At 46.1% G+C, this 144,179-nt stretch overlaps 1 protein-coding gene across 1 annotated transcript; it reads right to left on the bottom strand.

Moving 5' to 3' along the window:
• Positions 1 to 30,658: 30,658 nt before the first annotated feature.
• Positions 30,659 to 120,003, bottom strand: LOC138513799 (transcobalamin-1-like). The gene is made up of 9 exons (XM_069628898.1): positions 119,834 to 120,003; positions 102,139 to 102,327; positions 89,140 to 89,289; positions 85,282 to 85,431; positions 84,866 to 85,041; positions 59,544 to 59,730; positions 48,624 to 48,813; positions 40,567 to 40,682; positions 30,659 to 31,378 (listed from the first exon to the last, which is right to left on the bottom strand). Exons 1-9 carry the CDS (start codon positions 119,907 to 119,909, stop codon positions 31,317 to 31,319), a joined length of 1,296 nt encoding a protein of 431 aa, XP_069484999.1. The 5' UTR covers positions 119,910 to 120,003; the 3' UTR covers positions 30,659 to 31,316.
• Between the last annotated feature and the right edge of the window lie 24,176 nt (positions 120,004 to 144,179).

Genomic DNA, 144,179 nt, shown 5'->3' with positions numbered 1-144,179 from the left:
ATTGTACTGTCTGGCCTGATTTAGGGACCACCTGTATCTATTTCCTTGTCAACTGTGAGTTCATTTCCACTGTTGTGAAAGGTCAATCTGTAACAGTGGCCATTGGAGGCATCTAATGTGTTGATGGGTAGTATTCAAATCTTGCTTGTCATTGTAATAATGTTACCCTACTGCTTCATTTTATTTATTAAGCATTGAGGATATGGAGACTGCCCTGTCCAGGGTAATTAACTAATCCATTGTGTGCATTACATGTATTCTCTTAAAGTGCACATCTAGTAGTTGTAAGTATAGACACAGGACTGGATTACTTTCTTTTGTAGGTAAAGGAGTGCTGAGGGGGGAGTAATCTGGTGTTGTTGCACCTTATGGTGACACTTGTCTCTCCCCCCACTGAAGCAGGGTGTTCCCCAACCATACATGCCAACATTCCGAAGCGGCTGAGAGGGAGATTTCTACAGCGAAATCGGGAGACAGCAATTTCGCCATAGGAATGCATTAATTCGGGAAATCATTATTTGAGGCGGGAGAACGTGAAGAATAGCAGTATTTTTCACTCAAAAATCGGGAGTTTCCTGCCTAAATCGGGAGTGTTGGCATGTATGCCAAATCTTTCCCCTGGATTAGCAGGAGCAGCGCATGTGCGCTGTAAGGTGATGACCATTTCTCCTGTTTACACCTAGGTAGCTTACTAATAAGTGATTGCATGTATGTCAGTTTCCTTCCATTGCAGATTAAGGTCAGAATCACCTTACACTTATTTTATGTTATGCAGACTGATCACTGATTGGATTACAGCACTTTGTGTGCATGCTATCACACTTCAGCACACAGCACTTTATTACTATTTATCATGTAGCGGGATAGGATTGCGATTATTGATGTTTTTCTGTTTCTGTACTTTTTCATTATTGCAATATGTGAGCAAAATGTATGTATTATTACATGTTTTATTAATTTCTCCCATTATGGCGCTTTTATGTGATTGATATATGGAGGGAAAGCTATTTTTACACCACCGAATATAATATATTTCTGCTCTTTGGCATTGATTCTTCACTCCATTCTTTTTGTTTCTTCATGCAGAGCAAGCAAAGCAAAGTGCCTACCATTTTCAATCCTTGCTGTTGGCATGCATCTGGAATGGGTGACCTTGACCTTGCTTAGCCCTACGTGCTGTCAGTGTCTCCACATCCAGGATTCATGCAACTTGTAGTATGTAATGTAATGTGTCATTTGTATAGCGACTTTTCCCATTAGTATGGTCTCAAAGCGCTGTAGGTGAACACCCTCAGGGGACTGAAGTCCAAGGTGTGGAAGATTTGTCAGAGGAGTTTAGATTGCGTGTGTGCCTTTCAGCCAATACAAAGGTAGATAGGGGTGGCGAAGTCCCAGCTAGCAACCCGTGTCGTGCTGGCTTGTGGATGGGTGGTGTGAGGTTGTCGAAAGAGCATGCAAGTGCAGCAGATTGATAATGTGTTCAGATAGACCACATTTTTGTTTTGTGACGTAGCTGCATTCTAATGGTGGCAGAGGTGTTGTGCGATGTGTCATCAAATAGTGTATGAAAGCAGATGTGTGCGGGTGGGTGCCCATGCCTGCGGCTATCTTCCATCGAAATGGAGTGCGATACGTACCCATGTGTCTTGGCTGATTTCTTGGTATCGTAGATGTGTTGTGGATTCTGCCCAGTGGTCTGCTTGAGTAGATTCTCTCTGTTGGTCAGTACAATCTTCGTAGGCCTTAGTGATGTTCGCCATTTTGCTGGATGGTGTCTCGTCAAGTATGATGGTAAGGTGGGAACAGCAACGGCGATTGCCGTGAAACACTTTTTAGTTTCACCTATTAGGTGGTGTTCTAGCGCCGTCTATAAGCCGAAACTATTGGATTAGAGTACAAATAGGGGGATATGGCATGTGAAGAGGGACACAAAGCTTATAGATGTTGTCTGTTTATTTGCCCACCCATTGACTGCCCATGGCCATTTTAATCTCTATGGCCATTCCCACCCAGTTCCTGCCCCTCCCCGGTCAAAACCCCTCCTCATGGGAACTCTTTGAGCTCGCTTTAATGAAGCTTGACCATCAAACCTTGCACTGGAAGTGCCCACTAGTGTTTGATGAAGCAGTCTTCTGAGAGTCAATGACTTAATTCGAGTTGTAAACACACTACTGATGTCATAAACATTTCTTAACCAGGCCTGGCTTCAGCCACTCTATTTATAAGCACTATGCATGTCTTCACTGAAGTTATGTTAAAATAAATCACTGGCAAAGCCAACAGTTTCGGTTTGTGTGTAACCTTTAGGCATTTTCCAGGCACTGCCATTAGATACCCATGTACTTGCACCAGTTTGAACTTGCTACCATCAATAGCCAGTTAATACCACTACAGCAGTGCCTGGCAAATGCCATTCCCATGCCTATACAAAATCCCAAACATTTGGCATTACCAATGTTTGTTTAGTTTTGGCTTTGTATGTGGAGTTCCCACCTGTTAGTGGAAAACATTACAGGTATATTTGAAGCGATTCTATCTATTTATAAAGTTCTCTAGAGTGGGAAGCAGGTCCCTCAAGGCATCGGTTCGCTTTGCATTGAGGTCATGAGAAACTCTGCGGGATCTGTGCAACAAATTCCTGCGAGCCCCCAGCATCTGTACTACAGAGAAGATGAGTGCTAATCACACATGTGTACTGTCTATATAACCTTATTCGAGGCCAAAACTAACCAACAATGATGCATGCAGCCGAGATGTGGCCATGCAAAATCGGGGTCTGGTAGGACTGAGCAGAAGATTATTGGATATATATTTGAGATGTAGACCAAGCAGGGCAAGGTTTAACAACAGGTCATAGCAAAAAGACCATGTTCACTTTTGCTGGTTTAAAACCATCCCGTTAGCCCTTTTAGAATGGAAGCAGGGAGCAGGTTAAGTCAGCTCTTGCTCGGTGTGTACAGTAACCTGTGTTGGAGGTCTTAAAGGGGTAGTTTGGTCAGAAATGTTATTGGCCCAATCGATCGGGCATGTATTTCCGAGCATACATTGATCGTTCTTAAAAACAATTCCAAGGCAACTTACCTGAGTTTTTCCTCACTTTAACACATGTTAAAACGAAGGGTCGGGTACTGCCATCTTGTGCTAATCGTATCCATTGATCCATAGCCCCAAGTTCAAGTGCCCTCGCAGCACTCATTCAGATCACCTGCCCATAATGCTGACATCACTAGATGCTCACAATGAGCTTCACCTAGTTTAATGACATAAGTGGGCAGCGTAGTCAAACGTACCCTGTCATCAGCAACGTCATAACGTTCTCTAACGCAGAACTAGGAACATAAACACACACATTCACAACAAATGCAAAACCTTTGTTTCAATTCACAACAATGATAAAAAACCGTTTATTTTGAAGAAAATAGCAGTAGTCGGGAGCGTAACAAGTACTTTTCATTTTGACATAACACTGAAAAGATGTTAATTAAGTCCACGAAAACATGGGAAACTTTTTTCAATAGAGGTTATAGCTAGCGAATATTGCATGGTTCTCATTTTTTGTTTAACTGTGAACAGTGATCTTATAATGCTGATTCCATTCATCAATTGATTAATACCATTCTTTGCATTCTTCACAGAAAGTTATTATCTTCCATCACCGATTTTTTTTATTTAATAATTTTTCTTTATTGAAAAAATATTATACAGTTATAAAGTCCAAGTTATATAACCATAATGCAGTAATCCATTGATAAAACTATTAAAAGACAATAATAAAGATAGATAGATTCTAAAAAACATGTGAAAGAATACAGTGTATGCTTATTTTGTTTATGCATTTCTAGTACAATGCAGAATTGTGATTAAACACAGAGAAGGAATATATAATCAAATATGTGAACAACTTATCATAGAAAGATTTCTGCATTACAATAGTTTATGTAGGGGAGACAAACACGAGACAAACAGAAAACAAACAAGAGATAAAATGGCAAAGGGAGAATCATGGGGATCTTAGTAACGTAAATAAGGCACTATTGCATATGATAACAATATACACTCAGGTATCAGGAATTAAATACAAATATAACAATGTGGAAAGCATCCAAGAAGTATACAAGGTATGAGGAGGTCACATTCCATGAGTGGTTGCATTAAAGTGATCTAGATAGCGAATGAAAAAAGACCATTTAGCATTATACTTAGGTATAGAGTTTGGATTGTTTGCCATACATAGTGCCATCCTTTGTGTGAGACAGATATTATTCCACCAGCTTCGTATACACAAGGAACGAGAGTCCTTCCGATTGGCAGTTATGCACTTCAAAGCCAGGCTGATAAAGAGATTGTAGAGTTTGGTTGCTCCAGATGATGAGTGGGTGGTAATTGCAAGGCTTCCCAAAACAATATTAATGAAGGAAAGTGGGATATCTGTGGAAAAAATAGAATTAAGGTATGTCCATACTTTTTGCCAGAACTTGAAAGTGTAGGGACACTTAAGGAACATATGCTCGTATGAGGCAGGGGAGGTTCCACATGACCAACATTTATCATTGTTGCCTATCTTAGAAGAAGATAATTTAGCCGGTGCAATGAATGCTCTGTGTATAAAGAAGAAGAAATGCTGCGAGATATTGGCTGATGTGGATATATGTTTAATCCCGGAAAAAAGGGTAGACCATGTATGGTCCTCTAAAATGCAACCAAAATCATTTTCCCATTTATAGCGGATAGTACACATCTTTAGGGATGCGATATGAATGTTATTTAATTTTGAAGCTTTTATGTCATACTGCATTGTTAGCAGTAATAGTCTGAGGGCATCTGGAGTTAGAATATCATTGGAGGAGCTATGAAGTGCATCAACGCAAGAGTTGACTAATTTATTATAGAAATTGAATTCGGTATTGGGGATGGAAAATTGATGTTTGAGCTGTTGAATAGCATCACCGATTTTTGATCGACTCACATGGCGTTCCATTACAGAGAGGAAATTAGTGGTTCAAATTTCAAATGCAACACTTTCACATCTGCACGTTTTCAGAACCTATAGGCTGCCATGTTGTTCCTTATTACTGTAACCGCGAAAGGACAGATTGGTGTCTGGCGATTGTCTCAGATAATGGTTATAACAGATGCGTTCTTAATGATTATTGTCCAATTACGGTTGAATAAGCCGTTGACCGGTAGACTGTACCCATGACAGGCACACATCGGTATAATATAACTATATAAAATCGAGAATGCAAAAATATATTTCAGTATCCACTTTATAATTGAATATACACTGTACATATTTATGTTAACTATCAATTTAAGTTATAATTAACACGTACAGTCTCTATTCTTTACGTCACATTAGACATTCATCCGTCACAACGTTAATCATGTAGCATACAGCACACTTTACATCCTCACTTGCATAAATATTATTTAAAACTTTGCTTACATTGTGTCTTGAGTTTCCATTCTCCCTATGTGTTAAATGACCAATCGCTTCAAAAACAGATTTCAGTAATATGAACTTAACTTTTCAAAGTAAGCTTTCAATAAAGTGAAACTTGTCACTTCTTTGTGGATACTTGACACATTTTGTCCTTCAAATTGTTAGTGCGTGGATTCAAGGACAAATAACAATAGTACCCTTCATCCAGCGTTCACAGCGTGCCAGAGTGAGTTTTGTTTTTGGGAAGACATGCCACAAAAATGAACAATATTAATGGCAAGTTGTGCAGTGCAAAACAATGAAATATTTAAAGTATCCCACATAGGAAAATATTTACTTCCATTTCAACGGTATCAATGCATCTTGTCACACAATATTTACTAATTCTTTCAAATATGACTCTATGAGAGGCGCAGACAGGCTCAGATTTTCCAGTACGTCAATAGGGCAATGCCCAAAAAAAGCCAAATTAATAGTGTGGGTGTTTTCTGGGGACAAAGCGTGCCACTTCTTTTCTGAAATAAACAGAATTCAAATAAACATCAGGAAAATAGGCATTTACATCTTGAGCCCAATACAATGACATCAGCAATTCTGTCAATTGTTTAAATAAATTTACTGTTGGGACTATGCAACCTATTTCAACAGTAGTCTATGCACCTACTACGCAACACCTGATAGGTATGTATTGCGCTGTTAGCTAAGGAGCTATTTTGCTACCCACCTTCAGTGCGGATTAAAAACGCACACACTCATTTCATTAATCATACTTCACATTTAGAGATGGTTACAGCATGAAATACAGATTCGTTGATATAGATGTATGAAAACCGGTGGGTTATTATATGGAGCCGGCACCACCGGACCGGGAAGGGAGGGGGGGAGGAGCAAATTCACACGACGCTGGGTGGACTGTTGCACCCAGGGCAACACGTGGTGGGCAACAATTAAAAAAATGACATCACTAAAATTCCACCATGCCTCGGGTGAGTGCAGTTTTGAAAGGCTTACTAGCTTCTGTGTAGACCTATTCCAGCAATCCTATTGATTTCTGCATCAATGCAGATGTGCATGGTTGCCCTCCACATGCAGGCCTCCACAGTAAAATGTAAATGTGCAAAGGTCACAGCTGCATGTTCATAGTGCACATTGGCAAGACATATTCTTTCACCGGTTATTTCAATGTTGGCTAACACTGTGGAACATAAACCTTTGGTCTATTGCAATCTGAAGCCATTTATCATGATTCTTACTTTCCAGCGAGTTTGGACTTAATTTATTTCATTTATTTATTTGTTATTTGTACACGGCTATACATCAAATGGTGTTTCAAGGCACCACAAGAAAAAAACGGGGGGTGCAAGGAAGAAAACAACAATAATGGTCCTACTAGGCCTTGTGTCATTCGGATCGTGCAAGTGCATTAACAAGAAGCGCAGGGGAGAGGGAGTGGGGGGGAGGTGTAGGTCGGGGGATGGGAAAATGCTAGGGTGGGAGTGAGGTGGGGGGAAAGAGGAGGTATACAAGTGCAGGGGGAGGAGGGGAAAAAGAGGGCCAATGGGGCTAGGCAAGTGCTTAGGCAAGGCCAGGGGGCACGTGGCAGGGGAAGCAGGGAGTGAGGACCAGATGCTAAGTGCAAGGACAAGGGTGTACCAGGCTTGGTATGGATGCACACGCATGCAGGCTTGTCAGGGGAAAGGGGCCCGGAAGGGCAAGTGCAGGTTTTGGGGGAGCGGACAGGAAGACAGGGTGCTGGGATATACTGGGCAAGAAGGGCCTGGTGCCCTGTGGAGCTCAGAAAGGACCAGGCAGCCAGTCAATGCGACAGAGAGGGGCATTAGGAGGGGTCGGGGGGAGGGAATGAAGAAGAGAAAAGGTGTGTCTTGAGAAGCTTCCGGAACTTAAGGAGATCAGCTCCTGCTGAGGAAAGAGATCTACCCCATACTCTGTGCTTGGAATAGCATCTGATCTGCAGAGAATTGCAGCTAGATGACTGAAGGTCTCTAAGCGGGAGGTCTTTAGGGAAAGAGTTGGATGTAGTTTTGTCACTGGCCTCAGAATGCCTTGTGGATGATGCAGAGTGTCTTGAACTTGATCATCACAGCCATCGGAAGCCAGTGGAGATATTTTTGGTCTGGGGAGATGCAGTCCCTGGGCTTGAGGCCAAGGATAAGTTTCACAGCCCTGTTCTGGATTAGTTGAAGGGGAAAATAAGAAGATAAAGGCAGATTGAGGAGGAGGCTGTTGCAGTAGTTCAACCTGGAGAGGACCAGAGCTCTGGAGACATTGAGTTTCTGTATGCCTGCTGCTCCAATTTTCTGCTTAGATCCTTCAAATATTGTGAGTTCATTACAAACAGGGCTCGGAATTAGGATTGGATAAGCAGGAGTTACGAGCAGCACCTGCATATCCAGGAGTAACCGTTCACCAGGAGCTACCACTAAACCTTCCAGCCATCACCTCTTTTGTTTTGCTATTGTCACCCCGAGTGGGACGGGTATGCCCAGGCGTGGGTCCCGTGCCTGCTGGGCCTAGAGACCCAAGCTACTCCTCACTGATGACGCCCAACAAGGATGAAACATGTCTGGGGATGCTTGTGGTCTCATGCAGAAGGGATTTGACCTAGCAGTTCGGGCTGGACTACCCCTTTGGGGGTGGGACCAAGCCTGATTTGCATATGGTCTTTCCCCTTTTGTAATGGCTTGGCAGGCAAAGAATGATGGACTGGAGGGTTGCCCAGAGCAATGCCAGAGGTTAAGATTCATTCTAAACCTTCCAGCCATCACCTCTTTTGTTTTGCTATTGTCACCCCGAGTGGGACGGGTATGCCCAGGCGTGGGTCCCGTGTCTGCTGGGCCTAGAGACCCAAGCTACTCCTCACTGATGATGCCCAACAGGGCTGAAACATGTCTGGGGATGCTTGTGGTCTTGTGCAGAAGGGATATGACCTAGCAGTTCGGGCTGGACTACCCCTTTGGGGGTGGGACCAAGCCTGATTTGCATATGGTATTTCCCCTTTTGTAATGGCTTGGCAGGCAAAGAACGATGGTCTGGAGGGTTGGCCAGAGCGATGCCAGAGGTTAAGATTCATTCTAAACCTTCCAGCCATCACCTCTTTTGTTTTGCTATTGTCGCCCCGATTGGGACGGGTATGCCCAGACGTGGGTCCCGTGTCTGCTGGGCCTAGAGACCCAAGCTACTCCTCACTGATGATGCCCAACAGGGCTGAAACATGTCTGGGGATGCTTGTGGTCTTGTGCAGAAGGGATGTGACCTAGCAGTTCGGGCTGGACTACCACTTTGGGGGTGGGTCCAAGCCTGATTTGCATATGGTCTTTCCCCTTTTGTAATGACTTGGCAGGCAAAGAACGATGGTCTGGAGGGTTGCCCAGAGCGATGCCAGAGGTTAAGATTCATTGTAAACCTCCAGCCATCACCTCTTTTGTTGTGCTATTGTCACCCCGAGTGGGACGGGTATGCCCAGACGTGGGTCCCGTGCCTGCTGGGCCTAGAGACCCAAGCTACTCCTCACTGATGACGCCCAACAAGGCTGAAACATGTCTGGGGATGCTTGTGGTCTCGTGCAGAAGGGATGTGACCTAGCAGTTCGGGCTGGACTACCCCTTTGGGGGTGGGACCAAGCCTGATTTGCATATGGTCTTTCCCCTTTTGTAATGGCTTGGCAGGCAAAGAACGATGGTCTTGAGGGTTGGCCAGAGCGATGCCAGAGGTTAAGATTCAGTCTAAACCTTCCCGCCATCACCTCTTTTGTTTTGCTATTGCCGCCCCGATTGGGACGGGTATGCCCAGACGTGGGTCCCGTGTCTGCTGGGCCTAGAGACCCAAGCTACTCCTCACTGATGATGCGCAACAGGGCTGAAACATGTCTGGGGATGCTTGTGGTCTTGTGCAGAAGGGATGTGACCTAGCAGTTCGGGCTGGACTACCACTTTGGGGGTGGGTCCAAGCCTGATTTGCATATGGTCTTTCCCCTTTTGTAATGACTTGGCAGGCAAAGAACGATGGTCTGGAGGGTTGCCCAGAGCGATGCCAGAGGTTAAGATTCATTCTAAACCTCCAGCCATCACCTCTTTTGTTTTGCTATTGTCACCCCGAGTGGGACGGGTATGCCAAGACGTGGGTCCCGTGCCTGCTGCGCCTAGAGATCCAAGCTACTCCTCACTGATGACGCCCAACAAGGCTGAAACATGTCTGGGGATGCTTGTGGTCTCATGCAGAAGGGATTTGACCTAGCAGTTCGGGCTGGACTACCCCTTTGGGGGTGGGACCAAGCCTGATTTGCATATGGTCTTTCCCCTTTTGTAATGGCTTGGCAGGCAAAGAATGATGGTCTGGAGGGTTGCCCAGAGCAATGCCAGAGGTTAAGATTCATTCTAAACCTTCCAGCCATCACCTCTTTTGTTTTGCTATTGTCACCCCGAGTGGGACGGGTATGCCCAGACGTGGGTCCCGTGCCTGCTGGGCCTAGAGACCCAAGCTACTCCTCACTGATGACGCCCAACAAGGATGAAACATGTCTGGGGATGCTTGTGGTCTCGTGCAGAAGGGATGTGACCTAGCAGTTCGGGCTGGACTACCCCTTTGGGGGTGGGACCAAGCCTGATTTGCATATGGTCTTTCCTCTTTTGTAATGGCTTGGCAGGCAAAGAATGATGGTCTGGAGGGTTGCCCAGAGCGATGCCAGAGGTTAAGATTCATTCTAAACCTTCCAGCCATCACCTCTTTTGTTTTGCTATTGCCGCCCCGATTGGGACGGGTATGCCCAGACGTGGGTCCCGTGTCTGATGGGCCTAGAGACCCAAGCTACTCCTCACTGATGATGCCCAACAGGGCTGAAACATGTCTGGGGATGCTTGTGGTCTTGTGCAGAAGGGATGTGACCTAGCAGTTCGGGCTGGATTACCCCTTTGGGGGTGGGACCAAGCCTGATTTGCATATGGTCTTTCCCCTTTTGTAATGACTTGGCAGTCAAAGAACGATGGTCTGGAGGGTTGCCCAGAGCGATGCCAGAGGTTAAGATTCATTCTTAACCTCCAGCCATCACCTCTTTTGTTTTGCTATTGTCACCCCGAGTGGGACGGGTATGCCAAGACGTGGGTCCCGTGCTTGCTGGGCCTAGAGACCCAAGCTACTCCTCACTGATGACACCCAACAAGGCTGAAACATGTCTGGGGATGCTTGTGGTCTCGTGCAGAAGGGATGTGACCTAGCAGTTCGGGTTGGACTACCCCTTTGGGGGTGGGACCAAGCCTGATTTGCATATGGTCTTTCCCCTTTTGTAATGGCTTGGCAGGCAAAGAATGATGGTCTGGAGGGTTGCCCAGAGCGATGCCAGAGGTTAAGATTCATTCTAAACCTTCCAGCCATCACCTCTTTTGTTTTGCTATTGTCGCCCCGATTGGGACGGGTAAGCCCAGACGTGGGTCCCGTGTCTGCTGGGCCTAGAGACCCAAGCTACTCCTCACTGATGATGCCCAACAGGGCTGAAACATGTCTGGGGATGCTTGCGGTCTTGTGCAGAAGGGATGTGACCTAGCAGTTCGGGCTGGACTACCCCTTTGGGGGTGGGACCAAGCCTGATTTGCATATGGTATTTCCCCTTTTGTAATGGCTTGGCAGGCAAAGAACGATGGTCTGGAGGGTTGCCCAGAGCGATGCCAGAGGTTAAGATTAATTCTAAACCTTCGAGCCATCACCTCTTTTGTTTTGCTATTGTCACCCGAGTGGGACGGGTATGCCCAGACGTGGGTCCCATGCCTGCTGGGCCTAGAGACCAAAGCTACTCCTCACTGATGACGCCCAACAAGGCTGAAACATGTCTGGGGATGCTTGTGGTCTCGTGCAGAAGGGATGTGACCTAGCAGTTCAGGCTGGATTACCCCTTTGGGGGTGGGACCAACCTGATTTGCATATGGTCTTTCCCCTTTTGTAATGGCTTGGCAGGCAAAGAACGATGGTCTGGAGAGTTGCCCAGAGCGATGCCAGAGGTTAAGATTCATTCTAAACCTTCCAGCCATCACCTCTTTTGTTTTGCTATTGCCGCCCCGATTGGGACGGGTATGCCCAGACGTGGGTCCCGTGTCTGCTGGGCCTAGAGACCCAAGCTACTCCTCACTGATGATGCCCAACAGGGCTGAAACATGTCTGGGGATGCTTGTGGTCTTGTGCAGAAGGTATATGACCTAGCAGTTCGGGCTGGACTACCCCTTTGGGGGTGGGACCAAGCCTGATTTGCATATGGTATTTCCCCTTTTGTAATGGCTTGGCAGGCAAAGAACGATGGTCTGGAGGGTTGCCCAGAGCGATGCCAGAGAATAAGATTCATTCTAAACCTTCCAGCCATCACCTCTTTTGTTTTGCTATTGCCGCCCCGATTGGGACGGGTATGCCCAGACGTGGGTCCTGTGTCTGCTGGGCCTAGAGACCCAAGCTACTCCTCACTGATGATGCCCAACAGGGCTGAAACATGTCTGGGGATGCTTGTGGTCTTGTGCAGAAGGGATGTGACCTAGCAGTTCGGGCTGGACTACCCCTTTGGGGGTGGGACCAAGCCTGATTTGCATATGGTCTTTCCCCTTTTGTAATGACTTGGCAGGCAAAGAACAATGGTCTGGAGGGTTGCCCAGAGCGATGCCAGAGGTTAAGATTCATTCTAAACCTCCAGCCATCACCTCTTTTGTTTTGCTATTGTCACCCCGAGTCGGACGGGTATGCCAAGACGTGGGTCCCGTGCCTGCTGGGCCTAGAGACCCAAGCTACTCCTCACTGATGACGCCCAACAAGGCTGAAATATGTCTGGGGATGCTTGTGGTCTCATGCAGAAGGGATTTGACCTAGCAGTTCGGGCTGGACTACCCCTTTGGGGGTGGGACCAAGCCTGATTTGCATATGGTCTTTCCCCTTTTGTAATGGCTTGGCAGGCAAAGAATGATGGTCTGGAGGGTTGCCCAGAGCAATGCCAGAGGTTAAGATTCATTCTAAACCTTCCAGCCATCACCTCTTTTGTTTTGCTATTGTCACCCCGAGTGGGACGGGTATGCCCAGACGTGGGTCCCGTGCCTGCTGGGCCTAGAGACCCAAGCTACTCCTCACTGATGATGCCCAACAGGGCTGAAACATGTCTGGGGATGCTTGTGGTCTCGTGCAGAAGGGATGGGACCTAGCAGTTCGGGCTGGATTACCCCTTTGGGGGTGGGACCAAGCCTAATTTGCATATGGTCTTTCCTCTTTTGTAATGGCTTGGCAGGCAAAGAACAATGGTCTGGAGGGTTGCCCAGAGCGATGCCAGAGGTTAAGATTCATTCTAAACCTTCCAGCCATCACCTCTTTTGTTTTGCTATTGCCGCCCCGATTGGGACGGGTATGCCCAGACGTGGGTCCCGTGTCTGCTGGGCCTAGAGACCCAAGCTACTCCTCACTGATGATGCCCAACAGGGCTGAAACATGTCTGGGGATGCTTGTGGTCTCGTGCAGAAGGGATGGGACCTAGCAGTTCGGGCTGGATTACCCCTTTGGGGGTGGGACCAAGCCTGATTTGCATATGGTCTTTCCCCTTTTGTAATGACTTGGCAGGCAAAGAACGATGGTCTGGAGGGTTGCCCAGAGCGATGCCAGAGGTTAAGATTCATTCTAAACCTCCAGCCATCACCTCTTTTGTTTTGCTATTGTCACCCCGAGTGGGACGGGTATGCCAAGACGTGGGTCCCGTGCCTGCTGGGCCTAGAGACCCAAGCTACTCCTCACTGATGACGCCCAACAAGGCTGAAACATGTCTGGGGATGCTTGTGGTCTCGTGCAGAAGGGATGTGACCTAGCAGTTCGGGATGGACTACCCCTTTGGGGGTGGGACCAAGCCTGATTTGCATATGGTCTTTCCCCTTTTGTAATGGCTTGGCAGGCAAAGAATGATGGTCTGGAGGGTTGCCCACAGCGATGCCAGAGGTTAAGATTCATTCTAAACCTTCCAGCCATCACCTCTTTTGTTTTGCTATTGCCGCCCCGATTGGGACGGGTATGCCCAGACGTGGGTCCCGTGTCTGCTGGGCCTAGAGACCCAAGCTACTCCTCACTGATGATGCCCAACAGGGCTGAAACATGTCTGGGGATGCTTGTGGTCTTGTGCAGAAGGGATGTGACCTAGCAGTTCGGGCTGGATTACCCCTTTGGGGGTGGGACCAAGCCTGATTTGCATATGGTCTTTCCCCTTTTGTAATGACTTGGCAGGCAAAGAACGATGGTCTGGAGGGTTGCCCAGAGCGATGCCAGAGGTTAAGATTCATTGTAAACCTCCAGCCATCACCTCTTTTGTTGTGCTATTGTCACCCCGAGTGGGACGGGTATGCCCAGACGTGGGTCCCGTGCCTGCTGGGCCTAGAGACCCAAGCTACTCCTCACTGATGACACCCAACAAGGCTGAAACATGTCTGGGGATGCTTGTGGTCTCGTGCAGAAGGGATGTGACCTAGCAGTTCGGGCTGGACTACCCCTTTGGGGGTGGGACCAAGCCTGATTTGCATATGGTCTTTCCCCTTTTGTAATGGCTTGGCAGGCAAAGAACGATGGTCTTGAGGGTTGGCCAGAGCGATGCCAGAGGTTAAGATTCATTCTAAACCTTCCAGCCATCACCTCTTTTGTTTTGCTATTGCCGCCCCGATTGGGACGGGTATGCCCAGACGTGGGTCCCGTGTCTGCTGGGCGTAGAGACCCAAGCTACTCCTCACTGATGATGCACAACAGGGCTGAAACATGTCTGGGGATGCTTGTGGTCTTGTGCAGAAGGGATGTGACCTAGCAGTTCGGGCTGGACTACCCCTTTGGGGGTGGGACCAAGCCTGATTTGCATATGGTCTTTCCCCTTTTGTAATGACTTGGCAGGCAAAGAACGATGGTCTGGAGGGTTGCCCAGAGCGATGCCAGAGGTTAAGATTCATTCTAAACCTCCAGCCATCAACTCTTTTGTTTTGCTATTGTCACCCCGAGTGGGACGGGTATGCCCAGACGTGGGTCCCGTGCCTGCTGGGCCTAGAGACCCAAGCTACTCCTCACTGATGACGCCCAACAAGGATGAAACATGTCTGGGGATGCTTGTGGTCTCGTGCAGAAGGGATGTGACCTAGCAGTTCGGGCTGGACTACCCCTTTGGGGGTGGGACCAAGCCTGATTTGCATATGGTCTTTCCTCTTTTGTAATGGCTTGGCAGGCAAAGAACGATGGTCTGGAGGGTTGCCCAGAGCGATGCCAGAGGTTAAGATTCATTCTAAACCTCCAGCCATCACCTCTTTTGTTTTGCTATTGTCACCCCGAGTGGGACGGGTATGCCAAGACGTGGGTCCCGTGCCTGCTGGGCCTAGAGACCCAAGCTACTCCTCACTGATGACACCCAACAAGGCTGAAACATGTCTGGGGATGCTTGTGGTCTCGTGCAGAAGGGATGTGACCTAGCAGTTCGGGCTGGACTACCCCTTTGGGGGTGGGACCAAGCCTGATTTGCATATGGTCTTTCCCCTTTTGTAATGGCTTGGCAGGCAAAGAATGATGGTCTGGAGGGTTGCCCAGAGCGATGCCAGAGGTTAAGATTCATTCTAAACCTTCCAGCCATCACCTCTTTTGTTTTGCTATTGTCGCCCCGATTGGGACGGGTATGCCCAGACGTGGGTCCCGTGTCTGCTGGGCCTAGAGACCCAAGCTACTCCTCACTGATGATGCCCAACAGGGCTGAAACATGTCTGGGGATGCTTGTGGTCTTGTGCAGAAGGGATGTGACCTAGCAGTTCGGGCTGGACTACCGCTTTGGGGGTGGGACCAAGCCTGATTTGCATATGGTATTTCCCCTTTTGTAATGGCTTGGCAGGCAAAGAACGATGGTCTGGAGGGTTGCCCAGAGCGATGCCAGAGGTTAAGATTCATTCTAAACCTTCCAGCCATCACCTCTTTTGTTTTGCTATTGCCGCCCCGATTGGGACGGGTATGCCCAGACGTGGGTCCTGTGTCTGCTGGGCCTAGAGACCCAAGCTACTCCTCACTGATGATGCCCAACAGGGCTGAAACATGTCTGGGGATGCTTATGGTCTTGTGCAGAAGGGATGTGACCTAGCAGTTCGGGCTGGACTACCCCTTTGGGGGTGGGACCAAGCCTGATTTACATATGGTCTTTCCCCTTTTGTAATGACTTGGCAGGCAAAGAACGATGGTCTGGAGGGTTGCCCAGAGCGATGCCAGAGGTTAAGATTCATTCTAAACCTTCCAGCCATCACCTCTTTTGTTTTGCTATTGCCGCCCCGATTGGGACGGGTATGCCCAGACGTGGGTCCTGTGTCTGCTGGGCCTAGAGACCCAAGCTACTCCTCACTGATGATGCCCAACAGGGCTGAAACATGTCTGGGGATGCTTATGGTCTTGTGCAGAAGGGATGTGACCTAGCAGTTCGGGCTGGACTACCCCTTTGGGGGTGGGACCAAGCCTGATTTGCATATGGTCTTTCCCCTTTTGTAATGACTTGGCAGGCAAAGAACGATGGTCTGGAGGGTTGCCCAGAGCGATGCCAGAGGTTAAGATTCATTCTAAACCTTCCAGCCATCACCTCTTTTGTTTTGCTATTGCCGCCCCGATTGGGACGGGTATGCCCAGACGTGGGTCCCGTGTCTGCTGGGCCTAGAGACCCAAGCTACTCCTCACTGATGATGCGCAACAGGGCTGAAACATGTCTGGGGATGCTTGTGGTCTTGTGCAGAAGGGATGTGACCTAGCAGTTCGGGCTGGACTACCACTTTGGGGGTGGGTCCAAGCCTGATTTGCATATGGTCTTTCCCCTTTTGTAATGACTTGGCAGGCAAAGAACGACGGTCTGGAGGGTTGCCCAGAGCGATGCCAGAGGTTAAGATTCATTCTAAACCTCCAGCCATCACCTCTTTTGTTTTGCTATTGTCACCCCGAGTGGGACGGGTATGCCAAGACGTGGGTCCCGTGCCTGCTGCGCCTAGAGATCCAAGCTACTCCTCACTGATGACGCCCAACAAGGCTGAAACATGTCTGGGGATGCTTGTGGTCTAATGCAGAAGGGATTTGACCTAGCAGTTCGGGCTGGACTACCCCTTTGGGGGTGGGACCAAGCCTGATTTGCATATGGTCTTTCCCCTTTTGTAATGGCTTGGCAGGCAAAGAATGATGGTCTGGAGGGTTGCCCAGAGCAATGCCAGAGGTTAAGATTCATTCTAAACCTTCCAGCCATCACCTCTTTTGTTTTGCTATTGTCACCCCGAGTGGGACGGGTATGCCCAGACGTGGGTCCCGTGCCTGCTGGGCCTAGAGACCCAAGCTACTCCTCACTGATGACGCCCAACAAGGATGAAACATGTCTGGGGATGCTTGTGGTCTCGTGCAGAAGGGATGTGACCTAGCAGTTCGGGCTGGACTACCCCTTTGGGGGTGGGACCAAGCCTGATTTGCATATGGTCTTTCCTCTTTTGTAATGGCTTGGCAGGCAAAGAATGATGGTCTGGAGGGTTGCCCAGAGCGATGCCAGAGGTTAAGATTCATTCTAAACCTTCCAGCCATCACCTCTTTTGTTTTGCTATTGCCGCCCCGATTGGGACGGGTATGCCCAGACGTGGGTCCCGTGTCTGCTGGGCCTAGAGACCCAAGCTACTCCTCACTGATGATGCCCAACAGGGCTGAAACATGTCTGGGGATGCTTGTGGTCTTGTGCAGAAGGGATGTGACCTAGCAGTTCGGGCTGGATTACCCCTTTGGGGGTGGGACCAAGCCTGATTTGCATATGGTCTTTCCCCTTTTGTAATGACTTGGCAGTCAAAGAACGATGGTCTGGAGGGTTGCCCAGAGCGATGCCAGAGGTTAAGATTCATTCTTAACCTCCAGCCATCACCTCTTTTGTTTTGCTATTGTCACCCCGAGTGGGACGGGTATGCCAAGACGTGGGTCCCGTGCTTGCTGGGCCTAGAGACCCAAGCTACTCCTCACTGATGACACCCAACAAGGCTGAAACATGTCTGGGGATGCTTGTGGTCTCGTGCAGAAGGGATGTGACCTAGCAGTTCGGGTTGGACTACCCCTTTGGGGGTGGGACCAAGCCTGATTTGCATATGGTCTTTCCCCTTTTGTAATGGCTTGGCAGGCAAAGAATGATGGTCTGGAGGGTTGCCCAGAGCGATGCCAGAGGTTAAGATTCATTCTAAACCTTCCAGCCATCACCTCTTTTGTTTTGCTATTGTCGCCCCGATTGGGACGGGTATGCCCAGACGTGGGTCCCGTGTCTGCTGGGCCTAGAGACCCAAGCTACTCCTCACTGATGATGCCCAACAGGGCTGAAACATGTCTGGGGATGCTTGCGGTCTTGTGCAGAAGGGATGTGACCTAGCAGTTCGGGCTGGACTACCCCTTTGGGGGTGGGACCAAGCCTGATTTGCATATGGTATTTCCCCTTTTGTAATGGCTTGGCAGGCAAAGAACGATGGTCTGGAGGGTTGCCCAGAGCGATGCCAGAGGTTAAGATTAATTCTAAACCTTCGAGCCATCACCTCTTTTGTTTTGCTATTGTCACCCGAGTGGGACGGGTATGCCCAGACGTGGGTCCCATGCCTGCTGGGCCTAGAGACCAAAGCTACTCCTCACTGATGACGCCCAACAAGGCTGAAACATGTCTGGGGATGCTTGTGGTCTCGTGCAGAAGGGATGTGACCTAGCAGTTCAGGCTGGATTACCCCTTTGGGGGTGGGACCAACCTGATTTGCATATGGTCTTTCCCCTTTTGTAATGGCTTGGCAGGCAAAGAACGATGGTCTGGAGAGTTGCCCAGAGCGATGCCAGAGGTTAAGATTCATTCTAAACCTTCCAGCCATCACCTCTTTTGTTTTGCTATTGCCGCCCCGATTGGGACGGGTATGCCCAGACGTGGGTCCCGTGTCTGCTGGGCCTAGAGACCCAAGCTACTCCTCACTGATGATGCCCAACAGGGCTGAAACATGTCTGGGGATGCTTGTGGTCTTGTGCAGAAGGGATATGACCTAGCAGTTCGGGCTGGACTACCCCTTTGGGGGTGGGACCAAGCCTGATTTGCATATGGTATTTCCCCTTTTGTAATGGCTTGGCAGGCAAAGAACGATGGTCTGGAGGGTTGCCCAGAGCGATGCCAGAGAATAAGATTCATTCTAAACCTTCCAGCCATCACCTCTTTTGTTTTGCTATTGCCGCCCCGATTGGGACGGGTATGCCCAGACGTGGGTCCTGTGTCTGCTGGGCCTAGAGACCCAAGCTACTCCTCACTGATGATGCCCAACAGGGCTGAAACATGTCTGGGGATGCTTGTGGTCTTGTGCAGAAGGGATGTGACCTAGCAGTTCGGGCTGGACTACCCCTTTGGGGGTGGGACCAAGCCTGATTTGCATATGGTCTTTCCCCTTTTGTAATGACTTGGCAGGCAAAGAACAATGGTCTGGAGGGTTGCCCAGAGCGATGCCAGAGGTTAAGATTCATTCTAAACCTCCAGCCATCACCTCTTTTGTTTTGCTATTGTCACCCCGAGTCGGACGGGTATGCCAAGACGTGGGTCCCGTGCCTGCTGGGCCTAGAGACCCAAGCTACTCCTCACTGATGACGCCCAACAAGGCTGAAATATGTCTGGGGATGCTTGTGGTCTCATGCAGAAGGGATTTGACCTAGCAGTTCGGGCTGGACTACCCCTTTGGGGGTGGGACCAAGCCTGATTTGCATATGGTCTTTCCCCTTTTGTAATGGCTTGGCAGGCAAGGAATGATGGTCTGGAGGGTTGCCCAGAGCAATGCCAGAGGTTAAGATTCATTCTAAACCTTCCAGCCATCACCTCTTTTGTTTTGCTATTGTCACCCCGAGTGGGACGGGTATGCCCAGACGTGGGTCCCGTGCCTGCTGGGCCTAGAGACCCAAGCTACTCCTCACTGATGATGCCCAACAGGGCTGAAACATGTCTGGGGATGCTTGTGGTCTCGTGCAGAAGGGATGGGACCTAGCAGTTCGGGCTGGATTACCCCTTTGGGGGTGGGACCAAGCCTAATTTGCATATGGTCTTTCCTCTTTTGTAATGGCTTGGCAGGCAAAGAACAATGGTCTGGAGGGTTGCCCAGAGCGATGCCAGAGGTTAAGATTCATTCTAAACCTTCCAGCCATCACCTCTTTTGTTTTGCTATTGCCGCCCCGATTGGGACGGGTATGCCCAGACGTGGGTCCCGTGTCTGCTGGGCCTAGAGACCCAAGCTACTCCTCACTGATGATGCCCAACAGGGCTGAAACATGTCTGGGGATGCTTGTGGTCTCGTGCAGAAGGGATGGGACCTAGCAGTTCGGGCTGGATTACCCCTTTGGGGGTGGGACCAAGCCTGATTTGCATATGGTCTTTCCCCTTTTGTAATGACTTGGCAGGCAAAGAACGATGGTCTGGAGGGTTGCCCAGAGCGATGCCAGAGGTTAAGATTCATTCTAAACCTCCAGCCATCACCTCTTTTGTTTTGCTATTGTCACCCCGAGTGGGACGGGTATGCCAAGACGTGGGTCCCGTGCCTGCTGGGCCTAGAGACCCAAGCTACTCCTCACTGATGACGCCCAACAAGGCTGAAACATGTCTGGGGATGCTTGTGGTCTCGTGCAGAAGGGATGTGACCTAGCAGTTCGGGATGGACTACCCCTTTGGGGGTGGGACCAAGCCTGATTTGCATATGGTCTTTCCCCTTTTGTAATGGCTTGGCAGGCAAAGAATGATGGTCTGGAGGGTTGCCCACAGCGATGCCAGAGGTTAAGATTCATTCTAAACCTTCCAGCCATCACCTCTTTTGTTTTGCTATTGCCGCCCCGATTGGGACGGGTATGCCCAGACGTGGGTCCCGTGTCTGCTGGGCCTAGAGACCCAAGCTACTCCTCACTGATGATGCCCAACAGGGCTGAAACATGTCTGGGGATGCTTGTGGTCTTGTGCAGAAGGGATGTGACCTAGCAGTTCGGGCTGGATTACCCCTTTGGGGGTGGGACCAAGCCTGATTTGCATATGGTCTTTCCCCTTTTGTAATGACTTGGCAGGCAAAGAACGATGGTCTGGAGGGTTGCCCAGAGCGATGCCAGAGGTTAAGATTCATTGTAAACCTCCAGCCATCACCTCTTTTGTTGTGCTATTGTCACCCCGAGTGGGACGGGTATGCCCAGACGTGGGTCCCGTGCCTGCTGGGCCTAGAGACCCAAGCTACTCCTCACTGATGACGCCCAACAAGGCTGAAACATGTCTGGGGATGCTTGTGGTCTCGTGCAGAAGGGATGTGACCTAGCAGTTCGGGCTGGACTACCCCTTTGGGGGTGGGACCAAGCCTGATTTGCATATGGTCTTTCCCCTTTTGTAATGGCTTGGCAGGCAAAGAACGATGGTCTTGAGGGTTGGCCAGAGCGATGCCAGAGGTTAAGATTCATTCTAAACCTTCCAGCCATCACCTCTTTTGTTTTGCTATTGCCGCCCCGATTGGGACGGGTATGCCCAGACGTGGGTCCCGTGTCTGCTGGGCGTAGAGACCCAAGCTACTCCTCACTGATGATGCACAACAGGGCTGAAACATGTCTGGGGATGCTTGTGGTCTTGTGCAGAAGGGATGTGACCTAGCAGTTCGGGCTGGACTACCCCTTTGGGGGTGGGACCAAGCCTGATTTGCATATGGTCTTTCCCCTTTTGTAATGACTTGGCAGGCAAAGAACGATGGTCTGGAGGGTTGCCCAGAGCGATGCCAGAGGTTAAGATTCATTCTAAACCTCCAGCCATCACCTCTTTTGTTTTGCTATTGTCACCCCGAGTGGGACCGGTATGCCAAGACGTGGGTCCCGTGCCTGCTGCGCCTAGAGTTCCAAGCTACTCCTCACTGATGACGCCCAACAAGGCTGAAACATGTCTGGGGATGCTTGTGGTCTCATGCAGAAGGGATTTGACCTAGCAGTTCGGGCTGGACTACCCCTTTGGGGGTGGGACCAAGCCTGATTTGCATATGGTCTTTCCCCTTTTGTAATGGCTTGGCAGGCAAAGAATGATGGTCTGGAGGGTTGCCCAGAGCAATGCCAGAGGTTAAGATTCATTCTAAACCTTCCAGCCATCACCTCTTTTGTTTTGCTATTGTCACCCCGAGTGGGACGGGTATGCCCAGACGTGGGTCCCGTGCCTGCTGGGCCTAGAGACCCAAGCTACTCCTCACTGATGACGCCCAACAAGGATGAAACATGTCTGGGGATGCTTGTGGTCTCGTGCAGAAGGGATGTGACCTAGCAGTTCGGGCTGGACTACCCCTTTGGGGGTGGGACCAAGCCTGATTTGCATATGGTCTTTCCTCTTTTGTAATGGCTTGGCAGGCAAAGAACGATGGTCTGGAGGGTTGCCCAGAGCGATGCCAGAGGTTAAGATTCATTCTAAACCTCCAGCCATCACCTCTTTTGTTTTGCTATTGTCACCCCGAGTGGGACGGGTATGCCAAGACGTGGGTCCCGTGCCTGCTGGGCCTAGAGACCCAAGCTACTCCTCACTGATGACACCCAACAAGGCTGAAACATGTCTGGGGATGCTTGTGGTCTCGTGCAGAAGGGATGTGACCTAGCAGTTCGGGCTGGACTACCCCTTTGGGGGTGGGACCAAGCCTGATTTGCATATGGTCTTTCCCCTTTTGTAATGGCTTGGCAGGCAAAGAATGATGGTCTGGAGGGTTGCCCAGAGCGATGCCAGAGGTTAAGATTCATTCTAAACCTTCCAGCCATCACCTCTTTTGTTTTGCTATTGTCGCCCCGATTGGGACGGGTATGCCCAGACGTGGGTCCCGTGTCTGCTGGGCCTAGAGACCCAAGCTACTCCTCACTGATGATGCCCAACAGGGCTGAAACATGTCTGGGGATGCTTGTGGTCTTGTGCAGAAGGGATGTGACCTAGCAGTTCGGGCTGGACTACCCCTTTGGGGGTGGGACCAAGCCTGATTTGCATATGGTATTTCCCCTTTTGTAATGGCTTGGCAGGCAAAGAACGATGGTCTGGAGGGTTGCCCAGAGCGATGCCAGAGGTTAAGATTCATTCTAAACCTTCCAGCCATCACCTCTTTTGTTTTGCTATTGCCGCCCCGATTGGGACGGGTATGCCCAGACGTGGGTCCTGTGTCTGCTGGGCCTAGGACCCAAGCTACTCCTCACTGATGATGCCCAACAGGGCTGAAACATGTCTGGGGATGCTTATGGTCTTGTGCAGAAGGGATGTGACCTAGCAGTTCGGGCTGGACTACCCCTTTGGGGGTGGGACCAAGCCTGATTTACATATGGTCTTTCCCCTTTTGTAATGACTTGGCAGGCAAAGAACGATGGTCTGGAGGGTTGCCCAGAGCGATGCCAGAGGTTAAGATTCATTCTAAACCTTCCAGCCATCACCTCTTTTGTTTTGCTATTGCCGCCCCGATTGGGACGGGTATGCCCAGACGTGGGTCCTGTGTCTGCTGGGCCTAGAGACCCAAGCTACTCCTCACTGATGATGCCCAACAGGGCTGAAACATGTCTGGGGATGCTTATGGTCTTGTGCAGAAGGGATGTGACCTAGCAGTTCGGGCTGGACTACCCCTTTGGGGGTGGGACCAAGCCTGATTTGCATATGGTCTTTCCCCTTTTGTAATGACTTGGCAGGCAAAGAACGATGGTCTGGAGGGTTGCCCAGAGCGATGCCAGAGGTTAAGATTCATTCTAAACCTCCAGCCATCACCTCTTTTGTTTTGCTATTGTCACCCCGAGTGGGACGGGTATGCCAAGACGTGGGTCCCGTGCCTGCTGGGCCTAGAGACCCAAGCTACTCCTCACTGATGACGCCCAACAAGGCTGAAATATGTCTGGGGATGCTTGTGGTCTCATGCAGAAGGGATTTGACCTAGCAGTTCGGGCTGGACTACCCCTTTGGGGGTGGGACCAAGCCTGATTTGCATATGGTCTTTCCCCTTTTGTAATGGCTTGGCAGGCAAAGAATGATGGACTGGAGGGTTGCCCAGAGCAATGCCAGAGGTTAAGATTCATTCTAAACCTTCCAGCCATCACCTCTTTTGTTTTGCTATTGTCACCCCGAGTGGGACGGGTATGCCCAGGCGTGGGTCCCGTGCCTGCTGGGCCTAGAGACCCAAGCTACTCCTCACTGATGACGCCCAACAAGGATGAAACATGTCTGGGGATGCTTGTGGTCTCGTGCAGAAGGGATGTGACCTAGCAGTTCGGGTTGGACTACCCCTTTGGGGGTGGGACCAAGCCTGATTTGCATATGGTCTTTCCTCTTTTGTAATGGCTTGGCAGGCAAAGAACGATGGTCTAGAGGGTTGCCCAGTGCGATGCCAGAGGTTAAGATTCATTCTAAACCTTCCAGCCATCACCTCTTTTGTTTTGCTATTGCCGCCCCGATTGGGACGGGTATGCCCAGACGTGGGTCCCGTGTCTGCTGGGCCTAGAGACCCAAGCTACTCCTCACTGATGATGCCCAACAGGGCTGAAACATGTCTGGGGATGCTTGTGGTCTCGTGCAGAAGGGATGTGACCTAGCAGTTCGGGCTGGATTACCCCTTTGGGGGTGGGACCAAGCCTGATTTGCATATGGTCTTTCCCCTTTTGTAATGACTTGGCAGGCAAAGAACGATGGTCTGGAGGGTTGCCCAGAGCGATGCCAGAGGTTAAGATTCATTCTAAACCAACCTCCAGCCATCACCTATTTTGTTTTGCTATTGTCACCCCGAGTGGGACGGGTATGCCAAGACGTGGGTCCCGTGCCTGCTGGGCCTAGAGACCCAAGCTACTCCTCACTGATGACGCCCAACAAGGCTGAAACATGTCTGGGGATGCTTGTGGTCTCGTGCAGAAGGGATGTGACCTAGCAGTTCGGGATGGACTACCCCTTTGGGGGTGGGACCAAGCCTGATTTGCATATGGTCTTTCCCCTTTTGTAATGGCTTGACAGGCAAAGAATGATGGTCTGGAGGGTTGCCCAGAGCGATGCCAGAGGTTAAGATTCATTCTAAACCTTCCAGCCATCACCTCTTTTATTTTGCTATTGTCGCCCCGATTGGGACGGGTATGCCCAGACGTGGGTCCCGTGTCTGCTGGGCCTAGAGACCCAAGCTACTCCTCACTGATGATGCCCAACAGGGCTGAAACATGTCTGGGGATGCTTGTGGTCTTGTGCAGAAGGGATGTGACCTAGCAGTTCGGGCTGGAATACCCCTTTGGGGGTGGGACCAAGCCTGATTTGCATATGGTCTTTCCCCTTTTGTAATGGCTTGGCAGGCAAAGAACGATGGTCTGGAGGGTTGCCCAGAGCGATGCCAGAGGTTAAGTTTAATTCTAAACCTTCGAGCCATCACCTCTTTTGTTTTGCTATTGTCACCCCGAGTGGGACGGGTATGCCCAGACGTGGGTCCCATGCCTGCTGGGCCTAGAGACCAAAGCTACTCCTCACTGATGACGCCCAACAAGGCTGAAACATGTCTGGGGATGCTTTTGGTCTCGTGCAGAAGGGATGTGACCTAGCAGTTCAGGCTGGATTACCCAATTGGGGGTGGGACCAACCTGATTTGCATATGGTCTTTCCCCTTTTGTAATGGCTTGGCAGGCAAAGAACGATGGTCTGGAGAGTTGCCCAGAGCGATGCCAGAGCTTAAGGTTCATTCTAAACCTTCCAGCCATCACCTCTTTTGTTTTGCTATTGTCACCCCGAGTGGGACGGGTATGCCCAGACGTGGGTCCCGTGACTGCTGGGCCTAGAGACCCAAGCTACTCCTCACTGAGGATGCCCAACAAGGCTGAAACATGTCTGGGGATGCTTGTGGTCTCGTGCAGAAGGGATGTGACCTAGCAGTTCGGGATGGACTACCCCTTTGGGAGTGGGACCAAGCCTGATTTGCATATGGTCTTTCCCCTTTTGTAATGGCTTGGCAGGCAAAGAACGATGGTCTTGAGGGTTGCCCAGAGCGATGCCAGAGGTTAAGATTCATTCTAAACCTTCCAGCCATCACCTCTTTTGTTTTGCTATTGTCGCCCCGATTGGGACGGGTATGCCCAGACGTGGGTCCCGTGTCTGCTGGGCCTAGAGACCCAAGCTACTCCTCACTGATGATGCCCAACAGGGCTGAAACATGTCTGGGGATGATTGTGGTCTCGTGCAGAAGGGATGTGACCTAGCAGTTCGGGCTGGACTACCCCTTTGGGGGTGAGACCAAGCCTGATTTGCATATGGTCTTTCCCCTTTTGTAATGGCTTGGCAGGCAAAGAATGATGGTCTGGAGGGTTGCCCAGAGCAATGCCAGAGGTTAAGATTCATTCTAAACCTTCCAGCCATGACCTCTTTTGTTTTGCTATTGTCACCCCGAGTGGGACGGGTATGCCCAGACCTGGGTCCCGTGTCTGCTGGGCCTAGAGACCCAAGCTACTCCTCACTGATGATGCCCAACAGGGCTGAAACATGTCTGGGGATGCTTGTGGTCTTGTGCAGAAGGGATGTGACCTAGCAGGTCGGGCTGGACTACCCCTTTGGGGGTGGGACCAAGCCTGATTTGCATATGGTATTTTCCCTTTTGTAATGGCTTGGCAGGCAAAGAACGATGGTCTGGAGGGTTGCCCAGAGCGATGCCAGAGGTTAAGATTCATTCTAAATATTCCAGCCATCACCTCCTTTGTTTTGCTATTGTCACCCCGATTGGGACGGGTATGCCCAGACGTGGGTCCCGTGTCTGCTGGGCCTAGAGACCCAAGCTACTCCTCACTGATGACGCCCAACAAGGCTGAAACATGTCTGGGGATGCTTGTGGTCTCGTGCAGAAGGGATGTGACCTAGCAGTTCGGGCTGGACTACCCCTTTGGGGTTGGGACCAAGCCTGATTTGCATATGGTCTTTTCTCTTTTGTAATGGCTTGGCAGGCAAAGAACGATGGTCTGGAGGGTTGCCCAGAGCAATGCCAGAGGTTAAGATTCATTCTAAACCTTCCAGCCATCACCTCTTTTGTTTTGCTATTGTCGCCCCGATTGGGACGGGTATGCCCAGACGTGGGTCCCGTGTCTGCTGGGCCTAGAGACCCAAGCTACTCCTCACTGATGATGCCCAACAGGGCTGAAACATGTCTGGGGATGCTTGTGGTCTTGTGCAGAAGGGATGTGACCTAGCAGGTCGGGCTGGACTACCCCTTTGGGGGTGGGACCAAGCCTGATTTGCATATGGTATTTTCCCTTTTGTAATGGCTTGGCAGGCAAAGAACGATGGTCTGGAGGGTTGCCCAGAGCGATGCCAGAGGTTAAGATTAATTCTAAACCTTCCAGCCATCACCTCTTTTGTTGTGCTATTGTCACCCCGAGTGGGACGGGTATGCCCAGACGTGGGTCCCGTGCCTGCTGGGCCTAGAGACCCAAGCTACTCCTCACTGATGATGCCCAACAAGGCTGAAACATGTCTGGGGATGCTTGTGGTCTCGTGCAGAAGGGATGTGACCTAGCAGTTCGGGCTGGACTACCCCTTTGGGGGTGGGACCAAGCCTAATTTGCATATGGTCTTTCCCCTTTTGTAATGGCTTGGCAGGCAAAGAACGATGGTCTTGAGGGTTGGCCACAGCGATGCCAGAGGTTAAGATTCATTCTAAACCTTCCAGCCATCACCTCTTTTGTTTTGCTATTGTGGCCCAGATTGGGACGGGTATGCCCAGACGTGGGTCCCGTGTCTGCTGGGCCTAGAGACCCAAGCTACTCCTCACTAATGATGCGCAACAGGGCTGAAACATGTCTGGGGATGCTTGTGGTGAAAGGTGAGAGAGGGACAGATTTTATGGATGTTAAAAAGATGGTAGCGACATGCCTGAGAGCTGAGGGAGATATGAGGAGTAAAGGAGAGGGAAGAGTCAAAGTAAATGCCAAGATTGTGAGCATGGTTAGAAATAGGAAGATTAGAAGGGGGAAATTGAATAGAAGGAGGGGGAGGAGTAAGTGTGTTAGAAGGAAAGAACAGAACTTCAGTCTTATCAGTGTTAAAAGAGAGATAGTGAGATGACATCCAGTTTTTAATGGCAGTAAGACAGGAAGAGAGATTGAGATGTAGGTCAGAGGTGAAGGAAGAGAAGGAGAGGAACAGCTGGGTGTCATCAGCATAGAAATGGTGAGACATTTCGAAGGAGGAGATGATACTTTTCTGTGATTGATGCATTCACTTTTGCTAGAATACCACGAGGATAAACAGAGTACTACCACTTACAGTAGGACTCTTAAGGAACAGGTAGATCGATTACAGTTGCCACAAAATTGCACATTGTTACTAGTTGCAGCAGACTCCTAAGAAGTATGCAATAAGGGCACTATTATTTTACTGAAGAATATTGCAACTATAGGTCACAAAGTGTCGTTGATAGAGTACCAGAATTGTCAACATGAGGTTGCCTAGGTAGGGTACCTCTTGTTGAAGGAGGGTAGGAGCATTGCTCTTGAAAAAGTACATGTTGCATCACCATTGCAATGGGATGCTCACTGTCAGAACGCTTTTGTCACTCTGAAACAGTTTTGTGTTGCACTCCAATCTTGGGGATTTCTAATTATGTCAAAAGGTTTGTCGTGTTTGTATATGTAAAAGATGGATGTGCTTTAGCAGTACTAATCCAGAAACATGGTGGGAAAAATAGTCCATGGGCTCTTTTTCCTTCACACTGGGTCCTGTTGCTTATGCTCTACCTAAATGTCTTTGAGCAGTAGCTACAGCCACTGCATCGTGCAAAGAAAGTGAAGGCATGGTTTTGGGTCCCTACTTAACCATGGTGCCTCACTCAGTTGATGTGTTAGTTACAGAGACATGTCACATCAGCTTGAATTATGAACGTACTCTGTTCACAGCACACATTAAGTTGGAATGACCTGAAACCCAGATCCTAGCATTGCTGTCTTTGATACAGACTAGAACAGGTTTCACCTTGTATAGAATTGAATTTTGAAGTGGTGTGTTTATGCCATATAATGCAGGAATTAAAGGCTTTGCCTTGTTTGAAAACAGTTTACCCATATCTGCCATACCTGATACTGCATTTATTTGGTTTCTTGAGATACATCTGATGCGGAAAGACTGACCTACTGATACAGACTGGCCCACAGCTGAACTCTGAAGTCAAGCCATCGCAGCACTGTGGAATGCATAATGCCTTAGATAACAGCTCTGCCTGAGAAGTACACAGTCGTGAATCTGCTGGCTAGAATCCCAGAGTGCAAGGCTGCCTCGTAGAAACCTCCTGCAATTAAAAAATGTATTTCCTTGCCTTTCTTCGAAATTGACATTTTTATCATAAGTACATTATACAAGCTGTTCGCATGGACGGCAAGAAAAGACACTGGATCCACACTGCACATCTGAAATGAATATCTTTGCCTCTACACCTATGGCAACTGGGTAAAAAAGAGGGCGTAGGGGACAGAGGAATGCGTACCAAATATGTACCCCGGTGTGCCTTTCAGTGAGAGAGAAAGAAATACCGACCTTGGTTTTGAGCAACCGGAGGGTCCGTTGAGATCTGAATATTCCTGAATTGTTCAAAGATCACTCTGTGCCGGAGTGCCATGATACAATCTGCACCAAGGAAAGATAGGACAAAAACTTTTGGAGGAAGGAAAGTGTTGCAGCAATTTGTGCAGCACCCACAAGAAACCAACGTGTATTCCCTCTATACCCGCCCAAAAACGCCTGAAGGTAGGGGTTCAGGGAACAGAAGACTTGAATGAAGGAACGACATGTGGCACTTCGGGAGGAAGAGATGCAATGACTAAAGTTTTCATTTCTGCAGAGTTAAGGTGACTTGTACGAAAGACAGGAATGCTCACACTATGCCTTGCTTTCTTAGAATATGTTCCAGTACAGTACACGGCTATGTTGAAATGTATGCACGTAGGTAGAAGCATGCTGTTTCCATAGAATGCTTTTACGCATCTAATGTACGTCAATGCCACTATGTATAAACAGTGGATTTCTATTTAGTAGGGAGCGAGGGAGCTCTCAGTGCTATGGTGTGCTGGGTGGGTGTGCTAGAGGGCTCATTGCTAGTGTGACAGCTGAGTGCTGGGGGCTTGGCTTGTTAGTGAGCAGCTGACTTCCCCAGCCAAGAATAATAAACTATTTTCCGTTTAAATATCCATCTCTGTGTCTTGTGATCTTATTTTGTTTCCATAGAATATATTTATGAATTTACAGATATTTTAACCAAATCATTAAAATAAAAAAAATTAAAAAACCTACCAATGAAGACTTGCACCCTCTGCACCCTGATCCCTGTCCATTTGCCGAAGGTAGACAAACATTTCAAAATGCCCCAAAAACCGTAAATGGTTTTCTAACCTCTACAGAAGGGTAAAACATGCATTTCCCCTTCAATACAGGGAAAAAAAGGGTTGTCACAGGAACACCGTAAGCACCATAAGGGGTAAGAATGTGGCATCTCTGATGGCCACCCACTCATCATCCGTCCCATGTATCCCAGAAAAGGGTCAGAATGGACACTTTTTGTGAATGTATAGCAGTGGTAAGAACCACTACTGTACATTGTTCATTTCCAGCTTCAGTATGAGAGTGGGAATGGATCAATACAATGGAGCAAGTGTGTGTTACCAATAGGCCAGTGATATGTCTGTAATAGTGAGGATTTTTGGAAATATCTCTGCTGGATATCCATTAAAAAATCCGCCCAGACTGAAATGAGGCCCTAAGACTAGACAATGCAGTGCTTATCTACCTTCTACGGACAAAACATTGTTGTTTTGCTTTGGCAGCTTAGATGGATGCCTCTCTTGTAAGGAGGCTACAGGGTGATATCCCACCCACCCTAGTGAAGATCTGAGGCATATGCTTTTAGTATGTTAAAAAAGGCTAACAGTAGCGAGGCTGACTTAGCTTCTCTGTGTATCATTGTTATTATATACTTTGCACCCCCTGGCTTTTACTGCTGAAGGGGATTTGGCGCAGATGGTGGTAAAATTCAAATTATGTTTTTAAAATAGTTTAAAATCAAAATATAACGGTTTTAGGATGATGAAAGGAGAATCACTTTCTTTCTCCTGCACTACTTAATTCCAATTCCATTTACTATAAATAAAAAAGAAACAATAGCTAAAGAAAATATTATGGCCTTACGCTTAAGCACTTAGCATCACCACACATTTTAGAGAGAGACAAGGTGACTGCGTCGTGCCTCAGCGGCAGGAAAGACATTTTATTTATTATTTTCATGAAATTACACAAATGGGCGAATATGAACAAAACCTGGAAAGAAGGGAAGGAAGGAAGCACGAATAGGAAGGTCAGAGGAAGAGGTCGCAATGAGGGTGAAGAGTGAAAGTGCGTGTAAGAGAGAGTGTTGATAGAGCAGGAGGGAGGAAGACGATTTAAGGCGATTGGTGTAAGAAGCGAAAAAACATACAGTGTGACAATAGAGGCCCTGGTGAAGTAAAGTAACGCAGAGGATGGGAAGAAAGAGATGAGGAGATGGGAGCATGATTAAACAAACTAAATCAAAGTTATCTAACAACATATTAAAAAAGAGTGCGGGATCTCCTCTACTGAGAATGATCATAGTTCAACCAGCTTGCTCTATGGAATTATCTAAAAACACGTCCATATTTATTTATAGAAACAATGCATCTTAAAACCAAAAGTAACAAGCACTGGAAAGTCACAAACTCCAGTGTGTAAAGCATTCTCTTTTTAAGCTGCTCTGGCCACCAGATTAGGCCCCGCCCATCTTCGGAACCAACCACAGGGCATCAGAGTAGTTCAGCCTCCAGCGAGTGTGGGATGGAGCAGAGGGCAGGGTCCGCGTTGGCAGGATTCTCATACTCAGAGACTTGTAAATATAGCCACCAGCTTCGCTCCATTGGCTGGCTTGTAGCTTCCGATGCCTGTAGGGAGGAAGGTAGAGATAAGAAGAGTTTATGGTGGATTGTGAAGGGCGCTTTGCATCTCTTTTGTTCCCTCTACAGCTGTGTCTCCCGATCTGCTCCCAACCCCATCCCTGCCCTCTGGTGTCTGCCTGTGTGGTAGGAAGAAGAACCAAAGAGAATTTCACTTAACCTCAACCAGGCAAAACCCAGCTAAATAGAGCCTCATTACAGGTTTGGCGGTAAACTCTGGTTATCGTAACCGCCACTGCTTATGGCTGGCATAGTTGTACGCATCCATACTGAAGGTCTTAATTATTATAATCAGTGGAGTCAGATAAATATTAAAATAGATACCTCGATAGAGCAGGCACTTGTGCATTACTCCACATTCTACTATCCATAGTTGGGAACCATTTGGCAGGGTGTGAATATATTCCCTGTGATGTGTCAGGAAAGATATTAGCAGTGCTTCATTCGTACGACAAATAAGTGCCAGGCCCCAAATATTTTATCTCACACCTGTGACATGCTGGGGAAGCAGCTTGCCACCCACTACTGCCACCACGCACTGCTGCACCCCAGCTGCAACTTCCATTGGCTCAATGGGGGTAATGAATGCACTTGATGTGTGATTTACAAATATTAACCAAAATAACATAAAATAGCACCACATATTAATTGTGTTGAAATGGGACAGCAGATGATTAACTGATTCTTTGAACACATTGTCCTCATTATATGTTGACCATATAGTCACAAAAAATAGAGCAAAGGTGCTTTATTCCTAAAGTGATGGACACATGCAGACGTCTTGTGTATGGAGCGGCACTCAGCACAGGCACTCATCCTCGGAAATGGTCTTTTTCACGGCCTTGCCCCAGTGGGGGTGCTGCTGGCTGGTGACTGTCCTGCTATCCTCTCTGCCATATGCTCCTCTGCCCCACTAATGGCACTGGGGTCTGTGCAACAAGGATTGTAGTCACATTATAGGGGTGTTTAAACCACTAAAGTGCGGGAGTGGGCCAAGCCTACAATGAATTCTTATGGGAATTCAGGACAAACATACACACCCGTAGCACTTAAGGGTTGAGTCGATGGCCTGGCAGATGTCTGAGTATCAGCACACCAGATGCTGGCTGCATACCAGAAGAGAAAGGGGCAATGCTCAGCATAACAAGTGCCTGCATGTACCCACTGAGTGCCCCCACCATCAGGGGCACAGCAGAGTCAGAGATGTGCATGCCATTCACCTGCGATACCACTAACTATGGCATATCTATGTACATGCCTACCTGTGAACTGAGGTTATTAGTGTCTGACATATGCCCACACCACATGTCTAGGCCACCCATCCTACTGCGGCAGTGCTGCCAGTTATTACAATAACGACTCAGAGCTAATGTCATGCAGACTGACCGGAGCAGTGTGGAGGCATGAGCAGCGTGAGTGCCCAGCCCTTGCACCTTCCGGACGATTGTTATTAATTAATGCCAGAGGGACTCATCGGGTACATGAATAATAATGAATAGTGCAGGGGCATGGAGGCTTGCGGCCCATGCTCACTGTTGTTACTAGCTGTTTTACTTTAACTGATGGACCGTTACAATATTAAAGTTGATAAAACACATCATAATGGAAATGTCTGAGAGAATAAGCGCCCGTGCTCAGAAATAAGCCTCAGTGGATAGCCCTGGCAAACACCTTTACAAATTAAGCACTGGATATGGGGCATTCTAAGACTGTATTGCTTACTCCATTATCCTGAAGTAATGAGATTAGGATGGGGTGGCCAATGGTATCAATGGTTTCAGAAAGATCCAACAGCACTAAAGCCCCACAGCCCTCCAACTAATTCTCTCCTCAGGCTGTTACCACTTCCTCTGTGTCAACGAGCGGGTGGAAACCAGCCTGTACACCATCTGGGTGACCTCTCTTCAACCACATGGCACTGCAGATGTATGCTGACCGTTTACTCCAATAACTATGCTGAGTATCGTAGGCTAGAGATAGAGTGACAACTTGCCAATTCATTTGGGTCACCCTTAGGTCTTTTTCAATCGTAGCCTTTTTGCCATTTTGTAGGCAGGAGCACTATGCCAGAGACCAAGCGGATGTTCAAGATGTATTTCACCTCTTTTCCTATCACAGATGGTTTTACTGGATTCTTGAAAATGGCAGGGGGACACATTTTTATGTCACTGCCTGAGTTTCAAGATTTACTTCTCTTGCTTTGCTGTATTTAATTCAGGAGTAAACCAAGGTTGTTGGTGTGGTTTAGGCACAATTTCCAAAGGTAAAATGATCAAATGATATGAAGGCCTTATAAGATACAGTTGAAAGGCTTTTTTAGAATGAATCCATTCTGGACTGGCTGAAGACAGCTACTTTAGTAGAGTTAAGACCCTCTATGGATTGTTGTAGTTTGACGTCTTTTGTACAAAATGCACTTTTTGTTGTTTTGCAGGCCCAGGTGTGATGGTGGCAGTTTTTCTTGTAAGTAAAAAAAGAATCGCACAGTGGTCCATCCAAGTAAGAGAGAATTTAGGTTTAAATTAAGAGCCATCATCAGAGAAGAATTCTACATTTTCTGGAAAAAAGTGAGCCAGCTTTGTGTGTACACCCAGACATTCTATAGGTTACATGGAGGTCTTCCTTACTCATGATAACATTCCTGCCTATGCTGAAGTCAGGCCCATCTATTCGAAAAAAATGTAAAATTGACCAGGACCACCAGTCATTAAAATCTCACATCTTAATTCCACCACACAGTAAAAGAGAACTATGTGGAGGAGGAGAGGGGTGATAAACCAGCAACACATGTAGATTATGTTTATAGAAATTACATTCCAGTCTACAACTGCTAAGCACTTTTCCCAAAATGTCATGGTTTAATTATGAATTGTCTGGTTAGCTGCCACCTGGGCTTGATCCTGTGACTGGTCAGGAAGATGAATACTTGAAAATAAAGAATTGTTAGCCCTGGTAGCGCTTTTACCTTAAGAAAATTAAAGACTCGTGTAATCATTTATAGTGTGGTACAACTTTTTATTTTTGTTGTTTTTGAATCCCCATACAATCTCGTATACATTGCTTCTTGGTCACATTTGCATCACTGAGACAACTAATGTTTCTTTGTTGAGGATACTTGATATTTGGTGGTCCCAGTTGCCTCACTGGGATTTTATTCAAATCAATGTGTTGTGTATACTGTTCAAAGCAAGTTCCGTGTTGACTGGTTCTGTTTCCAATTGTTTTAAAGTAAATTCAATATGAACTTGTGTTGTTACCCTTCAATGTGAATTGTTCAGAGTTGATTCAATTTTGACTGATTCTGTCTCCAGTGGCTTGAGGTAAATAGAACAAATAGAATATTGCCTGGTTCTGTCTCCTAATGGTCCCAGTTGCCTCACTGGGATTCCCAAAGTTAATTCAGTGTTGGCTCTCCAATTGGTTCAAAGCAAATTCAGTGTGGGCTGTTTCTGTTTCCCAAAGCAAGTTCAGTGTTGCCTCTCCAATTGTTTCAAAGCAAATTCAGTTTGGGCTGTTTCTGTTTCCCCAATTGTTTCAAAGCAATTTCAGTTTGGGCTGTTTCTGTTTCGCTGTTTCAAAGCAAATTCAGTTTGGCCTGTTTTTGGTTCCCGCAAATTCAGTTTGGGTTGTTTTTGGTTCCCGCAAATTCAGTTTGGCCTGTTTTTGGTTCCCGCAAATTCAGTTTGGGCTGTTTTTGGTTCCCGCAAATTCAGTTTGGGCTGTTTTTGTTGTAGGAAAACCTCTTAGCCCAAAAATTCCCTTAAAGATCTTTTAAGTAAACGCATACTCTGATCTTATTGTTGGCTGTTCCTGACTGCAGGGGTGATCCATACAGCGGATTCTGCTGGTACAAGAAATCCTCATGAAGTTGTATTTGTATGTATTGTATTTATATAGCGCTTTACTCCAAAGCGCTTTCATATAGAATACTAGACCATTCCTTAACAAACCCTGGTAAAATGGCAGCAGTTTGGCTCCAGATTGAGAAACTTGGATACTTGCTGCGATGGTCCCAATTTCAGAGGTTTGTTAGTAAAACATGTGTCTGCATGTGACGATGGTGTGCAAAGAGAGGGCTTTATATGCAAAGTCTACACAAGAGACTGTGAGAATGAGATATGTGGATCTTCTACAGAAACTCAAAAAAGATGCTTATTTATTTTATTTTATTTTACATTTATAGCAGCGCACAAAGCCCAGAGGCATCTAGGCGCTAGTTGCAGTTACAGCGCTAGTTGCAGTTTCCCAACTGTTCTTATTAAATATTGTGTTATGTATTGTATTGTATTTCACTCCTTTGCTCCCTCCCCTCGCCCTGCAGTCACTTTGAAACGGTATTTCACTTGCTGTATAAGTGCCTAACAAGCAAACAATAAATCAAATAAAATAAGTGCTTACAAGTTACATTATTTCGAAACGGGAAAATGGTAGGTAGTTCAAAAGCAAACGAAGTCAAGGATCCAATGAATTAAATGACTTTGTTTATTTATGAAAGTGGCTAGGACATGCCCTTCCTATTAGGTCCAGGTAAAAGCAAGGTGTGCAAGCTGGGAACAGAAAGGCAAGGCACCTGCAGGAAAAGTTACACCCAGAGAGCTGGGGGCTACATCTGCAGTGCAAGCCGAAGGAGTCAAGAGATAAGCAGTGTATTGTTGCCAACGCTGTAGTGGTTACAGGGTGAAATGAGTATAGTGAGCGACGGTTGTCGAAGGGCTCTCACTGGGGAAGCCCTAGGTAAGGTTATGTGCAGTCAGGCGCTTGCTGATAAGCCCGTAGGCATGTCCTGGGAAACAGATTGGGTGTATTCAGAATACTCTTTTGATTGATGAAGATCAGGGCACATACCTTAAAAATGGTCTTTCCAGGGACCATCCTGGCCCGGACAGGTGTTACTGAGGCCCTTAGTGGGGGCCCTTTGAGGGAGGCTGGCTGAGCCTGACGGCTCCCTGGGCAGTCATACATCATGCTTCTAGTGGCCAATCCGCCCCTAGAAGCATTCTTCACTATAACAGACTTTCGGTGGGGGTGAGTCTCTTACCTGAAAGAGAGTGACACTCGCCGACACACTTCTGTAAAAATATCACCTATTAGTCCAGAATCCCCCAATCCCACACCTGTGAGACAGGAATGCAAGAGCTCTGTTCCTTGTTTCTCTGAATCACGGAATGCTGCCTCCAAGTTTCCTGTGAAACTTAAACCAAGGTGGACGGTCCCTTCTGTGGTTCCATTCCCTGGAAATGCTATGCTGAAACTATAAAAGAGCAGAGCACAAAACTAATATCCTCCATGTCTGCTCTCACTCTAGAGCCTGACTCAGGAAGCCAACAGATTTCCATCTAAAATTGACAACATTTCACTTCTAAGCATGCATTTCTATTAAGCTTTGAAAGGATTTATTTTTTTTGTATCCCCATAGGAACAGACCCAGATGCATCAATTATGAGGTTTAAGTTTTTGTGGGAGGCTACACAACTGAATTCTTGTAGTCAGGTGAAAGGGGCTTCCTGGCATCAGAGCGAATCTGGTTGTTGTGTTGTCATATTGTATATTTGTTTCGTATCCCTGCTTTCGCAGATGCTCTGAATTGCAAGAGCATTGGGACCCAAATGGACTTGATCTTTGAGATGCACTATGGGATGCATTTGGATGATTTCCTTCTGAGGCATTTGTGCACTTTTGATAGGATTTATATTTGTATAATTCTTTTTGTTTCTGGTTGTCTTGCGAAACAATACAAACAGCAAAACGTGGGAACCCCCCCTCCCATTCTATGCATACAAACAGTTGTGCATATTCACGAATATTTTGAGACAAAACTGAAAGTCTTCATCATCAAAGGTGGGCCCGTAAGAGTTGCAAGTCGAAACTGTTTCATCATTATCTGGCCCGTAGAATACACATAACAAGACAACACTGATAACTGTGGAGGACTCAACACAAATTGACAACTAGCCCTTCTAACTCTGCTTACAAAAAACATGCTTGATTCTACATATTCTGAATGATCTACTGCTTTCGGGATTTGCTCAGCTGTACCAATCCTCCACTTTTGTCTCTAGGCCTTGACCATCCCTCCACTCATTCTAGACCCAAAAGAGTATTTCTAACACATATGCATATCTGGTAAACCACTCACCTTCTTTTAATTCCTCTCTGCTCAGCGTAAACTGTGAGAAACCTGAAAGTACTCTCACATCCACGCTGCTGGGATCCTCTGTTCAGGTGGCCAGGGAAGGCCCATTGCTCTTGAATCCCAACCCTGGGGGCGGACAAGCGAGGGAGGATCACCTGAGTGGAGAGCCCTTGGGGATTGGAGAGATGGTACCTGATGGCCAAGACACAGTTTCTCCTTTCCTGACACTGACCTACCCTCCAATACCTTGGCATTTATGGGCTATTGTAAGGCTTATTCTGTCGCCCCTTTAAATCTCCCTTGAGTACTGCGAAGAAGAGGCAACTAGGAGCAGTACAGGTTTCCCATTGTAAAAACCAGTTTGGTACTGTGACGAAGAAGAGAGGTTTAGAGGCATGCAGGTATGAGGATCAGGCATGCCCCATTAATAGGTGCATACAAGGTCAGGCAATTGAGAATGATTGGGTCCACCTGCAATCCCTTGGTAATCAGGGAACATATAAAAGGTGGCGTTCACAGAAGGAGAGAGGAGCGAGGGAAGAAGTATGAGTGCTGCAGAAGGTGCAGGAGGAGCAGAGAACCTGTAGAGTGCCGTGCAGAGTGGACAAGAAGCCATGGCGTCATGACGTTAAACAGAGTTCCCAGGATTCCAGCCGGGTAAGCAGTGTCGGTCTGGAAAACCCTTGTGGGGGGAAAGGCGGAGCGTAACCGCTGTGGAGAAGCAGAGACAGAGTCCAGCACGGAGGCCGGGGAGCGCAGCAGAAAACGTCTGGCGAAGCAGGGGTGATTGCTCGGTAAGCATCTGTAGCAATGCAAGTCTCCTGGACACTCTGCGAGGGGCTGTTAAGCCTGATGCACACAGTTGTGAATACTGAACGTAATGAAAAGCGGAACGCTTGAGTTTGAATGTTGATCATCCTGAAAAGTTGAATGCTTGCAATCCTGAATGCTGAATATAACGGAAAGCTGGACATTGGAAATCTTGAATGTCACATGTAACAAAAAGCTGGATACTTCCATATGGTGAAGATCGAATATAATGAAAGGGGCTAGTGAGCCAGCAACAGTAGCAGTGTGCTATTATTAAATGCAAAACGTAGTAGAAGGACTACTGGGCCCATAAAGTGGAAAGCTGAACAACATTGAATGAACATTTGTGCATATTACTGACTTTGGCAAAAGGGGCTATCTGAGCCCACACCACAGACATTGCATGACATTATTTTTGCCAAAGAAAACACCTCAAGAGTAAAACAACAGACTTGAACTTGTGAACCATTGAATACCAGCTGGGGGAAATATGTGGTTGCGTGACCTGTGATGGGTGGACAGTGTGGTCTGACAACTGCGCCATACCAGTGAGTTTCCCAGGATCAAATTTGTTAACATCAAGGCATAAATCACAAGCAAGATTTGTGGTCGCTGGTTGCATGACCAGTGATGGGTGGGCCGTGTGGTCAACCAACAGGTAACAGGTATTCCATTCAAATCTTCTTGTTGCGTTCCGGACCCACTTCGCAGATTGATTTTAAAGGATCCTCTGCCCTTTCAGCATCCCAGAATATGTATTCCTTTTCTTTCCAAGTGTTTGACAGGATTTTTAATTGGTCTCTTTCTGTTATCAGGAGCCATTGCAAGTGCTTAAACCCAAGAAATTGACCCCCTTCTATTCATCCCTAGGATAAGCCTTGGCCTAGCATGCACCATTATAGTAGTTTAGCTCGACTGACATTAATCACTTTGAGAGATTTAACCATTAGAATGTATAACTCAATGGATCTTGTGTGTTCTTTCAGCGACATCAATTAGAAGTAACCATGTTTGCTTGAAAAACATACTGTTAAGTCATTTCTATCATTAATTCGTTATCAATAAGGGAGGTCAGCGAGTTAAGCATCCAAGAAGGGATAAACTGTATATATAAAGAAACTAATTTCTTTAACCATGGATGTGTGAAAGCAAAAGCTTTAGAGCCCCATAAAACACTGTTTTTTATTTGGTGTTCACTTGCTGTATTTTTTTAAAACAGCTGGAAAAAAATAAGTTTGACGAGACGTCTGGTGGGGTGGGGCTTATCACGATTATGGCAGTGTTTCCCAAAACATGAAGTATTCTTAACAACGCCCTGCTATTAGAAAGCATACTCATTATGGGCTTTGTGGTATTTAAAAATACTTCATGTGGTAAATGCCACACAATTAGTTGTTGAACTGTCACCTAAACATCAGAGGATGTACACCATCATTTTCAATCCAGCCAAAATGTAGAAGTAAAAAGCCCGTTCCCCTTGCATGAAAAATCATTTTTTCACTTAAGATGAGTGCTAGAAGACCCCCATCACTTGGAACTAAAAAAGGATGAGGGGAGCCTCAAAGGGTGGCAGTATGTGGGCATCCTCTGTTCACACTCCCCCCCAACCATGTTAGAGGAGGAAACAGGTTTTGGGACCCACAGAAGCTGGACAGATGCCCCTTTCATTCTCGGGAGGTGGAGTTGCCAATGGGAGACATGTCCATACAGTCCTCTCTCTGCGAGCTGGTCCTTTCTAAAGCGTTTGCTTCATGCAATTGATGCAGCACAGCTGCGTTTGCAAGTGATGGGTGGGTGGGAGAGGTGGCTTTAGTCTTTGGTATAGCCCTTTAGAGGTGTGGCTGGTGGGTAATTGGAAAGAGGCGGGTGCATTAAGCTTCACCGGTGGAGGGACAGTGACTGAAAGTAATAGTGATAGTTTAAGATGCATTTTTCACGGTTTTAGTTTTTAGTACAGTTATAAAACACGGTGTTGTGGGAGGAAAGTCAGGACCTAGGTATCAGGTTTGTATTTGTGAGCGAGTGAAGGTGGGTAGATATGAACATAGTGCTACTTTATTTTGTGCACTTCGACCTCTCCCTGTAAATCATTGCCCCTCTCTGTCTCTCGTTCTGGCCCTCCCTATCTCTTTTTCTTCTCACCTGACTTACTCTCTCCACTCTGTTCTTAGCTTCTGTACCTTTAGCTTACTCCACACCCCTCCCTCAGCACAAGCAGGCCCCCAGCTCCTACCTTGGTCCAGAGGGATATCGCCGTTCTTCAGCTGCCAGTAGGCCTCGTTGTTCACGGCAGCCAGGCCATTAATGGAGACTAAATATGGTCCCCATAAAGAGTCCTTCACCGTAAAACTGCAAATAAATGACAGCAAGAAGTGGTTATCAATCAAAGGATCAACACAATACTAGCACAGCAGAGGCATCTGCACTGCAACCTCATCAAGCTACAGATCTGTACAGCATCTACCAAGCCATTAATTAATTAATCTTTTATAACACGCTTAATACCGGAGACAGTTGCCCATGAGCTATCCTCACAGCCCACCCAATGGACCTGGTGAACACATACCAGCACAGTCATCAACCAAAGGATCTGCATGGCACCACCATTAGTAGCACAGCACGGTCATCAACCAAAGGGGTCACACCACAGTTCCCAGTACGGCAAAGGCATCACCCAATGGGTCTGCAGAGCACCTAACAGCAAAGCCACCCACCAGGAAATATTCATATTACCTTCCGGTATTGTACGCTCGGACCGAAAAAAAGGTCAGACCGTACAATACGACCGAAAAATGCTACCACCAAAGGTTCGAACACCAAAAGCTCGAACCTTTGGTGGTAGCATTGCAGGTAAGTAAAAAAAAAAAAGACTGCGGGTTCTGCAGGGGTGTCCCCCGCAACACCCCTCTCACTATACTGTGTGGTATAGTGAGTGTGGTAAAAAGTGTGGTAAAAAAAAAGGAGGCTGATACGGAGATACTTTACAGTATAGTAAGCGAGGGTCGCGGGGGACACCCCTGCAGCCCCCGTAGTATGTAAGTGTGTTCGAATGAGAAAGGTGCAAACTTTTGGTAGTTCGCACCTTTCTCATGCAAACTTTCCGGCCGCTGCAAAATCAGCCGCAGTCGGATCACTTAGAATCTACCTTCCAGCCATGTCATCAACCAATCCACCTGCATAGCACCTACCAGTACAGGCACCAAGAAATAGTGTTTTACAGCACCGTGCAGCACAGTGATGGTGTCAAGCAAGCGGGATGTTGTGAGGAATTCGACCATCTGCACAGGGAGTGTGCGCTCGTCTGGGCTTTTTTGAAGTTGTGTAATGAAAATGAATGATGGGAGATCAACCTCAGAAAATGTGTGGGGCTAATCCGCACACATTTTCCTCTGCTCACCGCACAACAAACACATAGTGAAGTGTACTCCAGGGGGGGACAAAGCCTACAGGTGCAGTCCTCCCTGTCCCATTTAGCTGGAATGTGACAGCCACGGGCACATCAAAGCATCTCAGGAAGGGGGAAGGCAACACCTTCCTCTGGCCATGGCCAGCCTAATTAAAATATCAATGGCCCCATGGATCTGCCCTGTTCATTGTCTAAGGTTTTGCTGGTGGCAGCGCATACTGATGAGAGTTAATTGAAACAGGCCTGCGATAGGCCTGAGTGCAGAACGGGCAAAAGGAGGCAGGACACTAACAACTCTTTGATATGCAATGTGTCAACTTGAAGCTAGCTCCCACCCCTCTGTATGAAGGGCAGTGAATGGCATGTCTGGAACAACTGTTTACAGTAGGCAACTCCTGCCGGGAACCGCCTTTCAGAGGGAAGAAGTATGTGAATTGAGGGAGACAGAAGTCTGTTCTCGCCACAAACTTCAAGGGAGATTCGCGCTTTGATCAAGAGTCATAGAGAGCTCAATTAACCAGAGAGACACTTTGATCCACAACAGACAGGAAGATGGGTAGGACTTAGTAGTATGTGTTGTCACCCCTTACCTTTCCTGTTACAAAGCACTCTGGTTATGACCTCATGCATAACAGAAGATTGTTAGTGGGGACAGAGGATTGGTTTATTGAGGTAGTCTTATCCTGCACCAATCACTGGGGTCCATTTGGCTTTAAAAGAGGGCTGAGCCCGTCACTTAGCAGATCACCCGACTACTTTGAATGGAGTAAGAAGAATAACTTATTTGGACCCTGGCTGAAGGTATAGTCTGCCTTACAGCTTCCGCCAGTGAAGGAAGGCCAGGATTTCCAAGTGGGAAGCAGGATCCCTCCCCTAAACATCTCCCAGGGAGCAGAGGGAGATACCGGACTCAGAGGACCCGTCCAGCAGCTCCAGAACTGGTACCCAGCCAGCACACAGAATGCCCTGCTAGGTTCTGCCAGCAAGCTTCCTAGGTGTGAAGTGCCAGAGAGTCTCTGAACAAAGGACAAAGCTGCTGCCTCCAAATACTCTCCTCAGATTTGGGACGTCCGCCTTAAAGGATGACACGAGCCCTGCGAAGAAGCTAGGAGGAGTGCCACAACAAGCATCAACCAGCGCCCATCTTTAAAGGACATTTTTGAGACAGTTGAGCCCTCGAACCGCGAACGGCTGCTCCACGGACTGTTGTCATGCTGCAGTCACTGAAACCATATGAGACGCCTCAACCAGCATTCCATATCCACCAATCAGCACAGAGACAATGATTTTTGACCCTGAGACGCTGTGTAGCCAAGCCTGCAGCCGTCCGTCCAGCCTTGCTTGCCGAACTGCCTGCTGCCTGATACCCGCAGGTGTCTCCCATCTTGAACTCTATCGGAGGAGCTGCAAAGCATCCTGGAACTGACTCGATGCTGTCGAGCATCAAGATCATCTGAAGCACCAGGTACATTGTGGTTCTGTCACTCTGGTCCTTCTCTGAAGACTCCTAGTGACATTTACGACCCCTTGCTCCCTTGGTGCTGAAACCAAATAACCTTTAACAGTTAAAACTGATTGCTTTACCGACTATTCTCCTCTCAGTATCCAGAGTGCATCCCTTTCCTTTGTGAAAATGTCTGTCCTCTGTGTTCCTTTACAGGGTGGGTTGTATTTTGTAGTGTGCTAGAACTGTTTGTTGTAATAATAATAAAGTAGATATGTGTATACAACCTTGACTTGACAGTCCCTTTTATCATTGGGTAGTAATTGTATTTTCGCTGTGTTGCAACTAACCAATGATGCACGACCTTGCAGAGATGGGGGGCTGATTGATGGCTTAGAAACTGGTAATCATCCCTGGAACACTGGTGCCCCAGTTGTTGGTTAGTCACAGATGCACACCAAATACCTGCCCAGCAAAGGCTTCAACCACAGGGTTGGCAGAGGATGGCACATAAAAGGCATCAACCAGGGTGTCTGCACAGCACCTACCAGCACATCAAAGTCAGTTAAAGCATTACTAAAGGGATCTGTAGTCATCATCAAGGGATCTACACAGCACCCCCCACCCCAAAATAGCAGGAGCATCAACTAATGTGGGCACGGAGCATCTATCAGCATAATACAGTCATCAAACCACCTCTGCACAATGACAATACACATTCTGCAGAATCCAGTAGGCATACCACCACATCAGTAGAATGGACTGAAATATCGTCAAGGCACATGCAACAATTAGTACTCTGGCTGCAGAAATCAACCATGGTTTCCCACCCAGAAATCTGCACTAAAGATGGATGGAATCAAAAACCCGCATACATTGTTATGTCTCTTCTATAAGTCAGCAAATTAAGCTCAGAGATCTCTGATTGGTGTAAACATTTCTATCCTCTGTCTGGAAAATCAGCCACACTTCTCTAGAATCAGTAGTCTTAATATAGATACCAGTATGCCTTCCCTAGAAATAGAAAAAAATGTACATTAGCCCACAAACCAGCTTACTTTTCCTTCTGATCAGGGTGAGTGTTTAGATGCCTGTGGACCTAGTCATATTCACCCCTTAACCATCAAAAAGGGCGAATGACCATGTATTATACTAAAATATACATATTTTAATATTTATCAAAAACATCACAATTTACAATGCATTTCTGTAAAATCAACAGCATGATCAAAATTCATTCTAAAAATAATATCTACAAACATACATATAACTCATATGGCAGAGAAGCTTACAATTCAGGCCCTTCTATGCCTGAGTGGGGAGCTCATCAATATCTCTACCGCCACTATTGCTGATACTACCCCCTTGACTTATGAGGGCAAAAAGCTGTGCCAACACTTCCAAAATGTGTTTCTAGGACCAACATGAATATAACTCTAAGAAAAATGCACATAGATAAATCCCCATTGCATTTCCTGTTGGTGCTGTCTTCAGGGCACTTAGTCTTTGTCATATATTCTCATTTCCTCGTATGTCATCACACGTTTATAGCCATATTCCCAATATTCTACAAAAAACAAACAAACAAATATTTGGTCTTAAAAACATGGTTACTTCAACTTTCAGCATGACATGTCTATCATGGCATCCTTTACAACTTCACCTCTATCTAATTTTAAACAGAAGGATACATGTATTCCTGGTATCATCATTACCCATAATCAAATGCTTTCCTAGACATTTTTTGTGTTCAAACACTTACAAATAAGAGTTTTAAACTGTGCATATTGTGCTATAAATGTGTGTTTTCACTATTTAGTATTTATCACATGGTTAAGATAAAATACCTCTGTCGCTGCCCAACACCATTGCCGGTACTACGAATGTCCTGTTCTTTTCTTCTAATAGGTTTTTTTTTTACCACTGCCGAAACGGCTCTAGAGAAAAGAAAATGTCTGTGCGTTTTATTTAAAACAGCACTATCAATGACTACAAAACAACATGCGCCAAGTGAGTGCTTACCAGCTCTGATCTTCCGTGATAGAGATCTTTCTGATTTTTTGATTTGAGGTACGTGAGAATGGTTTCACCCTCTTAATCGCTCCAACTTCTTACGGACGCGTGTCAATACTTCCCGTTGGCCTAATAAGATGACCAAAGAGGTTCCGCCTCTGCAGGGTCGGCTCTAAGGAAAAGTAAGTATCTGTACGTTTTATTTAAAAACGCACTAGTAATGACTACAAAACAGCATGCGCCGAGTATGTGCTTACCGGCTGTGATGTACCGTAATGGAGACCTTTTTAATTTTTGTGCGCGTAAGTGACTTCACCCTCTTTAATCTCTTCCACTTCTTTCAATCGCGTCTCAATACTTCCGGCTAGTCTAATAAGATGACAAAAGAGGATGATGTCATCTTAAGAGGGGGTGGAAAAACTCACTGACGATTTTACCATAAATAAGCCACGGTTCGCATTCCGTCGAATGCCCAACCTAGGAGACAAACTGGTCCACACATATAGAACATCTAGGGACAGAAGTGGCAACACTCAATCGACACTCTGGAATTTACCACCAGTACTGGGCCACTTTACATGTGGCAAGTGCTCAGTGTGAAGATTAACATCCAACATGAAAAGTGTGGATTTGAAAGGCAGGATATGGGAGTTGAAAAGTTTTACCAACTGTAACTCCAAATGGGTGATGTATGGCATAAGATGTCCATGCGGACTGCTCTACATCGGTAAAACTAAGGGACCCATACGGCAGAGGATCTGCGAACACAGGTCCTGTGTAAAAAATTGGGTAGCAGAAAAACCATTGGTGGCACATTTTAAGTCTGCTCAACACAGTGCAGATGATATCCATTGGTTTATCATCGAGATGATCCTTCCCCAACCTAGAGGGGGTAATAGAGATCTGAAGCTGAGACAGGCAGAACAGAAATGGATTTATTCACTGGATACCGTCAGAAATGGTTTAAATATTTCCATTGAATGGTCCGTGTTCGTCATCATAAAAAATGAAGAATAACTGTTTTTCTATTTGTATATCTCATTATTTGATAAGGTATACGTCTGAGGCATAACAGAGGGATGACTTTGGCCATCAACAGCATCCTAGGGATGAGCCCGCAAAGTCTGGTGTTAGCACGCGTTACATTGGTATTTACAATGCGGTACAAGCCCATGTGACACAAGCCCCATTAGGCTCAAGAGTATCTTTCACATTACTATATAAAGATATCTTGGATACTGGTTCGTAATCCGAACTTTTTTGCCATTCAATATTGTAACTGCATGGTTATATATAGAACATTTACCTTCCAATATGGCGGACGTTAAGATGCATCCACAAGGATGCTCTCATAACATCAATGGATGTCGATCACATGACATGACGTTTGACATGATTTAAAGCGTCACATCATGAGCTGTGATTGCTCTGCTTTTCCATGAGACAGGTGACGCCCAGTCATAAGAGTGAGAGACCGTAGGAACAAGTAGCATTTGCAAGGTAAGATATGTGTACCGGGAAGGTGTGAGCCGTATAAGTTTTTCCACCCCCTCTTAAGCTGACATCAACCTCTTTTGTCATCTTATTAGACTAGCGGGAAGTATTGAGCTGCGATCGAAAGAAGTGGAAGCGATTAAAGAGGGTGAAGTCATTTACCCGCACAAAAATTTAAAAGGTCTCCATTACGGAAGATCACAGCCGGTAAGCACATACTCGGCGCATGCTGTTTTGTAGTCATTACTAGTGCGTTTTTAAATAAAACGTACGGATACTTACTTTTCCTTAGATCCGACCCGGCAGAGGCGGAACCTCTTTGGTCATCTTATTAGGCCAACGGGGAGTATTGACACGCGGCCGTAAGAAGTCGGAGCGATTAAGAGGGTGAAACCATTGACACGCACCTAAAATCAAAAAATCAGAAAGATCTCTATCACGGAAGATCAGAGCTGGTAAGCACTCACTCGGCGCATGTTGTTTTGTAGTCATTGATAGTGCTGTTTTAAATAAAACGCACAGACATTTTCTTTTCTCTAGAGCCGTTTCGGCAGTGGTAAAAAAAAAACCTATTAGAAGAAAAGAACGGGACATTCGTAGTACCGGCAATGGTGTTGGGCAGCGACAGAGGTATTTTATCTTAACCATGTGATAAATACTAAATAGTGAAAACACACATTTATAGCACAATATGCACAGTTTAAAACTCTTATTTGTAAGTGTTTGAACACAAAAAATGTCTAGGAAAGCATTTGATTATGGGTAATGATGATACCAGGAATACATGTATCCTTCTGTTTAAAATTAGATAGAGGTGAAGTTGTAAAGGATGCCATGATAGACTTGTCATGCTGAAAGTTGAAGTAACCATGTTTTTAAGACCAAATATTTGTTTGTTTGTTTTTTGTAGAATATTGGGAATATGGCTATAAACGTGTGATGACATACGAGGAAATGAGAATATATGACAAAGACTAAGTGCCCTGAAGACAGCACCAACAGGAAATGCAATGGGGATTTATCTATGTGCATTTTTCTTAGAGTTATATTCATGTTGGTCCTAGAAACACATTTTGGAAGTGTTGGCACAGCTTTTTGCCCTCATAAGTCAAGGGGGTAGTATCAGCAATAGTGGCGGTAGAGATATTGATGAGCTCCCCACTCAGGCATAGAAGGGCCTGAATTGTAAGCTTCTCTGCCATATGAGTTATATGTATGTTTGTAGATGTTATTTTTAGAATGAATTTTGATCATGCTGTTGATTTTACAGAAATGCATTGTAAATTGTGATGCTTTTGATAAATATTAAAATATGTATATTTTAGTATAATACATGGTCATTCGCCCTTTTTGATGGTTAAGGGGTGAAAATGACTAGGTCCACAGGCATCTAAACACTCACCCTTATCAGAAGGAAAAGGAAGCTGGTTTGTGGGCTATTGTAGATTTTGTGCTTAATTGTCCTCACCCACACAGCCCCTAAAAAGAGGACTTTGAAGCTCTTGATAGCTGATGATTCTCTAGAAATAGGCAATTCTACTTATTGAACCAGTATCTATCAGGACACTCTCTTTAAAGCTAGTTTAAGCTGCTCTATCAATCAGAATGAATACTCTAGAACTCAGTAAACAGTATAGCTCCTTTGGAGGTCAATATGCGTTCTCCACGAATCGACTTGCCTGCTCTACAAATCAATATGTCTGCTCTAGGGATAAGCATGCCTCCTCTAGAAATTTCTAGACCTGTTTTAGAAATCTATATGGCTGACCTAGAAATTAGTAAACCAAGTCAGTAGGCTCTTTTACCAGTATCTCCGGCCTAAGTACTACTGTATGCAGAAGACTCAAATACACCATGAATCATGCAAGACATTGACATGCTCCTATAGGACTAGCATCAGCCCCTTTCACTCGCTTAACTATACGCCACCCACCTGAATTTATCTGGTTGCAGGCGCTGTGCTTCATTCAGGACATCCAGGAAGTAGCACCCCTCAGGCACAGTTAGATTGATGGAGTAGCTAAAAGTATTTTTGACGCCATCAACAACCGTAAGAGAGACAGTGATCTCACTCAAATTGGACACGGGTGGAGGTGCCGGAGTAGAGATGATAGGCAAATTGTCTGTCAAAGTCCATGGGTAGAGAAAACAAAATTTCAGAAAGACGACGAGAGATGTATGACCAGACATGTCAAGCAGGTAGCAAAGACATCTAGTAGAGTAGAAATGAGACTAACAGATGGCAAATAAAACAAGAAAAGCCCACCTGGAACTCAGAGATCACAAGTGAAAAGAGCAGACCACTAATGAGACAAAGGACAGGTGAAACAAGCAGAGTATAGATGACACTGAGGCCAGCAGATCAAATTTTAAACAAGTGGTAGGAAGGTAAAACTGACAGTGCACAGGTGAAACCAGCAGAGAACAAATATATTGAGCACTGTCGGAATCAGCTGAGCACAAGTAAAACCAGCAGAACACAGGCAAGGCAAGTATGCTTATGGTGGGAAAAATGGGCAGATTGCAGGTGGGATGAGCAGAGCACTTGTATAAACAGAACAGCACAGGTGAAACCCACAGGACATAGATGAGACCAACAGAATACAAGAGGGAATAGCAGACCACAGATGAGACAAGAAGAGCACAGGCAAGACCAAGAAAACCAGGTGAGACAAATAGAGCTCCATGAAACTACCATATCACAGACAGGCAAGCAGAAAACAAGTGAAACAGTTGGGTAATAAAGGAAAAGCACAGATGAAATCAACAAATCACAAGCAAGGAGGGCAGCACGCAGGTGAGTCAAGAAGGTAGAAGGTGTTGTAAGCAGATCACAAATGAAACAAGCAAGCAGAGCACAGGTGAAACCGTCAGAGCAAAAGGGGCCTCAACAGGCCACAGGTCACACTAACCAAACATGAGTGGCTTATGCAGAGCAGAGGTGAAACGAGTTAATCAAGAGTGAGACAAAGCAGCCGTAGATGAAACCAGCACAGTAGACCATTGGTCAGGCAAGAACAGGACAAGTTCAACCAAAAGAGCATAGCTCCAACTAGCAAATTACAGAAGGGACATGTGCACAGGCACACGGGAAACAAACAGAAGATGTGAGACCCTGTTATATTGTCCGCACACTGACCCTACGTCAGTGTGGAATGTTTAGAGTTAAACACTCTGTATGAGAGTGTTTAACTCATTTTCAAGCCTCGCAGCCCAACCTCCGGGGGCCTTTGATAAAAGCTCCATTAAGCTTTATTGGGTCATTTGTCTTTACTACAAATGGCGACGAGGTACACCCCGTAAGGCCCCTGGGGCGGTCACCATTCCCACCCCCTGCCTGCGATTTTCATTCCGTGCCAGTCGCTCCTGCAGCTCCCTGCGCCGCACTTTCTGCCCTGCCTTTCCCGGCTACCAGACGAGACACAGGAGAGGCTTTGCCGACCTTCCTCACAGCCTCCGACACTCTGCCTGTGAAGGGCGCCGCTCCTCCCCGCTGGGAGTTCAGAGCGGCGCACATTCCCCAACAGTGCTCCAGGCAGCAGGACAGCTGTCCAACTTTCAGGTCAGAGGTGGGGGGAGGACACAACAAAGACCCTTTAACTCTTCCAATGAACGTACACATTTCATTTTATTTTTGTTCTTGCTGAAATTGGGAACATTTCTTTCAGCCCATTTAAACTCACACCGCCGCTTTCATTCGAACGTTGTGTCCTTTTTGAAAGTTGCCACTTTGTTGCCCTGCAGTGCGCACGCAGCAACAAGGAATTTCAGGGACCTTCACTCTATTTCATTCTTCCATTGCTGCCATTGTGATGCAATTTCAGAACCCAGTTTTGACACTCCATCAGAGACTTTTCAGGACCAGCCATTCTGCATGTCAGCCCATTGTGAGGTCACAATCCACACTGGGACTCACCCCTTATACTGATGCCTAGAGACCATGTGATCACAGTATACAGCCATCAAGCATCCTGTCCCACAGGATTCCATAGACATTCAACAGCATTAGCTGTGTATAGCGTGCCGTGCCCCATCTGCACTTGTTTCCCGTAGGGCGCATCACGGCCAGAGCCATTCCCCACAGCCTCATTCAGCCTCATAGGGCGTCCTCTTCGTATTCTCTGAACCACCGCCATGCAGAGTGTTCCTCCACCGACCAAATTTCTTCCATGTCCTGGCACTCCCACATGTCCCTGGGAACAGTGGATAGATGGCTTTCAGGTTTACCTGAGGGCCATTGGTGGTAATAAATTCAGTGACGACCTCAAGGAGGCGACTCTACTAAACTGTACTGGAGCAGAGGCCCTCAGAATATTCAGGGCGCTTCCCGAGCCGGATGATGCAGGGGGTGACGGCAGCGGCAACCGCAAATATGAAAATGCACTGGCTAAGCTCTCCAAACATTTTGGCAACAAGACAAATGTCGTGATGGAGAGGTACAGATTTTTCTCCAGAAAACAATTGAAAGGTGAAACTGTTGATGCCTTCCTTGCGTCCCTCAGGACACTCATGTCAACTTGCAACTTTACCGGTGTCGGTAATGAGTACCTTAGAGACCAGTTGGTGCTGAATGTCGCTAATCCACGAATTCAACAGAGACTGTGGCAATCCAAGAATCCATCCTTGGAGGAAGCCACAGAGATCGCCAGAAGCATTGAATTGGGTGACCGTTGCTTGAAGGAAAGATTCGACCAGGCAGGGACCTCTGAGGGGAAATCCATCGAAGCTAACATAAACGAACCTTCAATAGCCCTCGTGAGGAGAACATCATCACATGCCCCAAGGCCCTATCCACCTAGAGGGAAGAACTCGCTACGCTTCAATCAACCTTGTCAGCGCTGCCATAAATGCGGTTGGCAGAAACACGTCGACGTCGACAGAGAGTGCCCTGCAGTGGCTGTTGAGTGCTATAAATGTTATCAGATTGGTCATTTCGCCAAAGTGTGCAAGAACACAAGAGGCAGGTCGAGTAGTTTTAGGAGGCCATTTGCCAGACCAACGAGAGGCACTGTGCGAGCTGTCGAAAACACTCAAGAACACGATGAGATGTTAACTGTCAATCTAAGGAGTCCACCCATACAAATACTTACCGTCACCTCCTTGCAACACTCCAAGGGCCCTTGGGTCAACATGCAGATCAACGGAGTATCACTGCCTGTAATGGTGGACACAGGATCCCCATACACGATGGTTGGTGTAGAAACCTTTCTGTCTGAACTATCTGGTAAAATAAGCGATTTGAAGGACACTACAGTACAAGCTACGGGTTATGGGAAGAGTCCCATAGACATTATTGGCTATACATGGGTGCAACTCAAGTTCCGTGACAGAACGACCTACTGCAAGCTCTTCATAGCAAACAAAGGTTCATCCATAGTAGGCTGGGAGGAGCAAGCTGCTCTCTGTGTGAGAATCCATCCCGGAGAGGAGAACCCCATAATGTCTGTTCTGAATGATGGAAAAAACATCAAAGATACCCTGGCACTACAGTTTCCCAAGGTGTTCTCTGGAAAAATTGGACTCCTAGAGGGGTTTCAGCACAAGATCATTCTCAAGAGGGGGGCCATTCCTATAGCCCACAGAGTCCGCGGAGTCCCCATAGGAACAAAAGAAGCACTAAAGAAAGAACTTATGCGTTTATGTGAGCAGGACATTATACAACCTATTGAGAGCTCAGAATGGCTTGCTCCCATAGTACTTGTGAAGAAACCGGATAATTCCATAAGAATGTGCGTCGATCTAAGGGACCTAAACAAAAACATATGGATCGACAGGCATCCCCTCCCAAACATATCAGAGCTGTTAACGACCATGAAGCCAGCAAAGTACTTCAGTACTCTAGATCTTTCATCTGCATATCACCAAATAGACCTGGAAGAAGACTCCAGAAGCCTCACCTCATTTGTCACTCCCCTGGGAGCATTCAGATTCAAAAGGATGCCTTTTGGCCTCGCATCCGCCGCCGCTGTATTCCAAAGACTAATGTCACACCTGTTTGGAGGTTTGGGAGGAGTGCATTGTTTCCAAGACGATATCCTCATATCGGCCGTATCAGAACAAGAACACGATGCAATACTTACCAGTGTATTAAGAGTGATTCAAAAAAGTGGCCTCACCTTAAAATTGGAAAAATGTAACATCAAATGCAACAAAGTGTCCTACCTTGGCCACTGCATAGACTCAAATGGCATCAGTCCCAAGAAAGAACTGATAGACAATATCCTAAGCATCGCTGAACCAGTGAACAAAGACCAATTAAGAAGCTTTCTTGGAATGACCGAGTACTATTCAAAATTTGTAGGTAACTATGCTGATAAGACCAAGAACATGAGGAGTATCATGAAGAAGATTAACAAGTTCGACTGGTCCGAGAAATGCAAAATAGAATTTGAGGAAATAAAACATAATATCAATCGAGCACCCACTTTAAGCATGTTTGACTGCAAGGCAAAGACAATTATATCAGTGGATGCCAGTAAGATCGGTCTAGGTGGAGTCCTGGAGCAGATCCACAGCAAGGGCAAAGTAACGATTGCCTTTGCATCCAGAGTACTAAAAGGAGCAGAATTAAATTATTCTACGATAGAGAGAGAGGCGCTGGGAGTAAGATGGATCCTACAACATTTTCGGAACTTAATTTGGGGTTTACCCATTACACTCAGAACAGACCACAAACCACTTGTGCATGTCCTTCAGTCAAAGACACCTCATCTCATATCCCCAAGAATAAGACGTTGGATCCTTGATATTATGCAATACAACATCAACATATGCTACACTCCAGGAACACAAAATCAAGTGGCTGACTGCTTCTCTAGGCTATCGACCAATCAGGACATTGAACCTGAAGATCCAGACCAAGACATAATAGCAACCATAAATCCAGCCATTCCCATTGATGAGTGGAAAAGCAAGACAAACGACGATCCTGAGCAAAGAGAAATTAGGAAAGCAATAACAAATGATTGGGCGACACCATCCCAAAGTCTAACAGACTTCAGGCCTATCAGACAAGAAATATACATGGACAAAGAACACATCTACAGAGGTGACAGAATAATCCCACCGATACAGCTCAGAAACAAATTGCTAGATCTAGCACATGAAGGGCACCTTGGGAGAAGTCTAACCAAGAACCGCTTAAGGTGCAACTACTGGTGGCCGAACATGTGGAGGGAAGCAGAGGAGTTGGTCAAAAATTGCTCCGCCTGTGCCTCAAGCGACAAGTCAAAAACCACAAGAAAAACACCATTACAGCCAATTGAAAGCCCAAAGAATGTATGGTCTAAACTGGCCATAGACATCATGGGGCCATTTGAAAATTTAGAAGCGGTCAAAATCTATATTATAGTCTTAGTAGACTATACATCTAAATGGACGGAGTGGGGTGTAGCAGAGACAAACGTAACCACAAAGAAAATCACTGAATTCCTGACGGGCATATTCAATAGGGAAGGTGATCCCAAAGAGCTAGTCTCAGACAATGGGTCACAGTTCATGTCACTAGAATTCCAGGAATTCCTCAAAGATAAAGCTATCCATCATATCACCACCTCCTTATACCATCCGATCTCCAATGGCCTCGTAGAGAGAATGAACAGGCTAGTGAAAAGTGTCATTCAATTGGCCATCGTCAACACACTTCCGTGGAGAGAGACACTCAAGGAGGCCTTATGTGCATACAGGACAACTCCACACTCCACCACCAGTGTCGAACCATTCACAATGATGAGAGGCAGAATCGCCTACAATCGACTCAGACCAGCCTGGATCTTTATGGACAATGGAGAGGTGAGATTGGACATGGATCACATTCAGGAACGTGTAAGAGAGAAACAGAGCAAATACAAAACATACTATGACTCAAAAAACAAAGTAAAAGAGATGGCAATTCAAGAGGGAGATTTGGTATGTGTTAAAGAACCCAAGAAGACTCTCAAGGGAGAATCCCGCTTCAGATCCCCACAAAGGGTAGTGAGATGCTATGGCAAATCTGTACTGTTGGAGGATGGAAAGAAATGGTCCGGCGATGACCTAGTAAAAATAGAGAGAGACCACAAAAAAACCAGTACAAGTAAGGACATACCGACAAGAGATGTTATCCAGCCAGAAGACACACATCAACAAGACTGTGATGAGAACAATGACGTAATCGCTGACCCCACAGTCAGTCTTTCCAAGAGGAACCGGAGAATCATTTGAAACTACAATGATGACTACGTCTATTATTGATGCACGAAGTACTACAGACTACTGTCAAGAGGAAACCTTCAAAAAAATTGTAGTTACAGTTATATTCCCTTGTTCTCCTTTCCCTTTTCTCCCCACCCTTCCTCTTTTCCCTTTCCTTCCTCCTCGTAAGGGAGATGTTATATTGTCCGCACACTGACCCTACGTCAGTGTGGAATGTTTAGAGTTAAACACTCTGTATGAGAGTGTTTAACTCATTTTCAAGCCTCGCAGCCCAACCTCCGGGGGCCTTTGATTAAAGCTCCATTAAGCTTTATTGGGTCATTTGTCTTTACTACAAACCCTCAAAACAAAAGTGAGATAAGCAAAACAGTAATGAACCTAGCAGAGGGCAATTGAGTCAAGCAGATCACTAACACAACAAACAAATCCCATGTGAAACCCTCAGAATATAGAAGTAAACAGCACAGCACAGGTGGGAAAAGCAAATCACAAGTGAGAGGAGTAGATCATAGATTAATCTAGCAGAGGACAGATGAGACAAGCAGATCAAAAGTGAGACAAGTAGAGCACAGGTGAAACTAGGATAATATGGATGAGTACAAGAAAGCATAGTTGAGACATTAAAAATACAGGTCAGAATAAATGTAACAAAAGGTGAAAATTACATGGCATGGGTGAGACATTCAAAGCACAGTTATAGCACGGATCAAATGGATGAGGCACATGTGAGGCAAGTAGAACACAGGAACCAACAACACAGCACAAGTAAGGCAAGCAGTGCGCTGGTGGGAACAGCCAAACAAAGGTGAGACTGGCAGAGCAGAGGTGAGAGGAGTAGCACATAGGAGAGAAAGGCAGTACAAATGTGAGGCTAAAGGTATATGGTTAAAACTGCAGAGCACAGTTGACACAAACCAATCGTAGGTAACATCTCTAGGCAACCAGTGAGTCCGGCAGAGCACAGGGGAGACAAGCAGTGTAGGTATGTGGTAAGCTGATAACAAGGCAGAAGTGATGTGAGCAGAGCACAGGTGAGGCCATCACGTTACTTGTGAGACTGGCTAAGAGCATATGAGACTGACAGAACAAAGATGAGATCAACAGAGCACCTGGTGAGGATGGCAGAGCACAGGTGGGCACAAGCAAAGCACAGGTGTTGTCAGCAGCAGAGTCCATGTGAGGCCAATATTTGATAAGGGAGAAAAAGAGAGCACACGTGAGGGGAGCATAGGACTTGTAAGACCAGTAAAAGGGAGAAGAGCACATCAGATGTGGGTGGCACCTTAAAAGGACATCTGAAACCGGAAGAGAACAAGGGAGACCATAGACCTGGTGAGATCAGAAGAGCATCAGTGAGATCAGCAGAGCACAGCCAAGACCACTGTAGCACATGTGAGCGCAGTAAAGCAATGGTGTGAACAAACTAGCACTAGGAAGACTGAGTGAGCGCAGATGAGTGCAGAACAGCAATGGTGAGATCAGAAAAGTATAAGTAAGTACATCAATTCAAACATGGAACCAGCAGAGTGCAGGGAGTGGAACACACCACATGTGGGTGAGACCATCCAAGCACAGCTGAACGTTCAGAGTACAGAGAGACCATCATCAAGGCACAGGTGAGCACAAGATGCGATATCAGCAGAGCACAGAGGAGTCCATCTGAGCACTGTTGAGACAATTAGAACACAGGTAAGAAAAGTGTAGCACACAAGAGAGCAGCCAAACCCAGTTGAGGCCTGCACAGTACAGCTGAGAGCAGAAGAGCACAGATGCTATGGCTGTAGCTGCCATCCTGAAAACACAGCTGAGATCAGCAAAGAAGAAGTAAGACCAGCAGAACAGAGGTGTGGCAATAAGAGCAGAAGTGCTACCTCGAAAAAGCAGCAGGTATGGGTAGCATGCTGCATCCATGGCTAGCAGTTCACAGGTCAGGCCAGCGATTCACAAATGAGGCTATCTGTTCAAAAGTGACATCATCAGCTCATACATGAGGCTAAGAACTCACAAATGAGCCTAGTGGTGCTTGCATGAAGCTGGCAGCTTGCAAGGCAGACAAGCAGTGCCCCTTTGTCCCAGCAGCCAACACGCGAGTTACACATTGCACAAGGAATGGCAGCAGATCACACACAAGGTCAACACTTTACAGGCGCTTCAGTCAGTTATTCTTACTTATAATGATTCACCTTTATAGCTATCTCTGCAAAAACAATTTCCCATATAATGCAATGTTATGCTTGCAAAGCACGACCACGATCCTACAATACTACACCCCAGATTGGCCCAGAGCTTCAAGACCATGCCTATCGCAGTTACATGCTTTACAAATGCTGCACACGTAAGTGATTCCAGAAGTTCACAAGCAAGGCCAGCAACTGACAGGTGACAGCAGCCGTTCAGAAGTAACACTAGCTCTCCATAGGGTATGAAGAGCAGCACTCCAGCAGTGGGAACACCGCCAGTTCACAAGTTAGGCAATCAGTTCCCAATTAAGAACTGTAATACACAGGTGAAATCAGTAATCCACACATTACACCAGCAGATGAGACCCTTGAATCCATAGGGTGAGTGGCGGTAGGTGTTTGAGACCAATGCAGCGTTTTATATTGCCAAAGTAGTCTTAAATATAAAAAAACCACAAGGCCTAAAATGTGTATGCAGAAAACTAGAAATCTACCATGCTTGAGGCTAACACGTGTGACAAGGCCAGTATTTATTATTTCCTGCTCCATTGGAACGCACTTACCGTGACAATTACACTCAACCCAACTGTGGATAGCTTCAAAGCTCATCTTAAATTTCACCTACTTTCCAAAGATGGAGCTCTCCTCACTTCCTCCCCACCCTCCCTAGCTGACCCCAGTTGCCCCTCTAGTGTCACGGAATGATGTAACATTATATCCTCTTTAGTTTGCAGCACTTGATCCCTAGGTTTTTTTTTTGTTTTGTCCCTGTCTATGTCCCATTTTGTTCACGCTGTCACAAACTGGCTCACCACTTGTTCTATCTTTTTGCTATTGTGCAGGTGGCATTCCGGGGAATGCCTCTCCCATCTGCAAATGTGTTATTGTAAGTCATTTCTGGTCATAATTCACATCCTTGTCTATCAAATGAATACAAACTGAGAGAAGCAGTACCCGCGTGGGCGATGCTCATCCACAGTTACCAGCTAAACCAGCAACTTGCAAGCAAGATCGGCAGTGCACTTGTGAAATCAACAGTCAACAGCGAAGGCCAGCAGTACACGAGGGTTAGCAGCAGTCCTCTTGAGAGAACCACAGTCCAAATCTCAGAACAGTAATTGAACAGTGAAACTAAGGAAGCAACACATTCATAAGACCAGCCATTCACAAGTGATACCAGAAGTCTCCGCCAAAGACCAGCAGTCCCCAAGTGTTAGCAGCAGCACACATCTGTGACCAGCCATCCACAACTCAGAAAGCAGTTCATCTGTTAAAGCAGCAGTTGTTACAGCTGTTCCAAAGTGATATCAGCAGTCCAGAACGGAGATAGGTGATGGACACCCAAGACTGGCAGACAACACATCAGATCATCCGTAATGTGTCTGTTTTTCGTGGTCAGTTTAATGTGGTAAAAAACATGGAGCAAAAGTGCATGAGCAATGTGCACACGATTAAACTAGCAACGGAAAACTAGATCATCTATCCACAATTGTTACCAGCAGTCCAAACCTGACACCAGAATTCTAGACCTGAGACCCAGAGTCAAGAAGTGAGAAGATCAATCCAGACCTGATTCCTGCAGTCCATGAGGTAGTACAGCAGTACATAGAGGATATGAGTACCCAGCGAGCGACAATCAGTTTTCAACAAGCAAATCGTTACCAGCCCAACAAAGCCTTTGATAGGCTGTTTGCAGCCACGTCCAGACTGCCATTGAAGGGGAGAAGGGACTACATGTTGTCCCTTCCCTTTTTTTAATCACCCTTTTCCCCGTTCCCAGGTGGCCATCTTTCAAAGGCTGCCATGGAAAGGGATAAGGTCACCCTTTTCCCTAGTGGCCATCTTTTTTCTTCTTTTTTTCAGTTGCAAAGCTGTTTCGCAACTGACAAAAAGACACTATTAGTACACCGGTCTAACGGGCCGGAGTACTAATAGCTATAGGTCGCTCACTCGGGAGGGCATTACCGCTTGAGCTCATTAGTCTACAAGTGATATCAGCAGTCCACACCTGAGTCCAACAGTCCACACGTGAAATCATCAGTGCCCTTCAAAGACCAGCCATCTATAAGTGAGATCAGTAGTCTACACCTGAGATCAGCGGTCCACATTAAGGCCAGCAACCCATACCCGAGGACCAGCAGTCCATACATGCGGCCAACAGTTAACAAATGCCATAAACAGAGACAGAGATTTGATTTGTCCTGTTACATTTGACTAATATGAGAACTATCATGAGCTGGCATTCAAAATGAGCTGCTCACCAGTGACCTAGAAAGAGGAATTGGGCTTGTGCCAGTTACATATTAAGCAAGGCTTACGCTCAGTCACGCTGCAGACTTGCCTGACATGTGACTGCCCCATCTCCAGTCTAGAACATCTTTCAGAGGCACTGGTCTGCCTCAATTTCCCGTATGGCCATGGGCGCCTCTGGGAAAAGCTAAATATTAGCACAGCGCTTCTGCAATGTGAGGTATGCTTACCTTGGTCGTTGGCGCAGTCAAGGCCTTTGACTTCCAGGTATGTCCGGCCACCCAGGGAGGGAGTGACCTGAGATGCTGCCATAGGATTATCAAACGCACCCTCAGGGATCGCATTTAAAGCAGTCTCCAGAGTCTGAGTGCAGTTCCACTGTGACGAGTTGCAGTAATCTCCTGACACAAACAGGGCCTTTGGGGTGGAAAAAGAAAGACCAATGTGAGGACTCTGAAAGGGAAACAGCAGAGCCTGGAACAGGAAGTACTAGGTAAGAAGGTGAGCTTCCGGGTCAGCTAAACAATATTTTTGCTGCAATTTACTTGACATGTACATTTATTTGGAATTCATTGGTCTGCATTGCAGTGCACCTGGTGAAAGCCATATCCTAAACAAATGTTGTACAAACGTCTAATGTTTGGAAATTGTACCAACTCCTATGTGAAGATTGCACAGAAAGTTCAAACATCAAATGTTACAAGAAAGTTTGACCTGTCCTTGTGTGATGTTGCAACATATTCCATTGAATATTCTGCAAATCTGAAGACGTTTGTGATGAAAACTTAGTTTGCATTTTTTGGACAAATAGATGTTATATTTAAGAACAGTTAATAATTTAAATGAGAATCTTTGTTGTGAGTGTGGGTTCAAGATTAAACCATTCTTTTCATTTCATCAGTCGGGTAGATTGTCTCAGCTTGGAAGCAGTAATCAAAATACAATAGGGTATTGCAGTTTTTGAAAGGTTTTCTTAACAATTACCAAAATAGATTATGATATAGTGTCCTGCTATAGTATGTTGTTGTGCTCTCATTGTGACAAAATGACCAGTTCTTCAGGAGTATAGGGATGAGGAGTGAGTAAAGCTCCTAAGCTGCTGCCCCACTCTACTACTAAACCAGCAGTGATCTCAGTCATATTGGTGGTTGAGATGCAGCAAGTTGATCGCTTCCACTGAGTCCAGTAGGCGGTTGAGCCGAGATGATTGGCTTGCATGATTGGCTTGCATGGATTGAATTGGCGTCGGGATGTCTCAAAAAGCAGGAAAGCACTTAGAGTGCCAAAGGCTGCAGATCATGGCGTGGCTCAAAGTAAGTCGAGCAGGTTCGAGCTGGTTTGAATAGTCACTCAAGGTGGGAGTCAGGCTTTTGGGCTGCTTCTGGGCTTATGAGTTACTCGCAGTACCTCAGCTGTACTCCTTTCTCCTCTCTCTCTTCTCTGTTCATTGATGTTCCCGCCCTCATCTTTGTGCTGTGCCCCGTTGATTCCCAGCTACATTCACACCATAGAAAACCCCATGGGTACATGCACACTGGGGAACACTGGATTGTTAAGTGTTAGAGGATGACTAGACTGCACTGGGCCTAAGTGACAGAGTTCAATTGCATTGGCGATTTCACTGGAGGGTGGAATGACAGATGATGGTGAGAGCGCAGTTGATTTTATGAGAAAACTGGAGACTCTGAATATTTTGAAATGTGTTAAATACATTTTTTTAAATAATTCATAGGAGTTAATTATTTTCGTAATTGTGAATAATAAATAATACATTTTTAGATTTTCAGAAAATTTTAAAATACACTCTTTAGGTTGATTATTTTTTACTGCGCTATTTGTAATACTTAAAAACATGTTTTCTACTGTTCTAATAAGTTACATTGGGCCTCATTACACGGTAGGAGGTACCCATGCCGCTATTAGCGGAATAGCTACTCCCTTCCCGCATACCGGGTCCGGGTAGGCGGTATGGGAACTTACCGGGTCATTCCGACCCTGGAGGACCTGGTAAATCCCCATTCCAAATACCATTCCCCATTCCCATTTGAGCCCCTATAGGGCTCAATGGGAATGGGGAAGGAGCTAATAACAGTACCGCAATTTGCGGTACCGTTATCAGCTCTGAAGTCCCTCAGCGGGTCCCGTCCTTAACGCCTGGTCAGATGAGGCGTTAAGGACGGGACCCGCTGAGGGACCTCGTAGTAGGGCGCTAAGGGATTACTGGCACCGGTGACCTTACCGGTGCCGGTAATCCCTTAGCGCCTACCGTGTAATGAGGCCCATTGTTTTTGCCATTATTATTTTCACTTTTGCATTGTTATAGATAATAAACATGCTGCAGGGAACTAAGGCTCTGGGGCCAAGTTAAAGGTCAGAGCTAAGCGAGGATCGGTTTATGGTGCCTGTAATGTCGGCTGTCAGCTGCTCCAGTGGGCTTCATGGCTATTAAACTGAGCCGAACACCCAGGTGCTTTTCTTTTTTAAATGAGGGAAGTTGTAAAGTCCTCTGAGAATAAACAAGGTTTCCTCCTAACTAAAAACTTGCAAAGATGGCTGGAAAGGAAAATGAACAGAAATGAGAAAGCCACTTTTCTGTTTAGATGGTGCTCACGCAGGAACGTTATTTCACCAAAATGCCAGTGGTAGCAGAAGTGACATCACACGACCCTTGACCTCTGATGACATCACAGGAAGTGATGCCATTTGACCCCACCCTGAAGAGTCATCACAGGAAGCATGGAACACAACCTTTCACCCCTTGAAAAAACAGGAAGTGGCATCACATAGCATTGTCCCTAATAACAATACAAATAAAATGGTAATGATGTCACTATAATGTGATATACATTTCATACAAGAATGAATCACCATATGTATCGTTAATATCAGTGTGTATAGGTCCATATTGCCATAATTACTGTGAATGCAAGCAGACGTCCAAGGCCAAATGATAATGATGTGTTATTGTATAGCACGTACGCTTAAACGCTTTATATAGAACAAATATACACCCAGCCAGAGTTGGTACTCAATTATCGACCTCAGAAGGATGAAGGTGTTTAAGAACAGACTAAATCAGTGACTCACCCCCTGAAATGTGCCTGAAATAAACCTTTCATGAGCTTAGCAATTATTGTATAGAATTCCAGAAAGATACATTATTTGTTATTCCTATTCTTTATTATTTTGGGTCCCTGCTCAAAATGTTACACTTGTGGAACCCCCCGTTTTTTTAAGAGGCCTAAACAAAAAAGCCAACCACTCCAGAAACAAAGTGCCACATGGCGGTGGCCACAGCCCAAGAGCTTACATTTTAAAAAAAAAGTTTTTATTTTGTTTTTTTAGGGTAGCAAGGGAGGCAACAGTGGTCACAGTTGCGACCGCTGGCGACCTGCAGATGCCGTCCCTGTGCTCACGTAGAGTTACATGAGGAGAAAGGGGACACAGCTGGAGCTGTGGACAGCTGTTAGGTGGCTCACAACTCTGCAACAATGCTTGCAGTTACCGAAGAGGTTGCCAGCCAGCCAGATTACAGAAACTTTGCACTGGTGCAAGTGCAATTTTACTTGGTATTAGCGCTGGGCAAAGTTTCAATGCATTTTTGCCCCAGGGCAAACTTTGCCCTTCTACTAATACTGTGCAAATATTCTCATGTGCAAGTGCAAAGTTTCTGTAATCGGGCCTCGTGTGGTTGGCCAGCACTCCCCGAGTGGTAATATACATTATAATTTTCACCTTATCAACCTAGGTGAACGTTGTGTTCTATATACGTTTCTTTTTAACTGTACCTTTATACCGGCTGGAACGATGCAGTGGCAGGGTCTTTTCTGAAAACTCTGGAATGCCCTTTGATGCAGATCTTGTTGCCTGTCTATTTGCATCTGCCAGCGCCTTGTTACCTTTGGTGATTTATGTTGCACTTTACAAATGTTGATAGATACATAGATGCGTGTCTTTTATTGGGGGTTGCACATGTTTTTGGATCATATTTATTTGTTCATTATAACCTTCAGACGTTTGAAATTACCTAATTTGTTTTAGATTTTTTTTTACAGATAATGACTATGTTACAAAAGGGGCAGGGATTACAACAGCTGAGTAAAGTAGCCTACGAGACCCTCATTATGAGGCTTGCGATGTAATAAAATCTACTCAGAAAATTACTTTCACCAGAAATTGCACTCCATCCTATATTAATATGCAAGGCCGCATAGAGGGCTACTGCAGCTATGCTTATAACCGGAACCACATGTGGTAGCACTTTTGTGCAGTAATGCATAGCAATTTCAATAACATTAGAATTGGTATAATCCGACAAATTGCACTGGAGAGAGAGAAATTGTTAAACTAGCAACCGTTATTTCACATATCCGCCACGCAAAGAACTAAGAGTTACGGCATGTGTGCGGTAACATACCCAGATCATCAGCTGTTCCCGTATGCATGTGGTTACTCAAAATGTATTCCCTGTGGACTGTGGAGTGCGGTTGGAATAACCCCAGGACTAGCCAAACCTCTGGATTCAGTATGCATGGATCTATCATGTGGTGTCCCCGCAATGCATGTGGTTACTCCGTATTGCAGCCTCATGGACTGTGGAGCATGATTTGAATACTGCAATACTAGCCGAACCTCCTGATCCGGTATACATGGATCTATCATGAGGTGTTCCCGCATGCATGTGGCTACTCCATATTCTATCCCCATGGATCGTGCATTGTGATCAAAATGTCACAGGACTAGCTAAACCTCTGGGTCCATTATACATGGCGTTGTCTTGAAGAGCCGCCGCATGCACGTGGTTACTCCACATTGCATCCATGGACTGTGGAGCATGATTAGAATACTGCGGCACTAGCGGAACCTCCTGATCCAGTTTACCATGGATCTATCATGATGTGTCCTGTAAGCATGTGGTTACTCCATATTCTATGCCATGGACTGTGCAGCATGATAAAAATACCACAGGACTAGCCGAACCTCTGTATCAGGTGTGCATGGTTGTAACCTGGGGTGTTTCCTGCAAGCATGTGGTACTCCTTATTGCATCACCATGGACTCTGAAGTCTGATCAGAATTCTGCAGAAGTTAAAATCTCAGGGCTGTCCGATTTCTTTGCTGGCTATGTTGGCAGCTCTGCATTCTCAGACATGATTTAGGGTCCAGTTGGACACACGTGGGACAATGTCAGATTGGATAAAAAGTCAGAGGGGCCTTCGTTAAGGGTGCGTCTTGGCCCCATTTCTATTTAATGCGTATTTAGCTGATTTTGGAAAGTCTCTCCAAGGCATTCATATTTTTCCACCTCGTCTGGGGGACTTGCATATTCCATAATTGCTTTATGCTGATGACCTAGTTCTACTAGATTATACGCAAGTAGGTCTCCATAGAGCATTAACGGCCTTATACGATTACTTTGAGTCGTGGGACTGGAGATTAATGTGACTAAATCAAAGGTGGTTGTCCTAAATAAATCGAGAAAGCCTAGCAAGAGAACATTTTCATGGTAAGTAAAGAATAAAAAATTGGAACAAGTTTCCCATTTTAAATATTTGGGAACTAATGTGTGTAGTACTCTGAAAATTGCGCAACAAATTTTGCCAAGAAAGGCGGCCCTGGCCATCTCGATAACACAAATGAAGCAAGGGGATAAGAAGTTTGGTCGGTTTTCTTTTCAACCAGTTTGGAGATATTACCACCAAAAAATATCCCGACTGTGATTCATGGCGCCAAAATGGTATTTACCAAGAAGCTGTCATTAAAATGCAAGTTCTGCACGGTGAAAAGGTGTGCATTTATCAATTGCAAGAGTAGCACTGTAAAAGGCGAAGGGACTCCTTTTTAAGTCAAGCCCAAAATAAAAGTAACTTACATATATAAGAAATCCAGGGGCACAGGTAAGTTTGTTTGTTTGTTTATTTATTTAATATGGCGCGCAAACCCCAGAGGTAACAGGGCGCAACAGAGAACAAATATAACAAAACTTAGGGGTAGGCTAAAACGCAGTAAACATGCTTTTGCAGCAAATGTGTGTTAACTTTGTATTAATCTGCAACAAAGCTGCAGTGGCTGGTAACATGTCGCAGGACCCACAGTCCCAGGCATGATCCCAGGTAAGAAGCAAACAATAGTTGTTATTTTTTTAGGTCACAGATTAGAACCCACGGGTCTCGTAATTCAAAATGATTTGCAAAACATGATTTTTAGATGGAGTCAAAAGAACCACAGCGGTTTCAATGTGCCCCTTAGTTCATTTCGCCTGGGAAGAAGGGTGAAGAGTTCTTAACATGCAACATTTGTATAGCAGTATGTGCGTCTTTCAAGGTTCTGACATTGCCATTGTAGAGAGCACTTCTCATGACAAAGTAGATGAAATGACCGGGACAGATGAATAAAGTTCTGCTGCTTGTCTCAAATGTTTCAATGAATTGTCATTATAACGTGGGAAGTGGGGGTTTGGTTTGTGACGTCACAACATTGTAATTATGGGTGGTGTGGGAAGGTTTGTGGATCCAATTATAAAACATAATGGGCCTCATTACGACCCAGGCGGTAAGTTACCGCCTGGGCCGTGACTTTACCGCCATGGCGCTAACTACGTTAACGCCATGGCGGTAAGGGGATTTACCGCCCCATTCCGACCTTGGCGGGGCGGTAAATCCCCAATCCCCATTTACCCTTCCCCATTCCCATTTTTGCCCCATAGGGCATAATGGGAGTGGGGAAGGCGTTAATTACGCCACCGTAAATTACGGTGGCGTAATTAACTCCATGGTCCCTTAGCGCCATGGATTTTAACACCTGCTAAAAGCAGGTGTTAAAAGCGCCATGGCGCTAAGGGACCTCGTAATTGGCGGTAAGGGGTCGGCGCAGCTAACGCTGGCGCTAACCCCTTACCGCCAGGGTCGTAATGAGGCCCAATGTATGTTTTTCTATAACGGTATGATGTGCGAGCACCAATCATCTTGGTGTGGGAGATTAGTTCATGTTGCAAAGTTACTAATGTTAATAGGCTTGGTTGTTATAAAAGTTTTTGCTTTAAGGGCATTTCTTTGACAACGCCTTTCACACAGTTCTGTTCCGCTGTTTGAATATAGCTGTCCCAGCTGCATCTGGGCCCTGAATAAACCTCCATTACTTCTTGCCTGTGTACACTACTTTTGTAATTTTTTATTGGTGAGATGTAGGCGACACCCGACACATTTCTGGAGGCCCCAGCAAGATTTCTCAGCCTTTTGACCGAGGTGTGGGGATTCCACCCGTGCTCCCGGAGGAGTGCAGGACAGAGACTGTGGGCCAGGACTAAGAGCTCAAGCAAAAGGAGGTTTGCGCATGCCGATTTCCCAAAGGTCCACCTGCCTTCACTCTGATCGAAGTACAGGCCTTTAAAAGGATACTCCGAGGTCGAAAGAAGTGAAGAATCTCTTAAGAGGATACGTGAGTGTACTCGTGCATGAAAGCGCAAGGGGTGGGAGGGACTATTTTATGGTGTACAGTGACACACCCTCAGATGTGGTGGAAGGTGATTGAAATGAACTGACTTGATATTAGTGACATTGAGAACGCGCAAGTGCATGGGAGAGGGGAGGGGAAAAGTGCATGGAAGGGGGAGGAAGTGGGAAAGTGCGGAGCAAAGGAGAAAGATGAATATTAATAAATAATAATAATAATGAATAGGAAAGGCAGCAAACAATGGTAGTGCAGCCAGCAAGTGGCAAGTGGTGGGTTTATGGCAGACAGGGGGTCTGTATGGGAACAGCTACAAACCCCAGTGCAAAGGGTGGCCTGGGGGCAGTGCGGGAGGGTGGCAGGGTAAGCAGGTACCTGGGCCCGGAGGACAGAGGGTAACCAGATCAGCAGGGGAGAGAGGGCGAAGGCTGAAGAAAAGAGGAAGGTCTTGAGATGATTCCCAGAACCGGAGATGGTTCTCCTCAAGTTTTAGATGGCAGGGAGGCTGTTCCAAAGGGAGGCCCGAGCCGCAGACAGCGATCTACCCCCAGAAAAACAACTGAGCCTGAGGGAGTTAGAGGTAGACGAGCGAAGGGCTCGAGAAGGGAGGTATTTGCATAGGGATAGCAGAAGGTATTTTGGGCCCATGCCCCAGAAAGCCTTGTGGGCAATGCAGAGGGTTTTGAATGTAATCCTTACATCCACTGGGAGCCAATGGAAAGATTTCAGAGCTGGAGAGATATGATCCCAGGGCTTGAGGCCAAGGACAAGTGTTGCAGTCCTGTTCTGGATTAGTTACAAAGGGCGGAGAGTAGAGGCAGGCAATAGTCCAACCTAGAGAGAACCAGAGCTTGGGAGACAGTGAGTTTCTGGGGGAAGGAGAGGAAAGGCAGAGTACCTCTGAGGAGGTGCAGTAGGAAGTTTGACTTTTTAGAGACATCAGAGATGTGGGCAGAAAAGGAAAGTGTGGAGTCAAAGATGACACCGAGGTGCTTCGCCTCGGAGGTGGGGGTAGGAGGAGGGCCAAGTGAGGCTGGCCAGGGAGTCAGGGGAAAAGATGGTGAAGGAGTGCTGATGAGGAGGATCTCAGTCTTGCTGGCATGCAGACAAAGATCATTTGTGGCACACCAATTCTGAATGGCAGTTAGGCAGTCAGAGATAAGAGAGGGAGAGGGGTGTCAGAAGGCAGCCTGAAAATGAGTTGAGTTTCATTAGCATAGCACTGGAAATTTAAGCAGAAAATGGCAATGCAGTGGGCGAGAGTTGCCAGGTATTGGTTGAAAAGCCAGTGCGAGAGGTTAGACTCCTGGGGAACACCACAGGTAGAGAGGAGGATAGGAAGGACCCAAATTTGACCTGGGAGGGTTGATTGGAGAGGAAAGAGGTCAGCCAGGCCAGAGCCTGATCAGGGATACCCAGGTTATCACGGAGACGGTTGAGCAGGATGGTATGGTTGACAGTGTCAAAAGCGGAAGAGAGATCGAGTAGGATAAGGGCAGAGGGAATGTTAGAGTAAGGGTTGGAGAGCAGATCTTCACTGATGCTCAGAAGAGCAGTTTCCATGCTTCTGGCAGCTCTGAAGCCAAACTGGTGGTCAAGGAGACAGCCAACAAATCGGAATTAAGGTTAAGCTGGGAGATGGCCAGCTTTCCCAGGAGTTTGCCCATAAAGGGACTAATGCAGATTAGGCAATAGTTAGCCAGACAAGAAGGGCCAGCTGTAGGTTTCTTGAGAAGAGGATGCACAAGGGAGTGCTTCAGAAGGGAAGAGAAGAAACCTGAGGCAAAGGAGTGGTTTGCAATAATCGGCAAGGGCTGGAACAAGGGTGTAAATATGGTCCTTGGTGGTTTTAGAGGAACAGGGATGAACCTGTATTGATGAGGCTTTCATAGATCGGACTTGTCTAGCGACCTCATCGGGGGAGAAAAGCGGGAAGGACGAGAAGGAGGGGGAGGGGCGGATGAAGGAGGATCAGCAAGCACAGACGTGGAGAGGGGAGAGGGTGGGTGGGAAGGAGAGGGTGGCCAGGATGTTTTGGGTTTTTGAGATAAAGTGAGAGGCAAGGTCATTGCAAAGAGCCTGAGAGGCAGGAGGAGGGGAAGTGACTGCAACAGGGTTAGCCAGCTCTTTGCAGATTTTAAAGAGTTCGGCAGAGTTATAAGATGCCCCAGAGAACGGGCTTGAATGTGGACTCTCTTCTTGGTGAGGACAGAGAGTCGGTATTGCCTTTGGAGCAGGCGACAGGCCAGTTTGTCTGAGAATGAACAGGAAGCCCTCCATTTCCTCTCAGCTGCCCTACACTTCCGTTTAAGTGTAGCTAGGTAAGAGTGAAACCAAGAATTGCACTTGGCTTTGGACTTCAAGCGGATCCTCGTGACAGGGGCAAGAGCATCAAGAGTATCAGAAATATAAGAGTAGAGAAGGGACAGGGCTGTGTCAGGGTGTGAGTCAGCCAGTGGTGGGTGGGTGGGTGGGGGGAAGAGAAGGTGGCAGCAAAAGCGTCAATGTACACGCGCTTAATGGCCGGATGTCCAAGAAGGTAGGTGGCAGTGTTGGGGTAGGCTTGCTTGGGGGGAAGAGAGTGAGAGATGAGAGGAGAGGTGGCAGCGGTCACTCCAGGAGAGAGGAATGGTAAGAGGGATAGCGAGGAGGAGGCCAGAGGAGATCAAGACATCAAGTGTGTGACCTGCAGAGTTTGTCGGGCCAGAGGGGAGGATAGAGAGGTAGAGGTCGTCGCAGAGATCCCGAAAGACCAAAGATGAGGAACAGGGACCATTGAGGTGGATGTTAAGGTCACCAAGTAAGAGGAGTTGAGTGGTTGAGGCTAGTAGGGAGAAGGAGAGGTCAGCCCACTCGGAGAGAAAAGAGGTGATTTGACTAGGAGGCCGGTAGAGAGTAGCAACAGTAAGAGAGTGGCTAGGCGAGAGAGAGAGCCTTCAGACAAGGCATTCGAAGGAGCAGTAGGTCTGCGTGGGGCCGATAGTGGCAGGGGTCCACTCAGGAAAGATCAGGGCTACACCCCCTACGGGCCTGGTAGATCTGGGTGCGGAGATGATCTTGTAGCCATCAGGGAGGAGAGTGTCAAAGCTTGTAACAGAGCTGGCCGTTAACCATGTCTCAGTAAGACCATGGACATTAAGGTCTAGTTCTTCCAAGAGGTGGCAGATATCAGAGGAGTGTTTGTCAGCAGAGCGAGAGTGGCAAGATGAAGAGGGTTACCGGCCTTAAAGACCTTCCGTGGTGGGGTACAGATCAGAGGTACGCCTTGTGGAGGAGTAGAGGTGGCCTGAAGTGGGACAGAGGAGGAGGGAGGAGTAGACAAGGTAGCCAAGGAATGAGAGGAGGGGACAGCTAGAGATAAAAGGAAGTTGATGAGGCCAGGGAACCGCCTATCGAAGAAGAGGAGATTGGCATGAGGGCCTTGGAATATGACAGTGCCATTAAGGTAGACACTGAGGATGACTCTGGTGGAGTCAAAGGAAGCCATGAGGACTTCCCAGCGGGTGCCACCATTAATGGGAGAGAAGGAGACAGGATAGAGCACAGAGATCATATGTGGGGTCCATAGATCCTCGCTCGATTCGGGCCGTCAGTAGTGATGCGGTGTGGTTAGAAAACAGGAAACGGGAAACGCTGTTCCGGCAACCAATTTCACTTGCACAGATCGTTCAAACTGGGAGAGTCTCTTCGTCCAGGTCACCGTTCCGGAATTCTCCCTTCACTGTGAGATGCCAAGTCAGTCAGCAAGCACCATCTTAAATGAGCCTTCTTTTTAATTGGTCTCCTTTAGTGAACATTCCAACTGCATTCATTGACTCCAACACCTAAGGGCAGAATTAAAACATAGAATTTTGTTTGGAATCAAATTAGCCACCTTGGTCACAGGTTGTTACCATCACCATTTTTGAGCTGTTACGGTCGAATCTAATGCACAGTTCTTCCATCTTCTCAACAGCTGGTTGGAATTGTTCTTGATGCATGTCGAATTGTTTTGTAAGGTATATGTCATAGTTGTAGTAAATTAGGGACAGCTTCCCTGGCAATCTCTGTTAGATAGGCGTTGCACCACACACCACCTAGGGCGAGGCACCCCCGATAGGGACAGGGTGTTCTTCCCCAGGGTCATCTTACAGCAGGGTTGTCTCCTTTTTAGACTGTGTGTTAATGTGTGATTAATAAGTGCACTGTAGTTCAGAACAACTTCTCTCCTTAAGAACCATTGTTTTGTGATAACATATTGTCTTCAGTTAATGGTTAAGGAACGTAACTGTTCTTCCGTATTTCTTTGGAATTTACCCTGTTGTTCTTATACCAACAATGCTTTGCCACACTTATAGCGGGGGACACTCCAGAGAACATTCAGATAGACTGAATTCACAGGGTGTGCCCCAGAAGGTCAGGACCGTTAGATAGACCGAGAGATGTCCTGGCTGCTCTGGCCTCATACCAAGCAAAAAGAGGAAATACTAATGACGGCCAGGGGCCAGACATCCAACACAATAAACGGCTCACAAGTCCTCCTCTTTCAAGATCCTATGGCAACAACCTTGCAGAAAAGAAAAGCAATGGGTCCAGCGACGAAAGCCTTCACCGGGAAGAAAATCCCATACTAATCGATGTTTCCGTTCGGTTTAGTATTCCCTTGGGATGGTAGACAATGGCGGATTATGATATGGGCAGAAGGACTCTCGATTCTGAGCTTTGAAGAAGGCGATGAGGACATCGACAGGAATAGACGAGACTCCCAGCAACAGCGGAGGAGACCATAGGAATGGTCGGTCATAGAGGGCAAAAGGGGCGACAAACTGAAAGGTCCATACCCGACACGGAAAAGAGATAACTAAGAAAAAGAGAATGTACGAGGCGTGCGCAAAGAAAGTTAAAGAAGCCTTGCAGGACAAGTTCCGGGGGGAACGACATGGGAAGATGAAGGGAAAAGCGATAATGGGAGGAAATGGTAATGCAGGAACCAAAAGTACCTAGCAGGCCACAAGGGCCGGGGGAGGCTTTGGGATGGGCACCACTTGGATTCCAGTGGAGGACGAGAACCTGGAATACCGGGGAAAACATGGGCCGGTTCCCAAGAGCTATGGGTAGATCAGATGATACTGGACCCTGACCGGGAGGGAATGGGAAGGGGGAAGGGTGGGGAGGCAGGGGGCAAGAGGATGGGGCGAGGGACAAGGTGGAAATGGTTAAAGTGCTTGCAGTATCAGGAAAATGTAAGACAAAAGGGGAAAGAGGCAAAATGGGGGCACACAGCAATACAAAAAAGCACCCACAAGGGCCCCAAGTACACTAATGAATACTACCTTCACATATCGGGGCAGGAGGGGGGTATTTCCATGGCACACATGGGCCCACAAGGGAAATGAGGACGGTTAGACAAGAAAGAAGACTCACGGAGGGTACAGTACATACAGTACAGAGCAATGGCGGGCAAGAGATCATTGAAAATTGTAACGCATAATATTCAGGGCTTAAATACCCCCAGAAAGCGGAAGAAATTAGAAGCACAAATTAGAACAGGCACGACTGACATTGTTCTCCTCCAAGAAACACACATTAAGAGGAGCGATAACGCAAGACTGCAAATACAACAACTATCAAACATATACCAGGCGAATGCCAAAAATAAAACCACGGGAATCTTGAAAGGGATTACAAAGGCATTGGGGGCGAAAGTAAACATTCCCTGGCCGATCCTAACGGTAAATACCTAGTCCTTCATGTGTGTATAGAAAATAAAACTCTCATGATAGGTGCCCTGTATGCCCCCAACACGGGACAAGAATCCTTTATACATCAAACCCTAGATAAATTGGAAAACTTTGCGGTTGGAGAAATTATCCTGACGGAGGACTTCAACCTAGCGTGGGACCCAGACAAAGATAGGAGCAATATAGGGTTCAACAAGGGGGCCGGCCCATCTATAGCCCTTGGAAGGAAAATCTCTGACCTAGCTTTGAGACACCTATGGAGAGCTAAAAATGGGGATGAGGTAGGATACACAAGCTTCTCACACATTCATCAAACCTTCTCCAGAATTGATTGCATATGGGGGATGCCAGGGATTCTGAGGACACTAGAAAAACAAAGACAGAAGCTATTACCTTATCTGATCACGCCCCAATATGGGCGCAGCTAAAACACAATACCTCACAGAGAGAGGTATGGGCCTGGAAAATGCTGAGAGAAATACTATACGACGAAGTAATGCGGGACGCATTGAAGGGCAAAATCAGTATCTACTTTGAAATAAACGACACATCAGTAACCCAATTGGACGTAGTGTGGGATGCCCGAAAGGCTGTGCTCAGAGGGGAAATCATCTCCCTGAACACACAAAGGAAGAAAGTGGGGGAAAGAATAGAACTAGACATGGAGGAAGAACTCAAAGAAGCTCAGAGAAGACTTGCAGAAAAGAAAAATAAGCAGAATTATAGCAAGGTTAAAGACAGTCTGAGATAACTTGATATTTTATGGTCAGGCAGGGTGGAGAGAGCATTTTGAATTTGAAACAAACGTTCTATGTACAGGCAAACAAAGCAGACAGAATGCTAGCGAGATTACTAAAACAGCAATAGAATAAAAACAATATAGACAGTATCAAACAGGCAGACGGAATGTTAGTTACAGATAAAGGAGATATTATAGACACTTTCTCGACATTCTATACCCCGCTGTACTCTTCGGTGAATCCAGACTTAACTAACCGTACAGGAATTTCTAGATAAGGTTACGCTACAAAAAAATCACACAGGCAGACTGGGAGCTCCTTGAAAAAGAGATAACAGAAGAAGTAATGAGGACTATTAAACCCCACCCTAATAGTAAGGCGCCGGGACAGATGGTTTCCCGGCACTGTTCTATAAAACAATGAGTAAGGAATTGATTCCATTTCTCACAAAATTATTCAACTCGTTTAGTCAGATGGGGGGTATAACGTGCTCTATGGCAGAAGCAAAGGTTGTGCTATTCAGGAAACCAAATAAAGATTTAACAAACTATGGATCATATAGACCCATTGCCTTACTCAACATAGATGCTAAAATGTATACCAGGATCTTGGCAGCCAGAATCAAGAACATTTTGCCAACAATCATAAACCAAGATCAATCAGGCTTCATCACAGGTAGGCAAACGTGGGACAATATCAGAAGGGTTACCCATCTGATTAAAAAAGCAGAAATTAAGCAGATTCCGGCGGTACTGATAGCATTAGATGCAGAGAAGGCCTTTGATAGGGTGGAATGGCTGTACCTATTTCAAGTAAGGAAACATATGGGGTTTGGACCCCACTACATCCACATTGTAGAAGCCAATTACAAAGAGCCGTCTCTCAAAACTTTCCATTAACTCACAAACCTCAAATACAATACGAATGGAACGGCGCACGAGGCAAGGCTGCCCCGTCACTCCATTTGTACGCTATCTTTCTGGAACCCTTACTTGCACTAATTAGGGCTGATCCAAATGTAAAAGGGATTCCTTTTGGCGGGAAGAACCATAAGATAGCTGCATACGCAGATGTCACGCTGGTGACGTTAACAGAACCGGAGAAGTCAATCCCAGCACTGCTCGGAATTCTAGTCGAACAAGAGAAGATCTCGGGACTAAAAATAAATATGGCTAAATCAGAACTGATGGAGTTGGGCCTACAGAGAGAACAGTCGGAAACCGTTTGTAAGAACTCCCCGTTCAAGGTGGCGCCAGGGTCAATCTCATACTTAGGGGCCGCACTAACAAATAAGATATCCACCTCGTATAAAGCTAATCACCCTGAGCTAATCAAGAGGATGAGGGAGGATTTCCTACGATGGACCCCTTTCCGAATTTCATGGCTGAGGCGCATAACGGCGGTAAAAATGGTAACGCTCTCTAGACTATTGTATAAATTCCAGGACCTCACAATTGCGGTTCCACATTATTTCTTTAAACCCTTAAGTGCCAAGGACGAGTATGCTTTCATAGACTTGCATAATAGCCTGTCAGTTAAGGGGTTAAAGAAAGAAACAGGATGGTCACAAAATGTATCTGGCTGAACAAACGTCCTCGGGTGGCCCTGGACCTACTAATGGCACAGAAACAGAAGGGAGGATTAGGACTACCAAACTTGCTTAGGTACTATGATGCACAACTGAGAGTGGTACAAGAATGGCTCACAGAAAATAAGGAAAAGGTATGGGCTAGGATGGACAGAGCTGTTGCGAGGGGGCCCTCTAGCAGGATTATTATGGCTACCAGGGAAAGTTGACCACCAAGCGCCAGACGCAGCATGATTCTTCGCACAACCTGCGACATTTGGGTTAAATGGTTAAAAAAGGACATCTCTCAACCCGTCCCTCCTCCTTCACCCCTCTGTTCATGAACCCATGAATTGCCCCAGGGTTGTAAAAGGGCAAATGTGGCCATTTCAGATGGCATGGGAGGGTGCAGCAAGGTCGGAGTTGGGTTGGGATCGGTGGAGGAATAGCCTGAAGTTAACTAGGTTGATACAATTAAGGGAAGCCTGGTACAAGATGATGCTACAATGGCATTATACACCTGAACGACTTCAGAAAATGTATAAGACAACATCTTAAGAATGTTGGAGGGGCTGCAAGGCGATAGGGGACTGGAGGCACATATGGTGGGATTGTATCAAGTTAAGGGAATTCTGGGAAGAAGTGACCACTCAGATAAAGACCACGCTACCACAACTGCAAGATCTCCCCATAGAAGGAGAGCTATGCAATCTCCTAGACACACACTGGAACGCAATCTCAAAACCCCAAAAGAGAATTATGATGCCTCAACTGATAACCACTTAGCTGGTAATAGCTAAAAACTGGAAAGAAAAAGATCCTCCGACAAAGTTAGAATGGACACGTAAAATATGGGACATAGAAGCGATGGAATGGATCACCTACCGGCTACAAGGGGACGCAGGAAAATTTCAAACAGATTGGGGGGAGTTGCTGGATTACCTACAAAGCGACTACATGTTACAATAGTGCCCGCAAAACTTGAGATCACTGGACATAAGATGATAACAGGGGAGTGGGGTGAAGGAATTTCATAACAGAGCGAGGGAAGATGTCAATCCGTTTTTGCCTTGGAGAGACTGCAGGACCTGGGTTGGGGAGGCGGGAGGTCGGATATAGGGGGGCAGGGGGCGAACAGGGAGTAAATGTTGTAAAAAATGCTAATAAATATATATTTATTTTTTAAAAACACCCAGATGGAGGCCATCAGGGGGCGCACAGAGGATGACTGCGTAATCCTCAGGCTCCCGGACTGGAGGACGTGAAAGGGTGCTGAGCCCTTCTTGGAACCCACTGTTCCGGAAGTCGATGCTTGCCCCCGACCCCCCAGGAGGAAGGGCTGAAGAAGAGGCAGCCCAAGTCTGGTGCTTATTGGTGCTCCGGTTCCGGAGTTAACTGTGTGTGCAGCTAGCCCAGCTTCTGGCACAGTCCTGGTCGAGGACAGAGCTCCACGGGGAGCTATGAGAGATCGCGGCCTCGAGGGCTGACCCACTGGGGTCCGCGAGGGATGCTGCCCTCCCACAGTCCTGAAGGCGAGTGCGATGTGGCGGGTGATAACCTGTATGGAACAGTTCACCTAGTGTGTTTCGACGGTGGTGTGCAGAGGTACAGCCGGCGATTTTGATGCAGAGGGCCTTACCCGCTGGAGCACCCAGCACGGTAAGACCGTACAGCCACAGGGAGACCTCTGGGGGAGTGCAGGATGAGGAGCGTACCGGAGTCACTGCTACGTGGGCGGCCCAGAAGAGGGAGACTACAAGGTGGGCGACAAAGCCGGCGAGAGTCCCCAGGGGCCGACACATAAATTCGGATTGCAGCACAACAAAGATGGGGTGTTAGAGCTGTCAGGGGCACTCTAGTGCCAAGGTGATTGGCAAGGGAGTCTGAGAACCCCCCATCGTGCTGGGGTGCTGGCTGGCGGGCTCCCTCGGTCTTGCCGGTGGAGTGCCGCTCCGCACAGGAGCCAAGACCAGTGTAGCTGCTGTTCTCTGGCTCCTGGTGGAAATGGAGGGTCCCCCCACCAAGGCCCCCCTCGAGGAAAGCTGTGGCTGAAGGGTGACTGGTGGAGCGCACAGCAAGGGAAAGGCCATCGGGTGCGAGTGAAGGTGGCAAGGACATTGCCCCCAGAGTGTGACGCCATAGTGAACTGGAGGTGAGAAAACAGAGGTGAGGAGCCTAAGGGAGTGGGTCCCTCCAGAGAACCCCGGATTTGAAAATGACCCCCCACGCCTGACAGAAGTTTAGGGATACTGAACGGTCCACCACCAGTGGGGAGAGGCCAAGGTGTTCCAGGTGCATTGGACATAGGGTTTGGGCCCGGCAGTCTAGTGGGGTGCCCCGGGTGGAACACATCATATTGTACCCTGGGAAGTACTCAGGGCAGCAACTTGATCCAAGGCTTGCTCCGAGTGGGCTGCGTCAGATTTCAGTGGAGCCTGCTGAGTCGGTCCTTGGGCCTGCACCTCGGTAAGGGATCAGGGGCCTTTGGGGCACCAGGGTGGAGTCACCGGCCGTGAGGGGAAATGAACATGTGGCACAAGAGTTTGGTGGTTGAAGCGCTATAACAAGGAAGCAGGCAGTTTGAACCACAGCCTCTGGCAATTGGGTCCCAGTGAGAAGTGTGGGAGTCCCTAAGCAGAAGGCCCTGTGCTGGAGTCCGACAGCTCGGGAGACAGTGCCACCCACCATCAGGCGCCCCACACATATTTCAGGCTGTAGGCTTGGAGAGGAGGAGATGCCAGAGATGCCCCAAGACCCTGGAGCTCACGAGAGGCCTAAATGACCACAGCATGGGTTAAAAAGAAGAGAGTGCGAATATGCACGCAGAACGAGTAGGCAGGACGAGTAGGTAGCAACTCAATCAGGAACTCAGGAACTCAGTCAGACCCTGAGGGCTGGATGTCCTGGACGAACTCGCTGTAACGGTTTCAGTATTGGGACTCAGGTGCACGAGAAGACACAGCAGACCCCGGCCTAGGCACAACAATGGGGGAAGACCCAGTGCCAACAGAAAAGAACATTGCTGCGCTCATGGAGGAGATTAGGGGCATGATGACAGTCCTGGGAGAAAGACTGGATAAAATGGACCATAGAATTGACACTCTAGATGACAGTGTCCCAAGCCTAGAAGCGAATCAGTCCTCAGTGGACACCATGGACACCCAAATTGACATGCGATTAGCTGAACTTGAGAGGAGGGAATCCGCAATGACACTCAAGATGGACGATTTTGAAAATAGAGAGCAGCAGAATAACCTCTGGTTCTTTGGCTTCCCAGAGAAAAAGGGGGAAACTGAAAATGATATTAAAATAAAATATTATGGAGGTTTTGCGACTCCTCTTTGGCACAGACACGTTGGATGAACCCACTATTGACCGAGCATACCGGGCAGGGGGTGGTCGGAGGGACCCGGGAACGGTACTTGCCAGGTTCCATAATTTTGCAGAAATTAAGATTCTGGAAAGGACAAGGAGGTCAGATCCAATTGAGTATGGCTCAGCCAGAATAACTATTTACCCGGATCTCTCTGCATTTACACTGGCAAGGAGGAAGCAGTGTGCTCCCCTCACCAGATGGTTAAATGAAAATGGGATACGATACCATTGGGGCTTTCCATTCTCAATCTCTTTTGAAAATGTGGGGTGTAAATATAGGCTGGCGACGGAAGAAGATATAAGGAGAGTCAGTGAGGAACTCATGGAGAGCTCTCAGGAGCCACTGAGAGGCCCACAAGGCCCAGTGAACGGGGTGTTGGGGCCAGGACAGATGGAAAATCCCTGGATTGAGGACATTTTAGAAACTTAACCCCCCACACAAGGAGGGGTATGGGGGAGAATGTTTGATGCTTTTGTCTGGGGGTCCCTCATCAGACAGGTGTCCAATCTTGGGTGCCTGTGTTAGGGGAGGCCGTCGGCAGCCTCTATGTGTTGACCCTAAAATGCTGGCAGCAAGGTGGTTGAGATGATGGGAAGGGGGGAGAGGTGGAATTTGAGATGGATGGAGAAGAGGGCTCAGAGGTTGGAGAGCATCAATAGAATGGGACTTCTGAAGGGAGGACCACTGGTGATCTGATATTGACTCAGGTAATGATTCCGGGTGGGATTGGATGCCTGGGGTGGGGAAGGGGAAGGGTTGGGTAGGAGTGGAGGTGTTTATTAGGTTGTTCCAATTGTTCAGAGGGGAGTTAAACTGTTCTTTCAACCAGCTTCTTAGGGCTGGGCTTGGGGATTTCTTGGCTTCCTCAGGATTTGTACTCGCCAACCAAATGGTCCATGGATTTAAGAAAATTTGACAGAGCTAAACTGGATCTCCTGTTGCTTCAAGAGACTCACTGGCAAAAGGGTAATGAGCTAATTCTTGGGACTATGGGTCTGGGTGACATTTTTATGGTGGGTGAAAAGAGGGGAGTAGTGATCCTTGTTTCAGCCCACTTGGGGCTCTTGGTGAATGAGGTCCTGGAAGATAAGGAGCCTTGCTTTCTATTTGTGAAGGGGAAGTTGAACGGATCTCTGATTATGGTGGGATCGGTCAAAGACAGGGTGGTTCTGTGTAGGGAGGGGCAGTAAGTGTTTGGGGGCGATTTTAACATCGTGCTTGAGCCGATGCAGAATCGCAAAAGAATGGGAGAGATGGGAGCTACACGGTCGAATGACAAGGAGTCAAGGCCAAAAGTTGAACAGGGAATTGGGACTAGTGGACTCATTGATTCCTCCCCAAAAAGTGGATAGTGCATTCACTTACTACTCAGAGGTGCACCACTAATTTTCAAGAATAGATCTTCTCTTGGTGTATTGAGAATTGAAGGCATGGTCCGGGACTCCGAGGTGATTGTAGTCCCTTGGTCTGATCATGATTTGGTTAGGGTTTTGATGTGAATGGAGAGTCGGCAGAGGTCTGGGGTGGGAGTGCGGACGTGGAGATGAAATGATTTCCTGCTTAAAGAAAGAGAGCTTGCACAGTTGCTCCATGTAGAGATCAAGGAATATTTTTCCTTGAATGATAATGGGTAGGTCAGGGTACGGATACTCTGGGAGGGATTCAAGGAAACGATACGTGGGGTCTTGATGCACATGGGTAGCCATAGGCAGAAGGGGAGAAGGAGACTAGAAGAGTCTCTTAGGGGAAACATAAGTCAGCTACAGCCAGGAGGTGCTTGCAACACACATCTATCCCCTGCAGAGGTGGGGAAGCTTTGTCAGTATTGGACAGAGTTGAAGGAGCTCCTGATTCAGGACACAGAGAAAAAAACCCTTGTTCCTAAAGCAAAGGTACCATGAAAAGGGATCGAGCGGATAAGATTCTCGCATGGAGGTTGAGGGAGGAAAGGAAAAAAAGGCGGTGACCGCGATTAGAACTAGTGAGGGAACAATGGTATATGATCCGAAGTCCATCAGACCAGAAGCTGTTAAGTGCTATGAGACTCTGTACGCATCCGAGTGGGAGGGAGACGAATCCCAGGTTTCTACCTTTCTGGAGCGCTTGTCCCTTAACAGTCTTTTACGAGCTATGCTTGAGAGTCTAGACCTGTCAATTACTGAGGAGGAGGTTATATTAGCTATCAAGGATATGAAGTCGGGGACAGCCCCGGGGCAGGATGCCTTCACCATTAAATTCTATAAGGATGGCTTCATTAAATTCTATAAGTTTTGTTAAATGTTAGCCCCTGTTTGGTGAGGGTCTTTAATAATGCATGTTTGGAGAGAGAAGCTCTACCGGCTACTATGATGATGATGACAATAGTGACCATATACAAAGAGGGTAAAGACCAGAGGCAGTGCTCTTCATACCAGCCAATTTCCCTCTTGAACAATGATGTGAAGATCCTGGCGAAGGTCTTGGGGTGTAGGTTGAAGGGCTGGCTTCTGTTTCTGGTGCATGGTGATCAAGTGGGTTTCGTCATGGGGAGGAAGGGAGCACAACATATTTGAAAAACAATAGATTTGATGCACCAGGCCCAAATCTCTGACTCTGACACTTGTTTGGTGTCCTTGGACGCCAAAAAAGCATTTGATAGAGTAGAGTGGTCATTTATGATGAGGGTTCTTGAAAAAATGGGGTTCGGAATGACTTCCTTAGGTGGATTCCCACCTTGTATAGAGAGCCCAAGGCAAGGGTGTAGGTTAATGATATACAAACAGACTCCTTTAGTCTGACGAGGGGGATGCGACAGGGCTGTCCCCTCTCGCCACTGTAGTATGCGCTGATCATGGAGCCTTTGGCATCTGCGTTACGCGAAAATAGGCTAATTTCAAGCATTCAATGCGGTCAACTTGAGTTTAAGTTATCCTTGTTTGCTGACGATATTTTGGGATACATAGCTAAGGTGCATACGTCCCTCCCGGCGCTGTTAGATCAAATATTGTGCTATGGCCAACTTTCGGGTCTCAAAATTAACGTAGAGAAATAGTGTGTAATTCCTATAAGAGTAGGGCACTCAGAGCTGGACACAGGGACCAGATATCCAGGTATGAGAGTGGATAAACAGGGGATACAATACCTGGGGGTGCACCTGACCCGGCACCTGAATGGCCCGAAGAATAGCAACTATGATCCTCCAATGGCACGGTTGAGGGAGGGCCTGCGACGGTGGACCCCATTGATATTGTCAAGGTATGGTTGCATGATCTCCATCAAGATGAATTTTTTACCACATCTTTTGTATCTCTTTGCGGCCTTGCTGGTGCAGCTGCCGGAGATGTTTTTTGGTGCTCTGACATGGTGAGCTCTGTAAATTTATTTAGCAGAATAAGACACCTAGGATAAAGATGACGACTCTTACACGCCCATGGGAAGAGAGAGCGTTTGGCCTTCCCGATTTTTATTAGAATTATAAGGCAGCCCAACTGAGGGTCTCAGAATCTACAGATTCTTCCTTATCTGTCTCCTCACCTAGATCTTCGAGGGATTTTTCTGGGGATTGACTCATTTTCTTCCTTCATCTGGAATCAATCTTTTTGCCCTTCTTCTGGAAGAGATAAGGGCGAGCTCCCCCGGAGGCCACCTTGCCTTAGTTGCAATATGCCAGGCAGCTGGGACTCCAGGGAGCCAACCCCTGACCAGCGAAAAAGCCTTGCAGCAATAAAAAACCTGGAGGTCTTTAGTTGCGCCGGGAAATTCCTGAAGTGTTTTCCTTTGATTAGTGATGTTTTCCAATCAGCTTAAGCAAGAAGATGATGGTTCTGGAGCAGAGAGCAAGGGCTGGGTTCTGAATAGGAGTCCCAGTATGAAATAGCCAGGAACGTCCAGCAGACAGTGAGAGTAAGCAAATGCCTCGCTTAGGATGGAAACTGTGTCTTGGGCGAGTGAAATGGAGAACTGCCCAGGGAGTCCGGTCCAACAGTATGGTCCGTGTTAGAGCGAGCAAGAGCAGCCAAAAGAAAGAGTGAGTTTTCTGAAGGGAATGAAGTCGCACAGCAAAAGGTACCGCTGAGATGTGAGGAAAGGCAGAATAAACAGAAGAGAGCTCTGAATGGAGCAGAGGACAGAGAGCGCTGCCAGTAGAGTCAGCGGGAAGAACTAAAGAGAGCCGCAAGCCCAGTATCGGTGAGGCGGGCTTGCGCCAAGCAAGGAAGGCACAGACAGGGCAGTGAAGCGGTTGTGGGGAGGGGCGGGAGTTGACAACACACAAGGTAGAACACAGCAGGCGAACTACGGAGCATCTTACCCGGTGGAGTGAAAGGGTGGCAAAGCACCGTCCGACAGGATGGAAGCCGGTATATTCTTGTGGCGGCCATCTTTGGAAAAACTAGACCGCAACTTGCATTTCTGTAAGGAACGTAGTGGGGATGTTAATGTAGTCGCCAGCAGCTCCACAGCCTCCAAGGCTGTTGCATGACAGAGGGTTATGCTCAAGCATATGAGATATGACATGAGGACCTATGGGACATACAGTGAAGATCTGGTAGCCCACCCTTTGAAAGTGAGGGACTACCTCTGGACTCTGTTTAAACAGATCCGTAGGAAACCCAAGGACCACCCACTCTTGGGGTGCTCTGGACTACATGGAATAGCTCCAAAGTAAACAACATGCTCTCATCGTGCCCTTCACCCTTGTCTTCAGTGTGGGGCCCCCCATTTAATCCCACATGCTAGTGGCTGAAGTTTACACAGCAGTGGTCTGATGGGGGTCTCGAAAGGGCTGGCCAATTATCTAAAGACAGGAGCTTCCTGGTGTTTGAGGAGTTTTGAGACGTCTTGGGGCAGGACAAGGTCTCGATTTTTTTGTTCCTGCGAGGGAAGGGTATGCTCTCTGACCTAAAGTGAGGGGTGGCTATTTCCAGGTACCTGACACCGATGGAGAAGATGTTGGGCTCCTCGACTTGGTGGAAGGGCAGCTGTCAAAAATATATAAGGTCCTGAATACATCATGCTTGTCTGGGAGACAGACCTTTAAGAGGTTTTGGGTGGAGCTTGCGGGCAGGCAGGTCACGGAGGAGGAATGGGTGAAGATTTTTCAAGTCACCTTCCATGGGAATCTATTCCCCTCGACGATGGAGCATACTTACAAAGTACTGCAGGGATGGCATAGGGGACCATTAAAGCTTTCAAGAATGTTCACAGGAGTCTCCCTGTTGTGCCCTCAGGGTTGTGGACGAGGTGTTCAGTTGGATTAAACACATCACAGGGTTCAGATGAGTCTAGAGCCACTCCAACCGCTCCTGGGTGTACCTTGCAAGGGGTAGTGGGAAGTGACGCGATGAGCAATGAGTGGCCATACCACAGTGCTGGGAGGATGGGAGACTACCTTTTAAGAAGGAATGGGAGCAGAAATTGAGGGATATGATGCTTATGGAAAAATTGACAGCGGTGGTAAATTATTAATTGAGTCATTTCAGGGAGGAGTGGAAACCTTTGATAGCCAAATGGGAAGGGGTAGGAGGAGAGGACTAGGAGGCGGAATGATCGACTGCCAGCAGAGGCCAAAGATGGAGGCCAGAGGGGAGAGCCAAACCATGTGAGTTATTACAACCAGACCCAAGAATGCTCAAAAGGAGATTGGTTCACCTTTTTCAAGGAAGTGATAGGGAGGTTTGGAACAATGAGCAGGTTTGGGGCGCAGGGGGCGGGAAGGGTGGGAGGAAGGGGTGATTGGTGTGATAATGTTGAAATACGAGATTGTTAAGGTGATAGGGTAGGCATGAAAAAGTTAGGTACAATCTCTTCTTGTGTATGGGAAGTAGTACTTATGATCTTATCAATCGCTAGTGGGTGGGAGAGGGTGGGGGTTAGACGGCGTGTTGGTAATAAGGCACGATGTGGGTTGTGGTGGTGGTGCTTATTCTGTTTTTTCACCTTATGCATAAGTAAGGGGGGTTCTGGGAGTTTCTCTCTAGCGGCCTACTTCCCAGGTTTGAGTCTCAACCAGAGTCTTTAGCTCACCATCCTTTCACAGAAGAGACATTTCCACTACATATCAATCTTTGTCCTGCCCAAGGGCAGTACAGCACCGAAATGTCAGGCAATTCTCTTCTGAACAAGAGTACCAACAGCAACCCCAGACACGTGTTTTGGACTGGTTGGGCCTCGTCAGTGAGGTGGAGCTGTGCCTCTCTAAGAACAGAGAGCAAAGGTTCCACGTCTGGAATACCCTAGTAACTCTGTGAAATGTTTACATTTGTTTTAAACTATGCCACACAATAAATAAATACAGTAAATAAAGAATACTGCAGAAATAGCGGAATCTCTGGATTTGGTGTGCATGGTCGTATCACGGGGTGTTCACCAGCAGGCAGGTGGTTGATTCTTATTCCATCCCCATGGACTGTGGAGTGTGATCAGAGTAACGCAGAAGTAGCAGAATCTCTGGATCCGGTATGCATGCATCTATTTGCCAGGAATATTCACTGCCTCTCAAAACCAGGCTTTTACTATAGTGCGTGATAGTATATTTATAGATGTTTTGCTTGGTAATTTGTACTGTGATCAGCGACAGCAATAGCCACTTCTGAGCACCCAAATAGTAGTATGCGTGAGGAAGGGAAAGTCATATATCATGAGCTTATTAGTCTGTTTTCTTGGAAGGCCGATTGGAATCAACCAGTCCTCAGGTGACCTTGCATCCCTTTTGGCGTCTCACCTGCATGGCTAGCCCGGTGCTGTAGATATTTCCAATCACTCCATCGCTTTTTTTCTCCTGAAGAATTTTCTGTACGAGGGAGCGCAAGGTGTCTGCGACGGCTACAGTCTCCTCAGAGGTCAGAGTCCCTCTCTTCTTCACACAGGTTAATCCTAAAACCACGACGGCAGCAGTGTCTGTAATTGAAGAGCACATTATCCTCAAGAAAACAACTTGTTGTTAGTAGGATCGATTAGGCTTTTTCTTCCCAAAATTGTAAGCTATCATTAAGTGTGTTCACCAGGTCATTCCCCTCCTAATATACTTATATTTCTCACTGTAGAGCCGAGCAAGAGGAGCAGCTCCTCGTGACACTTAATTCTTCCCAATAAAGCACACACTCCACACCACAAAAGCATGAAACACGCCTGACTCACCGACCGAAAAGCCTTTGCCATGCCCATATTTCTTATCGGCACAGGTAGTATCCAAGACAATAGAGACATTTACAGTCACGTTCTGCAGGCACAGCGCCATGATGTCCAACCCCAGCTGGTAGTAGTTGGTGAGCGGCTGTTGTTGTTCATCTGTGAGAGAAGAAGACCGTGATTAAACATGAATAAAGAGTTAGACACTGCATGAGGCTCTAAGTAGAATTCCCAGCCCAATGTAAGTGGGTGTCATCTACCGTCAATGCTGCCATCACACAAATCTCTGAATGGCTAGCCCAGCCGATACCTGTGGGATCAATTTTTAGAGAAGGTTTGGTGCAGCACTACTTTCAGGGGACTGTCATGCCTATTCTGGCCCTAATGAAAGTGAATTCCTATATACTTTGTTTTACTTATTATTAATTTAAACAAAACTATCACAGAGGTAGGTGTGTATTGGAACTGTTTGGAAACCTAGAGGATCGGGGAAAGTGAACGACGTGTGTGTCATTTAGGAGTAACCAGGGGTAACATTTGCTTCCCCTCTACTAGTGCTTGAAGCCCTGGTTGACTGCTTTGCAAGTTCTGTGATTTAACCAATCTGGCCGCTGATCTTTTAAATGCAAGTCTGCAATCAGGTTTTCTAAGTTGTAGTAGATGGTTCCTTGGGGAAACTCTTTCTTGTGTTCCACATTTGCACTTTATTGGACCAAATTCCTGGTACCAAGAGGGATGGAGGATGGCAAATCCTCTCTTTCTGTTTCCCCTCTCTATGCAAGGAATCGGCCCCTGGATTTTTATTTACTATGTGGATGGCACGCAATCCGCAATCCGAGTAAAACAGAAGTAATTGTTCATGGAAAGTGATATACCTTTGTGAGCCATGCCATGTAGCCTCCTGCCTTTGGCCCGAAGCTGCCTTCAGGATTCGAGGTGCGAAATCTTGGTTCCTTTTTTACAACAAACTGTCCTTTGGCCCCGACATAATCAACGTGGTGCAAACTGGCTTAATGTTCTGTGCATAATCCATAAATCACAGCCCGGCCGTTCGCCTTCCTTTATTATACCTAGTTTTCAGTTGTTTGAATATGTCTTTTGGGAACCTCTCTTTTGGAAGGACCAAGGTACAGATGCTCTCATCTCAGCTGATAACCTTTTTCATACATAGGTGCTAAAATATGGAATACCATTCCTCTTTTACTCAGAAGAATATCCTCCCATGCTAAATTCTCTCTCTACTCTTGGATACATCTACCTTCTCTCCTTCTGATTTCGCTGACTTCCTTTCTTCCGAAATTCTCTCTCTTAGCCAAAGCATTAACTGCTCTCATTTTTATTCCCCTCCTCCCCCTTCCCTCCACTCCCCTTCAGCTTGCATGTCTGACTTTTCTCCAATCACTCCTTCTGACGTTTCTCTCCTCCTGACCAAATCTCTTCCTACTGCTTCCCCTTCTGACCCCCTCCCCACCCTTCTCATTCCTAAGATTTACCCTCTTCTCATTCGCTACTTAACCTCCTTCTTCAATATCTGTCTCTCCTCTGCTACCTTCCCTTCTGCCTTCAAGCACGCTACTATCATCCCTATTCTGAAGAAACCTTCTGCTAATCCCCTTCTTGCATCCAACTTCTGTCTAATCTCACTTCTTATATTTTTCTCTAAATTACTTGAACGCCTAGTCTATTCTCAGCTTTCGTCACTTACCTTTCTCTCCTCCCCCCTCTCAATCTGGTTTCTGCCCCAAGCACTCCTCTGAGACCGCTCTCATTTACGTTCTCAACTCCCTCCTCTCTGCTCGCTACTCAAAGCAATCCTCAGTCATCATCCTCCTTGACATCTCTGCTGCCTTTAATACCGTCGATCACCCCTTACTTCTCAATACTCTTTCCTCTTTTGGGTTCAAAGGTTCTGTTCTCAACTGGCTCTCCTCTTACCTCTCTCACTGCTCTTTTGCTGTCTCCTGGGGCGGTCGTACCTCCCCTACTCTCCCCTTGGACTACAGTGTTCCCCAGGGCTCCGTTCTTGGACCTTTCTTATTCTCTCTTTACACCTCCCTTCTCGCTCCTATCATCTCTTCCTTTGGGATTTCTCAACATTTCTACGCTAATGACACCAAGCTTTTCCTTTCCTTCTCTTCCTTCACTCCTGACCTCCACCTTAATCTTTCTTCCTGTCTTACCTCCATTAAAAACTGGATGTCATCCCACTATCTCTCTCTCAATACTGATAAGACTGAAGTCTTAATCTTCCCCTCCAACACGCTTCCTCCTCCCTCTGCCCCTCCTTCTATTCATTTTACCTCCTCTAATCTTCCCATCTCCACCCAAGCTTGTAACCTTGGCATTCACTTTGACTCCTCCCTCTCCTTTACCCACCATATTTCTATTACCTTTCGCGCATGTCACTACCACCTTTTCAACATTTGTAAAGTCTGCTCCTCTCTCACCTTCCATGCCGCCAAACTTTTAATCTCCTCCCTCATCTTCTCTCGTCTTTTCTATTGTTCTGCTCTCCTCTTCGGACTCCCTGCTTACCATCTCGCCCCCCCCCCCTTTAATACCTCTACCACTCTGATATCCGCACCCTCTGTCTTCTCTCTCCTCACAACTCCATCTCTAATTCGCTCTCCTCCTTTGGCTGGCTTCCCTTTCACTCCCAACTTAAATTTCACTTCCTCTGTCTCGTCTTTAAATCTCTTCATGACCTTGCTCCCCCATATCTCTCCTCTCTTCTGTCATTCTACACTCCCTCCCTCTCCCTCCGATCTGCCGATCTCTTCCTACTTTCTGTTCCCCCACCCCCATGTACCTGTTCTCGTTTCCGCTCCTTGCCCCCCTACATTGGAACTCCCTAACTTGTTCTATCCGCTCCATCCCCACCTATTCCTCCTTCTGTGCTTCCTTGAAATCTCTCCTTCTCCATTCCCCACCCTGACACTCTTATCCCGCCTTTTCACCTTTATCTCTCTCCCCTCTTGTCCCCCTTCATACTTCTCTTTTCCTGCCTTGTTCCCTCTTACGTTTCCTCCCCTCCTCTTGCTTTTTCACTCTATTTCCCATTCTGTCCCCCTCTTCCTTCCTCTTCTTCTCCGCCTCCTGTTCCTGTTCATCCTCATAGGCAAATTGTTCTATGTACTGTTTACTGGTTTGACTCATTTTTGTAATTTGCTTCTACAGGTATCATCTTCTATGTATTCTTGTTGTTAAATTGTAAAGCGCTTTGGAGTAAAGCGCGATATAAAAACAATAAATACAAATACAAATACATTCAGAAAGCACATCTCGGCATACTCATTACATAAACTAATCTCTTTGGTTCAATCTCTCTTGGGGACTCTCATACTGGACTCTCATACTGGTGCCAAGATGCCCACATTGGGAGAATGCATGCACTTTATAAATCACATCTATCATAACATGACATACAATTTTTGCATGGTGCCTCTTGACATGGATACAGACTTCACTGTTATACCATTTAATTATGGGAGCCTTATACATTCATTGTAGACATGGGGCAGTGAAAAAACTTAGAATACAGAGATAAGAGATGACAAAAAAGCAAGAACATGAATCAGGTGCCAAGACAGACTGACATTTTACAGGTGGTGGGGAGGGAAAGAATAGAATGACTGATAGGACAAAGAAAGGAGCTGAAGAAAAGACATGGGTGGAAATGGGAGAGACCAAGGAAATGGGAGAGACCAAGGAGATGAGGCAATAGACAGATGTGTGTTTGTGTGAGACGTAGGTGGTTCAGAGGAGACATAGGTGGACCTACAAAAAAAGAGAGAAAATTAGGGAGAGAATGTTACTTAGACTGCAAAGCTCCCTTAGTCGAGCATACGGCAGACAGTCATAGTTTACCAATGTTCACCAGTTCCTGATGGTACTTCTCTTCCAGAAGCTGCACCAGGTCGATGGTTGTGTTCAGGGCAGAGACATTCCGGGGATCCTCGCAGGATGCCTGAAGCGCCATCACATAAAGGGCGACCAGCCCTGAGGAAAAGTCTGCGCCTGGAAGAAAACATGTTCATGCTTTTACCTGCCTATCACTCCATCAGTTACTTACGCATTCAAGACAACACCACATTTCAAATTGAAATGCACCACACCATTTATCACTGACCGGGCGTGGTTATAGACCATTATACCGAATGGTATCAAAGGTAATCGCTTTGTAGATACATTGGCTCGCCAACTGCAGTGTTTCATCATCCATTGACTAGGAAAAGGAATTTTAGCATGCTCATAATTAAGGACATGAGTTGCTTCGAATAAGACACAGGGGTGAAGCTGTTAAAGGCTTTTGGAGAACAATAGGGGCAGGACCTTAGAACTAAGATGTCCTTTGCAAATTCCCATTTCTGTATCAAACTACTCTCCAGTGATGGGAAAGCACTTCTACTTTTCCCAAAATCAAAGGCCCATTGGCCAGGTATAGCTTAAAATGAAGTGATGCTAGAATAGGGCCCCATTTTAGACCAGTTGAAGTGAAGTGATGGTAGGACAGGGCCCATTTTAGACCAGTTGAAGTGAAGTGATGCTAGGACAGCGCCCCGTTTTAGACCAGTTGAAGTGAAGTGATGCTAGGACAGGGCCCCATTTCATAACAGTTGAAGAGTTTAAGTGCTAATTCTTCATGGTCACTCTCACGGGTAACCTAAGTCAGTCTGCAGTCATGTTTAACTATCAAGTCCTTTTAGGTGAGAAAGATATGTAGTCCCATTTATTGAAGCTTAGATACTAGCATGTTCCTATTGGTACAGTTACATTTTGGTTGAAGGCAAACTAAACAATCCCACTGCACCTGCACAAAGTTGCAAAAAGCCTTTCTTTAATTCTTCAATCCAGTTTATAGAAACAGACCTTAAAACAATACAGCAGGAAGGCAACCACAGAGCTTGACGTACATTACTTCTGAAACAATTTCAAGGGTGTATACTGAGGAATTTAGGATAGTATTCAAATACGAATTAGACAGTCAACAAAACAAATGTAAAACAAGAATGCTAATCAATAGGTTAGATTAAAATACATAAAATGTTTCTTCTAATTTAATATGTAAGCATTCTTATATGAATTTCACATGCATGAATCCTAAAATTGTATAATCCGACATTGTTGAAATGAAAAGTCAAACAATTTCTAAATTATTTAAGTCCTTTGAGAGCTGTGGCAGCCTGCATGTCGTTTAGAAATACTATATAGTGCTAATATATTTCTTGATATCTCTTGATTGGTAATGTAAAGTAATTTGACATGTGATGAGTCTCAAGTCACTGGTCATGCCAGATAGAGTCAATAGATTGTGCGCCATCTTTTCTAAATACATTTTTTATCAATTCATCTTATGAGCAAACATTTAATTTCTTGCAGTTTATCTAAAAATATGGAAAAGTGGACATAACACCCACAAAGAGCAAAGAGCACTTTTCCCATATTTATTTACAAGAGAGGTGTGAGATCACATTGTTTCTGACACTTTAGACCATCATTATAAAAGATGGTGTCCAGATTCACAATTAGTGCCAATCTCTCCGAAATGCAGCTTCATTGATCCGATTGACGGTACTGAATTCACCAACCTCAGAGCGATAAAAGGGGAAATTGGCAATGCTCCTATTTAAACCTGTGATCTGCTAGAAGCACTCAGATCCCAGCAGTGAGTGCTTAACTCAATGCATTATGTCTCAGGGTTTGATTGACCAGATTCGGTTACCAAACGCCATGGCCCCAGCACAGTGGCAGCAGGTCACGTCTGTAGGTCATGCTCAGCATTCATTGCAGGTATGCAGGTAGGTCCAAGGGCCATCCCTGGAGAAACCACAGGTCAGGCACAAATTGATGCAGAGTATCATCAAAATGACACAACCATTCACAAAACATCCCTGTTAAAACCTTTGTTATAAATCACCTCCACTGAAAAACTTTAGTTGAAGGGATGTTAGTGTTACAATGCAAAACCTTGCTCTGCTATCCACAGCTCATGCCATCTCAGATAACTCTACACATAACCTCATCCAGGACATCACTGAGACACTAAGTGTGTCTGTGCGTCTACATATTTCTGAGTGGCTCATCCATGATAACATGTTTTCTGAACACAGTTTATGTGCATATTCCCATTGTGTGTGCATATTGTATGTATATGTAATGTGCGTATGTCTATTCTGAGCATCTCATCCGTGCTAACATGCAATCTGATCTAGTGTGCACTGCATACCGTCTGTGTGTGTGCATATTAGGTATGTCTTATGTGCGAGTATTGTGCTTATGTGTAATGGACTGTTGCATATTCTAAATGGGAAATCAACTCTTTGGTCGAAAGAGGCAGAGACTTAATTCATTTTTTTGATCGAAGTGTGCAGATGTTTAAGAGCTGAAATCCAGGCTTTCGGGGAAACACCTCTTCCAATAGGAACGAAAACTAAAGATGCAACTCCGAGGCAATTTGGTTGTCAATTGATGACATTTACAGACATTGCTGAGAGGCATTTATCCCATGTGTAAACAGGAGGCTTCTCTCCCAGCACTGCCAGCCCATCAACAGGCCGCCACAATAAGCATATTTATTGCGAGATTTCTATTATCTTCTGAAAACGAAATCTAGTCAACCACACCAAGGCCACTGGTTGCCTTAATCACTATTGGAATGTCATCCTAGCCCAGGCTGAAGAGGGGGCTTTATTCCTGGTCTGAATGCTTGACCTGTCAGTTCCATTCGACACTGTGGACCACAAGCTACTCTTTCTATGTTAGTTGATAAATGTTTTCTAGAGCCCTCTGTCACTGCAGGAATGGAATCAGGGTTCTGGAGCCATCTCAAAGGTACCTTACCCTCACACCAGTCAAGGAGAATGCCCGCATTTGATGACGCTAAAGGAAGACAGAAACCCATACCTGCCAATGATAAGGAAAGCCAGAGGAGATGCAGAGTTCCTGCAGTCATTCTGGAAGCTGACAAGGTGTTCATTAGGAACAGGCACTGCACCCAGAATCTCAGCCTGCCATTTGTACCCATAAACACCCCTGTGAAATGAGAACATCATAAGGTTCTGGGAATTCGGATGAACCCTGTGGATCTAGAGTTTACTTCCAGCTCCAAGAACATTTTGGCAGCCTGAAGGTCCGCCAGAATCCCATCCATTTCGGACGTGGGGTGGATTCCCTCTGGAGCCCCCTTCTTGTGGCATTGCCTGGCAACTGAAATTCTCACTGGCATGGTTTTTTTCGGTTTAGTCCCCATAATAATGGAGATGCCCTAGGGGTGGGATCAGACACTTTCTCAACCATGTCCTCCTTTTCCACCCTGTCCATTTCCAATTTCTTCTGCAAATAAAAATATGCTTGTCTATGACATAATGCTCTTTGTGTATCTATCTAGATGAAACACCTGGCTTGTAGGTCACCATACTCTTAGAAATAAGGATTGCTATCTGTGTAGAAGACTGGAGGTGTCCTGGATGTAAACATCCAATGTGAGATGAACTACCTGCAGGGCCTCAGCAGTGGCACACTCTATGAGCATGTCCTTTGCTGCTATGGTGACATAGAAATGGGCTCTTACTGGCTTTTGTCCATGATCTACACTGGTTGTAAATACCCCCTCCAGCGGTAAAGATATTGAGCCTCCAAACGTGAAGATTCACGCTCTTGACAGGAGCAGCTACGATCTTGGAGATATTGTTGGGAACTGGGTATCCACCATGGCATTTACCAAAGCAAAAGTGCCTAGAAGGACAGACACTTCTTTGCCTCCAATTGTGATGCAGCAACGTGGTTGCCACCTCCTTTGTGATCCTACGCACAGTATTGTGTAAGGAAAAAAGACGTTCACTTCCTTTCAATCACCGGGGCAACTTCCACTTTGGCAATCCTCTGTTTAGATATTGTGAACGTAGGGTGTGAGCGAGGGGGGAACATGGAGATTTGTGTCCTTCAAACCCTGTTAAAATGTTCAATTTTGTCACACCTGCTGTAAAATTGCCCTTTTTCCGGGCATCTTTCATTATGAGGTACGGATCCCCTGCATGAGTCACACAGATCAGAAGGCATTGCCACTGAGGGTTCAAGCGCAATATGGGTTGCACTCATTGCTCGGGAGCTTGGGCCTCCTATGACATCTCTAACTTCTTCCAGATCAACTGTAGGAAGATCCTCCTCCATGTGCGTGGCTCTTGCTTCCGTCAGCTTGTCTGACCGTCCTTGCTCCAAAATGTTATGCAAAGTAATTCCTGGTTATCTCAGAATGGTTGGCGAATAACAACCCTGGATGAGTTAGGCCCTCACCTCATCATTTTCGTCTAGCAAGGCATAAGTGAACACCAATTGGATTGGTGCAGAAGGGCTTGCGAAGTGTCCAGTGGTGGGATAGCCTCCTGACGGACTCGGTGAAGCTGAAACCTATCATAACGGCAACGACCAGAGGTTTTATGTATGCTCTTAGGGCCACACTAGCAGCAGTTGTTGGTTGTGCCAAGTGCTTAAAATATTTTGTGGCCCTCACCCACTGCCATGTAGAGAAGTGTAGACCTTTGCGCTCCCAAATCATGCCTTTGTTGTAATTAAATATATTTGATTTGTTCCTTCGTAAGGAAATTATTTATGAATAACATGTTTTTCCAAATATTTTTGTATGTGAAGTGTTTTAAATATTGAACATGGAGATTGTATATAAATAAAAACAAAGTTTTTATATTTTGACTCTGGAGTAAGGAATTTAATCTACAAACTTGGTGTAGGCAGGAAGTCTTGAATGCTCCCCAGGTGAGGGGATTTTCTTCTTTAGATGGACCTTTGCGCCGCGTCATTATCTTCTCATATATTTCTAGACTTTTCAGCCAAAGGGTTCACCTTGGACTCTGTTTGAAGGGAAGTTCGGGAATATCATATTCCTTCATGGGCAATATATGGAGGTTGGACCTCTTACCACAGCAGGCGCGCTTTGCCATCGAGATGTAGTGGAGTCAGGCAGGTCCTCGTCACTACCACATGCTACATGCTATGGTGACTTCTTATTCATCTGCCGTAAGGACGGGTCAACAAAATCAGAATGGTCGATCCACATGAGGACCTGCTGTGCGCGGGTTGCTGGCTCCAAATGGACCCTGCCCTTTAGGAAACGCTGTCTTGCCACTGCTGTAAAATGGCTGCAGCAGTGCCTATGGATGACATGATCCCTCGGACAGTCACCTTTGATGAGGGAGCCTCACTTCTGGCCCCACTGTCAGATCTGAGGTGTAATGGGCACACACCTTCCTCCGAGGTGTGTAGCACAGATGGTTGGACTGGGCCATACAATTGTCACGGGCACCAATACAAAAAGTGGCCCACGGTTGCAAATGTCAATTCATTCCTTATGTGACACTGTTTGAATGGTACCCAATGGGGAGTTTTTTGATAAAATGTGATGCAAATTGTACAATTTAAAGAATATGTATTCAGCAACACTGGTCAAAACTATTAGCCGCATGGTGAAGTAACTCGTCAAACTGGCCCACAGTGGCCAAAAAAGTGGCCCACTTTCACCCAAAACACTGGCCCAGACCAGCACTTTGCATTTTTGGTTCAGCCATGGGTATATTTCCCTGTAGGCCAGTCCGAGCAGGGTAGCACAATCGGATTTATCCCTTGAAGCTGTGTTCCGGCTTTGACTTCCGGCTTTGAGGTTGCAGGCCTCTTATCACTGGAGATTGTTCCCCCTCCTCAGTGGCCACAGGAGTGCAGCTCATACACGACACAAAGCTGGTGTCCTTGTCACTGACAGAGGTGTCAGGTGCGTTATTCTTAGTGTGTGTTGATGAATGTAGCATCATCACACACGCTCACATTGCACTGAACGTAACAGGAACTCAATATAAAAACATTGTTTTAACAGGAAAGTTGTGAGACTTCTTCTAAAAATCGGCTGATCCTGAGTAAATATTAAATCAGTGTGAATAGAATTCCAAAGTTCAGCAGCAGTATAAAAGACTGCCAGACCTACTAGTCTCACTCATCTAAATTCAGAATGGACCAGGAGACATGTGTTGTGGACTTTTTAAGACGACTTGGCTGTTCAAGATGAAACGGCTATACTATGTGGCGCAGGTGTTAAGCGCAGCCTCGACATGGTTTTGATCTTTTTTTTCCTGATTGTGGATAGAAAGTGTTATCGGGGGATTTACTTTGGTCCTAGGTTGAATGGTGGAGCAACTCAAGGGTAACCACTATCCCCTTTACCTTTCAATCTTTACCTTTGGCCCCAACATGACATCATAAAAGTGCAAGGATTATGCTACTACTACTGCTGTGCAGATGACCTGCAAATATGCCTGCCTGTGGTGGGCAGGGGGGCTCAGAGAATGTTACTAATGTTACCATCCTTTCTGATTGTCTCTGAAGTGGGGAATTGTTGAGAAGTGTCTTGAGTTGTGGGGTGGTGAGGCAGGACACCATATATGGGTTTAGTGTTTTTGGGGTGGGAAGGTGGGATGCATGGTGTGGGTCTTTTGCTGGCTCAGCTCATATTTGACTTCTAGAATCAACCCAGATCCCTGGCTCCCCTCTGGCTCAGCTCCATGTTTCCTCACCCCTACTGCCAGTCCATATACACAACTCTACTGGAGGAATCGTAGAGTCGCTGACAGGACTCTTTATTTACGGCCAAATGGCACTTTACAGGAAAATGGGAACACGTTTTTGTTGTAACTTGTATTCTCGTCCATGTAAGTTCACCAAATTTTGAAGCAACTGATCCAGGCAGATTCAAAAGCTACTAAATGTTTTCTAATCCAAATACAATGATGAAACAATCCTTGGCAATGCCATAATGGTATTAACTGCCATTAATCGAAGCAGGTGAAAAATGGTGTGAGAACCTGGGCATCTAATGCCTGTCAAATGCCTAATACATATACACAAGCCAAAACTATTGGCTTTGCCAATGCTTGTTTTTACCAGGACTTCAGTGAAGGACATGCATTGTGCTTATGCATCGAGCGGCTGAAGGCAGACCTGGTTATTACACCAGTGGCCTCCTTCAGGGGTCAATAGACTTGCATAACTTCAGTCTGTATAATTTGTTCACGTGTGACGTGCTTTTGCTTATCGTGCATTCCAAATGTACTTTTGTGACTATTGTGTGTTGCTTGTGTGAATGAATATTACGTGCCTGTTGTATGTGCATGTAGTGCTTATGTGTAATGTACCTATGTATATTCCAAGCATCTCACCCATGTTTTCATGCATTTCGAATTTACTGTATGTGCCTATTGTATGTAGGCATGCATATGTAAGAGTATTACTTGCGCGTTGTATGTGTATATTCTGCTTTCATGTGTTCAGAGTATACTGTATGTGTGCACAAATAGAGGGACACTGCTCTGTGTGGGGAGTATGGGATGGGTGTGTGCTGTGCATGTATGTATGAGCATCAATATGAATAATCACTCACGCACACATATTGTGCATATGCAGATCATATAGTGTTTGTTTACGTACATTCCAAACATTTTGTTTGGGTTTATTTTCTATTCTGTGTGCATATGCAAATTTGGGGGGTTTTGAAACCGTCTGCCCTGGGCAACGTTGGAGTGGACGCCCCCACCACCTTATCGCTCGATGGAACTCCTTGTCGAGAGGGAGCTTCCGAACACTTGTATCCAGCGAGTGTCCAGGAACTCCTGAAGAGGTCTCATCCATAACCTGAGTCGGATAAGGTAACTGCACATCATGCCGAACAGCGACTTGATGGTCCTCACCGTGGCGGTCTTCAGTGACAACAGCCGTTGCACCTTCACCAGTATGGCGGCTACCCTCTCTCCTGAGGGCGACACCAGGCAGGCATCCATTCTTGGCTCCCAGGAATAGTGCATTCTTCAATGGTGTCAAGCAGGACTATTGACGGAGAAACCCAGATCCGTAAGCAGCCGGACGGTCCTCTCCATGTGTTCGACGGATACTTACCTTGACTTAGCCCGGATGAGCCAGTCGTCGAGGTACGGGTACATGTGTATCCCCTATAGATGGGCCGCCACTGGTGCCAGGCACTTCGTAAACACCCTGGGCACCGAATTCAGGCTGAAAGGAAAGGCCTTGAATTGGTAGTGTCTTCCCTGCAATACGAAGCGCAGGAACTTCCAATGCTTCCTGTGAATGGGGACATGGAAGTATGTGTCTGCCAGATCCAGCAACTTCAAGAAGTCTCCTCAGGTCTAGAATGGGCCTCCAGCCTCTGGTCTTCTTTACTAAGAAGTATCTGGAATAGACTCTGGAGCCCCCGAGCCGTCTTGGAATAAGGACTATCACCCCCTTTCGTAGCATGGCCATACCTCCTGCAGGAGCAGAGAGATGTGCTGTTCCTGCCCGGCCACCGCATGGGTCAGCGGACACCTTTGCTGACACTCCAGGGTATGTCCGTGGGCGAGAGTGTCCAGCACCCAGCTGTCGGTGGAGATCTTCTTCCACTCACCAACGAAACTCAGCAGCCGGCCGCCCACCTGGGTGCCTGGATGGATTGACCGATGTCCTGGCCGGTTCAGTCCTGCTTCGGTGCCTCTGTCCCGCCCTGGGAGCAACAACAGCATTGGCCACCTACACCTTGGAACGGCCTCTGTAGGCCTCATAGGTCGTGGTCCGGGAGGGTTGATGGTATGGCAAGGATCCTCCACCGAACCCCTTCGTAGATCTGCTTGACTTTCCCCCGGAGGCACGAAAGGAAGGGCAGTGCTGCTGAAGGGTGCCCAGAGCACGAGCCGTCTCTGTACCAGTCTTGATGGCCTGTAAAGACTTGTTGATGGTCTTCCCAAAGAGGTTGTCCCCGTCGAAGGGCATGTCCAGTACTCTCGTCTGGACCTCCTGAAGGAAATTTGTGGCCTTAAGCCAGCCACGACGACGGAGGCAGACACTGTTCCCCATCTGTCAGAAGCCTGTGTTGGCAACGTCTAGGGTCACTGTGATGGCATGGTCTGAAGCCATCTCCCCTTCCTGTAGGAGGAAGATCACCTCTACCCGTTTGTCCTCGGGCAGGAAGTCCAAAATTGGGGCCAGTTTATACCAGAGTTCTCTGTCGTACCTGGTCAAGATCGCCAGTGCCTTGGGCGCCTTGACTGTCATTACAGCGGAGTAGACGATCCTTCTCCCCATGACATCCAACTTCTTCCCCTTGCTGTCTGGAGAGATGGAGGGCGAAGACGAGGGGTTAGATGATCTCTTCCTCGCAGCTGCTGATACCACTGAGTCCAGCGACGGTTGCGACCGTAGGCACCTGGGTGCGGACTCCGGCACTATTTTTTCTCTAGCCTATCCCGCAATGCTGGGGTTGTGGCCGAGTTCTTCATCTGGGCCAGGCCCTCCTCCCAAATGTCATCCAGGAAGGGTACCGCCATGATGGTCTTCCTCTTTGCCTCGTGCCTCTGGTAGAGGAAACACTCCCTTTTGGTCTCCTTAAGCATCAGCTGGAAGATCTTGGACACTCTGGTGACCATGGCATGAAACAACCCCACCTCATCCGGCAGGGACACCCTCGGCTGCGGGGAGCCACCCGACGTGACAATGTCATCATTGTCTGTTGTTGTCGCTGTGTCCGTCCCCGTGTCCTGGTCCCTTGGGGGGAAGGAGCGGGGTGCGTGTGCGGAGGTTGATGAGGCGGTGCTGGGTGGCGCTTCCTCTTTTTTGCCAGAGGTCAATCCGGGGGCAACTGGGGTCGCCGGGGCCACCAGGGCATCCTTTTCTGAATTTCTGACACCAACATGTGCAGGGTCGAGAGTATGTCCAGCGATACATCTCTTGGAGTTGGGCAGTAGGCTTACTAGGCCCCGCTCCGTCGAGATTTCCGTCGTCGTCCCCGTTTCCACCGTCGTCCGCATCAGCGTTTCCGTCGTCGTCGACCCCCATGTCCTCGTGGATCGTGTATATGGACTCTTGCCCCTTTTTTGCATCCTGAGGGGTCGGATTCAGGCTTAGTTCCGTCATCCTCTTTTCCGGTGTCCTCTCCACGGCTCCGGTCGAAGTCTCCCGCCTTGGGAGCAGGGACACTCTAGGTGCAGCCAGGGCTACCTTGACCGGGTCAGCCTCTTTGATTGATAAATTGATAGTTTATTTATATAGCGCCTATACACATTGTGTTTCAAAGTGCTTCAATGTAAGGGAGCGAACAAGGGAAAATACATTGGCATTCTTACGAGTCCTTGATACATTCAGAATGTGAAATTAACTATCGTACTAGGCCCGTCGACATTTCAGATAGTGCAAGAGCTTTGACAATGATAAGGATGGGAAGGAGATGAGGACAGACAAGCAGCTAACGTACTAGGCCTGACGACATTTCTGATAGTGCCAGAAGATTAGCAAGAGGTGAGGGGGGTGGAGAGGGAGGAAGAAGAGGAACAAAACAAGCAACTATCATTTTAGGCCTTATGACATTTCAGGTAGTGCGGGAGGGGGAGGAACAAACAAGCTGCTATCATACTGGGTCAGGTGACATTTCTGATAGAGTAAGTGCATACGATATAGTGTGGGAAGGAGGAGGGGAGAAAAGGGGGGCAACAAGATGAAGGATTCAAATAAACAGGCATAACATGCATACAACAGGGGGAGAAATACAACAGGCAGGCATACAGACAACTCATGCATATAACAGGGGGGAATTACAACAGGCAGGCATAAGACAACTCATGCATATAACAGGGGGGGGCGAAATACAACAGGCAGGCATACAGACAACTCATGCATATAACAGGGGGATGAAATACAACAGGCAGGCATACAGACAACTCATGCATACAACATGGGGGGAATGCAAAAGGCAGGCATAGAGACAACTCATGCATGCAACAGGGGAGATAAAACAGGCAGGCATAAGGCAACTCTTGCATATAACAAGGGGGGACAAAATACAACAGGCAGGCATAAGACAACTCATGCATATAAGAGGGGGGGATGAAATACAACAGGCAGGCATACAGACAACTCATGCATACAATGGGGGGCGAAATACAACAGGCAGGCATACAGACAACTCATGCATACAACGGGGGGCGAAATACAACAGGCAGGCGGCATACAGACAACTCATGCATACAACAGGGGGGAAAAAGCACAAAATACGTAGAATAGCTCACGGAGCAAAACTCTAGGACTCCCAACACTTGAAGGTGTGGTAAAAATCTGAAGATGGCTGCCAAAGGAGGGGCTTAGGGATAGGGCAGTCATTGGCTGGGGCAGTATGGCCCAGAAGGCAGTGATTGGTTTTGAGGTGAAAGACAGTTTGTAAGGGAACGTGAAACTGTTTTTTCTTTACTGATCTTTCCCGGCCTGACGACAGGGAATATTCATGAGCATATGAATCCATGCCAGACTCCATTCTAGAGAATAATTTGGATAGACCTGTATTAGGTTTGGCTGGAGGCCATCTTGGATTAGTGTTAACTCGATGAAAAATTAAGTTCCAAAATATTTCAATAATGGGTCCTGTGAGGGTCTCTAATCTCTTAGTCTGATTAATGTGGATCAAGAAAGATAACACTATGATAGCCAAATTAAATACTTTGTAAACCACTAGAAAGAAACTAGAAGAAACATGAATGTACTAAGGCAAATGGTTATCACCAACATGCTTACGTGTGTGCGCCCGGGTAACGTCTTGGTTCACTCTATACATTAATTATTAAATGAGGGGCAGCTATAGAGTAATACAGAGGAAGAGAAAGAATGTGAGAAACAGATAACAGTGTGAGACTACTATCCTAGTAAATGGAGAGGAGAATGTGGAATCTAGGGGATCATTTTTAATTTAGTGAATAGTGCACAGAGGGCCCACGAATGTTAGCACCCATGTGCTGTGGAGTCTCCTGCATGCAATTGTTACATTTCCCAAGGTGGAGAGGAAAATGAAAGAGTAAAGCAAGGCAAACTTGCTTTTACTCTTTCATGTTCCTCTCCATGTCAAGAAAAAGTAAACCCTGCCTGCCTGCAAATTATGCTTTGCAGACCGGGTTTACTAATGGATTCCTATGAAATCCGCCTGGTCTTAAGCAGGTGCTAAATCAAGCCAGAATCCCTCGGAATCCATTCCTTTGACACCTGCAAGAAAACGACATGCAGTCGTGAAAGAAAACGGATTTACAAGACGAATGAGGTATGCACCAAGACGAAGGAGGAATGCACGGCGGAGATCTTACCTCCACTCTGTCCCCCTACTCCACCTTATCACTGCATCAAAGTGGTGTGGAGAGGCAAATCAAGGTGCAAAAGCACTACGCCTCACTTTTACACCCTGATTCACCACTCCATTCCATTTAAAATGAGGCTGCTTGTCTCACTATCAATGATTGTTTGGCATACGCGGCTATTGGTCTGTTACACTCATCATGGCTTAACCTTCACCAAAGACATCTAGACAGACAAAGCACCTCTTCCCAGGCTCCAGGCATATGGAACTCACTTCCAAACCAAGGCAAATGATCACCTAGAATTTTGCAAACATCCAAAAACCTATCTCTTCAGGTAATAATATTGATCATTATAACGATATAGAACACACTACAAAGTCAAGTGCTAGAACGCGAGGCGTTATACACAGCTGAATAAGAGGATCAGTTGGCCCTTGTGAGTCTGGAGCCTGTGACGTACAGGTGTTTGGGCGGAGAGAGGGCAGGCACTCAGTCCAGAAAAACTCAAGAGATTTCAGGGTCTGAAAAATAGAGGTTGCATAGAGTGTCGCTCAATCCATATTATTGGCACAATTTGATATTCAACTCTGCATTGAGGCAAGGGCAGGGAAAGGCAGGCATGAGAGGGGCCGTGCCAAGGCAGGGGTGCTGAGGTTATGGCGTAGGAAAGATGTAGGGGTGAGATGATTGGTACAGAAAATGAGTGACTTACTTGTCTGGACTCGTTTTACTGCATCGTCCTTCAGCCTCTTGACCATGGAACGCTCTGTCTCCAGGTTGTGCTCCCTGGCCAAACGCAGGGCGATGAGGGTGCTGGGATTCGGTGTGGCTGTGGCGTTGTAGGACCCAATCATCAGCTCCAGGAGACGGATTTCTAGAGGTTTCTGATCTTCGTTCACCTCTAGAAGGGGAGAGAAGAAGAACCTTAGTGTCGAAAAGGTTTCGTAGCACATGACAGGAAAAGGCAGGCATCTGAAAATTCTACGTTATACTTATGCTTGCTCTACTCTCTGCATGAGATTCAATGTTCCGTCCCATTGCAAATTCAACACTGCACAGCCCGCTGCACATTCTATGCAGGACTACAGCCACTGCACTACTCATAGCGTAACTGCTGTCTTGGAATAATATCTATCCTATCAGCACTACAAACAAATCCCACACTGCCCCTGCTGCCTAAGCCACAGCCCACTATCTCGTTGGGACAATACACATCCTACCACACCACACACAAAACCAATACTGCACTTCCTCATGGTACAATCACTAGGTACTGCCTTGTTGATATAACTCAAATTCTGTCACCACTCCCTACAGGACCCACACTGCACCCACTGCATTAAACGCTTGGTGCAAACTCATTGCACAGCACACATTGCACTGTGCACGAACACAACTCACAGTGTGCTCCCCCCTGTACCCTTTACTGCCTCCAGAGTGACTGCCTCATGTTGTGTCCACAGCAACATCAGTACACAACAGCCTTATTTCTCAACTGCATTATACTGTCCTAATGCACAGCCCAAACCCTTCTGCCTTATGGTTTAATCCACACTGCACTGCTGCATTACAGCCATCATTGCATTGTCACACTGCACAAACAACACTGAACTGCTCTCACTGCAAACCCCATACTGCCCTGCTATGATTATACAGATCATGTTAGACTGCCCCACTGGACAAACCACACTTTACTGCCCCCAGGTACAGCCCCTTAATCCTCCATGCAGGACATGCTGCACTGCCCAGCTAGGCACCAAACCTGCACTTCTGCCACAGTACAACCACATTTACATAACCACCATAGGCAAAACCCAGGCTGTATTATCACCACTGAACAACTCACACTATTGTCATCGCAAACTGCTCTTTTACCACTGGTGCATCTATACACCCTAGTAGCACAGTGAGGCAACACCCATAATGCTGTGCTTCCATGGCATCCTCAGCCTGTGCTGTACTGTACACGAAAAACAGGCAATGCTGAAAAGTTACAAACCCAATACTGCATGGGTCATACAATCAACATACATATGTAGAGCTATAATTTGAGATTTCCACTTTGAAGCAATCTATCGTGCATCTGAGCTTCCGCCCAGTAGCTAAGGATTATTGGAGGACTGTGGAAGTCCTTGGGAAGCACCTTTGGACGAAAAGCTGTCACTGTATGTGATGACATTTCTACTGCTCTGCAAGAATACACGTATGAGCAGCGGTTTCCAACCTCCTACTCATTCACACACTACTAATAAACCAGCAGGGATCTCAGTCATAAAGGTGAACAGCACACAATGAAGGGTGCACTTCCTTAAAGTAACATGGGCGAGGTCAAGCTATAATCTTCAGGAGGGTGTGAGCTAGCAAGAATGCACCCAAACAACAATAGTACAGTAAGTACCAACATAAAAGAAACGTCCAATCAAGCACTGATACAAATAAGACTAAAAGGAGAAACAAACTATCAAAAATACTAACAGCCCACCTCTGTGATGAAACACACAGTGAATGCAGACCTTCGTTGAAATGGGCACTCTGGGGATGAAGGTAACAGTCTTGCAGGAAAGTCAACAGGTTCGAGAATGTGTCTTTTAAGGTATAACGTGTGGTCTTTGATGCCCTTGGGCTCATAGAAAAAGACCAGGGGGACAGAACCACAGTGGATACCTTGATGTCTTATTTCAGGAGCATGACAGTGTTGAGCCGGGCTTCTGGGCACTTTTATTTCAGTGAGTCGAGTAATGGTTGAGCCAGTGGTGCTCATTTGACAATATTCAGGAACTCGGTGCAATTCAGCAAGTCTCAATGGTTTAATGCTTGAAGAAGCTTTAGGCGAGCAGCAATGCGCTGTTCCACATAGTTCAAAGGCTCGATAATGGTTGCAGCAGCCATTCCACTTTAGCAGCCAGCTGGTTGGACTGGGCTCAACACAGCATCATGGTTCAGCAGTGGCAACAACTCCCAAGTTCAAAGAAGCTGAGAAACGGACAGGCAATGTTGTGTCAGCAGACTTGAAGGTGCCCAAAGTGGTTCAAAGCATAGAGTGCTCTGTTGGGTTCTTGGGCAGTCTCAAAGTTGCTTAAACCAGCTTAAACCAGCTTTCAGCTGCTCAGTGATTTAGGGAGGGAAAGAACTAGCTTCCTTTGTTCCTGGGAAGCTGAGAGACCCTGTCAAAAATCTCTGAGGAAAAGGTTGTTGCTATTATTCCCTTCCCAGCCAGGAAGGTTGCCAGGAACATTTACTGGCTTACAATTTCAGCGGTTAGATTTATGGGTACCTGTATTCCAGCAGCAATCAGGCTTTCCAACAGCAGATCACTTCAAATGTTCCCCTTAACTGGTTAGGGGGAAGGTCTGTCCCCTCCTTGAAAATTCTTGTCTTCACCCCAGTGGCTGGGGACTTTGGCCAGTTTTTATCTTAACAAGGGTTCGTGAAATCGTGTAATAAATTTGATGAAAATTGTTGCTTGAATATGATTCAAAGAAGATCCCATTAAGGTGGACTGAGGGGTCTCACCCCTTATGTAGTATTGTTTCCACAGTAAATTGGTTCATTCAAAGTTTTACGGATGGGGACAGTCATTGCTGGTATAACAAGGGTTTTGCATTCTGATGTCAGCTTCCAGACTGCCTTATCTGCAGGAAGTTGGGAGGGGTCAGAGGAAGAGATGGTGGCATGCGCGGGGAGGTGTCAGAGGAAGAGATGGTGGCATGTGCATTTTCAAGATGGTGGGACCCTTCCTTAAGTGTTCAGATCCCTTCCTCAGTTACACTATAGATCAAAAGACTTCAGTAATTATTCCCATGGTGAGACTTCTCTATTGAGCTGCAGAGAGCTGCACTCAGCCCCCCACATCCCTTTACTGCGTGGGACATACCCTACTATCAAACATCAAGTCTTTGCAGCAGAGATGAAGGGGCATGGAGGACTGGGCCCAACTTTTGTTGTGGGTGAAACTCCCAGCCGTAGACGGCAATATGCAAAGGGCTCTGACAGCTGCAGGAGTCCCAGGAAACCAACTGTTAAAATGACATCCAATGGGTTTGGCTAGTCTAACTATGTTTCCTTATATGCCACTATATCAAACCAGATATAGTTACACATAGGGCCTCATAACGAGTTTGGCGGTAGCCATGGAGCTATTAGCTCCATGACTGCCGCCAAACCGGGCTCCTTTACCGGGTTCCCAGAATGGGGAATTACCGGGCCATTCCGAGTTCGGTGGGCCTGGTAATTCCTCCCTCTGGGAACCCGGGCCCGGACTTTCCCCATTCCCATCTGAGCCCCCATAGGGCTCAATGGGAATGGGAGAGGGAGCTAACAATGGGCCGATTACGACCAGCCCGTTGTTAGCTCCCTCTTCCCGTCGCGGGGCCCGGTAGCGATGCCTGGTTTTACCAGGTGTCCTTACCGGGTCCCGCGAGTGGACCTCGTAATTTCGCAGAATGGGTTTAACGGGTCCGCCTCCATTAGTGGAGCCGGTTAACCCGTTCCGTGAAGGTCATAATGAGGCCCATGGAGTTTTATATTTATATTTAACCAAAGTTGTGCCATCGGGCTATGAGGAAAGCAGTTACATATCGCTTGAGTAATGGGCACCCATTTTTGAAGGCACGGCACGCGCCCGCAGACGTAAGCGGAAACACCGCCACCATCACAACATGGTGCCAGTGTTTCCGCAGTCCCCATTCCCGATTGGGGATTAACTGAATTGCCGGTGCCGTATTTACGGACCACCAGGGTTGTAATGCCCCGGTAAATCCGGCCAGTCCAGCGCCGGTAATTCACTACGGGCAGCCTGCTGATTTTATCGGCACGGCTACCGCCGGACTCGTAATGAGGGTCAATGAAAGAGGTATGGCATGTGCTACGGTCACCTGCTTATGGCCATTACTTGAGAGAGGCAGGCAGCTGCATGAAATGAAGCAAACACTCCAGACCTGTAAGAGACAATGCACGTTTTGCTTGAATTCCGTGAAGACCCAGCGACGTTCATACAAATTTAAAATAAAGAGTGTACACCGCTGCATAACTTTAGCGTGTAATAAACGGTGCATGCAATTTGAACTGAAGCTTATTTTCTAGAGTGTTGAATTTTGTTATATCATGATGTTCACAAATCGGGATCTGCAAATGTGATTGCCCAATTCTAAAACAATAAAAGTTTACAAAAGCTACACAGAAACGGAGGAAACTGGCAAGAACAATAACAATATATATATTGTCAAAATAACAGTTCTATTAAGGAACTAGATTCATTTTATTACCCTTTTTGTAGACTTGTGTGCCCCATTCCCATATTTTGATGGAGTGTACCTAACCTCACCCTCACTTCTTCTCCATCTAACTTCCCCTTTTTAATGCTTACTCCAAATAGCCATGTACTTTTTGGCAGGCTGTTGAAAAAACTAGTCATGCATCCATCATTGTAATAAGAGAGTTTTTGTTTTAGTCTTTTTCATAATTTGGTTTCCCAAAAACAGCGATATCCCAAAAGGAGAGTGTTGAGCTAACTAAGACCAAGACTGGCCCATGGATGAACCAAAAATGTCCCACTTTGGTGATTAGACTCTTTCGTTCAGAAGCCGAATGCCCCAGGGCCAGTCCGAGCCTGCACAAAGGTATAGACACACTCATATAAGAGGATGGGTAGCCACACTGGTGATTACAGTTTGAGTCGAGCCCGGTGACAGGTTGGCACAGTTCAGGTAGAGCAATGTCTGCTGCTGCGGCTCTCCTTGGATGAGGCATGGGTTTTTTTCTCTTTTTCTTGGGATGAGTTTCCCTTCTTCAATAGCTCCCGGAGATCTCACACCACTGTACTTTGGACAGTGCAGGAGAAAATTGCCTCCGTGTTTCCAAACCTCCATCTCTCCGGGTTCCCATTTCTCTTGATGTCCATCAGTTTTGAGCTCCAACCGCTTGTCTTCACTGAGGCTGTAACTGGTGAGCACCTGTCTGTGCTGAGGTTCCTGTCAGAGGTGAGGTGGTCTACTGGGCGGTGGTTCCTTTCCAGGATTCTAGAACAGGCCAGTTTGGTGTTTATCTCTAGCTGTCCTTCCCAGTGGATGATAAATCGGCTTTCTAGGGCTGTCTCCTGAGCTAGGGTGGTGATGGTGATGTGATAGTCTCAAAGACGTGCCACATTGGCACATGCATCTATTAGTGTGGTTTCTCTTTGTGTTCATTATGTCCCTGGAAGAGTGGTGAGTTCTTGTCACTTTTTCTCAGCAACAATGTAAATACTTCTTTGTGGGTGCTTACGAACAGAGTTTGTAGTGTTTTTTTTCACAAAGCTGAAGTTAAAGGGTTTCTGCTATTGTTTTGTCTCGGTATGGATAGTTCGAGGTGAATGTCGGCCCTCAAATGTCACTCCTGCACGCTGGTGCTGTCTGAATAGATCTATCAAACAGTTTATACAGTAGCTGCATTGCTGGCTGAAGTTGTCCAGGTGTTTCTTTTTCGACACAGAACACACAATGTACTTTTTCTGAAGCAATTTAAAGCTCCCAGAAGCACGTATAGTGAGGCCGAGGTACTCTATGTTAAAAGTATGCGCCTGAATTAATTTGTGTGGCTTCATTTTAGATTTATTGTTTTACTTTGTAGATTGACATTCAGGCCTGTGTTTATCATTAGGCCTGTGCCTCCTCTACCCAACTCAGCTTTAGTTCCCATCACTTAGTTTGGCAAGATGTTTTTTTTAAAATAGAGATGATGAAACAAAGGTCCTTTGTGCAAGTTCCTGTAGTACAAACAAAGTCATGCGGGTTGGAGTTTGCTTGTTACACAAACCACAGAAATGTGCATAAACATTGATTGCGTATCTCAGGCAGGGAACCTCTGCGGCCGTGGGACTCATTTCTAAGTCAGAGGCAGTGATCACCCTTACCCGAGGGCAAGAGGTGTATGTTATGTTACTGGTAGTCATACCTTGCACATCTGCCATGTGCGCGATCTCCAGGTGCTCTGGTGGATCTGAAACAACTGGCAGGTGGAAATGCCTATAGCAACACAGGAGACACCTCTCAAAGGATACACAGATCTAACACAAAGGATACCCCTTGGGAAGAGAAAGAGTATCTTTACTAGGTCTCAAGATACACCCCCAAAATGTTACCGTTGGTCCCCATCCCAAAAAAAGAGGCACACCATAAAAAGCTGCAATGGAGCTAAAGTTTAACATAGAGATATTATTTACTGGAGGTGAAGACTCTGGGGAAGTAGATCTACAAAAGAGATACTAGCTCTCAATCAACACAAGACACTCACTTAAGAGGAGACAGAGGGCCCTAGCACAGCACAATAGACACACACTTAAGGGAGGAACATGGTGCTCTCTTGCCCAGGACAAGAGACACACTTTAAAAGAAGGCAATGAGACCTTAGTAGTCCTTATACCAGAATCATCTATGCAAGAAGACACTGTTGACCTACCTAAGCAAGAGACACCATGGGAGGAGGGTGGGGGCCCAAACTAAATGAGAGAAACCCTGATAGGAGGCATACAGGCCCTTAAAGAAGCTCAACACAAGAGGCATGCCCTAAAAGCAGCCACTGCAGCCCTTGACAAAAAAAGGAGGCAGCCCTGGGAAGGCTACTTGGGGCAGTGGGGTACTAGCTAAACAAAATAAATCCCTTGAGAAGAAGCCTTGTTAACCATGCCCAACCCAAGGGTCACCCTACTAGAGAATCCACTGGAGCCCTAGAGTCACCCCCTAAAAGAACGTACTAAAGGTCAAATCATTCTGCGATCTGTTCTCAATGGACCACCGACTCTACAATGTGCAATGTACCGCTTGCCCATGTTTCGGATGCTGCTGTTACAGTAAGTGTTCTATGAAGTGAGTTGCTTCACCTGGAAGCTAGGTCCTTCCTCTATCAATTAGATAAACTAAAGTAAGAGGTCATAGCTCACGAGATGGCATCCACAATGGGAGTTACAGTTCCCGGATCTATCAAACTGGGCACCTGTAAAAGGAGACACAGTGGATCTGGGCAACCAAAGATGAAAAAACAGAAAGGAGGGCAAATGATCTAGCCCACAACAGAAGAATGCACTGGTTTCCTAAGCAACGAACTTGAAAATTGCAAAAATAGTTATAGGGCCTAAACCTAACATAAAAGGCATCCCTGAAAGGAGGCTTTGGGACCCTAGTTAATTCAAATGTAATCCATTGGGGCCTGGTATTGGCACCACACACAATCACATCAGACACCCCAAAACAGCGACATTGTAATTTCCAAACCTGAAGGGGCACCCCTTGGGCTAGGCACTGGGCCCAAGTAAAGCAGAAAGGTTCATGCAAGCAGGTATTACCGAGAACTGTCGAAGGGAAAAGCATTGGACCAGACTATTAACAGACGCTATCTCCATAAAGAGGCCCTGAACCAACCAATCACAAACAATCTCCCAGAGAACTGTCAATGCAACAATAACTAACTACACGGGAAGCCCTTGGAAGGAGCATAGGGTCCTAATCAACCAAAACCGACCTTACAGCGTTAAACCAGGCTTTCTGGGTTATGCATGGCCAGTAACATCCTCCCTGAGGGCCATGCAAGGGATCACACGAAAGATTACAACAGAACCAAGGCCTTCTTAAAGCAAGATGCTCTTTTGTGCTCGACTGCATTTCTATCTAGTTTTCTTTGGTGTGTCTTTAATCGTGTGTATATCTTTTGTTATTATCTCAAACAAGCATTAGCTTAGCCTAGTTTTTGGGTTTTGCTGTTGTTCTTTACATTTTACATTGATAGGCACCAAGGTGAAAAGAAGAGAGTGTAAAATTTCAAGGGAGGGGGCAGAATGAAGGGATGCAAGAGGATGAGAAGAGCAAGAGAGGAAGCTATTGAGAGAGATGCCATTGATGGGGGGCAAGAGGAGATATGAACTAAAAATGGTGAGTGGGGGGAGTAAAAAAAAGTGAGGGTGTGAGTTGAAGGGTGAGAGGAAAAAGTAAGGGCTGCAAGCAAACATGAGAATTGGAGACTATGGAATGAGAGTGCAAGAGGAGATATCTTTGAGGGTGCTCGGGAGAGTAAGGGTGCGAGGAGGAAAGCAGGGAAAAGACACAAAGTAACAGCACAAGGCGGGACAGTGCGCGCACAGAGTAAGGGAGAGTGACAGCAGAGAGAGAGAGTGTGACAGGTCAGAGAGAGAGAAAGAGAGCGACAGCACGTGGAGAGGGACATAGAGTGACAGCGCATTGAGAGAGTTCTGCTGCAGCCCTCTGTCCGCTATACATAAATCTCTGGTGTCACCGAATAGCTAATGAGACCATATATTTTCCTGTTAAATCAAGTGATTTGGGACTGAGGGAGGGCCAATGCATCAATGATGCAATTCTAGGTGGTGGTATTGGGGCCACTAACAGAGACTGAGGCTACAACATTTGATCCCTAAAATCATTAAATTTGTCAAATCTTTTAGGGTGCCTTTTTCATATAGTTTACATTTTATCACTTATATGGACTCTAATGTGTGCAGTTAAATCAGAACGAGATTACATATTTTGCCTAGGATCACACACTTTGGCTTAACAGTGCAACAGGGATTTTAACCCACTCTGTAATATAGGCACTTGAAACACATCTCCCCAGCTTTACTTGATACACATATTTAAGTTTTGGAATTCAAAGTCTACGTTGTTATGTATGATCTTAATATTTGACCATGGACATAAAGCAAAACTTTTTTGCATGTCAACCTAGTAGACATCATGGGTATAAACAAACGAATCTTTAAAAGGGGGCTTAATTCAGTCACCCATTTTAACTGATGTTGAAGTGGGTACAGATTTGCATGATAACTGCTGCTGTTTTGCTATCTCCAGGTTGGAAATGTCCTTTAAGCACAAGAAAGGCATTGCTGCTGATAACAAAAGAAATGTTTTTGCGAGGTCATTGAGGTGCTGGCTGCAGAGCCATGAATCTGTTCTTCTGTCTCAGCTAGGCTTTGACTTGGGAAGTAGGCACATCTTGCTTGTCTAAGCCGCCAAGCAGATTCCCAGGACTCTGTTTGTGAGCCTTTCAAGTAAAGATGAGCACTTTAAACTTATTAATTGTTTTACCTTTCCAGCTCTGGATACATATGAAAAATGTATTTCCAAATACACTGTTGTGCCGAAAAACCCAACAACAAAAAACATACACTCCTGTCATTTCCAGCACACATGGTTTTTCAGTGGCCCAACTGTGCAGGGAAATAGGCCACAGTAGTGACAGCCCATACTTGCACGTTCACAAACACAGAACTCCTGGAAGTTTGCGGAAGTTTAACCATCACTTAAACATGATCAAAACCCCTCGTCCTCTGCACCTTTCCCAGGTTCCCTCACCAGCCTGCGAGTTACATACACACAACGTATCAGGGTGGGTAGAAGGCAGGCTGTAGATGCTTTATTTGGCGAGAGTCGTCTTAAAGGTGATCCATAACTTAAGCATCACTGCTTTAGGGTTCTATGCTGAGCTGACATCGTAACTGCACACCGAGCAAGGAATGTGTTTCTATTCCTCTCAAGGGGTCTCCTCGATCTAAGCCTCTCTAAACACACCTTTCTATATGTCACTTTGTTTATGTCACGCAAACCTCACATTTATTTCCAAATTCGCTTAATTTTGTCTCGTTACTTATTTAAGGTCAGATTTTGTTTTCTTTGACACTTCTGCCTAACTTCCTTCCCTTAGATATGGGGCTGGAAGGATGTTTAGGACCCCACTGCCGCCCCCTGCAGATGCTGTGGCCTTACAGAGGCCTAGCACCCCTGAGCGCTGTGATTAGGCTGATGGCAGTGCTTCACCCTTGTGGTTTTTGACAGCACCCTGTAACTCCGCCAAGACCCTCTGGAGACTAACAACATTAGAGAGTTCCTCACTCCTAGCTGCAGCCTCTTATGCACCCTCACCTGTAAGACACAGACAATTTGCCTCAAAACATAGTGAACAAGCATTGGCAATGCCAACAGTTTTGGCTTTTTTGTAGGCATGGGAATGGCATTTGACAGGCACTGCCATAGTGGTAACAACTGACCCTTGATGGTAGCAGCTGCAAAACGGTGTGAGTACCTTGTCATATAATAGCAGTGCCAGACAATGCCTAATACTTATACACAAGCCAAAACTGTTGGCTTTGTCATTGATTGTTTTTAAAAGGACTTTAGTGAAGGACAAGCAGAGTGCTTGTAAATGGAGTGGCTGAAGGCAGACCTAGTAAGGCATGTTTATTACACCAGTAGCACCTTTACAGCTCCAATTAAGTAATTCACTTTCAGAAAACAGCTTTAAAAAAACACTGGCAGGCACTTAGAGCTCAAACTTTGAATCTAAGGCTTGAAAAGCCTAACTCAAAGAAATCCAAGGAGGATGTGTTTTGGGAAGAGAGGTCAGGAAGTGGGTGGGAATGGCCATAGGGTTTAACATGGCAATGGGCAGTCAATGGTTGGGGATAGCCAAACAACATCTACACGTTTTGTATCCCTCCAGATATGCTATGTCATGTTATTTGATATTTGCATGGCACCTACTGCCATTGTTATGTCAAAGTGAAAGGGGGCGGAAAGCCCTTTTAGGTGACTATTCAATTACTAGTAGAGATGACTAGTTTAAAACAGTATACAAATCATGCAGAGCATTGCGTTCAGGGGCATAGATGGCTGCTATGTCAGTGAATATGTGACAGCTGGTCTGAATTTTTCGTGGGACTCAGCTGTATTTTATGAGTTGCTGCGCAAGAGAAGGAATGGGTATTATAAATAGTCTATCAACCCCTAGGGCAACTGTCTACAGTTGAGGAATCTGTTATACTTTACATGCAGATGACACACACTGAATAACATACTTTCAATGCAAAACAACCACCAACCCTTACTCCCATCACTGGCCTATTACATAAAGGTCCAATCTCTTATAGCACCTGCCAATTCCCCCTCCCCCACTCTCTCTCTCTCTCACACCCTTTATCTCTCTCTCTCTCTCTCTCTCTCTCTCTCTCTCTCACCCTTACAATACATTGAATATCATGTGCAGCAAAACAAGCATTTGTGAGTTGGCAGACGAAGGGGAAGGGTTAGGCAGTCCGCAAACCTTCAGTCAATTACCATAAACAGCAGCTAAGGGTTATGGGAGAACAGAATCGTTGGTTCATCGAAAGGGCTACTTGAAATCTGGGTCCGTAGTCAGCCATTTTGCCTTGCTTAGCAGCTGGTTGACAGGCTGAGAGATGCCTCAAGCTCCCTCTACCATGTTAAAGTGCTGTGCTTAGTGAACTGCTGGGAATTCTGCTGATCTGGGTAGGGCCCTTCTTGGCAGGGAATAAGGCGCTTGTCAGGCATTAGTCTGGCAGGGGATAAAATCCCTGCTAATTTCACCCAGAGGTGCACCTTGTTGTCTCCTTTATGTGCCAAACTTTTCTCACACAGTTCATAGTGAAAATCCCCCCTCCACCGCCACCAACAGACACAAACTCACTAGGTTTTGACATGCACCAGACCTTCGGTATCAGTTACACTGCAACTCTGCAGAGGATTCTTCATGATGAAACACAGAGCAGAAAAGATTGAGGATGGGGTGCGGATTCCTCAAAAATATGCTGTACCCTGGTGAAGAAAAAGGGGATGGAGAGGTGCGGCAGATGCAGGATGGTGAAGAGCAGTCTGTTGGCAGTGACAGACAGGGGTTATGGGGTTGGTGGATATGATGGACTTTCAAATAAGTCTGCAAAGGTTTCAGTCTCTCTGGCCCACAGGGGGTTTGCTGGAGCCAGACACAGTCTGCCTCACCAATTAAGGGCTACTTACACTACAGAAGAGATGAAAGGGGCTGTTGGACTGCCTATTTGAAGTACTTGGGGTGTTGACTGAATTGTGCTCTTACATTTACAACGTTTACCCAAGCTGGATAAGAGGTCTTCAGGAAATTTCAGCGAATGCAGCATAAGTTCTCTAAACTCCTCCTAAACCAGGCAGCTGCTGTGTGGGCACTCTACGACCACAAAAGCAATAGTGCATTGCCCTCCCTCAGTCTTATGCTAAAATAACCAAGACATTTTAAACAGGGGATGTGCAACACAGAGATGAAGCCTGCAGATCCCTGAAACTTGGGTTTGCCTGGTATACTCTCCTGCCAGGACTTTCTTATGCAGTTTACTTCACACACTTGGCTTTGCCTGGTATACTCTCCTGCCAGGGCTTTCTTATGCAGTCCACTTCACACACTTGGCTTTGCCTGGTATACTCTCCTGCCAGGACTTTCTTATGCAGTTCACTTCGCACAGTTGACTTTGCCGGGTATTCTCTCCTTCCAGGACTTTCCACATGCAGTTTCTTTACACAGCATATGCCCTGTTCTCTTAATGTGTTCATTTACTTTGATACACAAAATACCTGGTACACTCTCCTGCCAGGTCTTGATACACAATGTCCCACTGGTTTTTCCTTCTTGGTCTCCCCAAGTTCATACTTTGGGTCCTAGACCTCAGTCCCACTGTCTAGGGCTTCCATTACTTTGCCCGACAGTGCTTCATTGTCCCAACCCTTTCTCTGGGCTCACTGGTTCTTTTCCTGCACTCTCTCTGCATTCCCGACTAAGAATTGTATGCTTCTCCAGCTCTCACGGCTCTCTCTGACCCGGCAGGCTCCTCCGGCAGGCGTTTGGTCCTCGGTTGGCATTCCAGTTCCCTTAGCTGCCAGGAAGCACACCTTTCTTCCTCCTGCTTTGCCACGGCCTTCGCAGAGCTACCTTCTTGCTCTGTCTCTGTACTCCCGGGGTCTCTGCTCACCTGTCAATGTGACAGCTTGGGTTCTCCGGCAATGCCTGGACGGTCAGATGTCCTATTCTTGCTGCATCCTCAATCTGCACCAGGATGAAGAAGAAGACAAACTCCATACTTCTCTTCCTGGCAAGGTTTTAAAACGTGTCAGGCCAATCGGATATTTCCAACTACTAGGCTGCTGGAGTTGGTTCTCATTTGGAGTAATCATAACTGCTCCTTGCCTCTTCCTTGTCTAAGTTTTTGCGACATTGTTCATTATCTGATATTGAAGAGTACTGTCAGTAGAGTTGGCAAGTTGCTGAAGTGGATTATGGCAGTATGCCATAAAGGCATGAGGAATGAGGAATGGAGGGCACATCCTTAAAAAAAAGGAAAGGGAATACCATGTCTCACTTGATGATGTCATGTCATCCTCTGAGGGTCGCCTCCCCCCCATGTGGTCCTCCCTCAAATAGCCACCCCCGGGGACAGGATAAGGTAGCGGCTGCTGTCTCCTGGCCACATGAGGAGAGGCTACTTCACGGAAAGGAGTGATGACATCATCAGATGTCATCACCATGAACATTCACATTCACATATAATTCCACATATATTTTCAGAGCTCACGTAGCTGGTATGTTATTAATTATTAATGAATACATGAACTTATGCATTATTGAATTTATACTAACTGTAACATATAGACAAAGACTCCACAACTTCACAAACCAAATAGCAACATACATTTATATCTACTCTATATGTAATTGACATTGGCATATTGTCAGTCTGTAATGCAGGTTAAGCATCTTTACTCTCCCAAAACATTAGGGCCCAATTTAGGAGATACAACACCTAGTTCTATTTAAGACTTGCTCTCTGAGGACAGTGCTCACTAATGACTACAACAGGCTTCCTAAAATCAGAGCTTTGGTCCTGACCACTGACATGCGCTATCCCTAGTAAACAGCATGGTGCTGGTCAATGGCAAGATGGTTTTATTCGTCCACTCCCCGTTCCTGAAGTAGCTTTCTGATTAAACAAAATATACTAACCCATTCCACTTCTTCGTCCCCATAAAAGCATCATCAACAATCGCCAGTGCTGAGGATCACATGATCGACTTTGATACGTTTTATGACATCGTCCACTGGACAACCCCTTTAAGACCATCATCCGCAGTGCTCTTTAATCAGGTCATGCTCCTTTGTTAAAGGTTCCAGATGTTTTAAAGGGCCCATTTAGTGAATGGTGGCCCCATAGGTCTCAAATCCCAACCCAACTAGGTTTCATAAAATAAAGGGATTTCTGAAGCCCCCATTGCTGGTCATTGTTGGTGATGCAGGGATGAATAAAGAGGACTGGATGTTTTACCATTTACTGCATGGACCATTTAGGTGCAACATCCAAACATATCAGGAGATGCAGGCCAACCCTCCCACCTGTACCTTGATGGGACCCTGCAGGGCAGACCAACCCTCCCACCTGTACCTTGATGGAACCCTTCATGACGGAACAGGAGAAGGTAAGCCCTCTTCAATGTCCTTGCTAGCCTCTGTAATTCATTTATTATTAAAGTGAAAATAGGCCACAATTTGCAAACACTATCAGTGAACCAAGCACATCGCCATTTAAGTAACTGTTGCTCTTTTTGCGCAGTGTCACCCAAATTTTCGCTGGCCTCACGCTCCATTTCCAACCATTGCAAAACCAACAATAGCCATAGATTTAGCCTCACGCATCGCGCAATAACTCCATACACAGTGTTTGCCTGTTGCCTACTGCTATAATTATTGGATAGCCTTAGTTAGACCTGTCTCTCAATGCTGCAATTAGGCTGCGTTAGGTATTCCGTGTTATGTAATGCTGATGTTATTTGCACTGCACACCACTGCCATTTGCATGGTCTCCAGGCGTATCTGAAAAGGAAAACAGGAATGGGTTTGTTTGTTAATGGGAGGCGAGGGAGAACGCACAGGGGCTTTTTCTGTTGTGATGTTAGTTTCAGTTCGGAAAAACTGGTACATATGTGTGGGTTTTGCTTCTAGGTGGTGTGGGTTTTGCTTCTAGGTGGTGTGGGTGGGTGGGTGTGTGGGTGCCTAAGGTTGTATGGGATGCTTTCTGTGCTTTTGGGGAGTAGGTGCTTTGACTGTGTTGTAGTTGATTTACTGGAGCAGAGGAGATGTTTTGCAGTTTAATGTTGGTGTGACTTTGGGTTGTTGTGGTTGCTATGTGAAGGTGGTTAGTGGGGAGGATCACTGCAGTATGGTTAAAATCATTGTTGCGTCGATTGTGTGTAGCTTAAAGCTGAAACACAGTGTGTGGAGAATAACTACTTTGCGTCTCTCTTTTTCCAGGTAGGTCAGTATGGTAGGATCACATCAACCGTGGGTCCCAAGAATAAGACATGTTAATTAGTGTTGTGTCTCTTTACGTTTACGTGTGCAATTCTCTTCGACCATTTGCCCACGCTGTGGCGAGTTAGGCTGGCAGATTCAAGAGCCACATTTTGAGTGATTTTTTCCTTGAAGGACAGATGTTCCTCTAGTGTGCGTATTCCCTTCAGTGTCTGCTATGTTGAAGATTATGGTCTAGTAGAAAGCCAGTTCAGTGTGCTGTGCCAAACAGTCACTTACCGAAATGAGGCACGCTTGTGGCAGTTTAGCACTTTATAAATACCAAATTAAATGTATGCAGTAAAGAAGTATCTTCATTATCTGGATCTGATGGTGGCTCACAATCGTGCCTTCACAACTGTAAGTGCAGTAAAAGCCTGGTTATCACAATAGAAAGAAAGGATATGGGTGCACTGCAGCGTTTTCGTGGGATTGCCAATGCATTTGCCAAGTGTCAAAACACGGAAAACCACAAATGGATGTTTTTCACGGAGTTGCAAACACTGGCATAGAACGTTCTTTGGACCTCATTCTAAGTCGGCCGGTGCGGTAAAAAAGTGACAGTATTCATAGATGCTAGAGATAAGCCAGGTGCCCTATCGGCAAAAAACGCCCTCATCATCGGCACTGGCATTGCCGGTGCCAGTAATGACAGCAAATCCCCTCATGGCGTCCTATAAATGGGAATTTACACCGTCACTCTGGCCGCAGGACCGAATGCTGGAAACAGTAACTACTTTTGCTGGTATCCTGGTGTCTCTGCCGCTAGGATACCGGCAAAGGTAGAATGAGGCTCTTTGTTTACTGGGACCTGGTATACTTATACAGAAATGGGTGATTTTTTAGAAACCTAACTCGCTTGCATATTTCAACAGCGCATCGAAATCATTGTTTCCAAAACAACAAGGGCATACCTTTCAAATGACTGTCACCCTTTCAGGTGTACACTCTGGGAGAGGCAGAAAGCCACATATGAATTTTGAAAAGGCTTGCAAACATCTTAAAAGGAGCGAGGACAATGAAAGGATAACAATGGATAATTAAAGAAGCTATGTTTTCAAAAATCCAAAGGGACTCCATCTTATTTGATGATAAGAAGATATCCAGGGAAGTACATTGAGCAATTTAAGATGTAGTGTTCCTGGGCTTCACAGTCTCCAGGGTAACGACCTGCAGCGCTAAGAGTCACTGGATCATGATACCAGGTGGAAACATTTGACATTTCATAGCACTTTACATAATGTTTATGTGGATGTGTAATGCAATGGAGGAGAGCCCAATGGGGACCACATGACCTTGGGTTTGGGCCATCAGATGTAATGGACAGTCCCAACTCCTCTACTAACATAAAGCCAATGTTCTCAAGAAAGGGCTGGCAGCCCCATATAAGAAGCCCAGGTCCACAGGGGAAATAAGGCTGCAGCCCTTCCCGGTCCCCAGAGTACTGTCCAAGTCCTCAACAGAGAGGAGTGTCTGCCTCTTCCACTCCAGCATGAAGCAGCTTTTTGCCCTCCTCTGGGCTTCTTGAGTTCTGACAATGTCCATCAATGCAATATGCCCTCACAGTCTATGGCACAGTGGAAACATGGACACCATCTTCTATATTGTTTTCATTGTGGCAAAGCCCCATAGGGAGGAGTGCTCTGATTGGCTTCCCCAGAAATTAACACTGTGATCATTTGGTATCTCTGCATCCCCCCATGCATGGCGCCTCACAGCGAGACAATGCACTGTGGCCCTGCAGCATGCAGTGGGGTAGATGGGGTGGGGGTGCAGGGAGCCCTGGATGTGCAGGGTGGCAGAGTGCAGCGGGAGGAGGCCGAGGACAGGCAAGTAGTAAACATTCATTGGGATGTGGGGGTAGCAGTAGAGGTTATGGGGGGTGGACTGCCATTATAAGATGTGGGCAAGGGGCTGAGGCAGATCAGGCCGTGGGGTCTGGAGGTAATAGGGGGCTGGACCCAACATTGAATGCAGTGAATGACAGGTTGTGCGGAGAACTGAGTCACGCTGAAATGTCACAGATCTGATGATTTTATGATTGATTTAGAACCTCCTTGTTTCTGATGGTTATAAGACTTAATAACACGTAAGAGACTGTTATACCCAGATGAATGCCAACAGTTTATTTTCTTTCTTAATACAAAAACGCAGTGAGATCACATAACGCTTCCAACAAGAAAGGCTAACAGGTGTAATATTTGCAAGAGCTAACTCTTTAAAGCAGTGGGGTGGTAAGTGGGTTTGTAACAGGTGGTACTCACGGCATCGCTCGGAGTGCAGCCCTGGAAGGCTGAGAGAAATGAGGAGGGGGATCACCAGAAGTCCAGGGTGAGCCATGCCTGCCTGCTACAGCCTTCTCCGGGAGCAGGGCGTCTCGGGTGATGGGTGGTGGATGCAGGTGAGGGAAGGAGTGATGGGAAGGTCCAGTGAAGCAGGCTTTCTTATAATCCTCGAGCCGACCGTGGGCAGGGATGAGGCAAGCGAGGGCTTGCACAAAACGCTCTGGTAATTCCCTTGCCATTGTGCAATTTCTGAAACGTGGTCCGTCATCCTGGAACAAGGAAACACAATTGTTGTGCAATATAAGGACGTCTTGCGTGCTACACGGGCCTGTGCTTTTTCTGGATTCGGATGTGACAAGCCTTGGCAAGCTCACAAAGCACAGCCACCGCACCTGAGGGAAAGAAAACATCTGCACGACCAGAGACAACATCAGCGATTAAAATAGCCATGCCCGCATACAAAATACTTATCAGCACCACCACAAATTGCTCCGCAAACAAGGCGCAAGGTATGCAGACTCGATGTGGCTCCCAAAATGATTTTGATTGGCTAGCCATTGTATTACATTATATTATTACATTTATATCGCGGACCACTGACCCATAGGCTTAAGGGCGCAAAGCACAACAGCCAGACAGAAAAGAATGTGGGAGACAGGTACACCAGGAAAGGGTTGGTTTGTCAAAAGGTAGTGCCGGTGTCAACTATCTGAACAGAAAGGTCTTTAGCCTTTTCCTAATCAGGGCGGTTGATCTATCTTCCCTGATGTCTGGCGGAATGGCATTCCACGGAGTGGGTGCTGCTGCAAAAAACGCTCCTTTGTTTTACCTGGGTCAACCTGTAGGCTGGAACTCTGAGTTGGTTGGTATTATTGGATCGGAGATTGCATACACTTGATTTGACTTCCAGCACTTCAGTCAGATATAATGGCGACGACCCTGACAAGCATTTACTATTAGGAGAAGGCGAAAGTCAATTCTGGCGTCAATAGGGAGCCAGTGCAGGCTCCTTCTTGCCTCTGATACAGGATCCCTTCTTTTGAGATCCATAATGGCCCTGACTGCATTATTTTGTATTACTTTAAGCCGACCAATGTCATACTTTAATAGGCCAGCAAGCAGCCTTCTACTGTAATCAAGCCTTGAACCAATCATGGTCCTTGCTAATATCTCGGGGTTTGCTCTTGAAATAAAAGGCAGTGCTTGTGTCAGCAGTTTGATACAATATGAAGCTGAGGACACCAAACTGCCGACCTGTGCCTTCATGTTAAGGTTGCAGTCGAAAAGGACCCCCAGAGTTTTCACTTTGATTTTGGTTTGTATGTCACAGCCATCAGTTTGAAAATGGGAATACTGAGTTCCCATCTCACCAGTTTTAGCCTCAGTACCTACGCGCATCAGTTCAGTTTTTACGGTGTTCAGGGCTAGTCCATTGTTACTCATCCACCGTTGGATCAGTTCGTAGCTCCGATTGATGGTTTTCACATCCTATGCATAATTACCAGAAAGAGGGATAACACATTGTGTATCATCTGCGTAATTAGTGATATCAATCTTATTTTCTTCTAGCCGGTCAAGGAAAGGAACCGTAAAGATGCTACAGAATGAGGGAGACAGACAAACTCCTTCAGGTACCCCATGTGTAAGCAAGACAAGTTCTGCATCTTCCGATGCACTGCTGATGGCACCATCGATTACTAAGGAATGATTCAACCCAACGGGCAGCTGACCCCGAGAATTACACCCCCTCCCTTAGCCTGCAGATCAACAGTGCATGATCTACCAGGTCAAAAGCGGCAGAGAGGTCCAACAATATCAGGAGGGCTGTCTGCCCGTTTTCCATGATATGCAGAAGTCTGGACTTTAGAACCAGGAGAGCAGTCTCTGTGCCATGGTTTTCCATGAATCCTGACTGGCATTTGTTAAAAATCTTGTTGTTCTTGAGGTGCGTCATGACTTGTGTATATGCTACACGATCAAGACATTTCAGCAAGAAAAGGGAAGTTAGAATTTGGCCTACAGTTCAGAGGGTTTACAGGGTATAAGCCTGACTTCTTGAGCAAGGGCGTAATCCATGTATTCTTTAAGCCCTCAGGGACATGGCTTTCACTAAAAGAAACATTAACAAACTTACAAAAGGTACTGATCAGTACGGGGGAGCATGTTTTTATAACCAGAGCAGGGCACACATCCCCCTTGCAGGATGTCGATTTCATATTTTCTATTAATGATGACAGTTCTGACTCTGACACTGCTTTAAAGTAGAACTGTTCATCTTGCCCCCACAGCTTTTGGGTAGTATTGACAGGTATCTCAGCACTAGGCGCCATAGATTTTTTGGCAGATTCAATATTAAGTTTAATTGTATTCAATTTGCCAAACATAGCTTCCTGGATGGATGTGCACCATTCAGCCTTCCTAGTGATAGTCTCTGTTTTGCCGTGAACTGGGTGTTCTAATTCCTTAAGGATTTTAAACAACTGGCTTGACTGAGATTGCGCTTTGTCAATTCTGTTGTCGAGAGAGGATTTATTTGCTAATATGACAGCTTCCTTAAATAATTTAGCCGCACACCGCCAACCCTCTTTGTCCGTTTCATTCAAAGAGGCTTTCCATCTATAAAGGCGGCTTTTAATCTTAGCACTCTTAAGGATTTGTATATCTGGAGTAAACCAGGTGTTAGCCTGCCTCTGGATAACCTTTTTTATTTTTAAAGGTGCTAAGGCATTAGTTGCCTCCTGAAGGGTACTCTGGTATAATCAGCAATGCTATCCGATGCTATCTACTGAGAATAAATCATTCACTTCCCGGACTAAAGGTAACACTGCAAGTTCTGCCATTTGCATGGCTTTTTGTCACTGACGGGTCTATAAAATGAGTTATGCCTGCTCGTTGTGCACTTCAACATGGGGGACGGTGTTGGATTGTTCAACCTTCCCCAATACCCATGTATGTGTAGTCTACTCGTGATGTGCTTTGACTGGTGGTTCACTTATAGTGCAACTCCAAGAGGTATTTGGTCTCAGGATCTTTCCCCAGAACCCATGTATGTGCTGATATATTATATTAAACAATGGACTCAATGTGTAACATGAACATACCTGTTCTGCACCTATCCTTATCTTATGTTATGCAGACTGATCACTGATTGGTTTACCGCACTTTATGTGTATGATAGTACATTTCAGCAGACAGCATTGTATTACTATTTATCATCTATGGGGATAGGGTTGTTCTGATGATGAATGTTTTTCTATTTTTGTAATTTTTTCATCATTGCGATATGTATGCATGATGTATGTATTTTTAAATATTGTACTGATTTCTCCCTTTGTGGTGCTTTCATGTGATTGCTGAGCTACTAAGCTACTGAGTGTGTTAGCATTGAGGTGCGGCTTGACATGTTTGATACATTTTGTTGGCCTTTCCTCTAACAAGTAACGAGGATGGTCGTCATCGATGTCCGGCATGCTATCGGAGCTTCAGTGATTGTTGTATTGGAGGTGATGGCGTTGACCCGTGGATCCGTGCTTGTGGTAGCAGTGGAGCTGCTGAGCGGTGGTTGAGTCCGTGCGGGCCACATTGGAAAACAGGCAAGGGGTCCAAGGGGAGCAGTGGTTGCCTGAAGCTGAGGGTGAAAGTAAAAACGAAAACACAAAGGCTCATTAAGTTTCCAGTTTAGCTAGATCTGAGTGTTTTTGCTGTCGGCTCTTTCCACAGCGACTGTGGGACGGATTGCCCTTTGAGCTCTGGAATTATAGACCCTGATTAAAAGACCCAGATAGTAAATTACACATTTTGTAAGACTTGTCCACTTGTCCGCTTTATTGGAAGAAGAATCATCATGTCCTATGGATATAATCTGAAGAGTGGCTTGTGGGATGACTTTGAAGTGCCAGAAATGGATGACGTGGGTCTTCGCTTGTTCAACAACATCGGAGCATATTTAAATCATCATCTCGAGCTGTGGGCTCTCAGCCTCTGTTAATAGTTGATAATCAAGTCCCCACCTGCTCTGGCATCTCAGGTCATACTGTTGTGGCACTGGAGCCTCCGACATTGCTTCCAGTTTTGGATGCCCAGGGTGTTTTTGAGAACTGCTTAGAGTATCCACTCACATCAACCTCCATAAAGAGGACAATTACATACTTCTTTGGGAAACGGAAAAGCAGGAGCTTGGGTGATAATGATCCCTGTGTGGTGAGGAAAGGAACAGAATCTTTTATTATGGGTCCCCAATAGGGTGAAAATTCCGTGATAAGGACTTGTTATGACCATTCTGGATCTTCACCAACAGAACAACTTCCCAGTACCTTGTCCAACTACCCAGGTTGAGCCCAATTGTACTAAAGTCTTTGTCGCAGGGCTTGGAGACTCAAAAAGAGCTCTCATTTACCTCAGAAAGACTGAATCCAACACATGGGGGCTGTTATGAAGGTCATAATGTGCTTGGTGAAGACACCTCAACAGCATTGAATTTTGTCCTAAACTCCCTAGTTAAGATTTTTGAACTTTTGAAGTAGGACCCCTTATTGATCTTCTCATCCAAACCTTAGAAATAGCAAAAGGCGAAATGGGAATTGAAGATCCATGCGCCCCAGAGTCATTATTGCCAAATATTGAATAGGACTGTTTACTCAAATCACTAGAGCAAACAGGTCCACTCGGGAATTCTTTTGGAGTTAACAAGGGAGGTCTCCAGCTGTGATTCTTCTATGGTGGGCATAAGGTCTGCTATAAACGGTAATATGGCCAACACCTTAAAAGACTTAAAGTTGGAAATACAACATCAAACCATCGACTTGTCTAATTTGAAACTGTCTTGTGCTACTATTATCCAATTTGTGGAGTCTTTGAATAATACCATTACTCTCCTGAAGGAGAAAAACTTTCTCTGTTGGTCAGGGGGATGTGAGATCTGAACCTATCTGTGAAGTTGGCTCGGATCAATATCTGGATGATACCCCATTATATGAATCAGTCTTGGAGGAATGTATCAGACTAGCCCAGACCTGTGATGCTCCCTTGGTGGAGGATACTGAGATTATGTGTACTGATGAGAATGCTGTTCATAACACAAGGCCTTCGGTGGAACATAAGAAGTCTAATAACAAAACCAAAATAAGAAAGTCAAAGAAAAATAATCTTACCTCTGAGGTCTCCTTGGCCATTTAGGTGCCTCACATAGAACAAAAGACTAAACATCAGAAGGCTCGGAAGATTTCAAATACTGTAAAAACTAAATTCATGAAGTCTATTACATTTCCAGCTAAAGAAGAGGCCGGATGGCTAAACCTATGGATTCAGTACCATCTAAGAGGCTTGCATCCCAGTTACCTCAAGGGTTTCTTTCACACAATGTTCTCAAACTACTATAAACATTCAGCACTTAAGTAAAGAGAGACGGATCACCACTATAGGGATGCAGAATGATACAACTCAATCAACCACTAAATGGGAACCCATATTTTATCGTGGGAAAAAAACAAGTCCACCTAATGAAATGTTGTTTTCGGCGTCCAAACCCTTGGCTACATGACTTTGTTACTGTTGAAGAGAAAAGATCTATTTTATTTATTTATTTATTAATGTTATTAAGTTTAAATTTAAACTTTACACATACTAAATAAATTATACATATTCAAAAGACAAGTAAAAAATACACAATTTTGAACTTAAACCAAACATACACATATAATCAAAATAAGTGAAATAAACCATTAGAATTAATAAAAACGAATATGCCTTATCCCAATCTATCATATGTTAAAATATCTTAACATCTATATAATCAGTGATAACATCTCATATCATATTAAAAGAATCACAAAAAAATAAATTATAAGTGTAGGAGCCCATATTCTATTTTTTCACTAAACCAACATGATTCATTAATAGTCATGCTCAGCCTAATAAAAATCCTTACCGTCCCTCTTTTGGTACATATTACAGGATTACAACTCTAATGATTATCCTAGGAACTAAGGGTTTCCCATTTATTTCTTCACATTAAGTTCTCAAAAGCCTTGCAGGGGACTTCATCCTCACTCATCTCGTCAGGTATGCTGTCTCTAAGAGTGTTCTAGGCCTAATATATATTCAATGGTTTAGATATTAATGCCCAACAGACTTTCTATTTTCATCCAGATTTTATATAATGAGATATACATTTTGATTTTGGTGGTATTGATACTGTTATACCAAAGTAGCTTCTCACCAATACTTTCCAGATTATGTACATATTTTCCATAACGTAATTGATATGTACTTTGCAACGCAGGACATCTGATCAAAAGGTGCTCAGCTGTTTCCAATTCATCCTTATTTTTGCATATTCTACAATGGCGGTCCTGGGCAGGAATTTTATCAATTATACCCGTCACTCTAAGAACAGGAAGATGAGCAATTCTGAAAAGGCGAATAAACTGATGAAGTCTCATGGAAGGGCACTGATTAAGATAAGTTTGGGAACTTTTAAATGCATATAAAACATATGTGACAAACTGATATGTTTTCAGACTAGTAAGGTGGGCGTAATTTTCGAGCCAGTCCCAAAGTTCAAGGCGTTCAATCAGCGAGTGTTGCATTTCTGCCGTTTCATTACCCCATCTTGGGGTCCAAAAAATTTCTTTATCACATTTTTCAATGATCTCCTTCATACGGCAGGGTGTACTTTCCTTCTTGGTCTACTGTAGCATAGCCACCAGCAGACCATTTTTGGTATTGTTACACATTTTAAGATAAAGTACAACCCTTTTCTTCAGGACAATGGACTTCAAACCTTCATAGATCTATTTTGAACAAGGACGCAGCTTCGCTCAACATTTCTTTGGGACTCGACTCTGTTTGTGATTTGAGTAAACAGTCCTATTCAATATTTGGAAATAATGACTCTGGGGCGCAGGGATCTTCAATTCCCATTTCGCCTTTTGCTATTTCTAAGGTTTGGATGAGAAGATCAATAAGGGGAAAAGGATCTAAACCACTTAACCGCAGTGTAATTCTCTCCATCTTCAAGGGAGTGGCCGACTTGTATTTTTGTCATCCTCCCATATAGAATACGTTTGCTCTCCTATTGCAAAATGTAATTTTGTGGTTGAAATTATTTGGAAGACCCGGCTGGGGGCTAATGGTATTCTGGTGGCCAGCAATTACCTACTAGCTCAGGGTTATGAGATTTCGAGCAATACTTTAACTGTCCCAGATAGGGAAGTGTATGATTTAAATATGCACACTGGGCTTGGCGGTTCTTCTAAGTCGTCGGCCATTATTGCTTCCAAAAACATAAGGGATACGGAAAGGTTCAATCAGGAGACTTCCAAACGGTATTCAAGTCTAAGGTTTGGAGTCTTCTGCCTGACATTTTAGCACAGATATCTGGAAAACTGGGATCGGTGGAGGATTCACTTTAGTTAGCAAAGGGTTTTGTACTATAGGTTGGAACACAAGGGGCTCCAGTTCCTTTAAAAATTCAACAGCCACTGTAGGAACGTTTTTGAAACTTTGACAGTGTTCCAGGAGACCTAGCTAACCATTCCATTTGTGAGGGATGGGTTCTCAGTTGTTGAACAAATAGCAATAAATTATAATAATAATTTGGCATTTATATAGCGCTACGAACCCTCAGGTATCTGAGCGCTGCTTATCATTACCCACGGTGTGTGGTGCTCATTTATCGATCTCAGAAGGATGAAAGGCTGAGTTTGGCCCCGCCGGGATTCGAACCGTTAGCAAGCTCTGTACGGATGTCAAAGCGATCGTTCTACTCGCTGTGCCACTTGACCGGCTTATGGTTGATTGTAGTAAGAAACTAAGATTGAACAAGTTAGCTGCAAAACATTTGGTATTCTTGCTGTGAAAATGGACTTAAGAGGGGTTGCCTCTGCAATCCCTACGGTGGTGATAAATATTTACTGTGATCCCTCCAGTTCCAACCTTTCGGTCTTCCTGACTTCTCTTACCGACTTGTTATTAAGAATGTTTGCTTCTTGAAACACTTGTGTATAGGCGTGTTAAAAAAACCATATCATATCATATCATATCAATATTATGTGTGGTTCAGTGGGAATCATTTGAATGGGAGATCTCAATTCACAATGTATTCAATCGTGTACTGGGGTGAGCTCCTACATTAAAGAGCCTACAGAAACTTTCAGCCCGTGGTCATCCTTCCTATTAGAATGGGAGCAGATGATGGCTAACGGGAGCATAGAGGGGGATGTTCCCCCTGCTTTCACCTGGAAGAGGGGGAACCGGGGTTCGACCATTGATTATCTCTTTTTGATTAGTGAATGGTTTGGGAAATGAAAACACGTTCATATTAGAGAACTAGACTCCATTAATCATAACATGATTATTGTATCCTTTGCACTTTGTGCTTTATATCCTCTGAAATCTCAGATTGTGCCGGTACAGGTGAACAATGGTCGAAATAGAGTAGTGAGGTTTAGTGGGGGGGTGGTGTAAGGTTAAATCATTCTCTCCACTCCTCTGTCTCTTCTGAACTTGAGTTGAGAACTGGGTGTAATGCCTTGAATTTTGCAGATTTTATCTGTAATTTAAACCGTCCTAGTTCAGCTATAGCCACGTCGAAGTTTAATCATTCCCATTCTATTGATGAAACTACGTGGGTGCGGAAAAAAGATCTGCGGCAGTCTATCAGAGCCTCGCAAAATTCTCACATAAGTGCCTCCGATAAGATAAGTGGAGTGAGGAGACTGCGTAACGCTTATAAAATTGGCCTCAATCTAATAAGTACTCATGCCTCCAAAATGGTGGGAAAGCGATGCTGAGGGCGGTAAATGCTTCAAACTGGCGAACCTTTTGGTCTATTATTAATTCTTCCCAGACCACACAAATTCACAAGCAAAGCATACGAGTAAAGGAAACTGTTTGGATTGAGTCCCTAGGGAATCTGTATGGGAAGCCTTCTGATTCAGAGTTTGTTCTCTCACCTGATATTCCTTGGAAATTAAATCTGTCAGAGGATATACTAGTCAAGCTAATCAGTAAGGCATCCTCATCCAGGGCACCTAGCCCCAATGGTTTAACCAATCAAATCATAAAATCTGACACTGCCCTGTGGGCTAGAATTTTGTCGATATTGTTCAAAGAAATTCTGAATGAAAAACGTCTGTCTGATTCTTGCCATTTTGCAACTATAATTCCTATTTACAAGAAGGGTGATCGGGAAGATCCTGCTAACTACCGTAACTGAGCTCCAAGGCCTATCATCAAGCAATTTGTTCGGCTAAACTAAATATTACACCAGCGAGGTGTAAGGGGCATTAAACAAACCAAGATAACTTTTCTCTATGATGCGTTCCCTTCTACTAAAACGACGCAGTGGGCACTATCATTCCGTCGCAGTCATTGTTTGACACTTTGGCAGACTTTTTTATTACCAAAGTCAACAACATCCAAGCATCTATTGCCGCCACTGGACTGCAACAGACTGATGGGGACCCACAGGGTGCAATTGCAATTAACACACAAAACTGGTCTATTATCCCAGTGTTTATGCCACCTATGATCATTAAGGCTTTAAGGACCTTAAATCTGCCTCTCCATCAGATGTGATGGCTCCAGCTACCCTGCAGGATATCATAGACCATATTGCTCCCTGGCTATGTACAACAGTCAACCGATCTTGCTCAAATGGCCTGATTTCAGAAGACCTGAAGCAATCTCGGGTCATGCCTTTTCTTCTGGAATCTCTAATTTCTCCAATTCTTACATGCTTTCTAGAGAATTCACACTTCCTGGATCTGTTTCAATCAGGATTCTGCCAAGGCCGGGGCACGGAAAGTGTCCTTGTTTCAGTTATGGATGACCTGACCAGATTGATAGACCAGGGGCACAGGGGCCTTGATCTTAGCAGACCATTCTGCAGCAGTTGATACTGTGGACCACCTAACTGTGCTGCTCTGCCTCGCTCAGGTCGGCCTCTCTGGCCAGGTGCTTGCCTGGTTTATGTCATTTCTGACAGATAGATCACAAGTTCTTTCCCTTGGGTCTTTTCTTTCTTGTTCCTACAAACTATCCTGTTGTGTTCCTCAGGGCTCTGCCCTGTCCCCTGCACTCTTTAATATTTATATTCTCTGCCTTGTCCCCAGCACACTTTAATATCTATATTCAGCCTCTTTTACTCCTCATCCGATCTGATGGCTTCCGATCCTACACTAATGCTGATGACACCCAAATCATCGTCCGGCTGGATCTTGCCAAGCCGGACACTGCATCTCAGCTGCGGGGGTGCCTAGAAGTGGTGAGTGACTGGATGGGGAGAAATTGGTTGAAACTTAACGGTGACAAAACCGAGATCCTAGTGGTGGGTCCTTCTGCTTCCCCTTGTGGTTTTTCTTTCTCTTCTCCCCCATCACCACTCTGGTCTTCTGCTGTCTGGCTTTGGTCCACTACCCGTTCCCGTGGTCAGGAATTTGTTTTTTTTTCTGAGTCTCTTTCTGCCTCAGCTCAAGTCAGCTCAGTATGCAAATCCAGCTATTTTCACCTCAGAGTACTAAAAAAGTCCTGCCTTTCCTCCTGGAGAAACTCTGCCCTCTGGTAGTGTCTTATCTGGTATTAAGTTGGCTCAACGCCTGTAATTCTCTGTTTTTGACCCAGCCAGCTTACATTATTTATCGTCTCCAGCTGCTGCAGAATTCCGCAGCTCGTTTGGCCACCAATACTGCTTATGGAGTGCATATTTCCCCAGTCTTGCAGTCACTACACTGGTGGCTGATTCAGAAGCTGATTATGTTCAAATCCCCCAGTATTGTCCAGTGTTCCTTCTACGGTGTGGGACCGGAATTTCTCCAGGAGAAGTTTCAACATTACTTGCCTGGCCGCTCACTAAGATCTGAGAAGGCCCGACTCTTGGTCATTACTCGGCTCCTTCTCAGTTGCAGCGGCCAAGCTATGGAACACCTTAGCTTTCCCGATTCGGGCTACACTTGACCATCTCAGCTACAGGTGCCTGTTAAAGACCTTTCTGTTCTAAGTTCTTTCGCCTCTGATGTCCGTTAGTGCCATGATGCTTTTTGCGAACGAGCGCTTTATGAAAACCAATAACATAACATACTGTCCGATCGCCCTTCTGGACGGCGACAGCAACATTTTTGCGAGACCCTGTGTTGAGGGATTTGGAGTCCTGGGCTGAATCAAAGGTTATTCAATCCACGCATCAAGTTGGATTTCGAAGGGGTTTGTCAACTTACTTAAATTGAATTGTTATGAGCACTTTGATCACTAGTTCTTTCATTAAGGAGGCCCTACTGTTTTCTGTGCCTCAGTAGATATTACAAACACGTTTGATACCCTAGATAGGGCTCAACTCTGGTCCAAATTGTTGAAATGTGGGCTCCCTCTGGAACTGGTATCTATTATTGTAAACTTACACGATCGTTCCCAAATGCTGATCAGATTGGATATGCAGAGCAATTTGTCAGCTCCTGTTGTGGTAGAGAGAGGTGTGAGGCAGGGATGCATACTTGTGCCCTGCCTCTTTAACTTCGACTTGGCAGATCTTGCAGAGTCATTAGACCAGGTAGAGTTGGCTAGCCCTTGGATTGGTTCTGAAAGTATGAACTGGATAGCATGTGCTGATGACATAGTGCTTTTAGATGATACTACCCATTTTGACTGATAAAAATTGATCAAATGGTACAATTTGACTGATTTCAGCAAGTACCATTTAATCGATTCTTTAAAATACCAACCATGTGGAGTGGGGGCGGCAGGGGTGTCCCCTGCTCTCCATGTTCAGTATTTTTGGGCTTGTCGGTTGCAGGGGTGTCCAACAGGTGTCCCTGCGGCGTCGCAGCCGACCCATGTTAGGGGGATGGGTCTGACGCCACAGGGTTGCAGGGGAAGCAGCAGCGATCAAGCAGATATGTAGGGGAGGGAGTGTGGGGGTGGTGAAAGATACATTTTGGATTATTTGGCAGAAGTGCAAATCGATGCCCGGCGAAATTGACTAGGGTCAATTCCGCTGCAAATACTTACACTGTAATCAAACAAACCAGATCCCTTTCAGATTATACTCCCAAGGATTTGCAGTGTTTATTGAAGGCACTGTGTCAGAATGCTTTAAAAAAGTTTGCAGATAAATCCAGCTAAGTCTAAAATCATTACATTTAGGCAGCCTTAAAAGAACTTGGCCTACTATTGCTGGTTTATGAATGAGTGTAAGGTCCTGGTTGCAAATGAAGTCTTATATTTGGGCTTCAAACTGCGATCCTTTCCTGCAATGTCCAATAGGATTTCTGATTTGGAAGGGAAAGTAATTCAACTTTCTTTGCAGACGAAGAAGTTACTGCATACATTCTGTACGTTTTCTATTGTGACTCTAGTTAGATTTTACATAGGTAAGGTAATTCCAACTCCGTTATATGGTTTGGATGCTAATCCTCCAGTAAGTCTAATAGATTGGCCATGTTTGGAGGGTAAATTGTGAAAGGGTGTATTAAATCTCCCTCAAAGTATGCCGATTGCAAGCTTAAGATAGGAAATGGACCTTCAATCGATTAGTGTCTACATGGATTGGAGGATTATTCCTTGTCTATGCTTCTGGTGATACCACAAGAGAATTCCTTGTACAAGGATATTGGCTCACTAATGACGGCACCTACTAATCCGTTCTTGGTGGAATTTAAGAAGGTAGCACTTAAACCCTTCAAACGTGTGAGCGCCCAGAAGACAACTTAATTTCTAACCCATTCATTGTTAAAGAAGCACTGAAGAGTAGTGATTGGATCCATAGGATTTCTGTAGTGCATAATTTGGTGTTGGCAAAACCTGATTTGATAAGCCCAGAGGGTTTTTTCCAGCTTATTTAAGACGCTTCTGTGATGCTGGAAATGCATCAGAGGGACAGGGCCTCCATATCCTTGTCCTTTACTACCTTTTTATCGTGTGTTCTGTCATATTTTCCATGCAGGAGTTCATGTGGGACTCCTGGCGGTGCAGCTCTCACTCCTTTGGTTTGGTGAACAGACCCGTGGGATACCCTTACGGCACCCATGGGTCGGGGTACAACCCTGTGCCCCTAGTGTATGTTTTTGGGCACATGTGGGTGGCCCGCAGAGCAGGGTATGGGCTGGTGGCAGCTCCATGCTGAATTTGACGGGTGCGCTGAGTATCCTCCATTTTGGGATCCCCAGGCCCTGCCATTCTAATCAGTTGATTCCTGATGGAAAACATGATGGCCCCTGTGGCCTCTTGCTTTCTATTACCTATTACCTTGTTTTCCCAAAGTCCTGGGAAGCCCTGACTCTGTCCCTTCCCCCTGACTGGCTGTTGGGTGGAAGTTCCATATATGGTGTTGTTGTGAAGTCCAGTCCAGAAGACTGCCTGGAGCCTTCCCAGTGACTGTATGTTGTGGGTACGCCCTGTGGTGGGACCTCGGTGAATGGAGTTTGTGACCAATATGCACTTCTTGTTGTGGCTGTCTGGTTTCTGGGATGAGAGACAAAGTCTGAGACAGCCCTGCCTGAAACTGGCCTGAATGCAGTGTGTAGTGTTGAATGGCTGGGTACTTGTCCCAATCCGCATTCCTTGTTGTGAGTGTCTGAGAGGGAGGAGGATGGCCTGAATGCACTGTGTGACTGATTGGCTGACTGACTGCATGAATGCCCTTCTGTATGATTGGCTGCTGAGAGTGACCTAGCAGTGTGGATGAGAGACAAGATAGTATATCTGGGGACCTCTCACCACTCGAAATTGTTCAGAAGCTGTGTCTACACCTGAAGAGTAACTGGAACTGCTGATCCTCGACGCCCAGCTGGAAGAAGAAGACTTGCTGTTGCATATGCTTCGACCTGATCTGAAAGCTGCCGAACTCGTCAAGGACTGATCCGAGAGAGGACCTGGTAAGGCGCCCTCTTCCCGTGCTCCAAGGGACCATCGAGCACCGCTAACCTTCGCCGAAGCTCCCTGGAAATTAGACCCTCGAAAGGCTGCCGACCCGAGACGGGACCGCTAAGGAGAACGAAGCAAAGCACACGGACTTTGCCGCTGTCGAAGTCTATTGCCGTCGACCACGGTTTGCAGGTTTGTGTAACCGCTGGAGGCCCATCGAAGTTGTGTTGCCCAGCCGTGGGGACCACTTGGCGCCGTGCCGCCGACGACCTGAGCCGCCCGCTCCTTTGCCTAAGAACATTTTGAATCCAAGGACTCCCTTGTCCGCAACGTCGACTGCTTTGTCCCGCCAGAGAAAGTCGGGGACAACCAACGCGCCGTGGAGAGACCGCCGGTGGGTTTCCCGCCACCTGAAGGCCACAAAGACTTCGACAACTCGACGCCCTTGTTGGGCCACATGTCTTCTGAAACTCTTTGCGGTCCTGAACAATCCATCGCTGAGGTGCCCCGCACACCTCATCCTCGCAGGACATCGCTGACGAGCACCGCCTGGATCGACATCGGGGTCTCGGCACCCTTGAACTTCTCATTGCCACCGTCGACGACAAGTTCACCATCTTCGACGCCTCTCGATGATCTGTGGCTCCTGCTTTAAAGGGAGTCACTCAAAGAGGATCCTTCGACGCGTCTTCGAAGAACTCTACTCCACCAGGTACATTGGGGGTGTAAAACCTTAATAGGAGGAAATAAGGCTATTGAACAATATATGGACTGGGCTTGTGCTATATATATTTATTTTACAGGTTGCCCAGGTGGGGGATCTCCACACAGAACTGTTTCTATCGGTATAGGCCAGCATTCTGCCTATTGTTTCAACCATCTTATGTTCCTTCCTATCTCTATTGCTGGTTTCCTCGTTATTGATCTGTGTGACATTCTAACCGTACAGTTGATGCACTTTAATGAGATTCAATAACATTGGTGGTACCACTTTAGAATTGTATATATTTATCATTGTTGATTTCCGAGTACAAAGTGCGTTATTGTGATAGTGTACATACCTTTGAATATTAATTATATAAAGACTGTTTTTTCATTAATATAGTGTGTGGACATTCCTTTGTGGAGGTTTGGGGATTACACTGTACTTAAGAACCAGCCTGCATCACCTCCTGAGAAGCTAGGCCTTGATTGCTCGACTACGTTACCAATAATAGAGAATCTTGGCTCGGGTCCTCTGTGCCTCTCCTCTACCATATAGAGAGCGGAAGTACAGACACCCCCCTCCAGTCTTTACAGCTTCCCTAGCTCAGGATGGCGCTCAGAATTGTTAAGACTCTCTCAGAATTTACTTCCACCGAGACAAATTCAATATATTAGACTTAAGGAAGTTTTTGAAGATAACATGTGCAATGTATGTCTTGATTAGAAGAATGTACAGGGACTTGGGATCTGACAGACATTTATTGTGCTTTGTGCATCATGTGAAATGGTTGTCCTCAGACTCTTTTTGGGAGGGATTAATATCGGTACATTAAGCTTGTTTATCAATAGAAGTTTTGAAAGTTTTAATGAAGTTGGAATAATAGTGTAATCATGTATGAATTGCTATACGATTAATTTTATTCTTGCTTTTAGTTTATTTTAGTTGTAAATTAGTTGGGTGAAATGAAATGTTTTCTTTACGCTTTACATTTTCTATGTATATGTGAAAAGTAAATTTATTTTCTTTTTTGACTATATGACAATAAAAAAATGATATTTATTTATTTTTACATTTGTAGAGCACACTAAACCCATAGGCATCAAGGCGCTGTTCGCAGGAGCCGTATCAGAATAGACAATAGACAACTGGCATGGAGGAGTTCAGAGGGGAGGTTCCCTATGTGAATAGCCATGTTGTGAGGTGTTTACGGTAGGTCAGTTCGATTATTCAGCTCTCAAGGCAAGTGGAAGGGTGTTCCAGATTATCACTGCGATGACCGGGAACCTAGCTCCGCTTTCACTGGCTAGGTTAAATCTGGGCATGATAAGGTGGTGAGCGTAAATAGAGCATGTTGGTCTAACTGGCTGTGCTTTTTTGAAAGGTAAGGGGGAGCAGAATTGGCTAGGCATCTGTGGGTGACAGAGTGTTTTGAAGGTAATGCGTTTGCGTATGAGGAGCCAGTGAATATTTCTTCTAACAGCTGAAATGTGCTCTCATCTGTGAATGTTTAATGCAGCTCTGAGTGGGTTAGGATGGATGACTTGAAGTTTATTTAAGTTTCTCGTTGAGGTGCCAGCTAATAGGGCATTGCAGCAGGCGAGTTTGGATCCTATAACTGCATGAGTGATTGTGAGGCAACTGTTGGTGGAAAAGAACGGCCTGCTTGCATTGATGAGTTTCGTGGTGTGGGCAATTGACGATGCAATTGAATTGACTTGTCGTGTTAGGGTGAGAGTGACGTTGAGATCTTCACTGCAGGGGAGATGGGGATTGTGATGCCGTCAATGGTGAAGGAGCAGTTTAGTTGATTTAGATTGTTGAGCATGGTTGGAGATCCAGCCAGGAGAATTTCTATTTTTGCGTTGTTGAGGCAGAGTAGATGGGAGGCCATCCAGGACGGGATAGTCAAGTATACAGCATGAAGTGTTGCAGCGTCAGCTAAGTAGTCTCCTTTGAGGGGTAGGAGGATTTGGGTATCGTCCGCGTAGTTAGTGTAGGAGATACCACAGGTATCGAAAAGGTCAAGTGGAGGTTTTGGAAAAATGTTGTAAAAAGTAGGGGAGACATAGGAGCCTTGGGGTACGCCACAGGTTACAGTTGCAGGTAGGACAGATGTGTTTTCCGTGAAGACGCTCATGGTTCTATCGGCCAGGAAGATGATCCATCTAGTTGCTTCTGGTGAAAAGTTAGCCGCAGATGTGAGGTGCTGACAGGATTTTTTGGTCGACCAAGTTGAATGCTGCAGACTGGTCTAAGAGTAATAGCAGTGTAGTCTTGCCCATATTTTTAAGCTCATCAAGCAGGTTTTTTACATCAAGCAGGGCATATTCTGTGTCATGGCCAGGGCGAAAGAAAACCTGGTTGACGGGTTCCGAGGATACTGTTGGACTCAAGGTATTGCTGGCTCTATGGATAGGGTGCTCGATCCATCATCTTTATGAGGAATGATACAGTGGTGATGGGGCAGTAATTGGTGGGGATAGATGGCTCCAAAGTGGTTTTCTTCAGAAGAGGAAGGACCCAGGTTTCCTTAAGACTAGTGGGAACGGAGCAGGCAGTGAATGACGCGTGTATAACGGAGGGAAAGCTATTTCTATAACACACAATATAATATATTTCTGCACTTTGACATTGATCCTCCACTCCATACTTTTTGTTTCCTCAGGCAGTGCAAGCGAAGCACAATGCCTACCATTGTCAATCCTTGGTATTGGCATGCATCTGGAATGGGTGACCTTGCTGGAGATCTTGCCATAACATGCTGAGCCCGACGTGCTGCCAGTGGCTCCACATCCAGGAAGCAGCATGTGATCACTGAGTCATGCAACTTGCAGTATGTAATGTGATGTAATTTGTCATTTGTATAGTGATTTTTCCCATTAGTATGGCCTCAAAGCGCTGTGGGTGAAAGCCCTCATGGGACTGAAGTCAAAGGTGTGGAAAATTCTTCAGAGGAGGTTAGAATGCATGTGTGTATTTTAGCCAATACGAAAGTAGGTAGGGGTTGCCAAGTCCCTGTTAGCAACCCATATTGAGCTAGCATGTGGGTGGGTGCTGTGAGGTTGTCAGAAGAGTATGCGAGTACAGGAGACTGATTATGTGTTCAGCTAGACTACATTTCTGTCGTGGGACGTAGCTGCATTCTAATGCTGGCAGAAGTGTTGTGCGATGTGTCTTCAAATAGTGTATGATAGCATATGCCTGCAGGTGGGTGGTTGTGCCTGCGGCTATCTTCCATCGACATGTAATGCAATACCTACTCATGTACCTTGGCTTGTTTCTTGGTATCGTAGATGTGGCACAGATTCTGTCCAGTGGTCTGCTTGAGAATTTTCTCTCTGTTGCTCGGTACAATCTTCGTGGGTCTTAGCAATGTTTGCCGTCTTGATGGACGGTGCCTGGTGAAGTATGATGGTATGAGTGAGGTCGGAATAGCAATGTAGATTGCCAGTAAACACTTTTTAGTTTGAGCTTTAGGTGGCGCTTTAGCACCATATATAAACTGAAACTATTGCATAAGAGTACAAATAGGGAGAAATGGCATATGAGGAGGGACACAAAGCTTGTAGATGTCGTCTGGTTATTGGCCCACCCATTGACTTACCATGGCCACGCTTATCTCTATGACCATTCCCGCCCAGTTCCTGCCCCTCCCCGCCCAAAACACCTCCTCATGGGAACGCTTTAAGCTTGCTTTAATGAAGCCTGACCAGAAGACATTGCATTGGAAGTGCCCGCCAGTGTTTTATTGCAAAGCAGCTTTCTGAGAGTTAATTATTATTATTATTATTATTATTATTATTTATTATGCGTAACCAAAGGGGCACAGAGGCTTACAAGCACAGATTATTTCAGCGGATTACATCTAAAGGTCATCTTGGGAGTTATCTAAAGAGATGAGTCTTGAGTTTGTTTTTAAATTCTCCGACTGATCCGCAGTTTTTTATATTGGATGGTAAGGCATTCCAAAACATAGGCGCGCTTGCCCAAAACGCACCCTTTCTCACCAGTTCTAAAGAGGTTTTTGGAACCTCAATATTTCGGTCTGCGTTTGAGCAGTGTGAACGTTTTATTTGCTTAAGTTTTAGCCTATTAATTAAGTAGGGCAGCGCATCAACAGACAGAGCCTTAAACATGATGGTTAAAAGTCTGAATTTCACACTTTGCTTAATGGGCAGCCAGTGCAATTTCCTTCTTACCTCTAAAACATGGGCGTATTTTCTTAGACCATGAGCTCTTATTGAGCTATTCTGAACCACCTGAAGTTTGTTCAATTCAGCTTTGTTTCTACCAATAAGCAAAGAGCTACAGTAATCCAGTTTTGTGGATATGATAGCTCTTGCAATGGTTTTACATCCTGCTTTGTACAGGAATGGTCTTATATGAGCAGGAGTCGAATGTAGTATGCTAATGAGGAAACTAAATTATTTACAAGGGCTGACATACTTAACAATTGTTCAAAGGTTACTCCAAGAATTTTTATTTTATCCTTAATTTGAATGAAATGATTATCAATGCAAAAAGATTGATAATCTGATTTCAATTTAACAAGCCTTTGTTTGGAACCGATCAGTATCAGTTCAGTTTTCCCTGGATTCTCGGCCATGCTGTTAGCGCCCATCCATTTATCGATGAAATCACATTTCTGCTACGGTTAAGGCATCCTGCTCATAGTTCCCAGACAGAGTGATAAGACACTGAGTCATCAGCATAGTTTGAAAAGCAGATGTCCTTATTTTCTAGATCATCAAAGAAAGGGACTGTAAATAGGTTATATAGGATCGGAGATAGAGCCGCTCCCTGCGGTATTCCATAGTTCAAGGTTACTGTGTCTGCCTGCGCTTGTTTGCTGCAAACCCGTATTGTTCTTGAACCTAGAAAAGATAGCATCCCGTTCTTGGCATTGTCACTGAAATTGGCTTTTTCCTCCAATCTTTCCAATAGGAGTTGGTGATCCACCAAATCGAATGCCGCGGAGAGATCTAATGACATCAGGAGCATTGGGGATCCTTCATTAATTTTTGACATCATATTTGATTTAAGTTCCAAGAGGGCTGACTCCGTACTATAAGCTGGATGAAAGCCTGATTGTCCGTTGTCAAGTATGATGTGATCATTGGTAAAAGCTGCCAGTTGATCATAAGCCACTCTGTCCATGATTCTTAGTATAAAAGGAGAGTTGGTAGTAGGCTGGTAGTTCTTTGCCTAAATAATGACTTAATTGGAGTTGTAAACACAATGCTGATGTCATAAAAATGTCTTAACCAGGTCTGGCTTCAGCCACTCTATTTATAAGCACTATGCGTGTCCTCGCTGAAGTCCTGTTAAAAACAAGCATTGGCAAAGCCAACAGTTTTGATTTGTGTACAAGCTTTAGGAATTTGCCAGGCACTGTCGTGCACCAGTATGCAACTGCTACCATCAATAGCCAGTTAATACAACTGCGGCAGTGCCTGGCGAGTGCCTTCCCATGCTTACAGAAAAGTCCAAACTGTTGGCGTGTTTAGTTTTGGCTTTGTATGGGGAGAACCCACCTGTTAGTGAAAAATATTACGGGTATATGTGAAGCGATTTTATGTATTTATAAAGTTCTCTAGAGTCGGAAGCAGGTCCCTCAAGGCATCAGATCGCTTTAAATTGAGGTCATGCGAAACTCCTGCGAGCCAGCAACAACTGTACTACAGAGAAGATGAGTGTCCATGACACATGCGTACTGTCTGTGGCGCTGGCCCTTTAAGGGCGCGCACACGACGGGGTGACGTTCACTCTGTCGCGTGCGCTGTATAAATAAACAGGGCATTCCCGGCAGCCGCAGAGCCACCGGGGAGCCCACACGAACTAAATCAAGTCTCATGTGTCTGGTGTGTATGCGAGTGGGGGGCTTACGGTCAGGCAGTCTGAGTAACTGCCAGCACTGTCTATATAACCTGATTGGAGGCCAAAACTAACCAGCAATGATGCTTGCAGCCGAGATGTGACCCGGCAAAGTGTCACAACAGGTCATAGCAAAAATACCATGTTCACTTTTTCTGGTTTAAAAGCATCCCTTTAGCCCTTTTACACTGGAAAGTTTAGACGAATCTTGCTCTTTTTGTACAGTAACCTGTGTTGGAGGACTTAAAGGTGGTGGTCAGAGAACTGCAGCTTTTTGTAAAAGAAAGCCATGAACCAGCATGGGTCCTACATCTCTGCCTATCTGTGAGAGAGGCCTGTGGGGGAAAAGGGTGAAGGTAACAAGGAAGGGGCACTCTTTTAAGACTGTACCAGGGGCAAAGTCCTTTACTATGACTAGTGTGGCAAGGACATTGCACAGCTCGGTTTAGCCCACTTTTGCCGACCTACACTTTTACCAAATCGCTTTTTACTGATTTTTTTGTCCACTTCCCCCCCCGCAAAATGCAGATGGTAAGTTGGGGTATCGTATATAAAAGGATAAGGGGTGCAGGGTGTAAGTGGGTGCTTCAGCGGTCTCCCCTGCATTTTGTGGTAATGAAAGTGGAAACATCATCAAAACAAATTAGGCGAAAGAGTAGGGTCACCAGAAAAATAAATCGCCAGTCGTTCATAGAACCTTGCAGCTCAGCATACCTGCGGATCAAAGAATATAGGAAAAGTATGAGGGTAGAAGTGGAGGCCTCTTAAACAGGATCTCTAGTTTAATTACTAGGGTGTCCTGGATACAAATGCAAAACAAAAACATGTAATCCTCACTTAGTCATACTGCACACATTGTTTTCAAAAACAACAAACACAACCCAATTCTTGCCATATTTATTGAGCTATTTATTAACCGTGTTCAATTTTCCTATTTCCTTAAACAAAAACACAATGTCCTTGACCAATCTCTTTTCACACCCTTCCTACTATCTAGCTAAAACAAGATTACAAACCTACATGTCAACTGTAGAGCTATTAATCTCGGTCCAATATAAATATGTACACACAATCAACAAAGTTGGCACTCTTGTTCTCTCTTTTCATCCAACTGAGGTCAACAGTCTGTTGCACTCCTTGCACAACCCCAACATGTTTCAGTTCCAAGCAAGTGCAGGACCTTCCTTTGTGGAAGTCATATGAAACAGAGTGGAATGGAGATGACATATGAATGGATGAGCAGCAACAAAGAGTATACACATATAAAAACATGAGTGTGTTCTCAAAAATAGTTACCCAACTCTTACCTTCCTAGTTTGTTGGATTCTCCATATCACCCTTTTGTTTGATAGCACTCTATAGGCCTTTTTGAAATAAGGAGGGAGCTACAGTATACGATATGTCTGAAATAACCTATCCTTTTACATGGTAAACAACCATCACAGAGGGGAACTCCCCCAAATGAAACTAGCATCTTGGTATCCAAACATGAAGATACCCATGTTGAAACCCTCTTGATTGGGGCTGAGATCGTTTTAGCATGTTTGTTGATTGCATCACCTGGAGGGATTAAGGGGCTGGAGAAACAGAATGACAAAGGATACAGGGAGGAAGGTGATAGCTGGGACCACCGTGTTTTCTGAGGGATACATATCTGCACAAGAGCTGGCATTTCGGGTGTTAGAGTATGCATACGCAGGTTGTACAGGAAATGATGGGTGGCACCAGTTTCTGCCCTACTTGGCTTCTCTACTATGCTTAGTGGTGTAATAGTAGTAACAGGTGCGAGAATGTCACGCAGTCATGACTCAGTAAAGTAGGGTGCGTGGCATGTTGACTACTCAGGACTAGCGAGGACAGGTTCTCCCTAGATCTAGAATTACAGAGATGAAGAGTTGCAAAGCAGCCAAGACTTTAAAAAACTGAAAGAAACTGTCCACACGTCTTCAGCTAATGGGCAGATCCCTGCGTGGGGGTAGATGGCTTGGGGAGTATGTATCCATAACAGGAGATAGACCCTGCCACCTAGCAAATCACTAGGTGGGACCAGTATGGATGTGGAGCTTATGAGGAGGGTGGGAAGGGGACTGTGGAATAAATAGATCATACCACAGTATGTTATGTTATATGGCATTTAAATAGCACCTACTGCCATTGCTATGGCCTCAAAGCGCTGTGGGGATGAACACCCTTCGGAGGACCATAATTCAGGATGCGAGATGTGAAGGAAGGATTTCTAAAATGCATGTGTGCATTTCTAGCCAGCAGGTCCCTAATAGCAGTCCATAAATATAACATGAGAGAATGGGTGCAATGACAGATTGTCAGGGCAGTAGTAGAATCAAGGAGATTGTATGTGAAAGTTTATGAAATGCAAAAAGGTTGTGTCTTCATTTACCGTATTTTCCTGTTTTGTTAGGGTGCTTCAGCAAGCTGTGGTGGGATTTTATTAAGGTAAGCCTCAAGGTTTTGGAGGGTGGAGTTTTAAAAAGTGGGTTGCACGGGGGGCCAGGAGTCATTCCCCAACCCAGTGCCCTCCAAGTTCCTCATGACCACTATCAGTTGTGCCTTGTGTTGTGCACTCCGGCCTCATTAACCCCTAAATATAAACCGGCAATCTGTTCCCAAGTGTCCTGAAAATAATTAGGGGAACAACAGAAGCACAGGGGTCAGTGTTGATAAGTTTCTTGTGCTTGGAATGAAACAGTGCAACTTCTCAAGGTGATGTGAGGTGACTACAGGTCTCAGCATATGAAGAAAACCTGTATCAGTATCTCACCAGGAACTGGACGTGTTGCCTGTAGATTTCACAGAAAGCTTTAGGAGGTGCATTAACCCACTGCGCTGTACACCTTTCACTTTCCTCTGAGACCTGGATGCAACATTTCTATTAGGCCTTCCTTTGGCAATTTCTTACCCTAAATCAGTGAATATTTAGTTTCAGAAAGAGATGTCATTCATCAGAGATGTCCATCTAAAATCTGAGGAGAGCTATTGGCTTGGGGATCATGTGGTGATCGCCGCAGGTAGTGAGAAGGGGGCCATCACACAGCTATGCTGAGGAGAGTTTGCTATGGGTTTGCAACCTGAGGTATTGGAGGGAATTAAAACAGTGTTGATGGGGTGGGAAGGGAAGGGTTTGATAGAGGTTTTATTGGCTGCACAGGACTTCCATGAAAAGGTTGAAAGACAGAAAGAGCAGGGTTGTAATTTCACCAAAATGCCAGGGGGAGCAGAAGTGACATCACACGACCCTTGATCTCTGATGACATCACAGGAAGTGGTGTCATTTCACCCCACCCCGAAGTGACATCAGAGGAAGCGATGGAACACGACCTTTCACCCCTAGACAAAAAAGGAAGTGGCATCACATAGAATTGTTCCTAAGTACACTACGAAAAATATGGTTACCATATCACTGTAATGTGATATACATTTCATGGATCACAATATGTATATCAGTGTTTGTATAGGCCCATATTAACAAATTACTGTGAATGCAAGCAGACGTCCAAGGCCAAATGATAATGATGTATTTTATAACACTTAGGCTTAAGCGCTTTATGTAGAACAAATATACATACAATACCCCCCAACCTGTGTTGGTGCTCATTTATTGACCTCATGAGGATGAAAGGCTGAGTTGGCCTTGCCGAGATTTGAACCTTCAACTTCAAATCGCACACACATTGCAGCAGCAAGCGCTCAACCCACTGAGCTATCTTACCGGCTATAGCTATTTTACCGGCTAGAGTAAAATGAGCAATTACATGTCTGAATGTTCTCAAAGTCAGAAAGCAAATTACATTCTGTAGTGGACACCATTAAACTGGTAACTGAGATTTAACAGCAGGCCATTTCATCTGTGCTGTTACACTCTCTAAGCTG

The sequence above is a fragment of the Ambystoma mexicanum genome, chromosome 12 (genome assembly GCF_040938575.1).
Source record: "Ambystoma mexicanum isolate Mex_15411 chromosome 12, UKY_AmexF1_1, whole genome shotgun sequence".
NCBI lineage: Eukaryota > Metazoa > Chordata > Amphibia > Caudata > Ambystomatidae > Ambystoma > Ambystoma mexicanum.
Note: the sequence above shows the minus strand (reverse complement) of the source record. Positions and strands in the feature narration are given on the sequence as shown.

Excerpts from the sequence above, each read along its gene's own strand:
- LOC138513799 (XM_069628898.1), bottom strand. The coding sequence starts at position 119,909 with ATGGCTCACCCTGGACTTCTGGTGATCCCCCTCCTCATTTCTCTCAGC. Across the intron at positions 59,731-84,865 it reads GCACCGGGCTAGCCATGCAG|GCCCTGTTTGTGTCAGGAGA; the intron begins GTGAGACGCCAA and ends TCCACCCCAAAG. Across the intron at positions 40,683-48,623 it reads CTGCAACCAGATAAATTCAG|TTTTACGGTGAAGGACTCTT; the intron begins GTGGGTGGCGTA and ends ATTTATTTGCAG.